We start from the raw sequence: 144,179 nt of genomic DNA, 5'->3' as shown, positions 1-144,179 counted from the left end.
TGTAAAAGAGATGATAGGGAGATCGAAAGTCTTTTCTCCCATGTAGTAGACCTCTTTCAAGTATCTCTTTCGAGATGATTTGGTCACTCCTCTGCCAGCAAAACTCCTGCTATCATGTGGACATGTCGTTCCAGAGTTTGTGGGGGCTGACCTCTTTGGTTGACTTCTTCGTTGTCTCTCTTTCTTTTTCCATGACCGTCTGACCTTTTTATGAGATATCTATCTAACCGACCTTTCCTGGCCAGTTTTTCTATCACATTTTTCAAGTCGTAACAATTATTTGTAGAGTGCCCATATAGCTTATGATACTCACAATACTCATTGCGGCTCCCCCCTTTTTATTCTTGATCGGACGCCAGGGGGAGAGCTTCTCGGTGTGACAGATTTTCCTGTAGACATCTGCGAGAGAAACTCGTAGCGGGGTATAATTGTGATACCTCCTAGGCTTCTCCGAGTTGTATTCTTCTTTCTTCTTAGGCTCTTTTTCTTTTTCCTGTGCTTGGTGAGGGTTTTTTAGTCGTCAGTTTGGTTCTCACAGCCTGGCGTTTTCTTCTATATTGATGTACTTTTTAGCTCATTCTTGTACATCACTCAATGAAGACAGGTGTCTCTTTGAGATAGACTGGAAAAATGGGCCTTCTCGGAGACCATTGACTAGTCCCATTATTATTGTCTCAGTGGGTAAGTTCTGGATTTTCAAACACGCATTGTTAAATCTCTCCATGTAGTCTCTGAGGGACTCGCCGACCTCCTATTTGACTCTGAGTAGACTGGGAGCGTGCTTGACTTTATCCTTCTGGATTGAAAATCGCGCAAGGAATTTTCGTCCAAGGTCGTCGAAACTGGTAACCGACCTAAGTGGCAAGCTGTCGAACCACTTCATGGCCGACTTCGTCAAAGTTGTCGGGAAGGCCTTGTAGCGTGTTGCATCTGAGGCGTCATCCAAGTACATCCGACTTTTGAAATTGCTTAGGTGATGTCTCGGGTCGGTTGTCCCGTCATACAAATGCATGTCTGAGCTTTTGAAGTTTCTATGAACTCTATCCCGCATGATATCTTCTGTGAAAGGATCTTCTCCTCCTAACGGGTGTCCTCTCAAGTTGTACGTGACTTCCTACCTTGGATGTTGGATTCTAACTTCGAGATCTTTTCCTCCAACTCTCTTCGTCGCTTGATTTCTCTTCTCAAATTTCTTTCCGCCTTTCGCTGTCGTTCTAGCTCCTGCTCTAGTTGCTCAAGTCGGTCATGATATCTGTGTAGTAGTCCCATGAAGTCAGTAGAATGGGGTTCTTCTTCCGCTTTCGGGTGACGAACTTTGGAGGGGATCCTTCTGTGGTGATGATCACTCGAGGTACCTTCCCCATGTGGTTCTTCCGTTCTTGGAGGAGGTACCACAAGGGCTTGATCGTTGTTGACCACGTCTTGGTATTCTGGTTCTAATTTAGACGCTGTGCGTCCGTCTTCATAGTGATCATCCACCATGGAGTGTCAATTCCCAGGTCCCCGGTACTGGCACCAATGTTTTGAGGGTTACCTAAAACTGAATTGTCTTTGGGATCGTAAGTGAGGCCCAAATTCTCAATGAAGCAGATTCCGACTTAGATTACGTATAGTAGCCATCGTCTGAGTTGTTTGCGAGGAGGTGGGGTGGTACATACAAAATATTCCGATGTTTAAGTCAGCAAGAGTCGTAGCAGGTTTAAGTGTATTGGGACTTAAGTATACTTGAAGAGTATCAGTGTATTTATAGGTGATGAGCCAATAACCACCGTTGGAGTAGTTCCACTTCTGATGGTAAATAACCGTTTCTTTATTTTAAGGTTGTTGTGATCTCTATTTTATTAGGAACTAGTTATAACTCCTCTAAAAATAAAAGGGTTGTCATACAGCATTTCAATCTGACCTGTGAAAAGATCAGTTATGGACAATTTCATTTTAGATTTTTTCTATTTTTGAGACTGGCTTGTGTTTTATGATGATGTGCATTTTACTATTATTTTTCCTCCTCCTTTAGGGACTGCTATATTGCTGTGGGATTCTCTTGTATTGGAAGAAGAACTGTTGAAACAAAATAACTAATCAGTCTATATATCACTATTTTTCGATTGATTTAGCTAGGGAAAAGCAAAATCATTTCGTTTTATTAATTTTATGTGATTATCTTGTCTTCTATTAACATGAACAATCGGTTTAATTAGTTTTTCTAAGTAACATGTAACTTGTTACGGCCTGGCCCAAACCCTCCACGGGTTGACCCGGCCCGAGCGCCACCCGACCCGAACAGTCAAGGATAAGGCGCCCCGCAACCGATCCAGACACGTGTCCCAGACAACTCACTCACAGCTGTGGGAGAACGTCTCGGAGGAGGTGGGCTTGTCCTTGTAGGGCCCACCTCTGACACAGTATATAAGGGGAAGGTTTTACCTTTCCCCCAAGGTATGTCACACATCATATTACCCCCTTTTTTCGCCTGCACATTACCGACTAGAGCGTCGGAGTGTCTTTGTAGGTGACACCCCCCCTCTCCACAAGAAGTGCTCGGGACCCCGCCAACACCAGACTGGCAGTTCACGACGAGACGAGACCCCCATCTCCAACCAGGATACCAACCCGATCTGTCCGGTACCCGACCAACCGAACATTGGCGCCATCTGTAGGGATCGTCCATGGACTTCGTGCTGGTCCAAGGTGGAACAGGCCGCGAGACCGAGCCCGGAGAGGACGCCGCTGCGACCACTTCCCATCAGCGTGTAAGATCCCCTCCGAGGCACACAACACAAGGAGTCATTCCCACTCTCACTCTAGGAGCCATTCCAGACGCACACCCAGTCCCCAAGCGGAGTCCGAGAGCGCTGGGGAAAAGGGACGCGCGAGAAGACGCCGTGACCCCGTCATTTATGCCAGGCATGAGAGGCGGCGTACTACAGATCGTGAAACCGAAGACATCCGTTGGGAGGACGACGAAGGGAGAACGACGAGAACACGAGGACCCGTGATAATGGGAGCGACCCCGTTTCATCGTTCCATACTCGAAGTCCGGTTGCCAAAACATTTTGATAAGCCTACGGACATGAGATACGACGGAACGCAAGACCCTCTAGAGCATCTCACGGCCTTCGAGGCCAGGATAAACCTGGAGAGAGTGGGGGACGAGGTAAAATGCCGCGCGTTCCCGGTCACCCTAGCAGGACCTGCAATACGGTGGTTCAATAACCTCCTGCAGGGCTCGGTAACCGGCTTCGCGGACATCAGCCATGCCTTCTTAGCCCAACTCACGACCAGAATTGCAAAGGTGAAGCACCCAATTAACCTGCTTGGGGTAACCCAACGACCCGACGAGTCGACCGGAAAATACCAAGACAGATTCAACGAAGAGTGCCTTGAAATCGACGGGCTGACAGACTCAGTGGCAAGCCTGCGTTTGACGAACGGACTCCTGAACGAGGACTTCAGAAAGCATCTCACTACGAAGCCAGTATAGACAATGCAAGAGATCCAATGTGTGGCTAAGGAGTACATTAATGACGAAGAAGTCAGCCGGATCGTGGCTGCCAATAAACGGCCCCTCTACAGCCAAGCCCGGCACCACGGGGGCGGAGAAAGGCAAAAGGAACACGCCAGGGACGGCGGTCCGAGCAAAACACCAAGACCATTTCCCCGAGTCAGAAAGTTCACCAACTACACCCCCCTGACGACCCCGATCGTGGAAGTCTACCAACAGATAGCCGAGAAGGGAATACTGTCGAAACCCCAACCTCTCAAGGACCGAACATGGGGGAACAAGAGCCTTTACTGCGAATATCACAAGGGGTACAGACACAAGACCCAGGACTGCTTCGACCTAAAGGATGCGCTAGAGCAAGCAATCAGGGATGGGAAGCTCGCCGAATTCTCTCACCTCATTAGAGAACCAAGGAGACGGAATCGTGACTACGAAGGTGAAGACAGGCCCCGGGCGACAAGGCGACGCCAGGAATCGGAGGGAGACGACCACGGCCTCACGGTGGTGAACGTGGTAACGGCGAGGAATTCGGTCCTGAGATCAAAATCGGCACAGAAGAAAGACGCCAAGATCCTGGCCGTCTCCTCTTCATCTGCGAGAAACTCCCGAAGGCTACCATCCATCTCCTTTGGTCCCGAAGACCAATGGTTTGACGAGATACTGGAAAGTCCCCCCATGGTCATTACGGCCAGAGTCGGAACCGGCCTCGTCAAGCGGATCCTCGTGGATACGGGGGCGGACTCGAACATCATGTTCCGCAACGTATTTGACGCCCTGGGGCTGCGTGACGCCGATCTATCTACCCACCAGCACGGTGTGGTAGGGTTAGGCGACCACTTCATCAAGCCGGACGGGATCATTTCCCTTCCGACCTCAGTGGGACAAGGACAGGGGCGAAGGACAGTAATGGCAGAATTTGTGGTCTTGCGAGATTCCACAGCCTACAACGTCATCCTAGGGAGAAAAACCATCAACGACCTTGGAGCGGCGATCAGCACGAAACTGCTTGTAATGAAGTTTGTTGCCGACGACAGATCTGTAGGATCCATCAAAGGAGACCTGGAAACGGTAGTCGCCTGCGACCATGCGAGCCTCTCCTTGAGGAAAAAAAATCCAAAGAAGCATCGGGAATTTTTCTCGCCGACCTGGATGCCAGAGTCGATGACAGACCGAGGCCCGAACCCGAAGGGGACCTGGAGAAGTTTAGGGTCGGGAACTCAGAAGAAAAATTCACGTTTGTGTATAGGAACCTCCCCCATGAGTTAAAAGAGCCTTTGATGGAAATGATCAGAGCTAATGGCGATTTGTTTGCCTAGACTCCCGCCGACATGCCGGGCATAAACTGCAGTTTCATGTCGCACCACCTAGCCGTAAGACCGGAAGCCAAACCAGTGGCCCAAAGGAGGAGGAAAATGTCTCAGGAAAGGGCGGAAGAAGTGGCCAGACAGACGGCCGGCCTCCTCGAAGCGGGGTTCATCCGAGAGCTGGACTATTTGACCTGGCTATCAAACGTGGTCTTGGTAAAAAAGCACAATGGGAAATGGAGAATGTGTGTGAATTACTCCGATCTCAATAAAGCGTGCCCTAAGGACTGCTACCCCCTTCCCAACATCGACGCACTCGTCGACGCGGCTGCGGGATACCGGTATCTGAGTATCATGGACGCCTACTCCGGCTACAATCAGATACCGATGCACCGACCAGACGAGGATAAAACGGCGTTCATAACGCCAAGGGGGACCTATTGCTACAGAGTGATGCCGTTTGGCCTAAAGAACGCGGGGGAAACGTACCAGAGATTGATGAACAAAATATTCGGCGACCTCATCGGCAAGACGGTTGAAGTTTACGTGGACGATATCCTCACAAAAACCACCTGCCCTGACGATCTCATAAGCGACCTGGAGAGCGTTTTCGCGTCCCTCCGACAACACGGCATGAGGCTCAACCCGCTTCAGTGCGCCTTTGCTATGGAGGCCAGAAAGTTCCTGGGATTCATGATAACCCAGAGGGGAGTGGAGGCAAACCCTGAAAAGGGCCAAGCAATACTCCAGATGAGGAGCCCGGGCTGCATCAAAGACGTTCAGCGGCTGGCAGGAAGGCTAACAGCGTTGTCCCGATTCCTCGGTGCGTCGGCAGCAAAGGCCCTACCCTTTTTCGCTTTGATGAAGAAGGGAATAGCATTCGAGTGGACCCATGCGTGCGAAGAGGCCTTCAACCACTTTAAAGAGATTCTAGCAGCACCCCCAGTGCTCGGGAAGCCGAGGGCCGGAGAGCCACTCTACCTATACCTAGCCATCACAGAGGGGGCGCTCGCATCGGTGTTGGTACGGGAAGAAGGGAAGGCCCAGCAACCGATCTACTTTGTGAGTAGAGCACTGCAAGGGGCAGAGCTCAGATACAGCAAGCTAGAGAAGTTAGCACTAGCACTTCTGGTCTCCTCCCGCTGATTGCGACAATACTTCCAGAGTCACCAGGTGGTCGTGAGAACGGACCAGGGACTTTGTCAAGTGCTCCAAAAGCCTGATCTAGCGGGAAGGATGATGACCTGGGCCATCGAACTATCCCAATACGACCTATGCTACGAACCCCGGCACGCGATCAGGGCACAAGCAATAGCAGACTTCTTGGTGGAGGTAACTGGGAATCCAACCGAGGAGACGGGCACACGGTGGAAGCTCCATGTGGACGGAGCCTCCAACCAGACGTCCGGGGGCGCCGGTATCATTCTAGAAAGTCCAGCCGGAGTCATCTATGAACAATCAGTTAAGTTTGAATTTCCCGTATCAAAAAACCAAGCAGAGTACGAAGCCCTCCTAGGAGGTTTGGTTCTAGCTCAGGAAGTCGGAGCCAAGAGGGTGGAAGTATGCAGCGACTCGCAAATCGTCACTTCGCAAGTGAATAGAAGCTACCAAGCCAGAGACTCACTATTACAGAAATACTTAGAGAGGGTCAAAGAACTGAGCAAAAAATTTGAAGAGGTCACGGTCCAACACATTCCAAGAGAGAGGAACACACGGGTAGACCTCCTATCGAAGCTGGCGAGCACAAAACCTGGAACCGGCAACTGCTCCCTCATCCAAGGCATCACGAAAGAGCCAGCAGTGGTCCTCCACTTGACCAAATTAGCCCCTTCTTGGATGGACTCCATCGCCGACTTCTTGCAAAACGGCAAACTCCCCCAAGGCGAAAAGGAAGCCAAAACGGTAAGACGTGAGGCCGCCAAATATACGATCATACAGGATCAGCTATACAAAAGGGGACTCAGCCAACCTTTGCTGAAGTGTCTGCACCCCGACCAGACGGACTACGTTCTAAGAGAAGTCCATGAGGGGTGCTGCGGCCATCATATCGGGGGCAAGGCCCTAGCGAGGAAGCTCATCCGAGCTGGATACTACTGGTCGACGATGATGAATGACTCCCAGGAGTTCGTAAGGAAATGCGCAAAGTGTCAACAAAACGCCAACTTCCACAGAGCGCCAGCCTCCGAGCTGAGTTTCCTAACGACTACTCGACCTTTCGCACAATGGGGAGTCGACCTCTTGGGACCCTTCCCAGTTGGCCCGGGCCAGGTCAAACACCTCATAGTCGCCATCGATTACTACACCAACTGGATAGAGGCTGAACCACTCGCCAGCATAACCTCATCCAACTGTAGAAAGTTCTTGTGGAGGCAGGTGATAACCCGTTTTGGCATCCCAGAGGTCGTCATTTCGGATAATGGGATGCAATTCACTGACAAGAAGTTCACAGAATTTCTCACCGGCTTGGGGATAAAACAAAAGTTCTCCTCAGTTGAACACCCCCAAACAAACGGGCAAGTGGAATCTGCGAATAAAATCATCTTACTGGGTCTTAAAAAGCGTTTAGATAGCAAGAAAGGCGCTTGGGTCGATGAGCTTGCCTCGGTTCTCTGGTCCTACCGAACAACCGAGCAAAGCTCCACCAAGAAAACCCCCTTCTGCTTAACGTACGGTGTCGAAGCGGTGATACCCGTGGAGATTGGAGAACCAAGTCCGCGGCTACTCCTTACAGGAGTAGAAGAGGCAATGGACAAAGACTTGGTAGACGAGGTCAGAGAGATGGCCCATTTGTCAGAAGTAGCGCTGAAACAGAGGATAGCCCTGCGATACAACACCAAGGTCTTCAGAAGGGAACTTGAGGAAAGAGACCTCGTCCTGCGACGAAACGACATCGGTCCGCCGTCCCCAGGAGAAGGAAAGCTGGCGGCAAACTGGGAATGTCCCTACAGAATCAAAGAAGTGCTCGGCAAAGGCGCCTACAAGCTGGAAAGACTTGACGGCAGAGAAATCCCAAGAACATGGAACGCAGGTAACCTAAGAAGATTCTATTCATAGCTTGGGCGCACCGACCAAGCGGCCTGATGAGCTGGGTAGATGTTCGCTTTAATCAAATGTTAATTCCTAATTATTTGCTTTTATCAAATGCCTACTGTGTTCATGAACTTGTCTAGCTAACGACTACTTCTTACTTGTCTAAATTCTCCTATCTATTACTCCCTAATATTTATCCCATACCATCGCGTTCTTCAACGGCAACCCGGGATTGATCACCCCGGGAGCCAACCGAATCTTAGCCATAACAAACGGCCGCGATAATAAGACCGAGGCGGTTTCCACCAAGTTACCGACAACACGGCAAAACGGACAGAAGCGATAAGTCCATGACAAAGAAATGAAAACGAAATAAAATGCTGCCAAACAAGATAAAGGCAATAAACGTATAGCCGACCAGGCGACCACTAAAGTATAAAAGTTAACGGTTTCAACAAAGTATTCTACAAGAAAACATAAAAAGCATGTTACAAGAGTTTACTTCCGGGGCATGTCAACAATCTTGCCGTCCTGGATCGTTTTGAAGACCCCGATAGCCGACGTATCGAAGTCAGGAGCCACGATCTTCACCTGAGCCTTCAGAGCATCCTCAGTCATGAAGATCGCGTTCTTCCCTTGCTCCTTGGTCGCTTTGTGCTTTCTCTTGAGCTCTTCGACCTCGGCTTTAGCGGATTTAGCCAACGAGACGGCCTGGTCGCACTCCTTCTCCAAGACCGCCACCCGACCCTGAGCAGCGTTCAGCTGGCTCTCTAGGGTCATCTCTCGCTCGGCTAAACGGGCCACCGTCTCATCGGAAGTCTTCAATTTCTCCTCGGCAGATGTCGCTTTCTCCTCAGTAGCCTTAAGCTTCTCCCCCATCTCGGACAACTGACCTTGGAGCAGCTCGACTTGCACCTTGAAGTCATTGTTCGCCTTGCCTGAAGATTTGAGTTTCCTCCGAAGAGCCTTCATTCCCGACAACTCGAACTCGGCCTTCTGAGCTATCACAGCTCCGCGAAGAAGGGTTCGATACATCCACCTCGCCTGCCCTGCCAGGTCGGTCCCAAGGAAGTGCTCCTCCGTGCCAGGGATCAGCTGGGAGTCGATGAAAGTCCCAGCATCAAAATTTCTCTCCATCATGGTGAGGGTTCCTTCCGGGCTGGCGGGGGCCCTCAGTCTCTTGGGAGTATGAATAGTTTCCACATTTTCTTCTTGGAGGGTAGAGGTCGAATGACCAACAACGGCTTCTTCGAGAATATGGGAAGCCTGCGCCCCGGCCGAATTCCTTTCGGACATTGCGGTGTCCTGGGGAGAGGGCATAGCTTGATCCTCCTTCTCCCCGGAAGGGCCTTCCGGCTTCCCGGCATCCTTCTCGTCAGCCTTCTCCTCATCGCTATCCTCCAAGAAGGTCTTGACCAAATTCTCGAGCCCGATTACTGAGGCAGACATCTCCACTACAACAGAGAAATAAGTACGTTAGTTGTGAAGTCGGGAAGAACAGGTTAAAAAACAATGCAAAAGTACAAGACAAAACAGCTCACAAATATAATTCCTGGCGAACTCCCGTTCGCCCATGAGGAGGTGGGGGTTCACGGGATTCTTTCCAAAAAGAGCAAACAACACATCGGCAATCCTTTTATTTACAGGGGACATTCCCTTGTAGGTCACTTTAATGAAAGAATTAGACCCCGCCCCGAAGCTCCAATAAGTCGGGATGAGGCGTTCCCCCTCTAACGATAACCAAAAGGGATGGCGACCTTTAACAGGACGAACTTTGAAGAACTTGTCCATGAACCCGTGATAAGAGTCCTCGAACAGGCCGAATATCCTCCGGCCTTGGGCAGACCGGAAAGACAAAAACCCTTTCCTCGCCTTCCATTGTTTGGAGGGGTTGGTAAGGTTGAAAAAGAAGAGGAAGACATCCACTGACGCCGGCAGCTCGAGATATTCACAAACCATCTCGAAACAGCGGATAGAAGCCCAGCTGTTCGGATGGAGTTGCGACGGCGACACGGATATCCGATTAAGGAGAGACATCTGAAAATCAGAGAATGGTAGGCGAACGCCGACCTGGGTGAACATGGCTTTGTAAATCCAAATCCAGTCGGCGACCCAGGGAGAACGGAAGTTAATCTCGTACAATCGCTCGTTGGGGGCAGGGACGAAGGTCTCATAATTGGTCTTCTCGTCTGTCCCCCCGCACAGATACCCAGCTTGCCGGAACTCCGTCAACTCCTCCAGATCCATCTGGTTCGGCGAGTCCTTTACGTCTGAGGTCACCCAGGCGTAGGGGTCATAGTTCGCGGCGGAGGTGGAAGCCCGGGAGACGACGCGAGGCATACCTACAGTTGGGGGTACCACTCTATTAGTCTATGAGGTCAGGAGCCCAGGAAAAACCCAGAAACTATGTTCATCCTATTCAACAATTAAGATCAAGCATGACCAAAGCTACACCTATCACGCAAGCCACCTAAAAACCTACCCTGGAATGGTACCCCTCCCCTAACACATCTACTTAGCGCTAAAGGCCATCTAGCAACAAAGACCAAACAAAACAGCAAGAATGCAAAGTAAACACAAACAACAAGCATGCAACAACGAAGCAGAAAAGAGAGAGACCCAAAGATTACCTGAATTTGTCGCGAAAACTAAGAAGGACGAAGGGAAGATGCACGAGGGCACTGCAACGACGCTCTAAAATCTTTTGAAAGAAGAAGAGGGAGATAGCGGGGAGATGGAAGAAACAAGAGTGTAAAGGGAAAGAAAAGTTGAAGCAAACTGTTTAAAAACCGCTACACAAAGCGCGAAAGAGCCAGGGGCAAAATGGTCTTTACGCGCGGGGTTTTGCAACCCATTATGAGCATTTAATGCTCAGCGCGAAGAACGAAGCGACGAACGGTTACCTCAACAACCAAGAGACACGCGCGCAGGGGGCATGTCCCTTCCACGGGTGGCCGACCTGGCGACGATGAATGGAACACGAAATAACATGCCACTAATAGCTCCCACCACTATCACTGGCGTGTGGGGGCACTGTTACGGCCTGGCCCAAACCCTCTACGGGTTGACCCGGCCCGAGCGCCACCCGACCCGAACGGTCAAGGGTAAGGCGCCCCGCAACCGACCCGGACACGTGTCCCAAACAACTCACTCACAGCTGTGGGAGAACGTCTCGGAGGAGGTGGGCCTATCTTTGTAGGGCCCACCTCTGACACAGTATATAAGGGGAAGGTTTTACCCTTCCCCCAAGGTATGTCACACATCATATTACCCCCTTTTTTCGCCTGCACATTACTGACTAGAGCGTCGGAGTGTCTTTGCAGGTGACACCCCCCCTCTCCACAAGAAGTGCTCGGGACCCCGCCAACACCAGACTGACAGTTCACGACGAGACGAGACCCCCATCTCCAACCAGGATTCCAACCCGATCTGTCCGGTACCCGACCAACCGAACATAACTTTATATATATATCACTATTACTAAATTGCAATGAAAATAATAAATAAGCCATTATTAGAAAGTAGAAACACATTGCTGATTTAAAGTTTAACTAATGCTGCTTTAAAGTTTAACTAATTTGCATAAGGTAAATTTTAATTTCATTAATATATTATATTAGTATTTCGTTATTTAAAAAAAAAGTCAGATCCCCACATATACATATATATATTGAGTTTTAAAGAATTCACTAATATTAAAAATTGAATTTAATTTTCATGCATTGTCGTCTCTACAAAGTAATTTTATACATGTATCTAATTATATATCGTCATATTAATAAAAATAACTACTTTTTACATTTATCACATAAATTATTATTTAAAAAAACAAATATAATTGCACAATTTTATCTGTACATTAAAATTAAACTCTTAAAAGTTTAATAAGAAAAAAATCCTATGTGAAATTTATTAACTAGTTAAAGGTACAATATTAAAGCTCCTATATATAAGACCCTGAGCACACGTGTCTTATTTTAATCAGTTTCCTCACGAATAGTAGCTGCAAAATAAAAAAATAAATAAAATTATGAAGTATGATTAATGTCCATGATATCACATTAATTGGAATTTTAATCAGCCAAACACCAAAACAAATGGCGGATTTCTCATAAACCACCCGACAACAACTGACCCCTCACTCAGCCATTTACTAATTATTAATTAATAAAATTTTTTTTCACGGTATCCTCCAACTCGACAAGTCAACGACTAATCCGTCACAGATCTGAGCTCCATTTAAGAGTCTGTCATTGACTAATGGGTTATTGCATGCACAAGACAGAATTCGAACCCCGACACTTACTTAAATAAACAGTAAACTTACTACTCGACCAACCCAAGTTGATTTTTCTCTCGTCCTTCTAATTTTATTGAATTATATATTTATGTATATGTAAACGTTGTGGCCCTTTGCAAAAGGAAGGTTTTAGATTTATTAGCATTAGCTGTTGTGATGACTTATTAATTAATAAAATTATTGTCATATTTGTACCTTATACGTAGAATACATAATATCCTGTCAGCATTATTGATAGATAATTGGCTCAAATATCAGCTCATAGAAACCTAAAACCTTTTATTTGAATACAAATTTTCTTTTCTTTTTTCTTCATTCTTTTAATAACTTGTTATTCAAAATGTAAACCATTTGTTAAATATTTCACTCAGTTTTACTAGTATTTGTATATATATATGATTTTTCTCTAAGATGAAGAGAGAGACTATGATTAAATATATTAAAAATTTAATTTTGATGTACTGTATTAAACTGTTTTATACGTTATGTGTCACATTAACAAAAAATAACTACTTTTTATATTAATCATATAAATGATCATTAAAAAAACGGTTATGAGATTGTGTAAAGCGTTTTATAATGTAAATATTTAAAAATTAAACTCATATATTAATAATACCAGTATTTCTAATTCACAATATGTGTTATTATTTGCATACAAATTAAAAATTAATTTAAAATTAAAATTATTTATATAGAATGAAATTTGTGATACTATATACTAATTTATATTTCCCTTAATTATTAGAAGAGATATGAACATGAGTGGAATAATCCATTTTTGTTTAACAAATTAAAAAGGTGTGAAAAATTTAATCCATTTTTAATTTTAATTTTTTAAAGAATTTAAAATTTATGATTTAAAATAAAAAATAAAAAATTTACAATTGAGGATAAAAATGATTTAAAAAAGTTGATTTATATTAGTTAAAAAAATTACTTTTTAATTAAATTGATTTAAAATTTAAAATTTAGAATTTAGTAAAAATTTATAATATAATTTTTTCTTTTGTTCACGTTACACTACTTTCATATACATAGAGTACACCTACCAATTTTTTATTATGAAATGAGTATGAAACTTAGAAGAGAAAGTGACAAATTAATAAGGAGGGTGAAGGAAACACACACATGCACGAGGGGCACAGTAGGGGAAAAAATAAAAAATAAAAAATAAAAAATAAAAAATTTATATGTGTGGCTGTGAATTCATATGATGGTTGTGTGAGAAAACCGCGGCATTTTGTTCCTACCACCCTAACACCACTAATAATATCATATATGCATGGTTTTCTCAAAAGCCAGTTTTTTAATTCAGGTTTTCATCACAGCCCACAATATCTTATGTTAGTTTCTTTGATTTTCATTTTCTATATATATCACCAAAACCACTAATCTCCCACTTTTTTGTCTTCTAGTGTCCATTTGTTTTGGTTACTAGCTAGCACCAATAATAATAATAATAATAATAATAATAATAATAATAATAATAATAAGATTTAATTATTCTGTTGGTCTTTATAGTTGTAAAATTTTCAATTAGGTTTTTATATTTTTTTTAATTGGGTCCCTGCACCAATTTTTTTTTTCAATTAAGTCCCTCATAGTAGTAATTGGCTTAATTTTATAGGGATCAAACTAAAAAAAAAATTAGTACAGGAACCTAAATAAAAAGAAAAAAATGTAGGAACCCAATTAAAAAAAATTTTGGTGCAAGAACTCAATTAAAAGAAAAAAAAGTATAAGGACCTAATTGAAAATTTTACGAAATTATAGGGACCAGCAGAATAATTAAACCTAATAATAATAATAATAATAATAATAAAACTGTGGATTGTTTTAAGTGTCCAAAAAAGCTATAAAATCCATTGCATTACACACACTATGCTGTAATAATATATTAATAATGAAAGAAAAACAACCTTACCTTAGCTTGCTTCTTCTGTTGAATGGTAGCTTAGGTAGGTCATCGTTTCTTGCAACTATAATTACTATTTTGTAGATATAGATTTAGTAGCTAATTAATTGGGTTGTTATAGATTTTGGATTTAATTAGCTATACAATTATGGGTTTGTATTCGTACTTTCTAACCATGTGAAGTTTAATTAAGTGAATGTAGTTCTAAATCTTCTTTTCCCAAGAGGCTTTGTCCTTTTTTTTTTTTTTTTTTGCTTTTCTTTATTTATTTATTTATGAGAAATACTACATGATAACTAGCAAAATTTATTATTTTTTATTAATGTTTAGTTCACTTCAAACATTAAAAATTAAATTCTAAATTTTAAATCTTAAATTCTAATAATATTAAAATAAAGTGTTAGTCTAAAGTATTGTTTAAAATTGATAAAAAAAAATATTAGCTCCGAACATTATTGTCATTATTTATTTTTTAAATAATGCTAAGAAGCTAATTTTTTTGAAAAAATTATATATTTTTAAAATTATTTTATTTATCTTAAATTCTAAAAATCTAAATCATAAATGGTTAACCTCAAATTTTAAATTATAAACCTAAATTTTAAAATTAGCTAATATTAACTAATTAGCATCGCCTAATATTAGAGCGGTTGACTAACCGCCGCTATTTGTTTTGTGGCAGTTAAAAAATGCCGCCATCTGATTCTAAAATTGTAGCTATTTGCTGGAACTGATGTATGTAGTGAAAGGATTATACATGTATATATAAAGTTAATTGTTAAATTAGTCATTGAAAAATACGTTATTCTGTAAATTTGTTTCTGAAAAATTTTATCAATTAAATTAGTCCTTCAAAAAATAATAATTAATCATTTTTATTCTTCTGTCACACGATTAATAGTTTTCGTCAACAATTGATGATATATAACATTAACTAATAGCATATGCGTGACACTTCGCATGTTCAATTGGATACTAAACAAATATGTTTATAAAAATCTATCAATTTAGTCTATTTTTCTAATTATATAAACCTTAATCCTAATATAACTTAACGACACTAAATTGATAGATTTTTATAAATATATTTATTCAGTACCTAATTAAATATGCCAGATATCATATATGATGTGAGTTAACGTTTTATGTTATTAATCGTTTGACGAAAACTAATAATTGGGTGACTGAAGAAGGATAAAAATTATTAATTTATAATCTTTAAAGAACCAAATTTAATTGATAAAATTTTTCAAAAATAAATTTAAAAAATGAATATTTTTTAAAAGATATTGGCCATTAGGGTAACAACATAAGTGCTAACGAAGAATTAATGTGCATATTAAGAATAAAAAAAATAAAAACTTTTTGTCAAAATATTATATTTTCAACAATGTTGAATGCATAAAAAAACCTACTACTGATTTATTAAATTCAAATAATTTTTTCATAAAGAAAAGTGTAAATTCAAAAAGATTCAACACAAACAAGTAAAATGAAAAATCATAAAACTACTTTTTGATAATTATATATTTAAAGTTTAGGATTTTGAAGTTTGGGTCATTTTACTAAAAAAATTATCATAACAAAACTCATAAAAAAGAAAATACTTTCTTTTTAATTAAAAGAAGATTTTTATTTATCTAATAAAAACAATGTAACGTAAACTAACCCATAAATTAAAGAATTAAGTAGGTGTTTAAGATCTTTGAATGATGATCTCAAGTATTGTCTTGTCTAAAAAATTTGAATAAGTTAAACAAGTTGCAAAACAAAATCAAGTGAGTGGTGCATATATCATGTAGAATACTATTGTTACATAAGTGAAGAAAATTATAAGAAGGACATGATTTCTTTTTTCATTTACTATTATTTTCTGTTATTAAGGTTTTATGGTAAAAAAAAAATTCAAATAGTAAAATAAACTGTTTTTTTTTCTTCATCAAAATTCTTAAAATAGATAAAAAAAAACAAAAAATGAAAATAAATTCCAAGAGCAACCATAAATTTTGAGCTTTGCCAATATATTTTAACAAAAATATTAAAAATAATCCAAAACATGTATTTGTATATATTCATATATACTAATAAGATAATCAAACATTCTTTTTATGATAATAAGATAATCCGAAATTTTCACACATTCTTCTAACGAAACAATCAACTACGTACTAATAAGATAATCAAACATTTCATAACAAAATAGTTAACTCAATTTTTTTTTTTTTGGGTGACTAACTCAACTTTTTTATGAATACTAAATATGTATTCCTGTACGGTGATCGTTTTTTTTTTTTTTAATTTTAATATTTGCTTTTACTCTTTTCATCAAAATAATGTTACGTAAATATAAAAAATTAGTCATTAAATCAACTTTTTATGTATATATAACAATATATATTATTTTATGTATTTTTTAATATAATAAAATAATTAATTACTAAAATAATTAAATTTATCGTAATAAAATAATAAATTTTTTTACCGCACTGTAATCAAACTCTTATACGCATACAAGCAAATGAAATGCGCTCTTTAATTATTGCAAGCAACTTTCGTTTAATATCTCTATAAAAGAAACAATAAATTGTGACATAGTCTCTCCATATTCATTTAAGTAGTGTTTGTTTTGAGGTACTGAGACAGAGACTGAGAGATTGAAATTCAGTATCATGTTTGTTGGTTCAAAAACTGGTACTAAAATTTCTGTCTCTATTTCAGTACCTCCAAAAAGTAGAGATATAAGGGACTAAAATTTTTAGAGATAGAAACTGAAACTTTAATAATATTTTATATCTAAAATATCCTCATTTCAATTAATTAATTCCAATTTTATCCTTTATGTAAATTAAATTAGAGTTTCATTCTTGTTTCAATTTCTGTTTTCCATTTTGTACCAAACAGAATACTGAGATTTATTTTAATCTCTGTCTCTTAGTCTCTGTCTTTTAGTCTCAGTCTTTTCGTTTCTGTTTCTCCACCAAACGCTATCTTAGAGGTCACGGATTCGAGTCATCCTATCTTTGGTAAAAAAAAAAAAAAAAGTGACACCCTTATTGTATGTTTTAGTTAATGTTTGCAACATATATATTCCAGCTTTAATATTTCAGCAGCCACATGATGAGTATCCTTGAAGATTGTTCGTTGATGGCATCATGACATGCGTGAATAATGCTTAATTACACCGAGCAAGAAGAAAAATATATGTTACACATCAAATTGCTGATTAATTATGTTGTTATCTATAAAATTAATCCATTAAAAAAGCACTATATTACTATGGATCTTTTATTATATGTGTCAAACTTGAACAGTGCACAACAACTTTGGTCATCATATATATATATTGATCCACCTATATTGGAACTCATCATCAAGTGTTTGTTGTTGTAATTTAATTTGATGGACGAGGAATATTATTGAAGTGGCTTCGTACCAAATTGTTAGTATTTTATGGTTCACATATCTTTGGAATATTGTTGAGTCCAGATTCTCTTAAAGACCGATCAATGACTAATTGAAAGTTTGATAATAATTAGCTTCAGAAATATTAGGGTTAACACTTTTTATTAATATTAGTTAATAATTAATTAATATTTTATTTTTATATTATTAAAATTTAAATTTTAGTAGTTAATATTTAAAGTGTTGATTAAATATTGACCAAACATAATAAATTTTATTAATTATATAGTATTACTCAAATGTTTAATTACTTTTAATTTCTTATATGATGATGTCAGAATAAAGTTAAACATTATTATTGGACCATCTTGTATTACTTTTAAGTCTTTAAATGCGAGATATATGTATTAAGTTTTACATTATTTAAAATTGATAATTTGATGATCTTTATAAGTTTGAGACAATTCTCAAATTTTAAGTTAAATTTTGAAATTGTGACCTTTATAAATATGAAATAACATTTACCTTTTAGACTAATTTTTGGAATTTAGTTATGCCCATTTATTTTATTTTTTTTATAAATGTTGCTAACATTAAATATTTTATAGATATAACTAAATTAAATTTATCTAATAGTTAGCTCGATAGTCAATTTAAATAAGTGTTGGGAATTTGAATCTGACTTTGTGCATGCAGCAATAATCTATTAATCAATGACAAATTTAACTCTTAAATGTAGGGGTGACAACGGGGCGAATAGGGACGAGTTTTTTCTCTACCCGACCCCGCCCCACCTTACAATAACTCGTATAAAACCCGCTCCGCTCCTATCCGCGGGTAGTAAATATCTGAACCCTAACCCACCCCGCCTCTATAATTATTAAAATCTAATAAATAAAATTAAATTTCAAAATTTATATAATTATCATCACATATATCACATAAATTAAAGTAAAATTTTAAATATGATACAATATTATTAATTATTTTACTAATTATTTTACATATATTACATATATTATATATTAAAATTATATATATTATATATATACTGGGGCGGGTAGGGACGGGTATTACCTAAATTACCCGACCCCGCCCCGCCCCGCACAAGAATCCGCCCTGCTAAACCCGCTTCGGTGCGGAGCGGGGTGGGTACCCACGAATTCGGGTAGTGTTGCCATTCCTACTTAAATGGTATTCAGATTTAATTTGTGACGAATTAATTTTTAATCTGTTGAGTTAGGAGATACCGTAATATATATATATACCAATTGAATAAAAATGTAAAAGTTTCATTACACTATCAATGTTTCAATAAAAAAAAAATTTAATCTCCCATTTACCACTTGAATAAAGTAATCCATAACCAAAAATGCTTGTGACTCATGATGATGAGTTGGGATATTCATGTTTTTAACTCCATGCAAATTCAGCAGCTAATATGTTCGGTGGTTTGCATAACAATGTAATCTAGCCTCTTGTCTTTTATAAGATGGAGAAAGCAATTGATTTTTCATGACACTTGATTATGAGGTTGTCTTTATATAATTTAAAATGTGGTCAATTATATGTATATTCGTATTCTACATCAAAGATACTAATAACTAAAACTGGTATATATATATTAATTATTGAAGCCTTATATAAGAAAACAAAATCTAGTGATCGATCAACACACGTATCCACTCAATTTGAGTTTTGAAATTGAATTATGTTTATGCTCAAATAAAATCATATCATAGCATTAATGAAACCCTAACAACAAGATTTGAATTAAACTTATTTTATTATGGTGATGAAGAAATAAACAATGACCTCATATATCCTCTCTTAATAAATTATCTAATGCTGTTATGAAACCACTCTATTCAAAAGGTTAAATTGATTAAAAAAATACATAAATTATTATGCGTCTAAAATGTCTTCTTAGAAAAAAAATTTTGGGTTTTTTTTTTTCTGTCTTACGTTAAATTTTTTTTTTTTGAGTTTAACAAAGATCGAACTCCAAAATTTTTAATATTATAAATTCTGATATTATATTATGAAATTAATTTTTTTTTAAATTTTAATATAATAAAAAGAAGTTAATGAATAATTATATTTATTCTAACAAATGTTATAATTAAAAAAAATTATTATTATTATTATTATTATTATTATTATTATTATTATTATTATTATTATTATTATTATTATTATTATTATTTCGTACTTAAATTGGATTAGATCCAGCTTTTCATTAATTTTGTCCTTTTGGGCTACATCATTGTTTAAACTAACTAATATTTCTAAGTCAAATTTATGTGGAGGAGGAACTTGGAAAAAGACAAACTTAAGAAAAATCAGAGAAGATTATGTAGATTAATAAAGGATCCAATTTTATAGGTTCGTGATGAATTATATATATATATATATTATGTAATCCAACTTGTGTGTTTCGTAGACTAAATCTATGGCCGTAAACTAATAACGCGTGTGGATAATAATATTAATTATAGGCAATAATAAATAACTATATCAAATATATAATATTTAAAAATTATAGACAAATTATTCCGCTATAGCTAATAGATTTAATTTAATTACAGTTGTGATCAAATTACCGTAATTATAAACTAGTTGTCCGAGTTAACTTTAATATTGTCATGTAATTATGCATAGAATTTTATATTATTGCAACAATTATATTATTATTAGGTTTAATTACTCTGTTGGTCTCTATAGTTTCGCAAAATTTTCAATTAGGTCCTTATACTTTTTTTTCTTTTAATTGAGTCCTTGCACCAATTTTTTTTTAATTGGGTCCCTACACTTTTTTTTCTTTTTATTTAGGTCCCTGTACCAATTTTTTTTTTAGTTGAATCCCCATAAAATTAAGCTAATTACTATTAAGAGGGACTTAATTGAAAAAAAATTTGGTGCAGGGACCCAATTAAAAAGAAAAAAAATATAGGAACCTAATTGAAAATTTCACGAAACTATATAGGGACCAACAGAGTAATTAAACCTTATTATTATTATTATTATTATTATTATTATTATTATTATTATTATTATTATTATTATTATTATTATTATTGACCTTAAAGTTCAGAAATATATTGTTCATTCTGAAAGAAATTAAATTAAAGCTACCATAATAAAAGATGCTATAAAAGTATAAGGTTGACTAATTAAGTGTACAACTCATTTTTGCTATGAAATTAAAGTAATTAGTATTATATAGTTGTCCAGCTCTGAATTTTTTTTCAAATTTTGAACACTAAAGACAAAACCAAATCAAAGCTAAATTATGATGCTAGCAAATCAAATCTTCAGAATCTATTTGTAAATCCATTATATTGAATTTGTTTGGATTTGTTCTCTAGGATATATAATTAAAATCTTACATTGTTTGTGGAAGGTGAGAGTTGTTAATTCGTTATCCATTTTCTAAAGGAAATGATCAGTGAGATTTTCTTACATATATATAAAAATACATCTTTAAATAATTAAGTTGGTGACTCTATATATAGTAAGAATGAAAGACTAGATATATAATATATAGTAGTAAATAACATTATGTATATATAGCTGTGCTAATCGATTATTCATTATGTTGCTTGTGAAATTCTAGAATGCTGAGCAAAAATATTGTTAATCCTTGCCTATTTTGTATTTGTAACATAAACATATGGAATCAGAAATTATATTTGTGTAAATATGAAAATTAATTATTCTTGAAGACTCAAATCCTAGCAAAGTGTTGAACAATTATTTGCCATTGTGGATCCGTCGTCGAGTACTGGAAAAGTACAATCACTACTTGGGAGGATGGGAACAAGCACGGTGGAGGTGTTTTCCTATAGACTAGGGACATTTCAGTAATTTAATGTGATAATTGAAAATTGTTATTATTGATGCGTATAGGGGTGGCAATGGGTAGGGTAGGGTAGGGTTTGGAGCCAACTCTAACCCTATCCGCGGGTTGAGATTTTTATATAAACTCAACCTTACCCTACCCGCGGGTTGAGAATATCTCAACCCTATCCCTACCCGCTCTTAACCCGCAGGTACCCGACCCTACTCGCGGGTTACAAAAAAAGAAACAGCATTATTATATAACTTGATGATAATTTAAAATTAAACTGACTTTTATGTAAAAAAAAGTTTATTAAATTATCAATTAATGATCTTCTTTTAATGACTAAGGATTTTTTGCATTTAATGAGAGGTTTTTGGTTCAACATCCACTTAAAACATATTTTTATATAAGTATATAACATATGCATATATAGAGTGCGGGTTGGTCAGGTAGGATTGAGGCTCAACTCGCACCCTACCCGACCCGCACGAGAACCCTACCCGCACCCTACCCTACCCCCCGCTGCGGATCGAGTTGACAACCCTACCCGACCGGGTGGGGTCTGGTTGACAACCCTATCTGACCGGGTGGAGTCAGGTTGGGTACCCACAAGTAGGGTACATATTACCACCCCTACTATGTGTTTGATATTAGGAACATCAAAAGTGTAGTGTTATGTTTTTTTCTTATGATGCATACTATGGTGAAGAATAAAAATGATGAAGAGATAAATATTCACTTTTATAAATAGTAAGAGACATTTTTAAGAGAATATGTTATTTTATTGTTATTAATTTTTTAAAATAAATTATGCACACCATTCTTCATTTTCTTCACCCAAACATCTCCATCATAGAATTATTTTTCTTTTTTGGTGGTAGAATTTTTTTTTTTCCACATTTCCCATTCGCCAATGATTATTCCGGCACAGAACGAAGACTAATAAACTAACCACTAAACCAACCCAACTTAATTAGAATTATTCTCTCTTTTTTTTTTTGTTTCTCACGGTATTCCTCAACCCGGCAAACCAAGAACTAATCCGTCGCAGATCGGAACTCCATTTAAGAATTTGCTGCTGGTCAATAGGTTGCTGCATGCACAAAGTAAAATTTAATAAAATTTAATCTTCCAACACTTATTTAAGCAAATTAATGAACTAACCATTAGACCAACCCAGTTAGAATTGTTCTTTTTTTTTTATTCCGATCAAAAGTGTAATTTTAAAATCAAGAGGAATGTACGTGAACTTTTATTAGAAGCATATCTTGAGACTAGCAAGCCCAATGGATAATTAATTAGTACATAGTCCAATTGAGTCTAAGATCACAGATAAAGTCCAGTCCAATAGACCAATACATCTCCAAATGAAAAAGTTCCCATATTTCAAATTTTGGTTCCTCATAAAATATAAAACAATTGAATACCAAAACAATACATACAATTGTAGAGTCACACTACAAAATTTTCCAAGAGAGCAGTGGCATCACCCTAGAATCCTAGATCCCAAAAAAAAAAAAAAGAAATAGAAAAGAAAAAGGAGCAGTGGCAACAACGTCTATATGAAAATAATCAAAATATTTCATCTATCTGCCCTGGTAGCACTCACCTTTTTATTTATTAGTTATTAGCTATTACCTTGCTTTCAGTACCTGAAGCGCCAAGAAATGGCATTTAGTAATCAGTTTAACCCAGAATGTGTACAGATATAACATAACAGCTCATCTAGGTATCTATAACATTGATAAAGCAATGTAGTTAATATAGCTAATGTCAAACAATCAATAAAAGACTTGAAGCTAGTTATCTCCTCTATAGCTTGAATACAAACACATATGACGCTTCATTAGTTTATGACAAAAATGCAATAATAACCTAAGTTCAGAAACCTGCCTGGACAACAAATAACAACACAAAAATTTACTCTCAAACCTTGAGAGAGCTTCCAAATTTGATTTTATGCATGCTGGTAATGGTGCAACTTGTACAATAACACCTTTCCTGCAGAGTTTCCTACAGCCATGAAACCACCACCTGGACTAAAATCAAGACACCGGGGGTAACTCAGGCTTGCATTCGGCGGTGGCCAGTTGGAAAACACAGTATATGACGGGATATGTATCAATTTCAAACTGCTCTTTTTCATGCATGAACAGATTGCTAATATTTGAGAATCGTGATTGAATTTCATAAAATCTACTTTAGTGGTCAAATTCTCAATGGTCTTGATAGGCTTCCTCTTGCCCCCGAGGAATTCCTCTCTATTGTAAATATTCACAATTCCGCTGTCTGAACCAGCTGCGAAAAGTTTTCCACCTGGAGAAGTACTAAGAGCTGTGCTGTTTATGCAGCCTTCATCTACACCTTTATGCATGCATGTCATTGTTCTCAGATCCCAGTGGTAAACCTGGCCATCACCGCCACCGCTCAACAACTGCTGTCCATCTTCTGCAAAAGCTAAGGATCGGACTGTTCCGTTCATCTTTAAGGTACTAACCAATTGCTTTGTTTTTGTCGAAACTAATAAAATGTAACCCTCATTACCCACAAAAGCTACTAATTTAGAATCAGGCGAGACCTCAAAATTTTCCAAACTTTTCTCTTCCCTACCAACTAAAGGACCTACTTTATCAACCTTAGCCTTAACCAAATCAAAACTATAGAAAAATTTTCTTCTTCCCGATAAGATAACCTGAGACCCATCTGGCAAGAAAGAAGCTTTCCGAACGGGGCAATCTTCAAGGAAGATGCTTTGAATCTTGGTGTTACGTTTGCCATCAATTTGAAAAAATCTAAGCTTTCTGTCCAATCCTGTAGCAAGAAGGAGCTGAGCATTTCTATGGAACTGAACAGAATTTATTGGGCCATTAGATGGATCCTGTATATTAGCATCAACTAGCTTTGAGTATTCAACATGTCCAGGCAGTAGTTTCGAGCTACTCTTCACAACTAGGTCTTCATTTGTTCTCAGAATATCATCCACATCCTTGTTACCTTGGTTCAATGCAGCTTCATTTTCTTCATCTGACTCATCATCAGACGATCTATCTATTTTGGACCTCGAATCAATCTGTGCCCAATCAGTTCCTGGGTTCAGCTTTACATGCTGAGCCCTCAATCTTGACACATACTCTGAACCAGAAATCAAATCCTCATCCTCTTCCTTCCTCAACTTCCTTAACCTGTTAACATTTGCTATGTTAATAGTGGCCTTTTCTTCTTCATCATCCACCCATACAGGTTTTCTCTGCACGGCAGCCCTATCATCATCACTTTCCTCTGAAATGTCAGCATCTCCCTCATAAACAGAAAGCACACTATTTGCAGAACGGTCAGTGAAAAACAAATCCGAGCTCTTTTTATCCCCAGTTTCTACTTCATTATCCTCCTTTCCAAATTCAACAGGGGAATACAGAGAGCCAAACAAAAAGCTTTCCAGCTTTTTCATTTCTCTCACTTGTTGCATTTCTGACTGTTCTCGCTTCCTCTTCTTTGCCTTCAGAGCTTCATCATCAGAATCTTTCCCATCCTCAACCTCTTCATGATTGGGAGGTTCTTTGATGTCCTCCTCCCTTTGGGTCTTCTTAGCTTTAGTGCGAGCATTTTGAGATATCAGACTCATATCTCACAAGCAACTCTGCAACATAAATGAGGTAAAACTGTTGGTGCAATCAATTTAACAGATGTTACAAAGAGATATATAACACAAGAAACATCCGATTTCATGCAAGGATCATGAAGGTTCCCAGATGGCGATAAATAATGAGCAACAAACCACAACTCTAAATGACATAATTGAAATCAAATAACAATGTCAGCGCTAATAGGATTATGAAATCATAAGTGTAGTGTGAAAATTAAGAAACATACAACATACAATAAAATTAGCTTTTCAGACTATGGTAAGTGCACTGCCTAAAGTGCTAATAATGCGAGTTCCCTAACAACCTCAATCAATTGTGCTTCGGAATTCAACAACACCAACTGCCAAGTATGTTTCATGTCATTCGAATTCTAAAAGCATGGAATAGAGCGTTTTGGCTCTGATGTACAGTGCACAAACAAATGCATATAAATCTAAAATGACAAATTAAGCATAACAATCTCTAATTTGCTCTTTACTAACTTCATCTGTTGAATATTACTGCAACAAAATGATATAAACTCAAGCCTTAAAAGAAATAAAATTTAATTTACATCAAATTCAAGCTATTACTACTACTACTTCCTACTTAATAACACGAACAAGAACAACATTATCCGCGAGATTCACCCTAACAGCAACAATGGTGATATCCTTTTTTTCCCTGACACCGATTTATTATTTTTTTTTTCAGAGAGACTGTTAGATTGTTCAATGCATCCCTCAAAAAGTGTCAAAAAATGAGATGGAACGTGAATTTGGACACAAAAGCAGAACAAGATAATCACTAGAGACAAGTACAGAATCCAATAACAGACCAAAAATAAAACGAATAATAGAATATTGGAACTCACTATTGGCAGCTATTGGAACTCACTATTGGCAGCTATTGGAACTCACTATCTTACGTTCGTGGGGAGTCAAGATTCTCTGATCATAGACCTGTGTATAGCATATTCTCAGCAGAAGTTGATCAAAGAAGCTCTAGTGGCCAAAACATTTCAGCAAAACCAGCATTCAACATTCCAAAACCAGCAAAACCAGCAACTACAAAACACTAAAATCTGCCTACAGCATCAAGCATTTAGCACATTATGAAACATTCCAAAACACTAAATCTTCACCCAGCAAAACCAGCAACTACAAAACAAAGCCATTAGCAAATTTGAACACAAAAAAATTAGGAGCCATCAGCAACTAGTAAACCAGATAACAAACTAACAGAGCCATCAGTAAACTAACAGAGCAATCGAGCCATTGAGCAATTAGAAAACAGTCACACTAAAACAGAGTAACAAACTAACAGAGGGAACGAGCCATCAGTAAAGAAGAAGAAGACCAAAAATTGAAAACAGTCACACTAAAAATGGAACAAAAATTGAAGAAGAAGACCGACGAAGAAGACCAAACAACAACAATTTCAGAACTTCAAAGTTCAAACCAAGAAGAAGACCGAACAATCAGTGAAAAAAATAGTAAAATACCTAGAAGAACAGAGCTGGCGACGGAGGCATTAACAGAACTGGCGACGGAGGCATTAACAGAACTGGCGACGGAGGCAGGAACAGAGCTTGCGACGGAGGAACAGAGCTACGCGACAGAGGCAGGAGGCGAGCCCGGCGACTGTGCTTCCACTGCTGAGAGTCTGAGACGTTAGCTGAGTGAGGGACCGAGTGAGCTTCGAAGCTCCAACCGGCGACGGCGTCAGGAGCAGTTCGGCGGCTGAACGAGAGGGAGGGATTGAGCTCGCCGGTGTTGAGAGGAACGGCCAGCTCGAGGGTGATGGGAGGGACGAGAGAGGGAGTGTGTGCTGCGCCGTTGGAGAATTGGAGGGAGTTAGGGTTGGTAGGGTTGGGGTGTTCTACTGAATGCTAAACGCCTGCGTTTTGGCGTTTTTGGGCAAAATAAAAAAACCGCCGGGTTCCGGTTCGGTCCGACCGACCGATTCTCGGCCGATTCAGCAATTTAAAAATGGTTTTAATTCTGGCAGTTTTTTATTTAAATCAAACCGTAAAAATTATCGGTTCAAGATTAAACCAATCAGACCGGTCGATCCGATCCGGTTCAGAACCTTGCCTAATTCACATTTTATCTAATATTTTAACACTTTTTGAGGGATGCATTGAACAATCCAACCGTGTCTCTGATAAAAAAAAATCCAGTTTAATTTGAATTATTATTAATATAGATTATTGACATTTTGTTCATTTTAAAATATAAATGTCAATAAAAAAATATATCCTATTTAGATTTAAATAAAATATTAAAAAAACAAAACGAATAAAAATAAAAATAAAAATTTTGTGTTTTAGTTTAAATACAAAAAAATTTACATTTTACAAACTTATAAATTTAAAACGGAATAATAAATGAATTCTAAAAATTTGTTACAATTTTTTATGTTGAAAAAATTATTATAAAGTATAGCTATCCAAACTAGTATATAGGAGTTAAAACTTAGATTTTTTTAAAGTTAAAAATAATAAATAGTTATATAATATAAAAAACTAACTATATTTATATAATATATAATTTAAAAAATAATTAAAAAATTATTATTTAATAAATATTTATGCAATATGTTATATAAATGATCAATTAAATTAGTTTAATAATTTCCTACGGTATTATCACATATTGTATAAATATTTATAAAATGATAATTTAATTGATTTAATATTTTAATTATTTCACAAATTACATCTTGTATAAATATAGTTGGTCATTTTATATTATATAATTATCTGTTATTTCTACTTTGAAAAATTTTAAGTTTTAACTTTTATGCCATTTTAGAGGGCTATACTTTATAATAAATTTTTCAACATCAAAAATTTTGGTAATGATTTTTTAGATGTTAATAAGTCAAAGAATGATTTTTAACGAATTTTTAGAAATAATTTATTATTCTGTTTTGAATTTATAAGTTTGTAAAAATATAGATTCTTTTCTAGAATTTGAACTAAAATACAAATTTTGAATTTCCATTCTTATTCGTTTTGATTTGTTTGATATTTTATTTGAATCCAAATTAAGGATATTTTCTTATTGACATTTATGTTTTATAAAATTAATAAAATGCCAATAATCCGTATTAATAGTAAATCGAATTAAACTAATTCGATTTACTATGGATGTGATATACAGTAGTAAATCGAATAAAGTTGATTTGATTTATATATTACACGTTTCTCCAATATTGATTCGATTTATATGTAAACAGCGTTGATTCGATTTACATAAAAATGTTTAAGACAGGTATGTAACAAAATTTGATTTAAAATATTTGCGGAAATTTAAACTCCAAACTATTTATTCACGTGAATTACCCTAAAAATTTGTTTTTTTTTGGCAAAAAAAAACCAAACATTCACCAAAAAAAACAATAATTAATTTAGATAATTTACATTATTTTTTGTAAAATTACTAATTAACTTTTATCATTCTTCATTTTTACCATCCCTCCTCTATTTTTACCATCTCTTTCTTCTTCCATGTTTCATCACCTCCGTACTCTCTCTCTCTCTCTTTATTGTTGTTGTTGATGTATTACTAGTGATGATGGTGTTATGGTTTGGGCTGGTAATGATAGCTGTTTGTTTTTATTTTTCTTTTTCTTTTTTATTTGGTTTTCCCAAATAAAGATTATTATATTATATTATATTTTATATATTTGTGTGATGGGTGATGAGTCATAAGCCATATGCGAAAGGATAATAAGCAATAGTATAATGCAGCACTTCCATGTTTCAGTGGTTGCACTTGCTTGCAGATTCAGACCAACCCACCCCTAACAGTTTTTTAACGTCTTTAACAATTCAATTAATTATTATTTTTATTATTTTTTCTTTTTTATTTCTTTTTCCTTTAATTCTATTATCAAATTCAGTGGCGGAACTTGAAACAAAATTTTGGGGGGGCCACATAGAAGATAATTCTCAAAATACTTTTGATATGGACCCATTTAAGATAAGCTCGTCTAATCTCATCTCTCTGGTTTAGGTGATATTGCCAAATTTAAAGCCATTTTTCAGGGTCTCGTTCTAAAAAATTAAGGTCAAACTCATCAGATGTAACTATTTGAACTTTTGAAGGTTGTATCTCACTTTTTTCGTGATTCATTAAAGTATAAGAACTATCTATAGGTATTGATATTGTAAAAATTATATGTTCTCCTTCTTAAATATTAGGCTTCCTCTTAAAAAATGCATCAATTCTTTGATTTTTTTTATTATTATTTTATATAAAAATTTGAATATATATCATGTAGAATATGTAAAAAAGAAGTTAGAAGGATAAATATTAAAATTTATAATATTTATTAAATTTTTTTGTATCAATTTATACAAATACAATAATATTAATACTTATTGAATATTCTATTATTTTTTATCATATAAAAAATTAAATTAAATAAATAGTAAAATATAAAATAATATTAAATTAAATAAATAAAAATATCTAATTTTTTATATTTGAACTTAAAGGTAGAGAGAGGGTTGCTTATTGAACTTGTTCCTTGCGAGATAAAGCTTTCGAAGTGTGATCGGCTACAAGCTCCGTCAGGGGCTCGGAAGTATTCTCCTCGGAACTGAAGACCTCGGCGTGGAACCTGCAAAAAGGACTCCGACACTCAAGTTAGTGCTCGGTAATATAAACTTCAACAAGCAAAAGTAAAAATAAGGAATTTGTAGGGTTTGGTGCTATGAAGTCGTTTTTCCTAGTAGCTTATGATCACTGTTTTTCACTTGCCCCAGACGAGGTTTGCTCGTCTGTTTAAATAGACCGCGTAGTAAAGGAAGGTGGACGTTTGAGTAGTGTTTGGCTTTTTAGGGTTTGTTACCGGAAATCGATGTATGAGTTTGTTGATGTGAGATTCTTGGCACTTGCGACGTGTTTGACCTGTTCTCGATTGTGAGTTTTGTTAGCCGAGGATATCAGTAAGGTACAGAATTTATTGGGTACTTTAAGTCATAGTAAAGTATTTAAACCAATTGAATTATTTTTTATCTTTTGAAAAAGTACTACTAATTTTTTTATAAAAAGTTTGGGGGGGCCATGGCCCCCCCTTGTCTGAACTAAGCTCCGCCACTGAGATTCAAATTTACTCTCTTATTCGCCATGCCCGTTGTTATTACACATGATCCTATTTTGTTGAATTCCGCTTTTGTCCCCACTCCCATTTCACAGCATCGCCCTGCAATTTTTCCACCATCGCAACGTTCTCCTCCTCGCATTCTTCGCTTCTCTCCTCGCTCAGGTTCTTCTTCTTCTTCTTCTTCTTCTTGTTCTCTCTCTGTTCGTTTTCTACCGATGCTTTTCTCGACGCGTTATGCTAAGCTCTGAGCTAGTTTGATTGGTTAGTTCTCTGATTTCGGATTCGTTTTTTTTTTTAGTTTTACGATTATTCGGTGACTTGATATTTTTGCTTACTGATTTCGCGAGGAAATTTTCGTTTATATCCAGTTACTCAGGAATTGGTGATTTTCGCTAGTGAATTTTTTTTCACAATGTTGATCCGGCTTGTTTGGAATGACATGAACGTAGTAAAATCTTCGTTTCGTTTATCGTTCTATTGTAATTATTGACGAGCATTCAGATTAAATCCTATACTATAATATATGAAGTTTAATTTCTATACGTACGTGTGAAACTCGTCTACTGTGATACTATATACAAAATAATAGGAATTTGTATTATTTTTTTATTTTTTATTAAAAGAATAATAGGAATTAAACTCTTAAATGTAGATTTTTGAAATCCTGAAGTGATTCTGTTCAGAAACAACTATGTTGCATGAAGTTTTCGTTAAATATCACATTGGCTTTGTAGTTGATCAAGATAAGCTTTGGAATAGAATGAGTGATTCTCATTTAGGTAGGTTATGGGCACAGTTAGGCCCATTCAATTTGTTGTTGTTATCTATGTTTTGTTGGAAGCTTATGCTGAGAATGTAGAACCTTCTCCTATCGCTATATATCCTTGTCTTTGCCTTTAAGGAATCAATGAGATCTTGGTTGTTGTTGCATCTGTTTGGTTCTATACATCTATGGTATAGTATAGGTGCAAATAATTTTTAGAGTTGCTTTACATGTACTCATATTTCCTCGTATAACTAACTCACTTTCAACATTCCTATCATTTTTAGCAAAATTGTGTATGGTTGTGGAGCTTTTACTGTCTTTTACCCTTGACTTTTAAAACTTTCTTCTTGGCTTTTATTTCATGTCACTGTAGATATGGATGCTGCTGCAAGTCAAGGTCTTTATCCATTGCACCGTTGTAAAACTCTTCACCTGGTTTGTGGCTGGTTTATACTTGAAGCAGTGTTTTAGTAGTAGGAAAATTCATATTTGTCTTGTGTAATGGGGCAAGAACTTATTTTTCCTACGTGACATCGAATCCCAAAGTTTAGTCACCTGTGAATTTGTGATTTACTATATTGACTATTGTTATCTACTTATTTTGGTCTGACTGAAATTGCACGATTAAATTTTAAACTGAACTGTGGGTAAATGCATGAAAATAGCGACGTGAACTGCATTTCGTGAACTTTATGCTTAAGGGTAAAATGGATCATTAGATTAGTACAGGCCAGGGGTTCATAGCCTGCCGATTGGAGTATATTGTGTTTTGGTTCTTGATAAAATCATTTCCTTATTTTCAATATTATTATTTTTGAGATCTCAGTTCTTATCTAATCTTGGATACAGGTTAGACATGCACAAGGCTTTCACAATGTAGAAGGAGACAAGAATCCTGATGCATACTTGTCTTATGATCTTTTTGATGCAAACCTAACCCCTCTTGGCTGGAGCCAGGTAATTCTTTCTTTTTCTTATCAAGTATCTCTTTTTTCTAATCAAATATCTCCCCTCCCCCCCCCCCCCCCCTTCTTTTTTTTTTCCTCTTTCTTGAGGTGTTTTTAGAATTATCTTTAAGAGTGGACTTTGACTAGAGATAAGAGACTAGTCTTTGTTTTCTACCGTGGTATTGAAGTAAAGTGACACTGACTATGTAAATTAGCATAGATCTCTCTCTGCCTAGTGGCTAGTTCTTTACCCAGTTTAACTGGTTGTTCTTTAAATATCATAGCAGAATATTTTTGGTTATGTGACAGGTTGACAACCTGCGAAAGCATGTTAAGACAAGCGATGTTTCTAAAGGAATTGAACTAGTCATTGTTTCCCCCTTGTTAAGGTATATCTTCCATTTAATTTAGAATTCACTTCAGGGTTGAACTAATCTCATTGTGTCAAGATCTGTTACCTCATCCCATTAAAATTTTATGTTATGCGTGACCGAGGTCTTAAAGATTGTGTGACCGAGGTCTTAAAAGATTTACTGAACAATACAAGACAATTTGATTGCTGCCAATATTAGTTGAGCAAAGATGTGATTTGATATGAGTATATGGGAAGTCCACTACAAAACAGCAACTGGATCTTTTTTCAAATCTACAATTTTAGCTACTGTAAAAAAAATGTTGCAACTGTCAAGTTTTTGTTAAAATTTGAAAATGTTCTATAAATAAGGTTGAAAATGGGAGAATCATTAAAAAACCATCAAATGGTATTTTGTGAACAGGTAATTCCTACCTATATATTGATACTAAGTAATATTCTTTAATTTGGATTATGTCCTTTTAGCATGCAGTATATATTGTAGACAAGTATTTTCTTAGAGTTGTTCTGATTGTTCCACAGGAAAAATGCTTTGCATATTAGTAAACAAACCAGAGTCTTTTTCTCTTTCTTTCCTTAGTGAGGGTATACCTCAAGTACAAAGTGATATTTGCAGGACCATGCAAACAGCAGTTGGGGTTTTTGGTGGTGAAGCATACACTGATGGGATTACTGCGCCTCCTCTGATGAATGATAATGTTGGAGATAGTGGTCGTCCTGCAATTTCTAGTCTGAATTGCCCACCATTTATAGCAGTAGAGCAGTGCCGAGAGCATTTGGTATGTAATGAGAGGACATTTATTACACATTGAACCTGCAATATACTTTTACCTCCCCTTCTTTAATTTCATGTAGTTTTTGTGTAACGCATCTGTGCTTCATTCTTGTAACTCAGGGAGTTCATCCTTGTGATAAGAGAAGAAGCATCACTGAGTATCGGAATATGTTTCCAGCTATTGATTTTTCACTGGTAGGTGATTTATTTTGTTTGGCTGATGTTATGGACTAGCGTGTACTAAATTTTGTTAGGAGACACTTCTTGCGATAAGTTGGTTGAAATTTGATTAGTTGACTGAAATTCATGTTTGGTAATTTAGATAGAAAGTGATGAGGACATTTTGTGGAAACCTGACATTAGAGAGACGAATGAAGAAGTTGTTGCCAGGGGACTGAAGTTTTTTGAATGGTGAGTGCTATTAAGTAATCAATGTTCCATGTCAACATATATGACCAAAAGAAGAATCTCTATATACAAAATTAGGGAACGCAAAACTATATTAGAAGCTTCATATTACTATGTTTGTGGATTAAGCTGAACGTTTTATAATTGGTTGGATCACCATATGTTTCACCATTTTGCACTTACTGTAATAATTGTCAATACTCTCAGATGATGCACGTTGTTGCCCAATTTTAGTTTTATATTCTGGTGATCTTTTGCAAATTGCATGCCATGTGAAGCTCATGTTTTGCACTATTATTTTCCGTATAATTATGTTTTAGTGGTGGGTGAACCTCAATTCAATAGGAATCTTGTAACCTTGTGACCTGGAAGTTATAGGTTCAAATTCCAATAGACTCTTTTGATTATAGGGATAAGACTGTATATATCTCTATTCTCTACCCTCCTTAGATCTCATTTGGTGGAAGCTTCACGCACAGGCCCTCCTATTTGGTAATAATGTTTTGGTGGGTTCAGATTTTGAGGAGCTGATATAGTTGTGTAAAAGATTTAGAGCATAATTTACCTTTCGTTTATATTCAGATATCATTTGTATAAAATATAGACAGTTAGAATTCAGATTGTGTCTCTAGAATGCTTGGCTGTATCTAGTGGCCTAGCACTTGTTCCCTTAAGCAAAATATTGAGTTTGAGTCTATAGATGGAAGAGAAAAATTAGCACTGGGAAGGTTTACTTCCATAGTAGGTCGACCTGGTTTGATCCAGATTATAGTGAGCACTGTATACTAGTAGTTTAGACCAGAAGAAGTAGATCTTTAGCTATAGGTAGACTAGAACTAAATATATGACATTTTTGCCCTGTATTTGGTGTAGGTTGTGGAAGCGTAAAGAGAAAGAGATAGCTGTTGTTTCTCACAGCGGTTTTCTGTTTCATGCCCTAAGTTCTTTTGGAAATGATTGCCATCCAACTATAAAGAGTGAAATCTGCACACAGTAAGTATTATCTGGAAGGATGGCAAGTCTTTTTATGAACAACACATTCAGGCTTTCAAATATATGATGGAGAGAATAAATAATAATAAGACCCCCCTCTTCCCCTCTTTTCTTTTTTTTTTAATGAACACTGGAAAAACATTGTGACTTGTTTAAGAAAAGAAAACCTGGCTTTTTTTGATGTTGTAATTCCGGTCAAATATTTTCATCTTTACGTGAACTTACATCCACATATGTCACTTTCTTCAGCATTTATTAGTTTAGTTGAATTTCAAATATATATGGACACTTTTATAATCTTAACCTTGCTTTGTAAAAAGTAATGTTAAATGGGAAATATGAAAATGTTTAGCATATCCATCCCTGAATTTACCTCTGGTTTAGAATTATCATATAGTGATATAGCAAATCACTAATATTCAGTCCTTCTCTCTCTACAGCTATGCTAATTGCGAACTACGTTCTGTTGTTATCATTGATAGAGGGTGAGCATTTTGTTTTTCTTGAAAGACATATTTCATTCAAGATTAACAGAAAGTCAGAAACTGATTAGTCTTATCTTTGCAGCATGATTGGCTCAGATAACCCAACTACCAACTATCCTGGCAAAATTCCTGCTGGTCTTGACCTTCCTAGTGACATTGCTGATGAGAAACTTTCAGGGAATGGGGAAGCGAATTAACAGTTTCTCTACATGGTTTCTTGCAATATCTGTTAGATGATGATGATACATTCTTGGGTTATATGATTATTTTTTCCTTGAATGGCTTTTTAGCCATTTATAGGTAAAGATTCATTCTGCATTAATATTTTGACCCCCCAAAACATACCAAACGGAGCTGGGTGCAAAATTTTAGGATAAAAAGATTGTGTAAGCAACAATTTCTCCATTTTGTCACAAATTTCTGTATACAAAACGTCTATCGTTTTCTTTTGCATTGACTCCTCATTGCTTGACCTCTGGTATTGCGTCATACAAAGAAATTTCTAAATAGAAAGTCTAATAATGGCTGGAACCAAAAAAGAAAAAAAGAAATTTGAATATGAATAACATGAATTCAAGACTAAAAAATTACATAAATTACCGAAAAACTTGCAAGTATATATTCACTTTCAGTTGCCCTTCTAGTTTAACCTCTAAAGGTCATTTCTATTTACTTTTATTTCTGTCAAATCTGTTGAAAGATTTCATCATTTATATTTTCCCCCTTGTGATGTAGAAGTCAAGCTTGTTATTGAAATGTGTTTATGTTTATTTCTTAGAATGCTTAAAAAATTATCAGAATTTATTGTTTTTGGTCCATCAGTTATAATTAACTGATAATGGATTATTTTACAACTAAATGACCAAGATGTATTGGCACTCTAAGCCTCAAAAGCGGCCAATGACAAGTATCGCAGGTTTGACAAAAGAGAGAAAATTGTGGTTAGAATTCGATATATAACGCTGAAAGTCAGATGAACTTTTGCTCCGTATACGAAACCTTGAAATTCCACATATTGGTGCTATATGATTGGACGAGATTCGCTAATTTACTATTCTTAAGGTCCTCGCATATTGCTACTTGTTATAAAGAATGATAGTGACAAAAATGATACTTGGGTAGTTAAAAAGATTATTAAAATTGTTAAAAAATAATATAGTATCTGGTTATATTTTGGTCTAACAAATAAAAGTTATGTCCAATAGAATAAAAGATTCACTAAGAAAGATGATTTTTTCGATGAATTTGACTTTTTTAAAGAGTCGGACACCGGCATAAGGAGGCTAAGCTCTATTTGTCCAAGGTAGATGACTACCTCCAAAAATCTTTTTTATTATTTATATCTTTTCTAAAAGATAGATCCCAATAAATTTCCAAGATAGAAGGAACAGTTATTCATTAGAAAAGATAAAAAAAATAGAACTACTCCAACAAAGGTGATTATTAACTCTACTATAAATACACTAGCACCCAGGTATAATTTACGTTCTAATCTACTAAAAATCTGCCTAAAGTCCTTGCTAGTTTAAGCATCGGAGTCCCTTATAGGTACCACCTCCCATCTATATTCACGAAAAATTCGGACAAGCGGCACTTCGACATTAAAAAGGTCAGATGCTATCGTACTAAGGAATTTAGAGCTCACATTTAAGCCCAAATCCACGTTTCAAATAACCATCGAAACAGTACCAATAAATAATGAAAGGAAAATATTATTATGAAGATAGAGAGATAAATCTTAACAGGAACTTTATTATCTCTTTTAATCAGTCTCTACAAAAATATGACTAACAACATAAACCAGTGTTAATAAGTATTTTACCTCTAGTTTAAATTTTTTAATAAAATTAAGAATAAACATTCACATTAATCTTTTATCGTTTTTAATAAAATTTTCAATATGTTGAATGAAATAATTTTTATAAATTTTATTTTAAGACAATTACGTTAAATATATTAGATAAATAAATTTCTTTAGTCACCAAAAAGATAAATAAATTTCTTTCAAAATGAAAGAGAAATAAATGTTTTTTTTTTCAACGGGAGCAACGAACGTTTTTATTAGGTTCTTGCTAAACAAAATAAATTGATTTATATAACATAGAGTAAATAAATAAGTATCTTCTGAAAAAAAAAATTTAAGATTAATAGAATTTATTGTTTTTGGTCAATACTTCATTATCAGTTAAATTCATTTAGTCTAACAATTCAACAATATATTTTTAATGTAACTTTTAAATATTATTGATTAACTGCAGATAAAAATAATAAATTTTACTAACATTTTAGTATTTTTTTTTAAATATAGACATATTTTATCTATTTATATAGTAAATATATATATTTTTAAAATATAAAATTAAAATTCTTTAGCTCTTCTATTAAAATTCTTTTACTACATTCAATATTATTCCAAAGTTAAATTTTTATGTTTATTAATTAAAAAAATTAATTTTATTCTTAACCAATATCATTAGAAAAATACAAAGCAAAGTAATTATCCAATACTAGATATAAAGCACTCAAAATTCAAAAGAAGTGAACTAAAATTAGGAGCTCGAATCCCCAAGATTTCAGTTAGGAAAAAAAAAAAGGTGCCAATTAAAATCCCAAAATCTCAACCTGGTTTTGAATCAATGTACTGATGTGATGTGTCTCCAATAAGGTTCACAGAGTGTTCAGTATCAGCTTCAACCTTCACTCACACACTACTTATCACTTATCATCATCACCAACATCATGCTTCTCCTTTGCTTTTACCCACAAAATAAAAAGAGAAACAAACTTCAAATTAATTTTCTAACATTAAATGTAATGTTCCCACTTCCCACTCCACTTGCCAGCTTAGCCTTCACACTTTTTATTCTTATAAAGAAAAACAAAAAACAAAAAACAAAAACCAATTTCATTGTTTCTTCTTTCTGTTGCTTTTCTCTTCTTCAACCTGTAAATTTCCTCTTAAAAAATATTAAAAAAAAAAAGGTGTTTATATCATATTCCTTTGGTTTCAATTTCATGACCTACTTACTACCCAACCTACTTGCCGTCATCTGATTCTTCTCCCATCAATCAATTTTATTCATTCAAAAAAAAAAAAAAAAAAAACAGAATCTCGCTATTCCACGCATCAGTTCGAACTTAAAGAAGCGCGAAGCAATGGTGAAAAAGTGAGAAATTAAAGAAGAAGAAGAAGAAGAAGAAGAAGAAGAGCGATGGTGGTTAGGAAAGTAGGGAAGTACGAGATAGGGAGGACGATTGGGGAAGGAACCTTCGCGAAGGTGAAGTTCGCTCAGAACACTGAGACCGGTGAGAGCGTCGCCATGAAAGTTCTTGACCGCGCCACAATCATCAAGCACAGCATGGTGGACCAGGTACACTCTTTTTTCTTCTGATCCACTCTATTTTTCACCTTGTTATTAAGATTTGATTTGAAACTTTTTATTATTATTATTATTGTTATCATTCCGTAATTGTGCAGATCAAGAGGGAGATTTCTATTATGAAGCTAGTGAGGCATCCCTATGTTGTTCGCTTGCATGAGGCATGTGACGATTTCTGCAACTTTCTATCTGATTTCTATCTAATTATATAAGTTATGCTCCGTATCATGATTAATTATCATAGATAAGAGTTTAGAAGTATCTTAAGGCGCCAATGAGTAATAGCTCAAATGGCATAGACTCTACATACTCAATTAAGAGGTTGCTTTCCAAATTTTGAGCCAATGAGTAATAGCTCAAATGGCATAGATTCCCCATACTCAATTAAGAGGTTGCGTTGCGGGTTTGAGTCTCCTATCTTTAGTAAAAAAAAAAAAAAAAAAAAGAAAAAAAAAAAGAAATATCTTAAGGCATGTATAGATTTTGTTTTTCAGTTGTTTTTTAATATATGTTATTTGATTGCTTGGACTTTGGAGAGAGGAATGAAATGGAAACATATTGTGATTTGATAAGCCATTGTGGTGTTTCTCTTGTTATCTGTCATGAGTCATGACCCTTATGTTCTTCATTCTGTTGTAAATTTTTTTTTTTTTCAGGTTCTAGCAAGCAGAACGAAGATTTATATCATATTGGAGTTCATTACAGGTGGTGAATTGTTCGATAAAATTGTGAGTAGCGCAAGAGCGTCCCTCTTTGCCATATATTTGCTTAATTACCATATATGGTATTGGTGATGATGAATATAAATAATTTTGCAGATACATCATGGACGTCTTAGCGAGGCTGAAGCTAGAAGATATTTCCAACAGCTTATTGATGGCGTAGATTATTGCCACAGCAAGGGAGTCTATCACAGAGATTTGAAGGTTGGTGGTGTTGAGTTGGATCAGGAAATTTTTTGCTCATCCTAATCATGATTCCTTCTAAATTTTTTGTTTTCACCTTGTGCAGCCAGAGAATCTTTTACTTGATTCACAAGGCAATATAAAAATTTCAGATTTTGGTTTAAGCGCATTACCAGAACAGGTGAGCTTGTTATCTAGTAGTTTTCATGTATGACTTCCGTACATGTAGATGAATTGATACCAATGACCTTGGTGAATTTCTTCTTAGGGTGTGAGTCTCCTTCGGACAACTTGTGGCACTCCAAACTATGTAGCCCCCGAGGTAAAACACAGCAGTGCTTGATGTTTGGTTAAATTTCAGTTTCAGTCATGTGCAGATACTAACTATTCTTATGTTGGGTTCTGTTTTTTGAATTTGTGAGCTTAGGTACTCAGTCACAAGGGTTACAATGGTGCTGTGGCAGATGTTTGGTCCTGTGGGGTTATCCTCTATGTCCTATTGGCTGGATACCTTCCCTTTGATGAGCTTGATCTAACCACCTTATACAGTAAGGTATAAATTCAAACTTGTTAAATATATATTTTTCAATTTTGACTAGATTGAACTGTAGTAAAAATATTTGTCTTAAATATTTATTTTGCTCGTAGTCGCATTCATCAGTTAGTATTATCTAGAAATTTAGGATGATAAACATAGTAATGCCTGATTTTTTCTGGATGAACTTCTTAGCAAATATCATTTTTGTATTTTGTTTGGATGTAAATTTGGGTCGATCTGTTTATTCACTTTGTATTTTAGGAGTGCTAGAGCAGCAATTAGTGGGGGCTGGAAACAAATATTTTTCATCTATAGTAGTCTTTTCTCCATCATTTGATAGGTGCTAACTGCAGTAGTGTCAGGCTACAAAGTTTTTGTAGCTACCTCTTCTCTTCTCAAGCAGAAGCAAGAGTGTTTTTCATCAAATAAGATGTCGGATTGTTAGTAATGCTAATGAACTTTCCTTGGTTTTCTTGTTAACTCTTGCAGATTAATAAAGCAGACTTTTCATGCCCTTCTTGGTTTCCTGTAGGGGCAAAATCATTGATATGTAGAATTTTGGACACAAATCCTGAAACGGTGAGTATTGGTTGCAAAGATTAGTTGTGACTGTCTATTACAAAATGAATGTTGTATGACCACAGAGCAGAAATAATTGAGTCTTTGATGTGGTTGATATTTTGATGCTAAGCATCTGAACAAATTGTGATGATGTGTAGTTCACAATCCTATGTGTGATTGTGATTTATAGGACTGTTTTCCTTTAATAGTAAATCCAATTGTGGAAAAGTTCGGAATTTTATTGAAACTTGAAAGCATCTAATAGCCTGCAATTGATTCTTCAGTTGTAGGCGTGACATGACATGTTATGACCTTATTATTTCTCTCCATTTGGATATTAAAATGAGATGATTTTAGTATTTTTCACTAGTACTGATGGGCAGAATGATGTTTATAGTAAATGCAAATATAATAATTCCGAAGCTATGTTTCGCCCTTTATTTCATGATCCTTTTCTCAAGTACTAACACCTCATGTGGAGGTACATGCTTCATTCGTTCTTGAAGTTCAGAAACTTCTTGGGTTATACATGTAATGCTTAGCCAACTAATACCATCTTTCTGATGGGCTTAAGTCTCACCTCTGTTTCAAGATCCTGGTTGTTTCTGATAATTCTGTTTACCTCTCGCGTTTGCAGCGTATAACCATAGAACAAATAAGAAACGATGAATGGTTTCAGAGGGGATACGTTCCAGTCAGCCTTCAGGAGCATGAAGATGTAAATCTGGATGACATAAATGCTGCTTTTGATGATGCCGAGGTCTATCATTCCTTTATGCTTTATCTTCAGTTTGTCTTATAGGATTTTTATTCATTTATTTAAATTATTCTGTCTTCATTTCCAACCCATTCATTCAGCTTATTTTGTGTTTGAAGAATCATGTATGAATCCTAAGAGGCATATCAAAGAACCCAAAACACTAACAATTAACAAACAATAATAAACTAAAACTGAATTATGTTATTCCTGGAAAACCATTCTATTACATGTCAATATGAAATCATGAAAACTCTACTGCAGACGACATGAATATATAACGCAGAAGAAAGGAATATTAAGTTAAGGGAAGCTTAGGGCATCCAAATTGCATGCAATACAAGTATTAGTACAAGTATTGCCGTTTTTCACATTGTGTCCCTGCTCTTTAGTTACGGACACTAGCTTATTTTTTCCCAGTTGAGTTCATATGGTGATTATCTTCCCAGCTTTGCTGACATGCTGTTTATTTTGTCATTGAAGGAAGAGAGAGATATTCGTCAAAGCCATAATGAGGACATGGGTCCCTTATTGCTTAATGCATTTGACTTGATCATTCTATCTCAAGGCTTAAACCTCGCATCAATGTTTGACAAGGGACAGGTACTTAATAATGTCTTTCTGTGTGCTATGAGGCTCAATCATCATATCTCGACATGCTCAAATAACAGCCCATATAATATTGCCCTCCCAAGGGTAGTTTGCATAATAATAGATGTAACCGTTACCTTGTTAAGACACGCTAGGACGAAAAATACATTCTCTCACTTTGGATATTCTGTCATTTAAAGATCTAAGACTCACTTATTTTTTTCCCTTCATATGTAGTGGTAGAACAATTATTTTATTTTGTTGGACTGATATTGTCACAGGGCTCTCTTAAGCATCACACACGTTTTATATCTCAAAAGCCAGCAAAGGTGGTTTTATCAAGTATGGAAGTTGTGGCCCAATCAATGGGATTTAAGACGCATATTCGCAACTTTAAGGTTGGTAACCTGTGATCTGCATAACTGATAACAACTATATCTCCCTCTTGCTTCCACTTCTTTTGTTGCTCTGGTTTTGTTTGCATCATTTTGCTCAATCATGTATGAATGCAATTGTAAACTTTTAGCATCTGGTGTCATTTTAACTTGAATTAGATGTCACTGAGGTTATTCTGCAGCTGAAGTGATATTGTTATGAAATTTCAGATGAGAATAGAGGGTGTCTCAGCAAATAAAACATCTTTTTTCTCGGTTATTCTGGAGGTACGTATCGATGCATCTAACAGAATTTTGAATGTATGTAAACATTTCAACCAGCAAAATAATAATACATTTGTCTTGGTTAAAGGTTTTTGAGGTGGCTCCCACATTTTATATGGTGGACATTCAGAATGCAGCTGGAGATGCTGGCGAATATCTCAATGTCAGTTTTCCGAAACCTCATTATGTTGATTGCTTTAGTTCAATTTTATTCATGACAGGAAGTTTCACACTCTTCTGTCTTGCAGTTTTACAAGAGTTTTTGCGGCAATCTTGACGATATAATCTGGAAACCACCTCATGAAGCAAGCAAATCAAGGATCTCTAAGACTAAAAGCAAAAGGCGATAGTTTCATCCGTTGTAATACCTTCCTCTTTGATTGTAAAAAAAGGAAGAGGGGGAGGGGGTGTATTCATAGTTATAGAACATCAACTTCTCTCACAATTGAGAGTTATAGTGTTATAGATTATATGTTTATATGTTTGTAGAGAATAATTTCTATTAGTTGACAGTGTGTCATTGCATAGAAATTATTCTTTATGTTTTTTATCGATCATTCGATCTAGAATCGCTGGTTTTCAGTAAATCTTTATTGTTTGGTTTCTTAGTCCTACTTCTAAAATTCCTCCTCTTGAGAAATTCGAGAATGGAAGCTTTTTTTTTTTTCCCATCTCCCAGAAGAGTGTATGCAATGTTTGTGGCCATTAGTTTGGTTTGATACATTATAGATAGATCTCTCTTGGCACTTAATTTCCTCCATTTACCAAGCTTAAATTGACCTGAGATTTTGTGTGGAACCGAAAAGTACTGAAACATTTTGAATGAATTTGGCGTCAGGTTCTTAGTAGTAGTAGTAAGTTGGATACTAGAAAGCAAACGGTCATGTTGTGTTGAAATATGAATGTCATGACATGAAGATTCGACTAAATTTTTATATTGGTTGTCGAAGATCTAACACAACCCTCCTCCTTTATCTGGGTTTGGGACCGACTATGTACCGCAAGTGTAACATAGACGGAGTTTGTTGAAATATAAATGAAAGAAAAGAAAAAGAGAAGCCTTTTGATCATTTGAACATGATACTTTATTTCAACATATATCAGATTACTTTTACATCCTACTGCAGACTTTCTTCTAAAACCAAAACTTTTGTTTTCTACTACTAAATTAATACTTTATTTCAACATATATCTGATTATAGGGGCTCTGGTGCATCTGTGATTTGGGTTCTTCTTGTGCTTCTTGGATGGACTGCCAGTATGCCGCTGGCCGCCGGCTTTGGCTTCGGCTTCCGCAGTAAACATCAAGTCTTAAATTACTGTTGTTGTAATCTTCAACTATATATTTTGTGTTAAAGAAATGGTAGCAACTTAAGATGTAAAATGTTCCGTGAACAATTCATTTCAACTACACTACTAAACATATAAAAGATGTGCAATTTAAACTTTGATATATGTATTTTGCATTATTTTTAGTTAGTTAAGTGAAGTCTATCTTCGCCGATGAGTAATAGTTCAAATGGTATAGTCTCCCCATACTCAATTAAAAGGTTGCGGGTTCGAGTCTCCTATCTTTGGTAAAAAAAAAAAAAAAAAGTGAAGTCTATCTTCACCTCTTATATTTGCATAAACATAAATTTTAATATATCGCAGTTTGATGATAAACTGGTAATTAAAACAAATAAATTTTACTTATTTTATTTTAAGTTATATGGATGGGCTAATTTGCTAAACTTGTACTACAAGTAGTTATATGGTTGACTTTACTAAATACATTTACTATAAGTAAAAAATAATTCAAAAATTTAATATTTACTCATCTACTATTTTATCTGTGGAAGGCTAAATAAAAGTTGTTCAAACCGAATTTTAAACATAGTAAGCTCGTATTAGCAACTAGCAAAGAAAAAAAAATGACCCCCCAAAAAAAAATAGCAAAGAAAAGACTTGGCTATTGTTGTTATTTGGACCACTCAAATTCCACACGTCTTGCTAATGACCAAACATTGGGTTCATGTCCATCCATCTCTGTAGCAATCGTTACATGAAAATGTCATTTCTCTAGTTTAGACCTTGTTGCTAGTGGGATATGCTTTAGAAATAGAAATATGGTTGCGTTTGTTTTTGAGAACAGGATAGGACAAAACACTGAGAACAAGATATGAGAGACAGAGACAAAATTTTGTATTCTTGTATTCTGTTTAGTGATAAACTAAAACAAATTTTAAAAATCAAATTTATTCTCATTTTTTTTATTCAAAAAATTTGAGATGAAAAATATAATAATAAAAAATTATAATTATAAAAATCTAACAAGAATAATGAAAGAAAAAATAAAAAATAAGCTGTGTCCCTTGTTAGTGTCTCCGTGTTCTTTCTGTCGGATGGACACAAAATACATTAATTCAGTGTCCCTGGATACATTGCCTCTGTTTATGTCTCCTTTGTCAAATATAATTTTGTGTTTCTATGTCCTGTCTTGTCTCTGTAAACAAACGCACCATATAGGAACATTGAATAAGCTAAGGGAGATTTATGAGTATTTATGGCATTTATCTAAGGGCGAAACTCTGCCAAAATTGTGTCAATTGAAAATTTTTTAGGTTGTGACCGTGAGGCTGTGAGCCTGATAATGGAAGGGTATACGACTTATATAGCCAGTATTGAGGACGTAAATTAAACAAAAAGTCAAAAACAATATCTGTATACTAAAAATCAATTATCAAATTAATCATTGTGTAATTAAATTAATAGTAATCAGCTTTCTACTTTATTTCACTAAAAATATTAGTCTCCAGACTATTTTTCTTTTGTCTTTTTTTTTGTCTGTATGATAATAAAAGTAGTGATATATCTTAATATTGTAATTTTTAGTATTTTTTAAAATTGTAAAAGATATACAAATCAGAAAATCTAATTTTTGTACTTCAATTTTTTTTTATTTTTTAACAGAAATCTCTCGATCTAATTTCTATACCTCTCACAAATCGGATGGTTTGATTTCTTCTTCTCTAATTAAACGGTTTTACATTTGAGAGTAACACTCCAATAGTCTACATTTCAAAAAAATACCATTTGCTACTCCAATATCAAAAACAAAAAGTGTATATTATTTGGTCAAGCAACCAATTTCGTCCTTCTCTACACTCCTTTACGTATTTTATTGGAACAGAGAAATGTCCCTATAGAACCAAACTTTTGCCCAACATAAAACTGGAATGGTTGTTTCTTCCACTGTAAACAGTCTCAACACTAAGATTTTGTTTGGATGGAAGAAATTAAGTCAAAGAAAATAAGTGAAAAAGAAAGAAAAATGGAGTGAAAATTCATTTGTTTGGATGAAGAAAAATGTATATAATTAATTTTCTTTTATTTTTTTCTACTAGAGCCAATTTTTGGTGTAGATTATATATATTCCTATTTTATCAAAGAGTTTTACATGGAAGAATTGATATCTCAAAAAAAATCTTATAATAAAAATTTAGATTTTTCACCATAAATTCTATATATTAAAATTTTCTAACTCATCATGTTAATGTTTTTATTGTGACCCACCCAACCATAAAAAAAACTATCTGCAAAAGATTCTAATAATTGGTAAAAGGTGGAATGAAGTGTGATAGATTTTAAAATGCTTATTGTAACAGCCTAGATTATCGGCTAGTACGATTTTGTCCATTTTGGCACACAAGACTTCACGGTTTTGTCTTTAATGATAGGGATAATAGTCGAAACCTCTCATACTCACTCGTCAAAACGGGTCATATTAAGGAGAGGTATTCACACCCTTATAAGACATGCTTCGTTTCCTCCCCAATCGATGTGGGACCTTACAATCCACCCCTAAGGGAGTCCAGCGCCCTCGCTGACACATCGATCCGGGCTCCAGCTTTAATACCATCTGTAACAACCCAAACCACCCGCTAGCACGATATTGTCCGCTTTAGCACACAAGGTCTCACGATTTTGCCTTTGACGAGTGAGTGTGAGGGATTTTGGCTATCATCTCTATCGTCAAAGACAAAACTATAAAGTCTTGTGTGCCAAAGCGGACAATATCGTACTAGGGGGTGGTTTGGGCGGTTACACTTACTCTTAATAAAGGGAAATAGGGAATGCTGCTAAACATTTTGTGATGCTACTTGAAAATCAACTACAACTAACTATAAGTAGATTTTCTTATTTTCCTATTTGAACTTGAATATAGAAAAACTTGAAACATGATTAATAAGTAATATAACGCTCTAAAAAGAAGTTACACATATATAAACAAATATATTGTCACCTAACCTTAATAAACCTTATTTATCATTGCTCGAGCGACTTAAGAATTGAAACTTATTTGAAGAAGCAGCATATCTAGCAGAAAATCCATGGCGCAACGATTCTTCGTCGTCCTCCACGCAACCCTCGTCGAAGTTTTGAGCATAGCTTAAAGGGTCATACCTAAAACCACCGACGGATTTGTAAGCGCCGGCCGATCTCTTCCTCCATGGAAGCTTAAACTTGAGACGCCCGAAACATGAAAGCAACCCTCCTTCTACTTTGCTTCTTGGAGTTGAAGATGATGAACTATTTCTCTCCATGGCTTGAGATAATTGCTACCTTCATCGAATGAGTTTATTTTTTGGCTCTTGTCTTGTTCCAAGCTTCCAACACTTCTATTTTATGCTATGGATTTTAGTGTGTGGTAGAAAAGGTATTATTTAAGCAGAAAATCTCATAGCATTCCGCGTGTTTATTTTTTATTAATTATTAAATTATTCTTCCACCTTACTCTATGACAACAATAAAAAAAAATCTCGTGACCCATAAATTCATCCTAACAAAATATCCATTTATTTGTTTTTATCTTTTTTAAGTCAATGCTATGATATTATAATAAAATTATAATTAAATTTATGTATTTTGTTGGACTGAATTTATAAGTTAGGAGACTTTTTTATTGTTGTTGTAGATTAAGGTGAAAGAGTAGTTTAATATTAATAAATAATAATTAATAATGCAAAGGAATATATATCAAACAATATAACTTTGTCGTGATGGATTGGTCCATATTGTAATATGAAGAGAATCTTAGTGTAAATGGGTACAGTATATGATTTTTAAGCTTTTGGTAAAACGTGCGGAGGATATAAATTTGTTCTTGATCAATAAGAAAAAGTTGAAAGGAAGAAAATAATTCATCATAGATGCATAATATCACTTTAGTTTGATTGTAGTAAATACAATCCCCAATGGTTAGGTTGATTAAGATAGTAAACAACTTTGATTTTATGATTCATATTTCATAGCAAAATCTATATTATATAAATTTACCTTTTTTTTTTTTACTATATAACATACTTAATATCTTGACTTATATCAAATTTATTGTTATTAGGATAAAGTATATTTTTTATTTTTGAAGTTTGTTAAAATTTTTAAAAATATTTCTAAATTGTATTTTATTTCAATCTTGTCCTAAAACTTTTTTATTTGCATCAAATATAGTCATGACGGTTATTTTTTCAAAAAATTTAGTAACAATTTCATAAGAGCATCTTTCAACACAAATAAACCAGACATAGTTATCACGTATTATTATTGAATTGACCCTAAACTTTTTAAAAATTTAGCTGTTTAAGATATATTTGATGCAAGTTGAAAACTTCAGAGACAAAAATTGAAGCAAAATAAAACTTATGAATATTTTTAAAATTTTTAACAAACTTCAAATACAAAAAAATATACTTTACCCTTATTATTATCTACATTTAACTTATAAAAGATGGATTAATAGACAGGTTAATGTCTAATAATAACAATAATAATAATATTGCTTTTTATATTGCCTATAATAAATATGTTAATGCCTATTAATATACTAATCATGAATTCATAATAATGAAAATAATGAAGATTATTGCTGACTAATGGGTTACTGCATTTTAAACTCCCAATACTTATTTAAACAGACTAGTGAGTTAATCACTAAACCAATGCATCTTGGTTACTATTTGCAATTTATAGGCACATTCTTATGTGAATGCTTCAACATTGAATATAATTGATAATGGTGGTTGAAGTTGAAACTAGTCTCGCTTGCACAAGAAATAAGAAAGAGACTTGCTTGTTTCATCATGGCGGGTGGGGCAATGATTCTGATGTTTTAGAAAAGAATATTCCTAGCAGACAAAAATTGTGCCCAAGCTCATTTGGCTTACGAAATTGTGACTGTACTTTGATTTTTATTTTATATACAGAATTAATTAATGCACACATTTCTCCCTTTAAGTACAGTGAGATATCTACATCTACGTGGAACCCGTCATGTTCCTCACCTATCTGAAAATGTGAGTTAAATGTTTGAGGGAGGAAAAAAAATATATTTATACAAGTACTAGGTGATAATTAGAGCAAATAGTTTGTAATTCTAAACATACTTGTAACTTTTTAGAAGGAAAATTAAGATGAGATAGGAAAAAGAAGAAGTTAAGAATTTGTGCATAAAACTCTAAACCTTTTGTGACTTGTAATGAAAATTATCTAACAATTTTGAGATTCATTAGCATAAACACTTAAGTGTGTGTTAGTTGGGAGCTAACAATTAATCATTAATCTGTCGGAGTTTACCACAATTTGGGTATTAGTAGACAACATTTTTCTTTTTGGTTCACCAGAATTTTATTGATTAGAAATTTAATGCCTAGTTTCCTACATCCATAGTTACAAGCAACAACAAACCTTTTTTTATCTATAGTATCCCTCATCCCGACAGGTCAAAATTAATCTATTACGGATCAAAACTCCATTTAAGGGTTTGCTGTTGGCCAATAAATTACTGCATGTACAATGCAAAATTCGAACTCTCAACACTTGTTTAAGCGGACTAGTGAGTTAATCACTAGACTAACTCAAGTTGATTAAAGCAACAACAAACCTAAACCTTGCTTCACCGCACCAAATCTGTTTCTATACATAAGTCTTTCAAGTTTGAGAATTCTACATGACCCATATCTTTAAGTTTTCATATTACCAAGTGAACTACAAATTACACATCTCTCAAACTTGAATAAGGTCTAATTTGGATAAACAGTTTAATTAAGCTCCTTTTGAAAAAATAGCTTAAATAATAAATAATTATATTAAAAATAATTTATAAATAAATTATTTTTTATTTGAATTTTTAGTTTTAAAAGTACTTATTTTAAAAGAAATGTGATAAAAAAAATTATCATGAGAGAAGTCATTATTTTTAACTAATCTATAAAGTCCTAAATAACTTCTTAGAAAACTCCTAAATAACTTCTTAGAAAACTGCAATTTGGTTTTGAAAATTGCACCAGATATTAATACTACTAAAAAAATTACTTTTGAAACTTCTCAAACGGACCTTAAATCATTTTGGCCCTTATTTTGTTTTCCACAAAACCCCAAAAGAACACACTAAATACATTTCTACCCTATCACCACTCCTGTGTAACTCTGACAGTTTGAAGCTGCCTTTGCCGTCAACAGGAAGCCGGTGCATAAAGTTGGAAGGAGTTGACGACATGGAAGGATCCGCAGGATAAAGCTAGACTGCATCAGGCTAGTGGCAGTGTTTCGGCTCTCTAGATATGATGACTCGACAAAAAAAAAAAAAACTAGAAATGGAAGAAAGGAAAGCTCGCAAATGGATAGTGACAAAGAAGAATATGGAAGAAGAGAAAGAAGGAGATGCTGAGAGATGTCGATGAACAGAAAAATGGGGGAGAGGAGCCGCCGGCAAAAAAGATAAGCAACGGCGGCCCCTCAAACCGTAGTCCTCCGGACTTGTGGTGTTTTAGGCCATGGGTAGTAGCCGAAACCTAACCCGGCCTACCATTTCAAAAAATGTGACGTTGTGATAATTTGGATTTGAATGACAAGTGCTCACCAACTAAAATAAAAAGGATGATAATACCAAAAGTAAAAAAAGAGGGCATAAAATGATCATATCCAGTTCTTTTTTTCTTACATGGATGCTTACACTTGTCTAGGATTACAATCACGGCTATCCAACACTCATCTTCCCACAATTCCAAAAGAATAAAATATAAGAGAATCTTGTATCTACAACCCCAAATTGAGGCATCAAAGTCTTACTATTTCTCATCAAGTCATACCAATTGCCAATTGCCAACCAAACTGACCTTTTTTTGTGTGTATACTATAATTCCTAGATATTTTATACCTCCATATCTTAAACCTTTACATATACTAACTCATATATACCCTTGAAATACAAATTCCAGTTTGATTTTCCAAGCCATCTAACTTGTTCTTCATTCATCTCATACAACCTATAGTTATAGTACAACCTATACGTACTACTAGTCTACTACAAACCAATAGTATTCCTTATGATTAAGGGAAAAAAATTGCACATCAATAAGTGAGTAACAATAACATAATATAATAACATTTGACAAATAAACTAGTACAATATTAAAATCGGATGGCCTAGTTAAATGAAGATACAGAGAGAGGGAAAAAAAGAAAAACGGCAAACAAGATGGATAAAGCTATTTTCACAGATGACCAAATATGCAATGCTTCAATTGCAGACAACAAAAATTGCAAGAAGATCAAGACTGCCCCAGATATTTTAAAGTTGAATAAACATTTTCAAGCAGCAACAAAATTAATGTTTAGTTACCCCCATGCAAGATCAATTATGGTCTCTAGAATTGATTTGAAACAAGTGATTTTATTTTTATTTTTATTTTTATTTTTATTTTTACTTTTATTTTTTTGAACCTTTTGTCGGAATGACCCAATATAGACCACTTCACATTAACACTAAATCCCTAACTAAACAAATCTTACAAAAGCATAGACGAGTATGAACATGTTCTTTGGATTTAATCATCCAAAAAAGGAAAATATGCATAATGAAATTCAAAAAGATGCCTGAGCAAATATAAAAATATAATCTGACATAGCTATGTTTGGATTGAATTACATAATTAAAATTACCTCTACACAAAATTGAGATGCATTTCACTACGCCCTCAACCAGTCCCTCCTCAAAATCTTGATCCAAAAGTAGCTTGCTAACATGAAGGGGCTAACAAAATCTAAGTGCATAAACATTAATAGTTGTTATCTAAAAGTATATAACTACAACAGGTAAAATGCAATTTAATCGCTACATCTTAACTGCTACCTTTTCAACCGAACTTTTCTTAACCAATCCTCTGGAACTCAACTCGTTCAACAACTCCAAAGCTTCGTCAGCTAATCCTTCATAAGCAATGCCCTCTATAAGAATTGTATATGTAGTTTCAGTAGGTTTGCATCCTCTCTCTACCATATAAGCCAGAAAATCGATAGCGCGACTAGTTTGTTGAACCTTGCATAGCCCCAACATGACCGAATTGTAAGTAATAGCATTTGGCCTAATACCTAATCTCTCCAAGTCCCGGAAAATTTTGATAGCCTCGTCGACTTTCCCTTCCCGGCTGAGACCTCCGAGCAGTGAAGAGTAAGTAATTATATCAGGTTTAAGACCTTTTCTGCACATCTCTTCCAAGAGTTCCACAGCCAACTCCGTTTTCCCGGCCTTCGAAAGGCCATCAATAACCGTATTGTAAGTAATCAAAACAGGAGAGCATCCTTTGTGACTAAGTTGATTCAGTATCTCGACAGCAACATCCACCTTCCCATCTTTGCATAATGCTGTGAGTAAAGTATTATATGTCACTATATCAGGATAACAACCCCTAGACACCATTAGTTCCAAGTACTGAATTGCTCTATCCATCTTCTTTTCTTTACAAAAACCATGAAGCAATGGATTGTAACTCAAGGAATTCGGAATACAACCATGCTTTGGCATCTTCTCCAAGATATCGATCGCCCTACCCAACAATCCTTTCCGGCACAAGAAGTTGATCAAAATATTAAAAGTAACAACACTAGGGGCGCAACCCTTGCGAAGCATGTCGGATAACAGCCTCTCCGCATCCATCCATCTCCCGGTGCTACACATGCTCCGCAAAATAATGTTATGAGTAATCACATTCGGTTGGCAACCATATGATGGCATGTTATTCAAGAACTTAATCGCCTCGTCCAACCTGCCTTCCTTACAAATCCCATTGATAAGAACATTAAACGTGACAACATCCGGTTTGCATCCTCTGCTCCTCATCTCATCCAACAATTTCATCGCCTGGCCAACGCCACATTCTTTACAAGTCGCTTCAATCAAAATCGTGTAAGTTATCACATCTGGATAACACTCCCTCTGCAACTGCCTATCTAGAACTTCCATTGCCTGCTTCAATTTCCCACCATCACACAAACTACGCAAGATGGTGTTATAAGTAACCACATCCGGCGCCACGCTCATTCTCTCGAGCACCTGGAGTGCCTTATCTATCTCCCCTGACTTACAGTAACCACTAATCAACACATTGTAAGTTATAACATCAGGGACGGCGCCGGAATCCTCGAGTATCTCGAGGATCCTCGTCGCCTTCTTGGTCCTCCGAGCTCGGCAGAACCCTCGAATCAAAGTGGTGCAGGCAATTACATCAGGGATATCACCCTGGTAAGCCATGCGCTCAAGAAACCTAAGTCCTTCATCTAATTCCCCGTTCCTCACAAGCTTCCTCAGGTACTGGTTGTTCTCAAACTCCTCCAATGTTCTACAAGCTTCCACCGTTCCGTTCGATTCACCGTTCGGCGGCGCCACTGATCTTCCACCACCAAAATGGTGCAATTTACCGTTCGAAACCGCGAGAATGCGGTTATTACTATAACGGTTTCTTCTTCTAAGCTTAATGATGCAGTTAAGTTTTGCAAAGTTAATAGAAGGGCGAGAAAGGGTATTATTGTCCAAAACCCTACCTTTGAAGTTGGAGGAGGGTCTTGTGAGTTCTCTGTGCAAGTTGTGAAAAGAGAAGAACTGTTCGTGTGGTGCCACCAAATCCATCGCTTCAAGTTTGGAGAAGCAATTAGGGATATGAATGTAGTCTTCAGTTGCTTATCCTTATTCCTTTCTCTCCCTCTGCTTTGTTTAATTCCACTTTCTGCAATAGTGCAATACTAAGAGCATTCGTCACACTCTGTGTGTTTGGGCCTTGGGTTCGAGTTTTTGTACAATTAGGCTTCTTTATTTGTGCTTTTCCAAACAAACAAAATGTACATTCAGAATCTAAGCTTTTAGGACCAAAACGAAACAAAACGAAATCTAACAATGGAAACCCATGTCCAAAAAAAAAAAAAAAAAAACAATGGAAACCAAAAGTTAGCTGTTGCCCATTCGTTTAAAGGATAATACTCAAATTTGTTCTTGAAAAATCATCTATTTTTTAATGTAGAAATTCAGGTACAGTCGACTTCACGTGAAGTTGATATTTGAAAACCATTAGATGATTTGACTAAATTTTCATCTAACAGCTCTCAGATATCAACTTCACGTGAAGTCAACTTCACCTTTTTTCACCATTTTTTAAATTAGTATTTAAAAAATTAAATTAGTCGTATTAATCTCTAAAAAATAAAACATAAATCAAATTGGTCTTATATTAGATAATAATGTAGTAAGTTAATGTCACGTGTCCCAAAAAATTGGTTAATATGTCACGTCAGTAACAAATGACATCATCTAACATGTCATAAATTTATTTAGACTCCGATTAATCTCTAAAAATATACACGTAAGTCATTTTTATTTCTAAAATTTTAAAAATTATTTGAATTAATTTTTATATAAATCTTTCTTATTTTTTTCTTCATAATATTATAATTTTAATATTTCTTAATACTACTTAAAATTAGTATTATTTTTTAGACCTTAATAAACAAATTATGTCTACATAAAATAATAGATATAATTAAATATTACAAAAAAAATATAGAGAAAAATTATTTTAATTTAAATATTGCAATAATTTGATTATTTATTTTATATTGTCAGAAGAAAATTTTGTTTATTAGTAGAAAAAAACATTTAAAATTAGTAAAAAAAATCATTCAAAAGGAAGAAGGAAAAGAGCGACGCGACCTCCTTCTTCTTCGCTGGCCGTTTTGTCACGACCATCAATAAGGCAACAGCAATGGACGTGTGGCGATCTCCTCGGCGGCGTCATGCGATGCGTTCACATGGAAAGGGTGCGGCGTTGGTCGATGACACTATTTTTACGAACAGAGGATCTAAGTCCCCGGAGGAAGGCCGCTGCGTGCAGTCGGTGGTGCACTCAGGAGGGAAGGAGCGACAATGGTCTGTGCCACTGCAATCGCAACAAGGGCTCGTTCTTACCGTGATTGCGAAGGAAGGGCATGGCGTGAACGCGGCTGTGGCGCTAGTTTTAGGAATAGAAGGCATTGCATGCGGCGATAGTCGGCGGCACTAGATTTGAGAATGAAGGGGCTGCGTATGGCAGTGGTCGATGACACTGGGTGGGGCGCAGACATGGCTAGAGAGAGCCATAAGAGTTTGTGCGGTTATTTTTTTCATTATGTATTGTGAATGTGTGTGAGCATAAAATTAGATGGGATCTTTTGGGCAGAAATTATTTTTAATATGGAAGTGGATATGGTGTTTTGGTTGAATATTGATATTTAAAGTGTATTACAATATTGTGGAAATATTCAACACGCCTCCCCACGTGTTTTAACATTTCCCCGCTTGTTGGCTCGAATGTTGCCACATATTCAATACGCTCCCCACGTGTTGACTTTTTACCTACAAAATTCACCCACCTGTAATTACACCAAATAATTTGATTTCTAACAAAAACACTAATACTTTTTCACATAAAAAAAATTGGGTGTTTTTTTTTTCTTTTTTAATTTTTATTGGGACTTTTTTTAAAATTCATATTTAAAAAAAAATTGGTCAAATTAACTGCACGTATAGTTGATTTCCTAAACTTTCTCATTTTTTATATTGTTAATTAAAAAATTGTTTATATAGCATTGTTATTTAATTAGTGAATTAACAAATATTAATATTTATTAATTGGTATTTTATTTATTAAATATATATAGCAAAAAATTATGTTATATGTATATAAAAAATTTATCATCATGTATAAAATTATATATTTACATTTTATAAAATTTTCAGTGTATTATTGTAAACAATTTTAGTTATTCGTCAATTATATATTTGATTATTGTAGGTTGATTATTCTATTGATTAATTATTTAGTTGAAAAAATAGGCTTTTTTACTTAAATAAATGAAACACAAACCAATTTTACTTGATTTCCCTGAAACAAATTTTTAAACGTGTTTTCCCTCTTCTATATATTATGTAAATCGTCCTAGGGTGATAAGGATTATAAAATATATTAAACATGGCACCTTAGGACGATTTATGCATGTATTGCATAGGAAAAAAGCCATAAATCGTGCCAGAGTGTCTATGATTACAACTTGAGTATAAATTGTCCCTCTCTGCCATGATTTATGTGATTTTGGGCTAAAGCACAAAGGCCTGCCATGATTAATCTGTTTTCTGAACCCCAACAATCCTGGCACGATTTACGTTATATTTGCTAAACCTAATAGGGTTCCCACGATTCACATGCAACGTTATACCCTGCGGAGCCTAGGACGATTTATGATGAAAAAAATTCTATAAATAAATGAGTTTGGCGCAAACAAATCACACCTGAAGTTTTGTGAGTTTAGGGAGAGATGGCTGAGAGCATATTTTTGTTAGTTCATCATCGAGAAAAGATTGATGAAAATACAAGTGAAGGTGTTGTTTTCTTTAGTAAGAAACAGATAGGTGTGTTTGTAAATCCGTCAACGACTTTGATGGAATTACATAATAGTATATTACAGAAGGCAGGAAAGTGTGGCAAAAAATGTGTCAAGCAATTATTTTTTGTATTCCTATATCATTGAGGCAAGGTTATGTTAAGTTTGGAAAGTACGAGATGCTGGGCGATGATGATATGCGAGTTATATTCCACAGTCAAACAAGATTTTCTGACTTGGGCGCTATGGAGTTGTTTGCCAGAATGGTTGATGTAGATGGTAGCTCTGGTAGATCCGCTCTGAATCCGCCAACTAGCATCATAAAAGGAAGTTCCACCGCCATTTCAACGGGCAACCGGTGACTCCCTTTGTTTCATCCCCATCATTTGCGACTGATTTGCCCGTTCCGGCAGATGACTTAGGTGATGGGCGTAGCCTCGGACAGCTCGCAGTTGCAATGGGAGCAGCACTTGCAGTAGACAGTGCACCAACATTCATGGAGATAAGAGAGATAGATCCATTTGCGGAGGCTATAGGCAATGATGGGTCTGATTCGGAGCCACCAATCATTAGTGATGAAAGCGATGGCAAGGAAGACACCACTCGTGTCGGGGGAGCACAAACACATGCAAGCAGTCAGACACAGCAGTACCCTCGACACTTTTTCACTTTGTACCTTAATGCAATGAACCAGACTGCATTTGTAGATCAACAGCACCCTACTATTCACGAAGATAGGCCTAGTATGATTGGCACAGATGAGTTTGGAATCGGGCAACAGTTCAAAACCAAAGATGAAGCTATGCTAACAATAAGAGTTATAATATTCGTTGTGGTGTAGAATATAAAGTGTTTGAGTCCGACCAATTGAAGTATCTTCGGAAGTGTGTTCAGTTCGGGAATAGATGTAACTGGTTGATACGTGTGACTATGAGGCAGAGGAAAGGCTACTGGGAAGTTAAAAAGTACAACGGACCACATACATGTCTAGCAACTGAGATATCGACGAATCACAGGCAGCTCGATTATCATGTTATCTGTGCTTCAGTTCTATCGTTGGTCATGGCGGATGCATCAGTCTTCGTTAAGGTATTACAGAATGCGGTGTCATCAAAGTTTGGTTTCAAGCCCAGCTACAGGAAGGTTTGGATGGCCAAGCAGAAGGCCGTTGCTCAGATATATGGAGATTGGGAGGAATCTTACAACCACATACCAAGGTGGATCATCGGGGTTCAGTTGTATATGCTGGGCACTATAGCGGTGTTGCGCACTTCACCAGTGAAGGCAGGTAATATGGTGGATGGAATGAAGGTTTTCTTTCATCGATTATTTTGGACGTTTTCTCCGTGTATTGAGACATTCAAGTATTGCAAGCCACTGATATCCATCGATGATACTCATTTATATGGGAAGTATAGAGGTATCCTGCTAATGGCTATTGCCCAAGATGGAAATTCGAACATTCTCCCAGTAGCATTCGGGTTGGTCGAAGGCAAAAACACAGATTCATGGAAGTTTTTTCTTAGTCATCTTCGTCATCATGTGACTCCACAAGCAGGCATTTTAGTCATCTCTGATCATCACAATGCCATTAAGGCTGCCCTGCTTGCGAAAGACAGTGGGTGACTCCCGCCAACTGCATACGGTGCATTCTGTGTACTATACATCATCGCTAACTTTGCGCTATCCTTTACGTCTAAGGATTCCTGAAAGATCCTCGTGAATGCCGCATATGCAAAGACTGAGGAGGAGCATCAGTATTGCATGGATATCTTGCGGAAGAATGATCCTGCCATGGTTGATTGGTGTGACAGGATTGGATTGGAGTTATGGACACAATATCGGGATGGAGGCCATCGATATGGGCATATGACGACCAACATTTATGAGTGCATTAATGCCGTGTTGAAGGGGACACGTAACGTACCGGTGGGTTCACTAGTTAAGTCAACATATGGGTATTTGGTTGAACTCTTTGTGAGGAAAGGAAAGGAAGCCGAGTCATAGCTCGGAGCTAGGCAAGAATTTTGTCATACCCTTGTGAAGGCTATTGAGAAGAATCTACATGCCTCTAGGAATATGCGGGTAGATCTATATGACAGGGAGAACAATGAGTTTGTAGTTGAGGAGCTTGCGCCGACTGGGGGGAGAATTGCAATGAGTAGCTGTCAGGTTTCTTTATCCACGCGCACATGCGACTGTGGATACTTTCAAGCCCTCCACTATCCATGCCGTCATGTGCTTGCAGCATGCTCATTTTGTAGACTGGACTGGAAGTCTTATATTGATGATGTGTACCGTATTAGTACTGTGTTCAACGTTTACAAGATGGATTTTTCTTCGCCTATTCAGGAAGAGCTGTTGCCTGTATACGAGGGACCTCATGTGACCCAATCCCGACATGATACGAGCTGTTGTTGGGAGACCTCAGAGTACTAGGATAAGGAATAGTATGGATGATACTGAGCCCAATCGACCAAAAAGATGCAGGATGTGTAGGACCCCAAGTCATACTCGAAGAAACTGTCCACAGTGCCCAGGTGCTTCCGAATCGCATGAAGGAAGCAACACATAGCCGCCAGTGATTGACGCATTAGGTTATTAGTATTTGTCATTGATCATGTGTCTTTATGTTGTGTTATTTCTTCTGTGTTTACGTTAGGTCGATATTATTGTTAAATTGGCCCAACTCTATGATATTTTGTATTATGTTATCTTATGTTATCGTTATTCGTCGTTGCACCTACTTGTGATACACGTAAGATAAGATACAACAAAACATACCATGCGCAACAAAATAATATCCAACAAAAGTCTAAAGATAGATAGTATCCAACAAAAGTCTTAACATAGATACGTTACAACAAAAGTCTAAGGATAAATAAGCTACAACAGGAACCATGAGATACATAAGATCCAACAAAGTCTAAAGATGAATAGGCTATAACAAAAGCCAGATAGATGTGATCCCAACAACTATACCATGTGTGATCCGGTGCCACACTTTGCCAGCTTGATGACGCACTTCCTCCTTTGCGTGACCGGGACAAACGGATCAGGTGGCTGACTGACTGGTGCGGATGCCTGATCCGGCTGATAACCTAGTGGAAGTTGTCTCTGTCCTCTTATGGCAGATGATGGAGTGTCTCCCAACGCAAACATACCTCCCTAATAACCAGTCGGCACTTCATTTAGATCAACGTTCAGATCCATCGCAACTCCCTCAAACTGTGGCCTGTAATTACCAGCTGGGATGCCAAACTGGGCAAAGTCTGCAAAAAACTCTGTACCAGCTCCAAAAACTTGCTTCATCTAGTTTGGCTACCAAAGTCGAAAAACAAGGTCGACGCATCAGCCTGGACACCTCCACTCCCACCCTCAGCACAACAACAGAATAAAGTGCCGTCAACCCTCCGATATCGGTACCACCATGAACCCCAGTAACATGTCCTCTATAACTACTACCACCTTCCCATCCAGATCCACCTCCACCATCACCCCTCCCGCACTAGACCCACCACCACCACCACCCTCTCCCCAAACAGCACCACCACCTCCTCCTCCCCACTCGCACCCCCCGCTACCACCCTAACCCCAATCGGACCCACCGCCACCATGACCCCAACCTCCTCAATGACCTTGACTGCCCACACCACCACCCTCACCCCCGTCACCACCATTATCATCGTCATGCTCCGGATCCTCATCCAACCCCAAAGCATCCTCGAATCCTCCTCCCATAGGCTGGATGTAACGAGTCCCAATGCGCTCACGAGTCGCTCTTTGCCTATTGTCTGGCACGTTCAGTCCCTGTTGCCTAGCAGGTGCAGCCACATGACCCCGAATTGGAGCATCTGCTGGGACCCTAACATGGCGAGGATCTATGAGTAGACAATCATGTGAAAGGAACCTTCGTGCTACATGAAACCACCAATCAAGATATTCAGCAAATGGACGAGGATCTGGTGCCAACTGAAAGGAAAGCACGCTCTGTCGTCTCTGGTCCCGATACTGATGCCATGTGTCAAACACCGCAGGGAACCACCTCGTCGGTCCTTTGCCATCCTTAGATAACAAGAAGTCAATGTTGATGGCTGGATCTGGGATGTGCTGAACTCCTCCGAGCTAGGATAAAACCCTATCAACCTGGTGCTACTCAATTGATGCAAAGTATATCAAGGCAGTGGTCGACTTCCATAAAAGCATGTGGTCAGGCTTGAGGATATCAGGATGGACTACTTGGATAACCTCAAGACTATTGTATGGCATCCAAATGAACTGCAACATGGGAATCAATTAAAATTTACCGAGATACATAAGTATATACATACAAGAAAAATAGCAAATTAGACAATCAGACTTACATCATCCCCACTCAGCTTGTCTAATTTGTGTCGAGTTGCAATGACTCGGGGACCCTTCTCGTCCAACGACGGTAGAAACCTACCCCACCTACGAGATACAAAATGCTTAAAATTCAAATTACAAAACAAGATACAAACAAGTGCATAACAGACATATTCTACATGAAAATGTCAAACCTCGCGGCAAGTGGCCAGAGAATGGCATCAAACCCTCTAGGCCTGAACGTCAGAAAATGCTAAAAAATCCAAAACTGAAGCAGTGCTAATGGCCCAGCTAGGTTCTTTACATTCCGGTTAGCAACCCTGCACAAACACCTGTACAACCAGGACAAGGTGGCCGAAACCCAGCTATACTTGCCGAGCCCATCGAGGTCCACAACATACAGAATCCACCGTAAGTGAACCCTAGCACCAGACTTGTCTGCGAAAAGCGCCGTGGACAACAACATCATAATGTAACCCCGTGCATAGATCTGTACCGTTGCCTCCGATGCATTGGCAGGCAAGACTTTAAACTTGTTTTGGAACCAGCTAAAAGAAACTGTGAAGTCATCGATACAATCATCTGGTGGAAGTTCTCTGAATAGCTCTCAAAACCACACCCAGGCAGGCTTCTCCCCCTCCATCAACTGGTCGAAGTCACTGAGACACCCGCTCACCTCATGTCCGTCAATAAGGAGGCCAAACTGATATGTCACATCCTGTAGTGTTATCGTGCACTTCCCAAATGGCATATGGAATGTGTGCATCTCAGGACGCTATCGCTCTACGAATGCATTGATTAATAGCTCATCAAACTTGAACCAATAATCATTCAACCTCGCAACATGCAGTAAATTGGTACGATCTAAGTACGGTAGTATGCGATCATGCAAGATCATCTTTTGTTGACTACAAACGCTCTGAACGCATCGAGTTGGCTGATAAAACACAAATGTCAGTGAAACAATTTAACCGGTCATTATACAAAAAAAATTTTGCTCAGTATAAAATGTTATCCAACAAGCTTTTGAAATTAAAAAGTCCACATTATCCCTATTCATAAAAAATATCACACTTCAAGCAGTACAAGAAAACGATTATCACCACACTAACATCACAACCATAAAATTATCGACCACTTTATCATGTATCATTAAAAATTTTGAACTCTAACATCTTTTAACCCAACCAAGAACCTACGAAATCATTAAACAGTAAAAATCACAAAATCCTTATTAAAAATGTTATAACATGCATATTCAAACTACTATTCATCAACATATGAGTGTAGCCAAAATAGCCATGACATCAACCAACTCAACTAAGTTTACTGTCCAACGACTAACCTCATCGTCGATAAATTCAACAACATGCGCAATACCATTAAGGCGGTACATATCTATGTGGTTAGCCGCCATTCTTCTCCTAAGACAGACACCTCCCACTCCGCCGCACAAGTTAACCCACAGCTATGTGCCTTAATACGCCGGACAATGGTGGATCTGGCCTCGCCGTCGCCGCACCGTCATCGGTGAATGCTCGAAGCCTCCGCTCACTGCCACCTCCTCCACCGATTTGGCCTGCCTTCCTCCCAACCATTCTCTCCCAAATCTGGCCGAATGTGGTGGCTCCTCCCTCACTAACGTTACTCGCCACTGTGTGTTGAGGGAATGCCTCAAGCAATAACTCATTACAACCATATTAGGGTTACTCTTCAAGCATTAATCGTCCTTGGGCCTTGAGGGTTACATTTCTGAACGTGAATCGTTCCAGGCTACCTATGGTCCGCTTTTGAATGTGAATCGTGGCAGGCCTTTGTACTTTAGCCTAACTTCACGTGAATCATAGCCGGGAGGGACGATTTATGTGTAACTGTAACCCCTCATGCCCTGGCATGATTTATGGCTTTTTCTCCTATGCAATACATGCATAAATCGTCTTAGGGTGCCATGTTTAATATATTCTATAATCCTTATCACCCTAGGACGATTTACATAATATATGAAAGAGGAAAAACACGTTTGAAAATTTGTTTTAGGGGAATCAAATAAAATTGGTTTGTATTTCATTTATTTAAGTAAAAAAGCCGAAATATATATATATATATATAATATGACTAATATTTAATGTATATGGAGTATTTTGTGATATAATAGTAAATATGAAATTAATTAAAAACATCTTATACAACTTTTTAATTATATTTATTTTTTATAATTATTCATGTGCTAAATGTAAAAATAATTATTTTTATTGATATAATATTACGTAATTAAATGTATATATTACAATAGATCAAAATTAATTTCTTAATTAAAATAGATGAAAAATTGCCTTTTGTATTAACACAGAGCAAATTGTCACAATAAATTTTAGGATGTTACATTTCAACGGTATTTATATAGTATTTTAGAGTGTTTGAGAATGTTTTTTATGGTTCTAAAACGTTTTAGAATCTAGAATGTCCTGAAAGGTCACGGAAGACTCTAGAAGATTCTAGAGAACTCTGAAAAGTTATAGAATATTTTAGAAGAGTATGAATATGTGTAAAAATATGAAAAGTGATGTAGAACAATCTAAAAATATTTAAAAAAAAAATATAATAGGTTAGATATTTGTAATGACGGTTCTGAACACTAGAGGTTTTCATGGATCGGATCATATCTGCAAATCTGCGGTATTTATCCGTATCAGATTCGCAATTTGCGGATATGATCCAACTCGCAAGATGATTAGATCGGATCGAATCCGATTCATAAGATGATCAGATCGGATTTGATTGGCATTCTAACAAGATCGGATAACACATATCACATCTATATTCGTAAATCCGCACTAAATAATATATATTATATTTATATTTTATTTAAATTAATAATAATTATTGATATATGTTGTATTATTTTATTTTTTTATTTAAAAAATTAGTTTAATAATATTTTAAAAATAAACATGTTTAAAAAAATAAAAAAAAGTTTTATTAGATTAAAAAAGGTTTTAGTGATTATTTTATAAAAATCAGATTTTTTAATATATATTTTTATGTTACTAATATATCTGATATTCAATCGATTTGAATATAAAAAGTACCGATATTGATTTTTAATATATATTTTTATTTTGTGTGGATTGAATTTGAATATAAAAAATGTAAATATTAAATCTAATTTTGATATAGATTGGATTAATATTTTAGTCATATCTAATTCCTTGCGAATACTTTATTGAACACTAGATGAGTTGATTAGATTTTATCTTATGGGATATGGGTTATTTGTATCAAATACGTGAAATGTTTTTCACTTTTTTTTATTAAAGCTTTCTTTTCTCTTATACTTTTGATGTTTTTAGTTTGGAAAAATATAGGATACCAACATATTATCTGTCAACTTATTGCTAAAAATAATTAATTATTATATTTTAAATATATATAAAGAGACACATCTAGAAAATATATTTATAAAGACATTTTTATTAAACACAAACATAAAAAAAATATTTTTATTAGATACATCCAAAAAAATACTTATATTAGGTAACGTAGCGAAATTGTTTTAGTTTTCTTGCTAGATAGAAGTAGTGAGTCGACACGTTCGAGTGTGTCCAAGGCAGAAAACGCTACTTATTTAAGAGAAAGTATAGGGAGCCAATGACCTAAGCGTACAATGTGTACAATGAAGGTTTGGAAAGTATTAGAGATATTATTATTAGTGTTACATTGTCTTTTCAAGTTACGCTTTTGGGATGAGTGGTTTCAGGACATGGTATAAGAATTCCATATCCAAAAGGTCAAGGGTTTGAACCTTGGTGAACCCAAAATTAGCTTTTTATATCATGAGATGTTTATTATCCCTGGTATCCGAATGGTTATCCAGCATAGTATAGGTGATGTTCATTTGATTCATAAACCAAAGATTTAGCGCATTGTACCATTGGCTCCCTAGCACTACTCCTTATTTAAATCCCTAGTTGGCCCAGATATTTTCTCATGAACTCGAAACTCCTAAGCATCGCGCTATCTCTCTCTCTCTCTCTCTCTCCATCTGATTCGCCATTCGTATGAGAATTCTCGGAACCAGATCTCGCATTCTTCTTCATGCCTTATTTCATTGTGAGAGAGTCTGCGATCTTCTCCGTGAAGCTCGCTTCCGTACTGCATTATCGGTTTCTTTCGCAACTCACAGATTCTGCGTTTCGTCCGAATCACGTTAGCGGAAGTATCACCGATTGTTTTTCATTCAGTTCGAACAACAGCAAGTTCTTCAGGTTGTAATTGCGTTTGGTGGCTGAGAAGCTGCGGGAAAATAAAGGTAAAAGTTATAATCTCATAACACTGACACCGCTGAAACTCTGCGATAAAATATACGTACAAAAGCTTATAGAATACGTGTTCTTCACAAGGACGTATAAAATACTGTTTCAGGATCTTTGAAGCTCATGATCGTATGTGAGAAAATGAATGAAAAATCTATATCTGTTGATTCAAAGTTGTTATAACTTCTCTGTTTGTTGTTGTTGTCCTCTAATTTCTTTTTCTGTTCTAATATTATGAGATTTCTCGTTTTACTTATGCTTGTTAACGACAATTATAAATACTTTGTTGCATCCGAAAAAGTTGATAATGCATCAAAATAAAATTATGGCGATTCTACACGTTGGAGACTACATGTATATTTTGTTAGAACCTCTATTTTGTGGATATAACTTTTTTTGAAAAAAAGCCATTAGACTTTGTGCGAAAATGATGATTTTTCACTTTTCACATATCATCCATCGGCGGAGAAGACTCTTTTAACTTAGTATAGACAAAAAAAATGAGTGCAAAATAATATATCTTATTCTGGCCTAAAAACAATTTGGATCTCAGATTGATACAATAGGATATAAAGACACTACTCGGACTGTGATTGTAGTACACATATTTTTTTCTTTTTCTCCCTAGTAGTTTATCAAATATTCCTTTGGCCACTTTAGTGCAGTTTTTAAGTTCCCTGTTGTTTCAGTTCATTGGTTGTTTCTAAATAAACGTCAAATTTTCTCTGTCCGATGCGCTTACTTTTCTCTCAATTGTTGTTCTATTTTTTTTCTCTATGAAACTTGAATAGTGCTAGTGATGACTTTTTTTGGTGTCCCTCACTCTATTGGATTAAAGTAAAATAAAGTTTTGTCTTAAACAGTGAGTACATGTTCTATTTATTGTTTGTGATCAATTTTATGTTTTAATTATGGAATCTTCTTGCTATGTAGATAAAGAAATGGCAATGGTGAACAATTTTAGACTTTCTTAAACTTCTATTTTTCTTTTCTTATTCGGTATTTGCCAATGAGTTGTTTTATCACCATTTTATGCAACTCTTTTGGAAATTGTTTTTAAGACAAAAAATAGAATGACATTGAGAGAGATAAATTTGTTTGGAGAAAAAGATAGATACAAATTTATCCACTAAATAGATAAACAAGCAATTATCTTCATCCTAAGGAAAAATTTATCCACTAAATAATTAGAGACAATTACCGAGCAGAGTGTATTACTTTCTGGCTTTGCAAGTTGTATTTAATATTAAGACAATATTTATAATGTTTGATTATGCATTACTCTTAATTCTATCACCAAAGTTACGTTCAAATTGTAACTTTATAGCTCCCCCACCCCATCCCTCTCTTACTAAATTGATTTTTTATGGTTATTGAGGATAGTTTGTTATTTCCTTGTCTAACAGGATTTGTGATAGTTTTTATTCTGATGTGCTGAAAATATTAGACTTGATGAAAAAAAAAAAAACCTACAAAAAGTTTAATCCTATGTTACAAAAGAAATACAGGTACGAGCAAAGTTGCATGAGTAATTTCATTGACATATTTGTGCATTTATTCATTTATTCGCATATGTTTTGCATTGTTTCGTTATTGACTTTTTTATGGGTTATTTTGTTTGGTATCTGGTAAGGTGTTGGGTGTGCTTTAGAAGTTTTGATTTGGTTGTTGTTGACTAGTTTTGCTGATTTAAGAAAAAAAACACAAGCCAAATCTTTGTACTAGTGCATTGCAACTAACATATTTGGTTAGAGTGTAATTTCTGTAACTTCTAATGAAAGAATTTTAGATAAGAAAGAAAGTTTTTGAAATGAGAATAAACATGTGCTCCTTATTTAGGAGGGTAAGGCTCACAGTAATTCTTTTGAAGATATTCCTCTGAGATGTTGAGGATTGACAGGCTTCGTATTATTCTCCTCCTAAGGCAAGTTTAGTCTCTTTGCTTGTGAGGTAATACTGCATGTATCTATTGTCCCTGGATCCGATGAGGCGGAAGTCTCATACACGTCGCTGTCAATTTTTGGGGATAATTTTTGCAGGCTTTACGTATAATTTGTGCAGCCTTGTTGGAGCAATGGATGCAGTTTGATTCAACACAATGGGTATGTGTTCAAAATGTGGTACTGGAGTTTTAATATGGATATTCTATGTATAGTTATTTTGGATTTCAAATACAGGTTGTGCCTTTTAGGATTCTAGAAGTGGTCTTGATCATGGATATCATTTTAGCTATAAATGCTATAGAGACAAGAACTTAAGTTTTTCAAATAGAATTTTGTAGGGAAAGAGAAAAAACTTAAGTGGCTATGTCCAGCGTAATGTTTTACAAATGTAAATGGTTATATTAAGACTGTCAATAGCAATGAAAACGCTAGACAAGCTTTGAAAGCACATGATTTTTGCATGAAGTAAAAGTAAGATAGGGTATATAGAAACTTGAAAGAAGATAGGAAATTATTTCTTGATTATTGGACTGTACAATATGTGTTACAACATACAGGCATCTGGTAATTATTGCCAAATCCTAATCAAGCCTAAAGTGTGCTTTTCTAAATTGTTCCAATAAATGGCAACAATAAAATAAATTTATTCACTATTTTACATAACAACCATGTTAGGTGTATACCAAAATTAGCCACTAAAATCAGTCACTAGTATAAAATACATGTTGGGATACAAAAATACACATTGAAAATGAGTTAAACAACACATGTATTTATACACAAATACATGGTGGCTGATTTTAGTATATAAATGGCATTTTTGTATACATAAATGTAACATATCTCAACTTCCCCTTCAAGGTGGTTAATGGATACATGAGAAGCCCATTAGTCAACACATATGTCAACTGTGAATCCCAAAGGTAGAAGTCTTGTGGCGATTAATCATCTGTCCAATATGTCTTTAATGAAGTGGTAGTCAATCTAAATGTGCTTAGTTTCGTAGTATTGGATTGAATTGTGGGCTATATTGCTTGCTGACTTGTTATCATCATAAATACTTCATTTTTTTTTACTTTCAAGTCGCCGAGTACTTCTTCATCCATAGTAGCTCTCACATCCTTGTGCCTAAGCACGAAGCTCTGTCTTAGTACTTCGATCTAGCCACCACATTCTGCTTCTTACATCCCCAAGTTACAAAAGAGATGCAAAGTTTCTTAAGAATTAAGTGTCTAAGGTACAATATCTAAACTTTTGGAGAAATAGATGAGGATCTTAACCATAGGATTCAAGTTAGGTCGTCAAAATGGAGGAGTGGTTTGGGTATATTGTGATTAAAAGAAAATATACCATTAAAGCTCAAGATTAAATTTTATAGTATAACTAAAATATTGATAATATTGTATGAAACTATATGTTGGTTAGTTGAAGTCAACAAGAAAATAAGTTAACTGCAACAAAGATGACGATGTTGTGATGGATGAGTGGACGCACTAGATAAGATAGGATTATGATTGAATGCATTGGATAGAGAGCTAAGGCAGTGCTTATTTGTAAAGATATAGAATCTTGTCTTATGGACTTTGGCCATGTATGAGAAAGACTTGTAGAGGTGCCAATATGGAGATGGATCAAATGAAGAGTAGTTGTAAACTAAAAGTAGAGGAACTTCTAAGAAATCATAGGTGAAACTATTAAAAAAGAAATCTAAATATCAGTGGCTATGATTCACAACAAAATGTTGGTTTTGATTTATCCATATAATTAACTACACCAAATGGAACAAGGCTTAGTTATTGTGTTGACTTGTGCATGTCTTTAGTGAACTCCTCCATCTTTGTAGGTTTCTACTTGTTACATGTTTTGGAAATGTCCAAATTGATGCCATTATTAATTTTGGAAATGTCCAAGTGAAATCAATTCTTTTCGTGCCTACTCAATTAATCTTGAGTGGTTTAGAGCCAAAAGCTTATTTAGCTATCCTGTCATGGGTTAGAAAACTTTTCTTTAAATACATAATTATATGAGGAAAAAATACTTAAAATTGCTAACTTGAAATGAATGTGTTCGGGCAGTGTCTTGGTTTTTAATGTTTGAAATTTCTTAGGATGTAATATATTTAGCATTTCGTAAATTATAATATGTGATCAACTACATAACTTTGCAAGTTTTCATTTGAAATCATTTGACGCTTTTTTACTAAGATCTATTACCTGTGAGCAATATACACGGCTGTCACAGCAGCAACTAAAGCAAAACTGGTACGGTGAAGGCTATATTATGAGGCTTTATATCTTGTACTGAATGATTTTCACATCATCTCCAATTGTGTATTGAACAATTTGTATAAGCACATTAGTTTCTCTTTTGGATATTCCATTCTCTTCTACACATCTCATCTTACTATAAAACTTCCGTCATGTTTTTGATCCATTTGTTTGTTGTTTCTGTTCTTTTTTAAGTTTCCATTACTTCCGTATTGCACATTTTGCTATCATTTTAATATTGTTTTAACCTTCTGTCAATAGGGTATGATTCCATCTGAACTCCTTACTCTGAACTCCTTACTCTGTGTTCTTATGCCTCTGCATATTCATTGATGCTATCATTTTAAATTCCCTTGAAATTTGCATTTTTAAATGCGTATTTGACTTTTGTCCTCCATTTGAATCTGGTCAGTTCGATTAGTATTTGAAAACAATTCTCATAATCGTCAGATATTGATAATATTGTAGATATAGAAGTGAGTGTAAGAGATACGCATTTTTCAACAATTTTGATCTCTCTTTGATACCAAATAAAATATTTGGGAATTTTGTGGAAATGAAGGGTAAAAAATATGTCATTTTGGGATTCCTTGTCTGTAATCTCCGAGAGACTGATTGTATATGCTTCGTGACACATTTGTTGCTTTGGTGATTCATGTGCCAACCCCCCCCCCCCCCAAAAAAAAACACAAGAAAACGGCAATGGGTTCTGAGTTCGTTCTTGTCAATTGAGTATTTTTCTGATATTATTTAATTGATTTGGTGTTAACTTATGGTATGAAATTTCATAGTCTGTGTTCATCAATTTTTGTCTCGTGTTGCTAATAACTCTGGCAGTATTTACCCATTTGAAGAGCAGAGTTTTAAATATTTAGTTTCCAAGGCAGTAAACAAAGTAAAAAAGAATTGCACATATATGTTTTGTATGTAGAATTTCTTACCTTATTAAATGTTGACTTTACATAAGATGTTGCTCTTCTTGTTTCTCACTCACACATGCAATAGTGCTTTACTTGATAGAAAAACAAACATTGATTGTCTATTGATAGAGAAAACATAAAATTCAAAGCTGAGATCATCTTCTTGATTGCTATCAAGAAACATTCATCTTTTGTAGATGCATCAGTGTAGCTACAATCTGCTGCAGCAATCAAAATGAATCTCATCAATATTTCTTCTTGTTTGTAATGGTTCAATAATTGACTAGCTAAATAAGATCATACCCCAACTTTGTGGCTCCTGACGTGGCCTCATAGTTCTGTTGCTGTGGTTGGCTTAGCTGGAGATTCACAGGAACCTGCAAGTCTTCCTCTATGCTTATACCATTTGTTATAACAGAGTTTCTGTCTGTTCCACTCCCATTTCTTGTTCCATAGACCTGGGTTAATGAAACTCCCTTTTTAAGATTTAGAATAAAAACTCTTTATGAGGTTGCATTTGTTTTAAGAAATGGATTTTTTAATAGTTGATATTATTTTAGTTTGTCTTCCTATCCAAATCAGTACCTTCTTCTTCAGTTCCGTGTTTTCTTGACGAATTAGGTTTACCTTCTTATACAGTTCCATATTTTCTTGGTGTATGAGGTTCCCCTGCAGAAAGTAAAAGAATAAACATTTAATGAATGAAAGATAGTAAAGTTAATATTTTTCTGTGTCTAGACTAACCTTTCGATTCAGTTCCTGTATTTCCTCCATTAAAAGTTGTTCCTGCATAAGTTAATTATGTGTAAGATATATATATCGAATTTTAAAAGATGGATAATTGCAATTTTTTGGGGTGAATTCGTACCTTTTTTGCACGGACACCATGGAGGCTAACTTCCAGTTGGTTCTCTAAACTATGTAAATCTTTGACAGTCATACCTGACAGTTCTTCTCCCATCATTTGCCTGTTAGATCATAAATCCCAAAAAGAGTTTGGTATTGCATCTTGTACACTTGGATTGAGAGTTCATCACCAAGGCTATTTGGCAATGAGCAGATGATCCCGCAATAACATGTAGATTTTCAATTCTTTTTTCTAGTTTAAGCACAAAATTGATATATACTCTTTCAATCCTTTTTATATACTGTAACTCTATAATTTCCACATCATTTTGATTGTTGCAGGTTCTTACTAGAGAGAGAAAACATCCTGGCATAGCATTTGTCTATTTAAACCTTTCTTCTAGATGCATGTTTTTAACAGTAGAGAGAAAGGGTCTGGTATGGAGGTAAACATCATATCTTGAGTGTTCTTTCTTTTTAACAATAAGAAGTCTGTAAACCCTTCGAATTAATTTTTATCACTCAACCATAGTCTTTAACATCACCCCTTTCACAGTTGTGTTCACATTTACAAATAACTTTGTCAAAAAAAAAATGTGTGTCACTGTGGTCAACAAGCTTTAACACCATGTAAATCGTACAAGCTTACAACTGCTTTATAGAAGGAGCCCACTTTCTGATTCATTTTCCCTCAAAGGCACTAGATTGGGATATAGAGAGGGTACAAATTGAAAAATTAGAAAAACTATAGGATTTTTGTTTCAAGATATTTTTTCTTTTTGGTGACAAAAACTATTTTGTTAGAATAATCACTAGGGAATAAGTTTCGTTTTTTAAGTCTCAAAAAATTATTCGTAGACATTAGTTTTTCTTTAAAATATCAAATTCTAATGGTTTAGTAAGATTTTATTCTCACTATGGAGGTTGAGGATAACATATTTCTATGACAAAGGAATAAGAACTATTAAGTAAAGATATTAATATGTCTCTTACTTTAATTTATTAATAATAAGTAATAATATGTATTTTGAAGTATGTTAAGAATTATCACGTGATCCTAGAATATGCCATAAATCAAATGCATTTATAATTTATTCCTAGGAAAATGGCATAAACAATTACAGGAATTTTTACTGTAAAAGATTCAAATTTTTTACAATACATAGGAGTAACATGTTTTTAAGTATAATAATATTTCTTCGAATATAGTTCTAGGGAAACCTTAAAACAGAAGTTCTATTAGGAGGCAAGTATATCCCCTAGTCTAACTTGATCTTTAGTCAAGTTATGATTTAGTTGGGTTTGAGTTCAAAGAAATGATGCTGTGAGAAGATTGGGCAGATTTAAGTATCATTAAAACCTTTGTACCTTACATGTTTAACATTTGGCATATTTAAGTATCACTCTGCATTTCTTTGCGTTGAAATAGCTATGGAGAAGTAGTAAATATAATCCTCTACCAAAAACATGTCCACTGTAAAAAAGAAATGCATTTTTTTGCTGATGCCACAGCATTTTACACTCCTTGTTTGTGAGAAGGCCTTTGTAATTTTGAAAGGGTTGCAGACAACATCGTAAAAGAAACCTTTTATCCTATCAATTGGGTTTTACATGGACATTTATGAACTTATATTTAAAATAAATACATGTTGCACAGAAAAGAATGTACCGGTGACTTTCTTGCAAGTTCTGCAATTGTTGCCTTAACATTGCTGCCTCCCTTTGCCAAAACTAGAAAATAATAACCAATAAAAAAGGTCTTAGATTTTAAAGGAGAAAAAATCACTAGATACACATGCTTATGCCATGGTGTACCCGTTCATTAACTATATATATGTGATGCAAATGGTCAGGTGATTTGATTAAAATCTGCATAAATAAAAACAATAATAAAAAAAGATGAAAAAAAGATTAATTATTGATGTGGAAACTTCACAATGATATAGTAAATTGTCATATGATTGGCTTATTTGATTGAAAATGTATATTATTGAGATGAGATTGTGATTGTGATTAATTGTTCTTTATGAAAATGAGGTGCCTCTGGGTGTAAGGTGGTGCTTGTTTGGCCTTGATTTTGGACAGTGATAATATTTGGACATGCAACTTTTGTCAGATAGAACTAGCCACTTGAATGTATCTATTTGATGTGAAACTGATGAATTTGACACTTGATAGCCAGTGACTACTGTGACTAACAACTTTTAACTAACTCAGTCATTGTAAAGAGTGAAATACCCCGTGTATCATGCTAGACAAGCTGCCCTCTCCCCTATACTTCCTCTTGTAGACTCTTTCCTGATCATAATCACAAATATCTCATTTTGATTCATTCTCTCTAATCTTAATATTCTCTGAAATCTTTATATTCTTGTATTTGTTACTTGAACAATCGTCTTTTCTTCCTTTTCCATATTTTTCTTCAACATAGTGTCAAAGTGGTAACATCAACTAAGACCTAATCATATAACTATTTTTGAGTTACTAAAAGATGGATCATCTTTCTTTGTAGCCTCCTGTTTTCACATTTCTGTGATTTCTGTTTATATCTACGTCTTGCATTTTCCTGCTTGCAATCATATTTAACTCTTTTCCAGCCCAATTTCCCTTTTAGATTGATTGAAAGATTGGTTAGCTTTGTTTCATGATATTTATTATATCTGGTGGGTTTTCTTATCCTTTTTAATTCCTCATCTTAATGAATTTAATAAAAAAAAAAGTTTCCAACTAACTTCCCATTCCTTTGATTTCTTATCAAAATTTTTAGCTTGGTTGGAAGTTGGAACTCATGCTTAGCTCACTTAATCTGTTGTTGTCACTTTCTTTCAAAACAAGCATTGATTACCTAGATTTTGAAAAAATAATTGATGGAAAGGCAACCTGAACTATACATACCAATGTTCAAGCTGCTAGTTGCCATGTCTTAGGTCACCTTCACCAAAGAATGTTTTTCTAGCCAAGCTAACTGCCTTTGGCTTGTTTTTGATAGTTTGGCTAATTTATCCTTCCTTGGGTTCCCTTCATCTGTTGTTCCCTCTCTTAGCATTGGTCATCACCTGATCTGTTCCAACTTTTTCGCATTCTGTTTGTCTGAACTGTCCCTGTACACTCTGTTTGGACTTGTATTTTGGCATGGAATACTGTATCTTTGGTGCTATTTGGATCTGCTTCCCTTTGAATGGCTGTTTGTCTGTTAGGATGTTCTCTTAGGTTTTAAGTCATTGTTCTAATGATTTGATTTGTTTAAGGAGTGCTTACTTGTAATGAGCTGAGGAATGAAGTATGCTTCTACTTAAGGTTCATTGATTTATTTTAATTCTTGCTTTGATTACTTGTCATATTGGGTTAAACTTATAATCTATTTGTATTGTGCTAGAACTTGTCCGATATTTTAATTCTCTCTCTCTCTCTCTCTCTCTCTCTCTCTCTCTCTCTCTCTCTCTCTCTCCTTATAGTTTTTTAATGTAAAGAATTGGATCAAAGCTGCAGATTCAACAAGGATTTGACGCCTCTTATTAATGAAGATTGTGCACTTTATCTTGAAATGTAATATATCTCGTGCATTTTAGGAGCCAAATCCTTCAAGAACACGAGTAATATGGATATAGTGGTGAATGATAAGATTGGAGTTAGTGCCCTCTGTATAAATTCGACCCCTTCATCACTTTTGATTGCTTTGTACAAAGTCGTTTAAATACTTTCTGTGTCGTTATGGATTGTGAAATAATTCACAGGATATCTGGCCAACTTTAATCCATTTGAAATTCTGTGGTAATTGTTTACTGCTGAGCTTCATAATTAGGTTAGTTGGAATATGTAGAATTAGGAACGCAATGGTCTCAGTTATTCTATTTTTGTTTATGACCTTTACTGTTGGTTTTGGTTGTTGGGAAATGTTTCCCTGAGGTCGTTAACAATGATGATTTCATGACAGTTATTTGCAGTGAGAAGGAGATTATTTGGTCTGTAAGATGCACATTATTTTGGTTATCCAAGATCTAGTGAGAGAGCAGAGGTTTGCTTGTTTTGTCTGGGCTTTTTCATGTTTTCAGTAGTTAGTAGGAACGGTATGGTCAAAGATTTGCTTATCTTCAAGTCTTGGTTTGTTGAATAGTGCCCTTATGCATGCAGAGAGATGCACAGCCCTTGATTTATTTGAGGATCATCTGGCCTAGCGATGGTTAGGTATTCCTGAGGGTTTTGAGTTTGTTGACCTTAATGCTGTGTGTGGTTCAAGTATTACTTTGTTATTCAGATTCCATTTCCATGGAAATCAAATATACCCATGAGGAAGGTGGGAATTGAAAATGATGGTATTTTGATTTCCTGGAATCAAACTTACCTGAAAATAGCTTTTCAAACTTTGAACCAAACATGAAAATATGATATTCCCATCTTAAAATTCCTAGAAATTATTTATAATTCCCCCAACCACACACACCCTAAGTGTGCAGGGATTCCTACTTCCTATGGTATACTTTCTTTGCTTACAATAAAGGTGAGTTCTTTTCCCTATTAAAACTACATTAATATGCTATTGATGTTTTTCACCTACAGTTGGTTATTGTGTATGGGAAGATACCATTCATTTTGGTTTGTCAATTTATCAAATCCATGATTGTGAGTTCCCTAGAATCCATATTCAGACTTTGCATTACTAGACAATGGAAGGAAACAAATTAATTCATTTCAGGGACTTCTTTTGAAGTTCCTCAAGGATGATTCTTACCAGCTAGTGGATGGCTGAACCGAACCATGCTTTGTTTAAGATGCCTGAATAGCTCTTGCTTTCTAGAAAGCCTAATTTCAGAGTCAAATCATTCATAATAGGAATATGATGGTTAATGTATGCAAAATAACTTACTCATCAATAGATTTGAGTATGTTGAATCAGCTATGATGCTTTGTTCTGCAGGATATAGAGCTAGGTGATTTTAGTCTCAAGTTCCTTGACTATGCTTCCCCAATCAATAGATTCCTTGTACCTATATATCAAGATAAACGAACTAATTTTTAATGGAATTAATTTTGGAACTTGTGCATCACCAACGTAGCTTTGGTATTTCAGATGACTTTTGCTATGCATGTATTTTCCACCTTCTGCTAACAAATATGATTTCTAGATCAGGCCATTGCTTGTAATGATTTGAATTGCGGCCTGCTCCTAAAGAAGAACAACTCATCTGGTTACTGATGTGGTGCTCAGGCAGCATCTACCAATAGGATTTGAAGCATAACTGCTGAACATAGCTTAGTCCTGGTGAACTCATTATTTTCAGTTGATTGGAAGGACTGAATGATGTAGAGACAGTCATCAAAGAAAAAGTCCAAAGGAACACTGCCATTTTTGTGACAGTAGTTCTTAAATGTGCCTTTTTCTGTTGTGGATTATTGTTTCCTGAAAAAATTGGGGAAATCATTAATATTCTTTTCTTTGTCTTTTGAATCTATTTCTTACATCTGATGCATTCTTTTGTTATGTTTTCTGGTAGATCATAGACCTTTTGGGTGGCAGGATGGCTTGTGCCCTTGTTATGGTACAATACTAAAAGAGATTCTCATTTAGGTACACAAACATGGCAGCTATATTCTGAAAGGCCCTGTTGAGTTCCTTCCAGTTGTCTCATTTACGAGATATTACTGTTCAATTTTTAGGTGTTCAATTGATTGGGATACTTTGTTGCATTCTATGTATATGAGAGATTCTCCTAGCACTGCCATGGGAGTTTCTCTGCCATAGTACTAGCTAGTGTGGCAAATGGCAATGCAACATCCCATTGCCATAGCTGCCAGGTATTTGACATATAACTTGCACGATATTGAAAATGGTGAGCTAACAAGAGCCTCTCTTGTTTCCCCATATTCTTTCTTTTTGGGTTCAACATAAACCCAAAAGAACGCAATTGAAAAAAGGTCTGCAGTGATTTCAATTAGTGGATCTCTTTTACTTTGGTTTCTTAGTGTTTTTCTCTCCTTTGTAAATAGTGGGGTTTCAGCTCTTAAACCTTCAAGACTATACTGAAACTATCTCGAAGTTAACCAGACCTGCTCCATTATGAGATATATATTTTGTTTTAATTTTTCTGCTGAAAATTCAGAAAATAGCCTTCACTCTTTCCAGTACCCAAGTGAAGAAAGCAAGGAGGGAATGGAAGCAGTTAAGTCAGTTAGAGAGGCAAGTGGTAAAATAGCTCCTTCACTTTTTATTTACAGTGGAAGAGTGAAAGAAAAGTTGGAAATGGAAATACAGTGGGACCAACTATTTCAACAAATAGGGCAGCTGGAAAGGTTAGTGGAGAAGACGTGATAGAGGAATGAATTCTGTTATAGGAGAGAGGATCAAGAGTATAAATAGGAGGAATGAAGGGATTCAAAAGGGAATTTTAGACTGGGCAGGACCTTAGGATGGTGGTAGCCTCTTGAATGCTACCTTGTTCTCTACTTTCCATAATTGGTTCTTCAATCAATTTGTCATAGACTGAGAGAGTATCACTTTGATTTTGATATCCTCCAGATTCTGTGTTTCTCATTCGTTTCTACTCTCTTCCTACTCTCCCTTCTATAATTCTGCTCTCATATTCTTAATCTGACTCTGTCTCCCTGTATTCTGTTGTTTAATTTGTTCTCAGTTCTTGAACAGTGTTGCATTTTTAAATATCCAGGAAAATTATAAATAAGAAATGAAAAAATATATAAATATAAACCAATATGATATTTCTTTGTTCTAATTAAGGTTTTAATATTTTATATTTATATGATTATAATTCCTTAAGCATACTTGTAAGATCATAACTTGATAGTGAACTTGATTGCTGGCGGTGCAAGATATATATTTAAATACCTTAATCTCAGAGGTTGAACTTCCAAGGGGGTTATGCTCCTCTTTTGTTTTGTTGTATCGATCAATCACTGATTTCATGCTGACAAAGTCATCCAAATTCAAATTCTATCAATTTTGTGTTTCTGGTGACAAATGTTGAATAAAAGAAAATAACAAATTATGCAGAGGTGCATGTTGGAACACAATAATCTTATATCAGCAACTGCTGCCGCAGAATATAAATTAGAGGCCAGATTTGGCATAGATATGTTAACTGGAGTAATTTTGTTGCAAACTTGCAACACGTATGCATGTCAGGTTTTACTAATGTTGATTGCAATATATCTAATGAGTAAAAAGCTGACAACTGATTGGTTAGGGTATTCAGCAGGATTTGGGACAGGGAAGGGTTGAAACAGCTAATTGCTTAAGACACCAAGAACCAGCATCACAAATAGCCGTTACTTGAAAGTCAATGTTTGAGATGTGAGCAAAGTCGGCCAATTTGTGCAAGTCACCATCTAGCCATCTAGAGTAGAAGAAGGAATTCCTTAACACAAAGATGTCGAGAGAAGCCATCCTGTAATTTTTACCAGTGTGTTGAAATGCTACTCCTAAGGACAGTGGAATTGGCCCAGGGGTGAATAGATCCTCCTCGGGTCCCGAACATATATGTTTTGGTAGAATATCACACCGAAGACTTCCTTCCCCTGTCAGCAATTTCGCCACCAACATCTCCAGCAAAGCAATGTTAATATTGTGTGTCCTTGAAACCAAGGCTGTCAACTTCATTGAGCTAACTAACATGGTTCCAGTTAACCAAGGTCAACCTTCGACTCCCTCTATTACCATTCTAATTTCTATATGAAGTTGCGGGTTTGTTGGTCTAACTTGGCATAAACCCTGTGTTGCAACCAAATAGACTACATTGGGGGGGGGGGGGATACACAAGGATGGAGAAAAAACTGAATGGATCAAACAAACATGACATGCACAATTGCGTAATTTTCCTTTCCAAGTGGCCAATTTCATGTCCACATTGTCAATAACAATAGAGGAGAAATTTACCCTACTTGCCATGCAAAAATCATCGATAGTCTTAAGCACCATACAGAGGAAGAAAACATCAACAAACATGACTCCGAATACCCTTTTCTACCTTTGGATTATTATATTGTGGCCATCATCTTGATACATAGATAAGTTAAGTACACCGAGATATCCTTGGTGAATGTCCAGGGAAGTCCCAGATGCATCTATCATAATTTTTTCTAAGTTAATCTTGAAAGCTTTTCTGATATTGATTTATTGCTTCCCATTAAGCAACTACCCTGTAAACCACATTACACTAGTTGATCTGGTAAAAACTCCTAAAGTGATCGGAATTGTCAATTTTAGGTGTAAAGACTACAAAAGCATTCAGGGTTCAACTTGGGAAAAGCCTCCCTAACAAGCTGCCACTACTCATTCTATCTCCAAAAAATGACTGAAGAAGAAAAGGTTTGATTGCTAATCAAGCCAACTCTTTCGTAGTGACCAGCGTAAAAACACTAGAAGGATAAGGCAGAAGGATCCATTTCATTATGCTTACAAAATAGTCTTATTAAATAAGAGTTGCCGTCTAAATAGAATTTGGTTTATTACGTGTAACAACTAGGGGTGGCAATTGGTAGGGTAGAGTTTTTACAAATATGCAATATTATTATATAATCTAATGAGCATGCAAATTAAAAATTCAATACAAACAACACAATCATTCCACAAATAATTTGGAAATATCACACTGCTTGACATAGTCCATGATTGTACACTTCATCCCCTCCCAAAATGGCACTCCAATCCTTTTAAATATTTGGAAATACCCCAAATGCCCCCTGTTTTGGAGTCATGAAATTCCTTCAATATCTTTGAAATCCATTTGGAATCCTAGAAACCACAAGCCTCCCTTTGTGTAGCAGCCTTTTCTTTTCTAAATTCATATCTAGTTAGAGCTCCTTTTCCTTTTCCAAGCTCTGAATTATGCTTATGAGCTTTTCATCCCTTTGAACTTCATTCTCCAATTTCTCCCATTTCACTACATTAACCAGATGAAAAAGAGAACTGGAGTTTTTGGGAAAATGCATCTGCCACTCTATTCTCACCTTCCTCCTAATATCGGATTTCTGCTGTTAGATCAAGGAATTCTCTCAAATTCTTAAGGTCCTTAATTGGAGGCCAATCTATTATATATCCTACACTTTCTTGGGGTTGACTTTTACTCCTTTGATCGAAATGATGTGTTCCAAGTATTCCACCTTCTCTTGAGCAAAATGAAATTTCTTCCTCTTCAAGCAGAGTTTGTGCTGTCTCAAAACTTCCAACACAATTTCAAGTGCACACAATGTTTCTTTCAATCGGTACTATACCCCAGAATATCATCAAAGAACATCGTATAAATTTTCTTAAAAATAGTCTGAATACCTAATTCATCAGGACCTGAAATGTTAATGGGGTGTTGGTGAGACTGAAATCTAGTATAGATCCTCATTGAATTTCTACCTTTCTCTCCCCTTCTTAGCCCTTATGTTCTCTCTCCAAATCATGTGAAATCATACCTGTCTGCTCCTAATGCCCCTCACTCCCTGTGCCAGGTGGATAGTTAGTTAGGAAAATATTTTTATTGACACTCCATCCTTTTTGTTTTTAACTGTATTTCTTCTACTATAATAAAAGCGTATGGTAGGAGAATATTTCCTCTATTAGGGTATGAATTAGAAGCTTCTATGATTTCTGGGTATGTTACATTACACCAAGGATATTAGTGTGATATTCCCAGGTCTGAGAGTATATTCAAGTATGATGTATAAGATGTGTAAAATATGAATAGTAACAGAAATGAAAATTTGGCATTCGAGAGGCCAAGATTCTGCACTAACTCCACCCACTACTTTCCTGAGAACAATTGCATTTTCCTCTTTCTATTTATATCACTCATTCTTTCTAATAGCTTCATTAACAAACTCGGTCTCCACTCCCTCCATTAGTTATTTTTCTTTCTTCTCTGATATGTAAATTTTAGAATACGGATATTTCCTTTCTACCCTTCCACTACTCTGTTATTTGGGTTTGTAACAAATTACAATTGCTGCTTTCCAAGATGTCTCAAATTCTAGGAGGTCCTTTTACTATACTAGAACTTCAATTTGCCAACATCATTAATCTTTATTACCTTGATGCTTTTGGGTTCTACTTGAAGCTCATACTCCTCACCGTGAAAGACAAGATGCACCTGTGACCTTTTCGATAGTTAAAGTCCATAGGCTACCTTGAAGATCTTTTCCCACTTCAAATGGGTCGAAATGCCTAGGACTAAGCTTCTAGTTACTTCATTTAGCCAGGGATTTTAACCTGCATGGCTGGATCTTAAGGACTTCCACTCCAAACTTAATTTCTCTCCTTTTCTTATCAGCATATTATTTTATTCACGCTTGAGATCTATCCAATTGATATTTTAATTCGTCTAGCATCTGATTACTCTCCTTCATTAGCACCTTCACTGCCTCAATCGTGGCCTCGCTGCCCCTCTCATATACGCCTTGAACAGCATCACTCGAATCGATCCATGCTAATTGGTGTTATATCAATATATTCAGTCCAATTTAACCACTTATGCCACTGTTGTGGCTTTGTCCTTACAAAGGTAGGTTTTCACACACTTATTGATTGTCTCACATTGTTCAACTATCTCTGGGTGATAGGCTAAACTCTTTTTGAGGGAAGTGTCAATTGCCTTGAACACCTCTAACCAAAAAGCACTCATGGAAAGGGCAATCCTTATTCGAAAATTTTTTGTGGAGAATTCATGGAGAGTGACAACTCCATTACTAAAATTTTCAGCCACTTCTTAGCCAAAAAAGGGTGAGAAATGGCAAAGAAATGGTTGTGCTTTGACATTTTATCCATCACCACCATTATTGTATTCTTTCCTTCGACCTTCGGAAGTTCTCCAATTAAATCCATGGTCACATCAGACCACACATTTTCCGATATAGGCAACGACTGTAACAGTCTGGCAAGGGATGAAGTAAAATTTTTATTTCTTTGGCAAATATCACACTGCTTGACATGGTCCATGATTGTACACTTCATCCCCTCCCAAAATCGCACTCCAATCCTTTTAAATATTTGGAAATACCCCAAATGCCCCCTGTTTTGGAGTCATGAAATTCCTTCAATATCTTTGAAATCCATTTGGAATCCTAGAAACCACAAGCCTCCCTTTGTGTAGCAGCCTTTTCTTTTCTAAATTCATATCTAGTTAGAGCTCCTTTTCCTTTTCCAAGCTCTGAATTATGCTTATGAGCTTTTCATCCCTTTGAACTTCATTCTCCAATTATTCCCATTTCACTACATTAACCAGATGAAAAAGAGAACTGGAGTTTTTGGGAAAATGCATCTGCCACTCTATTCTCACCTTCCTCCTTATATCGGATTTCTGCTGTTAGATCAAGGAATTCTCTCAAATTCTTAAGGTCCTTAATTGGAGGCCAATCTATTATATATTCTACACCTTCTTGGGGTTGACTTTTACTCCTTTGATCGAAATGATGTGTTCCAAGTATTCCACCTTCTCTTGAGAAAAATGAAATTTCTTCCTCTTCAAGCAGAGTTTGTGCTGTCTCAAAACTTCCAACACAATTTCAAGTGCACACAATGTTTCTTTCAATCGGTACTATACCCCGGAATATCATCAAAGAACATCGTATAAATTTTCTTAAAAATAGTCTGAATACCTAATTCATCAGGACCTGAAATGTTAATGGGGTGTTGGTGAGACTGAAATCTAGTATAGATCCTCATTGAATTTCTACCTTTCTCTCCCCTTCTTAGCCCTTATGTTCTCTCTCCAAATCATGTGAAATCATACCTGTCTGCTCCTAATGCCCCTCACTCCCTGTGCCAGGTGGATAGTTAGTTAGGAAAATATTTTTATTGACGCTCTATCCTTCTTGTTTTTAACTGTATTTCTTCTACTATAATAAAAGCGTATGGTAGGAGAATATTTCCTCTATTAGGGTATGAATTAGAAGCTTCTATGATTTCTGGGTATGTTACATTACACCACTAGCCTTCATCCATTTTAACCCTGATAAGAGTTAGTACATAAAAGAAACTGGTGTTCCTATATTCAAACCTCATCTAATTTTCTTAGACCTTTGAAAGCCGCAATATTTTTCTGCAAAAAATTATATCATAGTCACGCTAAAGCTCCATCTCAAGTCTTGAGAGGCACCAAATCCTCATTCTCACAAGGGATCTCTGAATGAATGCTATGCTATTATCCAATTTGTTTTTCATTCTCTTGATTCTCTAGTAAAAATATTTCTGTTGAAAATTTTAGGTTTATCATTATAGTTTTTAATAAATTTTTATTATTTTAGAAGTTTTGAAAAATTATTCTCATTAAACAAATTTATTTTTAAGGTGGCCTGGCAGTTAAGAATCAAAACGGTCAACTCTGATCTCCTTTCGAAATAGGAACACCAGTACAATACAACATCTAACGAGAATATAAAATGATTAAAATGCAGAATAGGAAGTTCTTATCAATTTTTTTTACCCCTGATTTTGCATGAAGATCAATCTTGGGATGAGCTTAGAAGTTCCAATCCAACCATTCAAACTGCTAGATCTAAACGGTCTTCAAAACAAAGGGGTTTAGAATATGATGAATGAAATGAAAATAAATGTTTTGAATTGAAGGAAACAAAAAACGGTTTCAAAAATATTTGTTATGCAATTGTAAAACATAGAATATTGCTTTACTAAAGCAAGCTTTCTAATTGGGAAAGTAGTGATAATAAACAATTTTATCATTTTTTTTAAGTGTAACTGTAGTGAATACAAATTAGATCTTAATGGTTAACAATGAGTCATACAAACATAAATTCTCTCCGAAACAAACCACACCCTCAATGGTTAACAATGAGTCATACAAACATACATTCTCTATGAAACAAATCACACCCTCCTCCCAAACCAAAAAAAAAAAAAACCACCATAAATTCCCAAATATTAAACTGTTTCATAGACAAACTGTCTACAAAAGAAAGCGGGAAAAAATTGAGTCTTCTATGTCGTTTAGACATGAATATGTTATTATTTTCCAGTATATTGGTGGTAATAAAATTTGAGACAATCTCATGTAAATTACCTGAAACTCCTGTCCGTGACCTATTCTTAAGATTTTTATCTGGTCTAAGGATTTTTGTTGCTCCCATACATCTATTTTTTGCTTCCTCAGTTAATCATTCAAAAAAAAAAATAATCAAGAATTAAATGGGTAAATAAGGTGTTCAGAACTAAATTTGATCTACGAAAAACAAGTATTTAATAAAATGTTAAAGATATAATATTGGTTTCTTATAAGCCATTACGCCATAATAGCATCATAGAGTAACCCACACTCATGTTTATTTCTTTTTTAAGTCATTAACGTAAATTTTGAATATCCGTTGGTAAAAAACGAGTTACTATTCCATCTGAATTCACCTTTTGCGGGCTTTTTGGTGGGTTTTGGCGGGGCAGAACGAACTTCTCTTGACGGATCTGTCTTTTTTTTTAATTGAAAATATTTTAAGTTATAATTTGAATTATGTTCTATCTATATTTAATTGATTAGAAGCTTAAAAATGTTTAATTATATGTTAAACAAAGTTTGTTTTATTTTTACAATGTTAATTTTATTTTATTTTAAAAAACTTGGTTGATGATTATGTTTATTATATATTTAGAATTATAAAAATTTTAATATTTTTGAATTTAAAAATTATAATTTTTGTATGTCTTTAAAAATTATAAATTTATTAAAATTACTGTAAAATTATATATATTATTTAATATTTAATAATTTATTAATAAAAAATATATAAAAAAAGAATTGACATACTTAGCCTGTCAACTCGCCAATTTGCCATTAGGCAGGTTGGGAGAAAAATTTGGGAGATGATGTAACAAGCTACAACTTCACTATGACTATTTGGAAAGGTGTTGTCCCCCCAAAAGTTGAGTTGTTTGTCTGGTTTGTTCTGATAGGCAGGGTGAATACGAAAGAAAGACTGGGTTGTCTTGGAATTGCTAATCAGGATGATAATGTTTGTGTATTATGTAATAATGATATTGAATCTATCCACCACGTATTTCTTGGGTGTGAATTTAACTGGCAGGTGTAGTGCGCTTGGTTATCTGAACTTGGCAAACATTGGTCCTTTCCTGGTACTTTGAAGGAGCATTTTCTAAGTTGGCCAGGTACAACAATTAGGAAGGAGGAGCACAAGAAGTGGTTTATGAGTTTCTTTGCCGTAGTTTGGAACATTTGGTTAGAAAGGAACAGGAGGGTGTTTCAGAATAAAAAGTACAGTGCAGAAGGGATCGTTAATATGTCTCTTCTTCATTACAAAGAGTGGAAGTGTGTGGATCCCTTTTGTTGTTGATGGCAATGTCAGAGATGACGTCGGGATATTTTGGTTTAAGATATGTCTATGTGATTCCAATAGGTGTTATCTTGTCTGTTTTTTACTTACTTGCTCTACTTTTGTGCTGTTTTTTACTTACTTGCTCTATTTTTGTGTTGAGTTCATTTGTTCAAAAAAATAAAAAATAAAAAAATAAAAGAAGAAAGCTAGTCATAAGACCTGCTACGTACGCTGTCTTATTCATTTTAAAGTAGTGAAATGCAGTGTTTATAAAGATGCTATCCGCTTATCCTGTATCTCAATAATGTCTAGTTGCATTTCTGTGTGAAGTTTTGTTATTTTCCAGATAAAATAATCCATAAAAACTTAGTAGTACTCTTGTACTGAGTCAGTTTCCACTTCTGAGTTTGCCAAACCACCACAGAAGAAATTAGGTATGGTGGCAAATGAAATCACCGTTGAAACAATACAAAATTGGAATGACCGGAATTAGGGAATTGCATAGAACATTAAGTGAATCACAGGGAAATCGAAAGATATAGTTGAGATAGGAATAAAGAAAGATTCAGGGAATAGAGACACAGTACACATAATGAATACTATAATATTTAACTATTTATCTTCTATTTAGTATTTATACTATAATAGTATCTATAGAGATTTCTTTGTATTGACTGTGTATAAATGGTAGTTTGAACATTTTGCTTCTTAAGTGAATGGAAGTGTATGCGGTTATAGATTCTTTCCATTTTTGCATAGTAGAAGAGTGTTTAGGCCATTTTAGTGTAAGTGGATGGCGTGGTGTCTTAGGAAGCAAGGAGAAAAATGATTCGGCAAGGAGAAAACGTGGCTATATGATGATCGGCAAGAATAAAGTTCTCTTAAAAAACCCTAGAAAGTTGAACCAGACCCTACTGATTACATTTGTTAAATGATTGAAGTTCTTTTCCAAAAGCGAAACAATGTGAAACATCCTTAGTGGATGATTGAGGATACCACAAAGTTAATGTATCAAATAATGGCTGAACTATAGTAAAGAAATATCTAGATCATTGCTTAAATATACTAAAAACAAAGGGGGATTGTCAAATATTTGTTAAGATTTTCAGTACAGAAAAATTGCTATTGATATAATTCATTCTTTAGATTTTTTTTTAGGTAAGGTATACTTTTTGTTTTTAAAATTTATCAAAATTTTTAAAAATATTTTTGAGCTTTATTTTGTTCTAATTTTTTTTTATTTAAATTAAATGTATCTCTGACAATTAATTTTTTAAAAATTTAAACTAATTCAGTAATAACTTTACAAGAATAATTTTTAATACAAACAAATTAGACACAATTCTAATTCTGACCTCTAATTATCAAGCATTATATCTAGATTGGTGTGTCTTGAAAATATAGTTATTAAAAATACAATTAATGCAAACCAAAAATTTTTAAGATAAAATTAAATTAAAATAAAATAAAATAAAATTTAAAAATATTTTTAAAATTTTTAACAAATTTCATAGATAAAAAATATATTTTATCTTTTTTTAATTCTATATTCTTATTGTCGTTTAAGACATGCTTCAAATACAAAGTATTTAAAATTTTCTTTGCTTAGTAATTAAGAAATTCATGAGATGATATATTTGGAGCATATGAAATTACTTAAAATCGTAGTTATATCTTATATGTGTAAGAGTGAACTTAATCGACGAGGACATACATAAGTCTAATCTTACTTTAATTACTAACAAAGTCACCTATAAATTGTGTATTGTCATCCTCTAAGACAATCGTTGATTTCTGATGTAATTAAAATCTTTTAAGGGTGTTAGTTTAGTTTTCAAAACATTTATGAGATAAAATTGAAAAAAAAGTTACATTAGCCTAAACACTAACATCTGTTAGAAAAATAAAGGTATTATATAAATACAAAAATTTATTCATTATGCATTTGTTTATATTTATACAAGTTTTACATATTCTTTTACTAAAGTAATAAACTATTAGAATAATAAAACGTTTTATATTGGAATAATTGAATATTTTTTCAATAATATAATCAAACATTTTTTGAATATCAAATATGTATTTTTATACAATATAATTAATTGATATGACTAATTTTTGTGTTTATATAAAATGATTTTTTGAAAAATGTTATATCTAATGCATGACAGAAATGTCACGTCCTGTAATATATGATTTAAAGAGGTCATATTGTTCCTCAAAGTAAAGATTGGAGGTTACTCAAGTGGGTATGTCTTGTTGATCTAGTACATGCACATAGCTAACAATTGAACACTTGACCTAGCTCATAAAAGACCTACTTATCTATCAATTGTGCTGAGTTTTGGACATGAACTTAGTTACTAAATATTAGCATGTGTTTAGGTCGTATTTTTATTTGAAAAAAAAATTGACAAACTATTTCTTTCGGTTAATATTAGTTAATATTCTTTTTTTTCTTTTCTTAAATTTTTTGTTCATCCACTACTTTGTCATTTGATTGTTGGTTAAAAAAATTATTTCTCTAACAAAATCATGTTTATTTTTAATATTTTTTTTCATAATTTTATAAAAAATAAACATAAAATTTTGTATTTTATGTTTATTTTTCACAAAATTTCAAAAATAAAAAATAGAAAATATTTTTTAAAAATCAAATATGTACGTTTTTAATTTTCTTTTCTTTCAATTCTCAAGTGGCCAAGTTGATAAAACCAAAGCTAGTATTTGGATATTTAGATCAAAATAAAATTGATTGTGTTATATACAAGTGGCTAAGAATATATTGTTTAGTACGATGACTTAAGGAACTCATAACATTTTATTTGGGGAATCCTATACATATAAAAGGTATATATTCCTAGTTATTTATAGTATTTCTAACTCTAATCGAAATGAAATATCTAAAGATTAAAATCATAAATATTAGGTCATTAAAATCTTTTATGTTTAAATTAATATTAATTAATTTTTTCCACTAAAATACCAGTCTCTTAACATTTCTCCTGTTACCTGTATAGCTCTTTCTTTTCTCTTATTCAATTCCTCCCTATTTGAAACCTTATAGCTTAAACATTAACACGGTATCAAACTGGTACCATCTTTTGTGATTTGAAGAGTTGTAATGTCTCCTTTCTCTACCAACTTCATAAATTCTGGAACTCATAATATGCATAGACATTGTTACCTGCTGTAGTCTAATTTTTACTTAATGCTCTTATTTCCAAGAATAAGAAAGATATATAAAAATTGTAAAAATTACATAGAGATTAAGACATAAATTATACTATGAAATCATGGGAGAACGAAGATTAAAACAAGAGATACAAGTCTCAGAAAATTAATTTAGTTTTATGTTGGATAAATTTACCGTTAAAATTTTAGAATTGTTAAGAAGAATGATAGAGAGGTATCTAAGTTAAAAAAAAATTACATATAATTTTTATTAATTTAAAAAAAATATATGATAGAGTATCAAAAGAAGTGTTATGGAAGGTTTTAGAAAATAATAGAAAAAAATTACATATATTCATACAATTAAAGATATGTACGATAGATAGAGTTAAAATTAGTATGAAGACTCAATGTGGTGTGATATAAGAGTTTTTCATTTGTATAATATAGAACTGCACTTACTATCATCTTTAAATTTATATCTTTTTATATTGGTTTTGGAAATAGTAATACTTATTGAACATGTCCAAAAATTCGTACTATAATGTGTGTTTTTTAGTCAATGACATCGTTCTTCTGAAAAAGTAAAAAAAATAAAAAATAAAAAATTAGATTTATGGAGAGAAATTAGAGATGTATAGTTAACGCATAAGTCATAGTAAGACGAAATATATGAAATGGAAGTTTGGTCCTGAGAGGAGAAACAATAATATAAAAGTGAGAATTAGAGAAAATCTCCTATCATAAATAAAGCGCTCTAAATATCTTAGCTGTATGATATAAGATATTGGAAAAATTGATGAGTATAAAACATAGAATCTAAGTAGATTAGTAAAAATGTTAGAATACGTTTAATTTTATATGTGACAAAATATATCTTTAAAACTTAAGCATACATTTTATCACACTATTATTAGACTGACTGTATTTTATGAAACAGAATTTTAGACACAAATAGTAAGCATGAACATAAGTTAATTGTGATAGAGATGAAGATATTGAAATAGATGAATGACCACACATATATAGACAAAATAAAGAACGAAGATATAAGAAAAAAAGTTGAAGTTACACTTTTTGTTGAAAAGATTGTAGAGACTCATCTCAGATCAATGGTTTGAATGTATGAAAAGAAGATCGATAGAACATCTAATTAAAAAAAGTAGATGTACGAGATAGAAAGTAGACAGAGAATAAAAAATAAAGAAAAATTCTAAAGGACTATCAATAAAATGGTTAAATAAATTTAAGCAAAAATTTCACTATAAATATAATATATGATAGAGTTTAATTACGTTTTTTAATATATATATATATATATATATATATATATATATATATATATGGTATTTATATGGTGAATTTTAGCATGTCTATATTTATAGAGATTAAAAAAGTCATGCAAGTATTGCTAAAATTAAAGTCACATTTTTTATATTTTGTAATTTTAAAGAGCATTGCTTAATAATAAATTATTATTATTATTATTATTATTATTATTATTATTATTATTATTATTAGATTCGTGAAGAACATAGCATATATAAAATTATTGAGGACACGATAATCTTTTTAATCGTTATTTTTAAATAACAAAATTGAATATATCTTTATCAATAATATGCATAGTATAATTTTTATAGAAATTAAATTGGTTAGGTTAAAATAAGTAATTAAGAATAGAGGAATATTAAAAATATAAATGAAATGTTAATAGGTAACAATGCACCATATTTTGGACGAAAAAACCGTAAAAAAAGGACTATTTAGTCTAATTAACTAATACTTTTAATATATTAAGAATAAATAAGGAGATTCAGAATCCTAGCACTAAAAACTAATTAGAAAAAATCTGATGTGTTGAATTTAAGAGAAAAGGAAAGAATATCTACATAGTTTATGAAATAAATATCAAAATATAATATATTCCGATAATGTTTGCTTAAAAAAAGTAATGACTGATACGTGTATTAGGGTAAAATAAATACATGTTCATATTAGCATATCTGTAAATTTGGTTCCCATTCTAATAACCAAAAAGCACTGATGATTATATATAGGAAAAACACAACAAAACAACCCTAATTAATAACTCAAGTTAATTTGATAGCATGATCAAAGTGATTTTAGGGTGGTGGGGAGAACTGAAGGATGTTGCTGGCAATCCCACAGGAGAGCAGCGAAATAAAAGGATCCTTCTAATGACACCACAAAAATCCAACCAAAGAAACAAAAATCAAAAAGAGCCAGCAATCTCTCTCTCTCTCTCTCTCTCTCTCTGCTTTTGTTTTTGTTTTTGTCTTTGCAATATCTCTCAGGTTGATTGTTCCCCATCTTCCTCGAATTCCATATGATTGACGATAATAGGAAGATAGGAATAATAAGCAAAGTGTTGATTGTGTAGGTGTTTCCCCCCACACCCGTTATTGGGAATAGGGGGGGTAGGGACAAAAAACCATTTCATGCTCTTCTTCCCACCCGACTATCCCCCCACATGCCTCCTAACCACCACCCATGCTTTACATTTTTACCCCTCCACCGCACGTCCCCGCGCCGTCGCCACAACCCTCGCCCCCACTCCCCCCTCCTCTCCGGCCCTCATCTCTCCAAGTAATTCTCTCTTATTTACTTATTAATTAACCTAATACCTTTTCATATACATACATATATACACAATACAAGAAAACAAATTAATTCAAGGGGAAGGGAAGGGAGGAAAATTAATATTATTACTTTATTAGGGATTGAGAGAGATTCGATACATACAGAAGAAACCAAATTGATTGGTTGATATGTTAATGCCAACATCAAGACCGGTGAATTCTGCATTCGAAGTAGCCACGGTGACGCTCATATCGACGCTGATATTTCTGTCGGTGGTGTCGCTGTTTCTGATATTCCACCTTCAATTCAAGTCAAAATCCCTAAAGCATCTCAAGAACTTCAACTCCCTTTGGGCGGTTAGATTCCTCCTCGTCTTCCTCATCTCCCTCTGGTCCCTCTCCGAGCTCCTCCGCCTCCCTCTCATCCGCCACCTCAACCTCCGCCTCTTCTCCTTCCTCTCCGATCAAAACGACCAAGTCTCCAACCAGGTCGGCCTCTGCAAGCTCCACATCATCCTCTCCTTAGGCTTCTTCCAGCCAGCATTTCTCGTCACGCTCCTCTTCCTCTTCAACGCCTCCATTGTCACCACCGCCAAGAACCACTTCGGCACTGTCCTCTCCGTTTTCCTCACCTGCCTTCCCGTCTCAGCGGTTCATGGCATTCTCATGTTCTCCACCTCCTGGCAGCGTGCCCTACCGCCGACCTTCCGGCAGGCTCACGTGGTGGTTACCGACGCTTTCGGCGAGGACACCGTTCTCTGCACTTATCCGTTGCTGAGCAGTGCCGTATTCGCGGTGTTCGCGATTGCATATTCGGCGTGCTTCTTGTTATCTTGCTGGAACGTTTTGTCACTGGTGATCAACAAGGGGCTCAGGTTGAGGATCTACGGTCTGTCCACCGCGCTGCTCTTCGCGCTTCCTATTCAGGTAGTGGCGCTAGGGTTCACCGCCGTGTGGACGCCGGAGTCACAGCTCTACGGCGTCTTTTCTCTCGTTGTGTTCCTTGGCGCCTTTGTTTGCGCGGTTACAGGGGAGGGCTTTATGGTAATTAAGCCGATTTCGGACGCACTGGACGCCGGCGCCAGCTTCTACAGCCGGTCGGGTCCCCGTGATGGTGACGCCGGAGAGAAGGAGATGAAGGTCGCCGGAGGGGAAGACTTGGTCTAGAGGAGAGGGATCGAGGGAGGGAAGGGTACTTTGGTCATTTCGTTACTGTTTTTTGGAGGAAGGGTTTTTCTGTCATCTTAGATATTGCAGGATTTTGGTGGTGTTGCTGTTTCGTGTTCTTCTCGTGCACGTGCAGCACACGTGGTTCTCTGCTTCCCTAACCTCTAACTATGTACTCTGCTGTATCTTTTTTCTCAAAACTTTTTTTTTTTCCAATTAGTAATTAGTATTGATTGATATATGTATCTTGATTTAATTTTCTGGTGTTTATTATCTCCCTAACTCTTCCTCCTCCTATTTGAAATATATATAAAAAAAAATAAAAAATATATACTATCCATATATGACTATAATCGAATTAGCGAGTGTGCAAATCTAAATCTAAACAATTAATTAATTTACTGTCTTAAGTTTTGGTATCATTTGTTTTCCAATGAAGTTTGTAGTATCGTACAACCTAGGAATCAAATCCTTGGCTATTTATGGGGCAACACCCAATAAAGAGATTATTATTATTATTATTAATATATATATATATATATATACCGATCCCACACAGTAGAATAAAAATTTGTCGTCGATGTTGTTGCCTCCTTCAAAGCTGCATGCAACTGCACCCTGCACCAACCTTTTTTTCCTGTGTTTTTCCTACTGACGATGGTTGTCTCCAACTATCGCTTGCACCACTGAACTCGTTTTGACATCCTATTTCCATAATTATCCTCTTTTTTATTTTCGTTTGACCAATTATAAAGTTGTTTAGATGATTGAACGTCCCTGTTGTTCCGTCTAATCACATCACTCTAGCTATAGTTGATCTGCGGCTTTGTTGTGTCACCATTCCAATAATCCCTCATTAGTGTTAGTTGAATCTCTAATGCTTTTTTATTAGAACTATTTAAGACATCCATACGTTATTGTTGCATCAGTAAAAACTTTGTACTAATCTGAAGATTTTTATTATAGTAATCTAACAACATATTTATTATTTATACTTTAGACATTAATAACTAATTATTAGTTAAAAAAAATAAATTTTACTAATCTTTTAACATTACTCTTAATTATATATTCAGATTTGGTGGAATCGTATTAATTTAGATCAGGGTTTTAGTGTTATTATAAATAAATAGGACTTAATGTTTTATCACATCATTTATACTTCTATATTTTTATACTATATCTATACTTCTATACTATATAATTCATAAAGAAATTGTTGTTGACATTTTAGTAAAATTATAAACCACTTTTCATCTCAACTAATTTAATCTTTATTATTTTTATATATATAATACATAAATAAATTAATCAATAAACATATTAGTAGCTGTTAATATACTAGTATTACTTAAAAGTGTTATTTATACACTTTTTATTCCCTCTTTTCTTTCATATTTTTTATTTGTCTATTTAAAATTCTCAATTTTCTAAAAAAGTAGTTTTTCTTTAAAAGAATAAATTATCACAAATACAGGATAAGATTAGGAATCAATTTTTTCCTATTAATAAATCGTTATTTTTCTTTTGAATTTTATCTTCTTTCTCTGTATTAGTAATTCAAACTCTTAATTCTTACTCATTTTCTATTTGTTGACAGATAAATGAAAAGAAAAAGAAAACGTTAGTTCCTTAGCAAAACCACACATATTTAATTTAAGCAAGTAAATTAATATCATCACACAGCTCTATCAATATATAACCAACAACATGAGGACTAAACTAAAATCTCATATACTACCAAAACGGCTACACCTTTACTAACAGACTGATCTTTGTAGCTTTATTTAATTACTAATTTAATTGGACTAACTGCTAAAGCATTTAAGTTGTTATGATTCAAAATATCACATATAACTTGATCCAGAATCTTACAATAATAAATATATAATTATTTTTTAATTAGATACATATATCATTTAAGTTTAATTGCTCTATAAATTTTTATAATTTTATCAAATTTTAATTAAGTCCTTGTAATTTAAAAAATTATAATTGAATCCTTATATTAAATAAAAATCTGTAATTAAATTTTTATTAATTATTATCTTTCAAAAAACATACAATAATTCTAGAATATTTGTTTTTAAAATATTTTTTAATTTATTTTATATATATCAAACATAAAAGCGAATATTTTAAAAGAATAATTGTATTTTTACAAAAAAAAAATAGTTAGAAAGAACAACCTAGTTGAAACTTTTAATCTATCATAAAAATTTAATTATAAATTTTTAAATTATAAAAATCTAATTAAAAATTTAATTAAAATATAAAAACCAATAGAATAATTAAATCTTTAATCTATTATCAACTAATACAAGACCTTTTTATCACTTGCAAACTTGAAATCTAACTATCATGATCTTCGTAATTCATTATGTATATTTGGAATGACCTTTTTCGTTTTTCCTTTAGTTAAGGACCTTTTTCTTTGTGTAAACTGTAGTATTTTGTTTTTATTAATGCACTGTACTTCTAAACATTTTTAGTTTAATCTTGTAGGTGAAACTCCTCCGCGGCGGCGTTGAGAAAGAAATTAATTACGTTTTAGGGTGTGTTTGGGATTCACGTTGGAGAAGAAAGAAGCTCGTTTGAGTGTCTTGAACGTCCCACTTTTATGTTTGGTAATTTGTTAGAATTCTAAATCCAGAAGTGCTTTCACGTTGAGAAAGTTGATTACCGTTGGAGGAATTAAATGAAAAATTTATTTCTTTTCTACCAATCCTACCCTCTATTCTCTTCTATAAAAAGGATGCAAATAACCATAACTTTCACAGTAGTTTTTCGTTCATTTGTTGTGTATGTTCTTTGTTCTGAAATTTTTTTTTTCTATTAAAATTTTTCAGATATGTTTCAATCAATGCCAAGATAAAAAATTTAATTATTTTTTATTATTTTTAGTACTCTCTTTCATATTTTGATTTTTATATTTTTTATTGTATTTTTTTATTTATACAATAAATATTTTTTATATTATTTTTTTAGTATTTTGATGTTATTTTTTTAGTGCTTTATTATATTTTTATTGTATTTTTTTATTCATATGACAACTATTGTTGATATAAATTCTTATTTTTATTAATTTTTATTATTTTTTGTTTATATAAATTCCTTTTTTTCTATCCTTTATTGGACTATATTTATGTTGTGTATAAAATTTTTTATTTTTTATTTTATTTTATTCATATCAATTTTATTTACTTCTTATTGTAATTTTTTTGTTCATATGATACATGTTGTTGGTTGTAATTATTATATACTATGTTTGATATGAAATTTTTTTCTTTTTTTTTTGTTTTTATTGTATTTTTTATTGTATTTTATTTTATTTTTTATTATATACTAAATATAAATAACAAAAGAGCCATAAATAATAAAAATGTATATTCCAAAATGATATAAATTAAAGAGTAATAAAATACTAAAAAGATTATAGAACATTTTCTTTTTGTTTGACATTATAGAATGTATAGTACGTACTCTCTCTTATAATTTTATTTTTTATTGTATTTTTTTCTCAAAAGATAGATATTATTTTATTATTATAAAATAATAATGTTTATTTATATGATAAATATTTTTATTATAAAATAAATTACTAAGATCTATTCAAATATCTAAAGTAAAATGATAGGATAATATAAAATATTATTTAAATTGATGTCTCTTTTAGTAATTTTTTCTCTAAAAGTGATTTTGAGTAGCAAAATCCAAATAACATTTATTTTACTATAATCTATTTTAATATAAAGATTGCCAAACATAAATCACGTTAACACAAACTTACTTTTCATCAAAATTAAGTTTGCAAAATCAATTCTATGCAAATTCTCGTTTGCAAAAACTATAATCCAAACACACACTTAGTTGATACGGCAGCAATGTAATTAATTACCTTACTCTAAGGCCTAGGTTTCTGCTATTGCTATTGCCTATTGGACTAAATAGTTCTACTTGTAATTTTATTATATCAATAAATACCTATTTTTATTGGAAAATGCATGTTTCGTACAAAAGAATCTCTAAAATCGCCTAAAAAAACTTGAAACAAACCTATAGGTTTATTTAGTTATTTATACATTTAGAAAATGACAGTTGCATATTTAAATTGATATTCAATTCATTTATTTATTAAATTTAACAGAAGATAACTAAAATTAAATTAGTAATATAATAGATTGGGTTGATAAATTAAATGTGAAGCACATATTCACGGTTATAAATATCATTTTCTTTGTATTTAAATATTTAATCCGTAAAAATATAGATTGGGTAGATAAAAGTATAATATATATCCATAGCTATTGTTCATCATTTTTCTTAGTATTTAGTACCTAATTAACCATAAGAATGGACAATCCTCGAGCGAACTCAAACCTATTTCTCCAACACTCAGATGAACTTGAATAACTTCCAGCACAAGATATAAAATCAGGAAATAATCTCACATCGTGCTGTTAATCTGTGACGCCAGTTCCCAAAATCTTATGATCATCATCTAATATATATATTGCATATCTGCCATTGTTGTTCACAATGTCTGGTAGCTTGACCATCATGAACATTTCGTTCTGAGCTGCACGCACATATGCCACAAAAAATAGCCAATAGGATCGGAGGATTTCAGTCTCCAATCTTAGCTTCCTCTTCCAAGTGACGCAAGAAAACTACACCGTCCTCAAGCTATACCGTTGCAATTTCTCAAACTAAGACTAGCATATACGTAACTCTCACAAAACTAAGTTCAGATTACGAATTTCAAAATAGCAAAGTTCTCACTCACACCTAATAACAGATCAAACTTTTCAATTGCTACTTCGCTAGCACTAACTGTATCCTAAAGTCACGCGGATTTTACCATAACAGAGAAAACCACTACGCTTGCGTTCGGTTACGAATTAGTTATGCAACAACGCATTCAGCACTCAGAATTCAGCAACAAACACAATGCACATATATGAACACAGATATAGAAAACTCAAAACCATAAGATCTGAGAGATTAACAAGCACCTGGAACTGGCGTAATCATAGAGTTTTCCGGTGCTGGAGAAGATCGCAACTCCAACCTCAGCATCGCAAAGAATCGAAAGCTCCTTCGCCTTCTTCAGCAAACCGCTTCTCCGCTTCGAGAACGTTACTTGCCTACTCGTCGAGTTATCGATCCTCCTTATCACGATCTTCCCTCTCCCCATGGATTCCAAGTCAAAACCCTAGCTACCTCGATCCTACCGAACCAGAAGAAAAAAATCGCTACTCCTACGAACAGATCAACCACCGCAGCTTCAATTTCCGAAGAAAAATGCGATAATAGAGAGCTTAACAAAGTAATAAGAGGAAACTGCAAGGAGAGAAGAGTCTCCATTATTTCCTTTCAGAGTTCAGCCTACTACTGTGTTTAGATGCAAAGAGTAGATGACGGAAAATGAAAGAGAAAATATCTGATTGATTTTCCGATAAAAAAGGAATCTTATAAAGGATAAAAAAAATGAAAAAGAAAAAGGAGAGAGATTACTGTGGACGCTTGGGTTCTTGTAAGAGACAAAGGAAGGCTCTGCAAGTTGTACTGAAAAACTGCCTGAGATGGAAGGAAGGGATAGCTATATAAGGAAAGTATGGAAAAGAGGTTTGGGTGTGTGTGAGTAAAACCGCTAATGAGCGCGTGAAGAAACCACTAGTGGTTTTGGTCCTTTGCCAGTTGGAGACTGGGGGCACGTGGCCCAATCAGACTCTGACTCATGGGAGCTTATTGGCCTCTTTTATTCGATTCTTGAATTATGAGCTGTCTAACGTATCCGACTTTGACGCGTGGAACCTACAGATGCGCCTGACTGGTATACGTATACGTACATTATACAAAAGAGGAATGGTAGATTACACTTTTAATAAAAAAAATTAAAAGTTAATTCATGTTAATTTAAAGATAAAATAAATAAAAAATTGTTTATTCTTCTTCTTATTATTAATTTACTAAATGAATCGTTTTTTAACTCAAAAGACTTATACTTTCATTTATACAAGGTATTCCTTAGTGGTCATTATTAGCAACAATCTAATTGAATATTTTTATATATAGTTGTACTATGTGAAGATTGAAATTAATTTTTAAAACAATTATTTATATAAATATATATATTAAAATATAAAATATATATTAAAAATATAAAATAATATAAATACTTATATAAATAAATATATAATAACTTATTTTAATACATATAACATTTTTTATTAACATAGTATATAAAAATTTAATTATAAATTTTTGTTTTTATTATAGTTCATATATATATCATTTTACCTTTTTAATTTATTTTATTTTTCTATACTTATACCTGATTTATAAATATAATATAATATAATATAATATGACATAAAATTCGGTTAACTTTGTTCAAACCGCATCTTCAAATTATAAATCATATATATACGCCATTTTTAGTCACTGAACTATAAATAATTTTGTGTTTTTTGTGCAGTTTAAAAAAATATATATTTAACTATCTAAAAAAAATTAAAATGCTTTAATAGTAACCCGATAGGATACTAATAAGTAATAAGTGATAAATATATATAGCTGTTGTCAAATTTTCTTATTTTATGCTCCCATGATAAAATTTCTATTGTCTTTTGTCAAATTTTTTTTCCAACATATTTGTTACTTCCATTTTTTATACAAAATTTATAACCAAAATTTTATTTATTAGTAACATATTTGTTAATATATATTGATCACTTGGTCGTCTCCTTATTATACAAGTAAACCCCTAATATGAATACAGTAATAATCTATCCGAAAAACAAGAGTGCACCAACTTATTATATTATCTCAAATACAAAAGAATACATTACATGTGAATGTTTACTTGAGATCTTTTAGACCTAAATTGTCATTTTCTTTCTAATTAAGATTTCAAATGGCCTAGTGACTCAAAAGATAGATAGCTCATAAAAAATTATATGTGCTTAAAAAATAATCAAGTTATATATATAAATCAATTACCAATGAACTTCTCGTTTAATTTTAGATGATTTATTTCATCTTTGAATTATTCTTAGTATATGTGCACACAAAATATTAATTATTAAATTAGTTATTATGTATATATATTATTTAATTAATTTTTAATATATATTTTATATTTTACTAATCACTGTAAATTTTATATTGATAACTGATATTTTGTATATATATAACATAGTTAAAAAGTTATAATCTAATAATTGTACGGTTATAATTCCTTTCTAAAATAATTTATCTCTACATTCAAATTATTTAACCAACCAAATAGTTTTAACCTAATTCACTTACACGCGCCACTATCTCTAATAAATTTTTAACTTAATGTGCAAATATATATAACTGACTTTTTCATCCAGATTTCATTTTTTTTTTCGAATTTTTTTCTACATTTTATGTGTTTTCTACGTTCTATTCCTTCTCTGCGTTATCTATGTTCTCTTCATTCTATGTGTTCTCTTCGTTCTCTGCATTCTCTTCGTTCAAGATCAATATTCTTTTATCTGATTTAAAGATTTGGATTAAATTTTTTGAAATCAAACAGTAAAATCAGCTTTGAACAAGTATTTCATTTTCAAAGATAATAAATGATTCAAGTTCAGACTATAGGCGAATTGGATTATTGTTTTGAATAGAATTAAGTGGTTGATGTGTGGTTCGAATCTAGTTAATGAACTTCGTTAATAGTTTATGATTCTGTAGTTGAATAATTTCGGTGGGAAAACTAAGAAATTTATGTGTTATTGTTAAGAAATTTCAGTGTATTTTTATTCTGATAAGTTTTTCATAATTCAAAACTCTTCCTCTTCCTCTTCCTTATCTTCTATTGCTTCTTCTTTTTTATCATCATTATTTTTTTTTTCTTATTCATCTTTTTATTTCTTGTTTTACCTTCTCAAGTTTCTTCTTACTTTACTCTCTTAACAAGAATAAAAATAAAATAAAATTCAAACAAAGAAAAAGAAAAAACATATAACGCTGCAAAATTACTGGGAAGAGGATGAACCTACATTTATTTAACTAAAAAAAGAAATAAATAAAAAAAAGAAGAAGAAAATACAGCATTAAAAAATATTTTGGTGCATTTGTAGCAAAAATTCGATATAAAAACTAAGAATTTATGTGTTATTGTTAAGAAATTTCGGTGTATTTTTATTCTGATAAATTTTACATAATTTAAAACTCTTTCTCTTCCTCCTCCTCATCTTCTGTTGCTTCTTCTTTTTCTTTTTTATCATCATTATTTTTTTTCTTATTCATCTTTTCATTCTTGTTTTACCTTCTCAAGTTTCTTCTTGTTTTACTCTCTTAACAAGAATTAAAACAACAAAAAAATCAAACAAAGAAGAAGAAGAGACACATAATGCTGCAAAATTACTAGGAAGAGAATGAACCTAAATTCATTCAACTAAAAGAAAGAAAGAAATATAAAAAAAGGAAGAAGAAAAAATGCAACATTAAATAATTTTTTTGTGTATTTGTAGCGAAATTTCGGTGTACAACTAAAAAATTTATGTGTTATTATTAAGAAAATTTGGTGTATTTTTATTCTGATAAGTTTTTGATAAAGAAATAAAAAATAAACAAAAAGATAAGTATACAAACTGAATAAAAAAAGATACTTTGAAATTGAAATAGAAACAAAAAGGATAGATTGAAATTGAGTACAAAGAAAATCACTCTACTTTCTACCCAATTTCTTGACGCAATAAGAAATAGACTCCTCAACCTTCAACTCAATTCCTCGATGCAACAAGAGATGGACTCCTCAGTCTCAATTGTTCACATCATAGTTTTATCACGAAACTAAAAAAGGGATTTTCAAATCTCTAAATCATTCTATATTACGACTACCTTAGTTTATGAGGTATTTATAACCTTTTATTAGGTTAAAATATAGAAAATACTCAGCTCACAAACATAAAGTCCAATCTAGTAACTAAATAAATAAAATCAAAATACATCAAATTAAATTAAAATATTCTAAAAATATAAACTAATATCTTCTAAATAACACTTGAACTCTTCATATCACGAACATTTGAAGCATGTATCATTTCTACATAATTCAAAACTCTTCCTCTTTCTCCTCCTCATCTTCTGTTGTTGCTTTTTCTTCTTTTTCATCATCATCATCTTTTTTTTAATTCATCTTTTCCTTCTTGTTTTTTCTTTTTAAGTTTTTTTTTTGTTTTACTCTCTTAACAAGAATAAAAACAAAAAAATCAAACAAAAAAGAAGAAGAAACACATAATAATACAAAATTATTAGGAAGAGGATAAACCTACATTTATTCAACTAAAAAAAATAAAGAAAAAAATATAGCATTAAAGAAGACATTTTTGTGCCTTTGTAGCAAATTTAGGTGTAGAAACTAAGAAATTTATGTGTTATTGTTAAGAAATTTTGGTGTATTTTTATTCTGATAAGTTTTGCATAATTCAAAATTCTTTCTCTTCTTTCTCCTCATCTTTCTGTTGCTTCTTCTTCTTCATCTTCTTCTTATTTTATTTTTTTGTAATTTTTTTCATTCTCTTAAGAGGAATAAAAAAAAGAAAAGTTAATGTTACAAAATCAATAGAAAGAAAAAGGAGAAAAAGAAAAAACATAGCAACAACAACAACAATAAAAGAATGACGATGGAGAGAAAACACGCGAAGAAGAAAAAAGAACCCAAAAAAGAATGAACGCAAAGAAGAAGAAGGATATGTTTGCATTAGTGAAGCACGTGTGTATACACGTTGTGGCCTGCGTGTAATGAAATTGATTTTTATTGAATTTGAACCAGGGACGAATTCATGTTCATAGATATAGGGGTAAGTGCCCCAAGTAGAATTCAAAATTTTTTTAACTAATACATAGTAATAAGATTTATTTGCCCCACTATATAATTAAATTTGATCCCACCATGATTGAACTTCACTCATCAACTTCAATTATGTAGAAATAAATGGTAATTCAAGATTCAAATGAATTTGTTACAATAATCTTTAACAAGGAGTAAAATAATTATAGATTTGTTATTTTATAATTGCAACTAATAAATAAATTTAAAATTTGAAAAAATCTATTTATATACTTAGTGAATATCACTATTGTGCCGTATATATATATATATATATATATATATATATATATATATGTGATTATTTGTTCAAAATAGAGGTAACTACTAATTTAGTATCTAAAAGATTTAAGGTCAGACAAAATAATCTCTGAATAATTTAAAAATTGCGATAAAAATAACTAATAAATATTATATTTATTAAAAGTGACAAAAAAACTTTCGTATTTAACAAATAACATATCCATTTAATCTAAATTGTTTTGTCAACATTTGAATAAATATTTAGAAGATGCACAAAAATATTAGCGCAAAATTTGATCTTTAGATTTTTTTATTTTTTTAAAAAATTTAGTCATTCACAATTAAAACTTTTTTAAAAAATTCACTTGACATAAAATTATAAATCTTTAAGAATGAAAAGATCTTATTTTTTTAATATTACTTACAAAAAATTACATCAAAATATGATATCTAAAGTTTTTTTTAGAATATATATATTTAATGTATATCTAGTTCTTCAAAACTTTTTTTAATGTATATCTAGTTTTTCAGAACATTTTTTTGTATTGACTATTAAATAAAAAATAGTTAAATAAATAATAATAATAATAAAATAAGAAATCAAAATAATATTATTTAATTTATTCATTGCTGTTTTTTTTTAATTAACTTTAGTTTTTTTTCTGGGACAACATCAGTTGAAAAAACTTTTTTAAATATGAATATTATAAAATATCAATTTCATAATTATATGAGAGATAAATTTTCAAATGATTATTTAATAATATATATAAAAAGAGAGACATTTAATTGTATTAACAATTAAAAAAATTATTTAATCTTTTCAAAATATAAAATTTAAAAAAATATAATTTTAATTTTTATATTATTATTTTAATATTTTAATTTATTAATTAAATAATTTAAAAATTAATTATATTTAATAATAATAAAATATAATTATAAAAATTATTATTATATTATATATATTTTGCGCTCGATAAAAAAAAAACCAACTGAATGAATTCTTAATTTAATTTCACATGTAATGTTGGAAGATAAAATATTCTCTAGCTTCACTGTATTTACACTTTATATAGTTTTTCTTATCCAGAAATTGTATACATGGATCTACTATAAGTTTAAATCATTTGATAGAAACAAATTAAATAAATAATTATGTATAATACGTATTTCTTTTATTAAAATAGAGCTTTAAATTATTCGTATTAATTTGAAGTGAAGATTACATAATAAATTCTTTTTTTCTTGTTAAAATTTTACTTTTGCTTAAAAAATGTAAATAATAAAGATCAAATTCTATATTTTTATTCATAAAATATTTGATACAGTACTATAAAATTACGTACTTATTTAAAAATTAAAAATATATAAATAATTATTCATTCGACGGTAACGGCCATCTTTTCCATTTTTATTTTTCTAATATTTTCTGTTGCACTGTAATGGATGTGTACGGACTATATAGTTTATACACGTGATTTCACCTTAATTACAGAGCTACCTGCAATCGCTTATTATTTTTTATGTGTGAGAGAGAAGTGTATAACAAAAAGCTGTGAACAGAAGTATATTTCACATTGATATGGGATGTACAAATCGGATGCACCGATTTGTTTGTTTTATTTTTTTTTTTAAACAAACAATCACAAATCAGACGGTCCGATTTGTGATTTTGAAAATAAAAAAATTTTTAATGTTGAAATCGGACCGTTTGATTTTTATTTTAAAAAATAAAAAAAATAAAAAATACAAAACAGACCCTCCAATTTGTAGTTTATTTTTTTTCCAAACAAATCGGAAGGTCCGATTTGTAGTTTATTTTTTTCTTCAAACAAATCGGATCGTCCAATTTAAATAAAACACCATATAAAAAAATACCTAATCTTCCAATAATAATGTATTACACATATATTTAATCAATATAGAAAAAAATTAGCCACCTGCAATCCTCTCTCGCTGGCAATCAATTATTAGTAGTTTAGTATGGGCATCTCTGCACCTTAATTAATCCTTGTGCCCCCATCAAAATGCATTATTTAACTATTCATTATGCGTATATTTTTTTTTGTTGGCTATAGTATTTTTTTAATTTCATATGTCAAGAATTAATTTGTTGCAAATTTAAATTTTATTTTAGAATTTGTTATAGACTAATAAATTGTTATATGCATAAAATATAATTTAAATTTTTAATATTTATTTAAATAAATAAATAAACTGATTACAATACTCAACCAATCTAAATTGATTTCATTACGTGTATATTTAAAAGGCTCAAGTGGAACTTATTAATTAAGTTTATCGTACACAACTATACACACATAATTTACCAATTTACTAAACAAATATATGTATTTAGGGTTCTTTCCTCTCAATGTGTAAATGCGGTTAAAATTTTTATAATAATTACATTTTCATGCATAGGTCTCCCTTTTTGTGTTGTAACTATTGATTTTGAGTGTTATCAAATAAAATGATTTGTTTTTGAGCTCCGAAGGAAAATTGCGCTTTTCTTATTTTTTGTTAGAGTTCAATAAGACAGTTATTGTTTTATCAAACCCGGATTCACTAATAAGAAGAAACGCAATGCAACTGGTACTGACAGATGAAGTTATACGGTGGTAAGAATTGGCGCATGGAGGTGTGTTTCGCACCTCTGCTCCCGTTTGTATTCGCGTGAGAAAAATAAGATGAAAATATGCTGATTCTTGAATATATGTACCCAAAACGATTGATTTGTAGTGGTTTACAATTGAACAACTGCTATTCTAAATAGTTTTATAGCAGAGGCTAAACCGCAGCTCAGAATTAACACGAGTTGTAAACTCTGAATAATTAGTAAATAATTAATCAATAAATTAATTATTAATCAAAGTAATTAAAAAATCGAATTTGATAGTTTAATGTAATAGAGCTAATTAAAACATGAATTTTGACACCAATTTCAAAAAATTTGGCTCAAGATTGGGCCAAACGAGTCAAACCGAGCGAACTGGGCCCAAAATAGGCCCAAAGCCCAATTCAGCCCATTAGCCTTTAAAGGACACAGCTTTCCCTTTCTCCCTCATTTCAATTCCACGTTGCAACCAATTGGGGAAAGGGGAAGAACCATGGCTCTGAAAATCGGACCGAACCGGCTGATTCAACCGGATTAACCGGGAATCGGTTACCAGGCCAGTCCGGTTGATCCCAAAAATCAGTTTACAAAAAATCGGTAAAAAAATCGGTCGAACCGGTGGTTAACTGATAAACTGGTCAAACCGGCTGGGTTTTTAACGGTTTTTTACAATGGCACAAAAAAAAAAAAAAAACTAAACGAGCCCAACCCACTTACTAGCTAACCCGGTAACCCAATTACCCAACCCCTTATGCAAACAGCGAGACCCAGTTCCCTCATTCACCAGCCACCACACCTCAACCCTAATTTCTCTTCCAAGTTCCACCACACCAGCCTCATCTTCTTCTGCGATCTCCTCCCAGATAGGTTCCATAATCCCACGCGCTAGAGAAGTCCGCTTGCTTCCTCTCTGCAACGATATAGCTGCCGTTTGCTCATCTCGGTTTTCGGAGCACTGCACCACTGGTGTCGCAGATCAGATCTAGTGGAGTCGCGTTCATCATCTCCATCACTGCAACTGCCTTCCCTTTCCCTTCTGCAGAGGCGTCGAACATGACGCTGCTACTAGCATCATTAGCGACATCACCACTGAAGATTGGAGATGGTGGTGGAGCACCCTCAATCTCCTCCTTCCTCTGCCTCTTTTTACCAGGAGCCATCGCAGCTGCGTGTTCCTCACCGTAATCGTCATATCCTTTTGCTTGCATGTTGTTTTGTTAACTTTGCGAGTTGGTATCGCAATTGGATTTGCGATTAGATTAAATTATTCTTCCTCTGTTTCTTCATCATCTAACAAAATTGAGCTCTGATCTCTTATTTCTTCTTGTTGCTAAGGTTTTATTGATATGTAGAAGTACTGAATTCGAGTTTCTGATACTGTATTTATTTTTTTTAATTCTTACTGTCTCTCTTGATTAAAAGAAACGACAATTGTGATAATATTTGACACGGTTCTACTGGAGACAGGGACATCCTCTGTTTAATGGTTTCCCCTCCTTATGATTGCTGCATATGGAAGCTGTAACAATCAATTGCCATGGCAATGTATTGTTCAATGAATCTAAGATTAAGATGGTCTTATGAAAGGAACAAATGTTTGGTTAACAAATCTTCTGCTATTAAGAAAACTCAGTTTATTGTTATTATATATTAAATTTTTTTATAATTTTATTGTATATTTTAATTAAACCGGTTGAACCCCGGTTGAACCATTAAACTATTGAACCAGTCACTTGACCGATTCAATGACCGGTCCGGTTCTCGCAACCTTGGGAAGAACATTAAAACTTCCAAACCCTTAATCAAAATTCAAACCACCACAACTTCTTGCTCCGAACTCCGACCGTCGCACCGTTTGCGGCCACGTGTCCAGCGCGTCGAGCTCTACGATTCTATTGGATCAATTTCATAGGTAAGCTTCAATCTCACCTCAGTTTCTTTACCCCCTTTGATTTTCAAAAATTGTGAGCCTCGATTTTGGTATTATAGGTTCGTTTTAGCTTGCGAAATTAGTTGGGTTTAGTTCATTTGGTCTTTGGGTATGGTAAGTACCATTAACCCTACTCAATCCTTTGATTTAGTGTATTGAGAATTAAATTTTGGATATATATGTGTTATATATATATTAGGTGTGTATGTCTGAATATGAAGTCTTTGGAGTCATTGGAAGCTTGATTGAATACTTGGTGGATATTAGAGCTGAATTCTTGGTGATTTAAGCTTTGCCCTTTTTGCCTAAGTGGGTTGCTTTGGATAATACGTGGAAATCGACTAAGGTATGGTTTAGGTTTCTCATATTTAATATTTAATGTTCTGTGAAAACTTAGACTAGATGACCATAGGGTAGGTTGGAATGCACGATTGTGTTTAATACTTGTAAAACTTATGATGGATGTTGAATGAGTATGAGAGAGGCTGGATGGTTATTGCTTGTAGTTGCTGATGTTGTAGTAAGGAGTTATGGATATGAGTTATTATTGTTGTTTCATTAATTAATGTTTAATGCTATTTTGAATATGGATTGTTGGATTGGAATGGTTGAAATGAAGTGTTGTATGATATGTAAAATTGTTTAGTACTTTGATGTGGTATCTTGAACAAGGTTGGGTTGTGGCTTGTTGTTGATATTGGTGTTGGAATCCTAAATGATAAATTAATGAGGTTTACTAATGTATGAAAATGAAGGTAAGGTTATGGTGGTTTGTTGGTAAATCTTGTTGATTAGGTAATGAATGTTTGGTATGAGATGATGTGTATATTGAGGTATATTTGTTTGAGGTAAGGTTTGGAGGTCTTGGCATTTTTAAATGGTGTGTGGTTGTGTTGAATATGAGTAAAGGAAGTGAAATTGAGTTTAGTCTTTGTGAAAATTGAGGTTTGAGCTTTTTGTGCAAAGTTGGTTTTTGGCAGAACTTCGGCGAGCCATAACATGGTTTCTGGATCCCCAAATGGTTTCAAACTTGTTTTATGTGAAAATTTGGTCCGTGAAGCTTATAATGTTTGAAGAACGGATGAAAAATAATTTAAAACGAAAAAGTTATGCTTGTCAAAAATTTGAGGTTAGAAATTAAAATTCTGCAGCTTTTGAAACTTAGTGAAATTTTTTGAAAAACACATGTCCACGCGTACGCATGGCCCACATGTACACGTGACATGGAATATTTTGCGTACGCATATACCCCCTTCGCGGACAAACGCTGCTGCCTGGTTTGCATGCGTATGCGTAATCAGGGGATGCGTACGCGTGTCCTTGTTTTCAACAAAAACAGATTCTGTGTTTCAAGGCTCAAACTCGAATCTCTGGATTTCTTTTTTCATTTCTTTAGTCTAAATATTGTTAGTAAGCTTAACAATAGGATGAAACTAGGAAAAATGAGGTAACTTAGAGATGAAGGAAGATAACTAAACTAAGGATTGGAGAATATGGCTTTTATTTTGATAAGATGATGGAAGAGAGATATATGAGGCAGTTAAAAGAGTAATGTAATATTGAGATTAATGAATGAGATAATCGTGGACATTAACGAAATGAGGATGATGAGACGAGTTATGAATTTATAATTGTGTATCATAAAATATAAGAGGAATGAGTAAATGCTTATGATTTATTGAGAAAGTGCAGTAGTGTCGCGAGTATGCCGGAGATGCATATTTAAGTTAAAGATTGAACATTATTGAGCTTGGGGTGTTGTCTCTCCCATGTCAGCCAGGGATTAGTCCTATGGATAACATTGAGCTTGGGATATTGTTTTTTCCATGTCAGCTTGGGGTATTATTTTTCCCATGTCAGTTTGGGGTATTGTTTTTCCCATTTCAGCTTGGAGTGTTGTCTCTTCTCTCCATGTCAGCTTGGGATTCGTCCCATGGATATTATTGAGTTTGGGGGCGTTCTCTTCCCCATGTCTGCTTGGGGATTTTTCACATGGTGTATTTTTTTGAGCTTGAGAACATGTCGAGATGGCTACGTAATCGACAGTTGATATCAATAGCCATATGACAGGCATGCATCATATGCATTTGTATGTATTGCTTGTTTGTGCATTAATTGGGATTGCGTAATTGATTATAATATGCTAATTGTCATAATTGATATATGTATTATCTGTATTCTACCTGTGCTTGCTTTGTCTGCTTGTTTGTCTTTGTATTTATCGGGGATAGAGGAACGGAGGAAAGGCGGAGAGATTGAGGGTTCTATTTAAATTCCAGTTAGATTTAAGGAATTGATTTAGTTTAGAAAGCCTTAGAGAACCACCCTAATTTATGGATTCTGTTTAGTTCTTTAAGTTTTATAATCTGAGTGTTGGCCTTCTAAGATTGCCTTTGGCATTCCCAAGACCTTATATATTATGTGCGTGGCACCTTTACCATGCTGAGAACCTCCGGTTTTCACCCCATACTGTGTTGTGTTTTTCAGATGCAGGTCGAGAGACTCTTCGCTAGACGTCTGGACTTCTGAAGTGGAGTAGTTCCTGGGTTTATTTTGATATATAGCTTATGTATATACATATACTTAACTCTCTCCGATTGACTTGTTATTTTGTTCCTCTTAGAAGCTAATAGAGAGCTAGGGTTTTATTTATGTATTTTGGGCTTTGGGATATGTATATACGTATGTAAATATTCTCCGGCCAGCCTTGACTTCGCAGGCTGAGTTAGGAGCTTGTTATTATGTATCTTTTAGGCTCTCTACTCCTAGTTTCTGCTATATTATGTTCGCTGACTTTCGGTTTTTTCACATGCAAGTAATCACATTCCTGAGCGTTGCGCTTTTTATTTTTGCGAACTTTGTTTTACCAATCCTTCAAGATTCCTAGTGTACTATGTTCTTTCAATTATTATATATATATATATATATATATATATATATATATATATATATATTATTTTAGAGGTTGTAATACCACACCACCTCTATTTTATGACTTAAGCGTAAAATTTTGTGTGGTAAGGTGTTACACGAATCTGCTAATTTTACGATGAATTCAAACATAAATGCTAATTTTTTGCTATTATTCGCCTTTATTGTAGTGCCAAAAGTGAAGAACTAAAATAATACTTCACCACAATAATAATAATAATAATAATAATAATAATAATAATAATAGACACTGATCCCAAATTTTATTTGTTAAATATTTATAATTAAAATAAATGTGTGATTAGTCATCAAGATGCTATATATCTTACACTTTTACTTAGAGTATCCACATAGTTTTTCAAAATATTTATCAAAATTCGATAAGTCTATTATCTTCTGTAAATACATATATCTATTATATATAAAAGAAATTTTCATGTACTACTATTTTTGTGCGCACTTTTTTGTACATCTTCTATTTTATAAGTAAAAGTGATTGATAAGAGAAAAGAGATAAAACATTTATTTTTTATATCTTAAAAAATATTTTAAAATGAGTTTCACTATACATTTAAGTTTTTTTGACAATTAAATTTAATTAAATTAGTCCAAACCAGTGACGGATTCATAAAATTTTATAAGTGCATCTTTGATCTCAACGAAATAATTAATATCCAATTTCTATTATTAAATGTTTCATAATCGTCCATTCTGATTTTATATGGAGAGATTTTTTTTCAAACCCTGAAGTGTTCTATTTTCAATTTGTTTTAATGTGTAGAATTCATTGGTGAAAGTGTTAAAAGACTTCAAGCGAAGACATTAAAATTTGAAAATTTTAATTAAAAGATGACTAATGTTAATTCATTTTAGGAAAAGTAGGGAATGTAATATTTATTGAACAATAATTATAATATGATAGCTCTTTTAAATTATAAATGCTTAAAAAAATATACTAAAAAATATTATTTGACATCTAAATTATTATTATGATATAGCATGGTAAGTTAGTCAACCAAAACAATAAATTATTCTTAAAAATTTAAATCATCCATATAAAATATAAAAAATATATATTCAAGATCTTCTCATATAATAAAGTATAATACTCTTCACTTGCTAAGAAATGAGTAATAATTTTAAAAATTAATATTTTATTATTTTGACTAATTTCACATGGTCATTGTAGGATTTTTGGTAAAAGTATTAAAGCATTTTCGGTAGGTCCTGACTAATTTTTATTTGCTAGTAAGACCTAAATATATATTTTTATTAACTAATTAATTTAATTTATATATATTAGAAGTGTAGAAAAAAGTTTATTGGCTTAATTATAGATTCTATATCAATAAAATTAATTATTTTCCATATTGATTGAATTTAGTGTTCTGATTTATTATTTAAATAGTCATTTAAAATTATATATATATAATTAAGAGTCGTGTTAATAATCGCTTTTACAATATTTATTAAGGTTATTAAAATAAAAAATTGTTTGATAGATGTACCACAAAAACATTAAAAAACTTAATTTTTTTTAATTACCATATAAAATTAGATAAATTTTAATTAATATATTAAAAATATTATTTATATATTAAAATTAACTACTAAAATTAATTACTATATATTTATATATAAATATATATTATTAAATTTATTTTTAATATGTATTTTATATTTTAATATATATTTTATATTAATAATTAATTTTGATAATTAATTTTAATATCCATATACAGGGACGGATCCAGAAATATTATTCTGGAGGGGCCAATAACATATATAATATTAAAAAATTATACAAAAAAATTATATAATGTAAAATATATTACAAAAATATATCGATAGAGAATATATTTTAAAGTACAAAAAATATGTATGTACTTTTTATTAACGAAGTGGTCGATTTTTTATATCATAAATTTATCGATAATAGAATATGTGTCAAATTTTTCAGTAATTTTCTTTTCAATATAATTAAAAGATAATTAGCAAGAAATTAACCTTTTATTTTGTTTATGAGTTATTTTTCACAATATTCATCGCTGAAAAAGATCTCTCAGTTGTAATAGTTGAAACAGAGAGAATTAATACCAAATGAATAAAAAAGGACGCTCACAAGAAGAAAAAAAATCCATTTTATGGGATTTAAAAAATTTTATTTAATTAAAAAATATTAATAATAATATCTTTTCAGATTTTTTTAATATTGTTACTTACTTTTTTAGATATTAAAAATCATTAATATTTAAGTTAGACTGGACTTTTATTTATATTAGACTTAATACTAAATAAATTTTTAAAAAAATTAAATCATACTTAATAACTTATTACTATTAATCTTTTTTAAAAAAAATTAGGGTCGAGACCTTTGCTCGCCCCGTGTGTCCGTCCCTGTCCGTATAATATAGTATAATATAGTTGTATATTAATTATTTTTTATTTTAGGATAACGGAAATTTTGTGGAAGAGCATGCGCGTCCAAAAAGATGGTGGATGCTCATTGTCTGAAGTACGATGTTGTAAATGGTGCACGTGTCGCTGTTTTACGTGAACAATGTCATTTATTAATGTTGAAAAAATATAATAAACAACTAAAGAACCCTTTTAATCTGTTGTGTTAAGGTTTCCAAATAAGGAAATCAAGATCTCTTTTCTTTTTTTTCTTTTTTAACAGGATTCTCTCTCTATCTCTAACTATCTATTTGGTAAGAGATTTAAAGAGTATTTCAAATTTCAAGTGCTTTATTTTTGGTACACCTGGTTTCTGTCACAATGTCATTACTCATTAGCGGTTGTCCCACTTTTATTTGGTCCTGGGAACCATATATATCTCAACCTAAATCCAACCATAATATTCTGCTTTTGTGATTAATTAATTAATAACCAACCAAAGGTTACCTTATTTTGTCAATTTTATATTTTTTTTTCTCTGTGCTTAGATACAACAATTTATTGATTCGAATTAGAGCTATGTATGGGCCGGATGAAACTAAATTTGTTCTGATTTAGATTCGGCCTTAAATATATATTGAGTCTATTTTTTAGACTTTAATCCGATTTTAGACCCGATGAAATTTAAACATTTTTTTGTCATAACTATACCGGATCCAAACTGGTAAAAACCAGGTCTTTAAAGCTTTAATAATAATTTATACAAAAAATTTATTTATAAAAAAATTTATTTATAATGCACTTATTTATAAAAAAAAAACTTGTTATCGAAAAATTGATATCTATATTTGAACTTGAATTTGTCCCTAAATTCTAATTTGATGCTTCTTTGATTTATTTTCTAATTCAACAAGTGTAATTAAAAATAAAACAATAAGCTTATAATTAATATAACATAATATTGAAATAAATTTAAAACATATATATCTTTTTTAGTTCCCTTAGGGTGCACATGAGTCGGGTGAAGCCGGATTTGTCTTGATTCGGATCCAACCTAAAATAATGACCGGGTCTAATTTTAAGACCCTTACCCGACCCTAGACCCGGTGAAATCACACCAAATTAACCCTTAAAGTGTTCTAGGCCGGGTCGGATCTTCGGATCGGGCCGGGACATGCACACCCCTAGTTCGAACAATATTATATGATGAGTAAATATTATTATTTTTTGGGTAAAACACTTATATAAACAAAAAAATAATCTAATATTACCTAATAATCACCCAAAACAAAAAATATTACTTGAATGTCTTTATGTATATATCTATATAAATCAAATTTATTGAATTCAATTTATACATTATAGTAATAAATCGATATTTAAATATGAGAGTGAAATATAATTATATGAATTCGATTTATATTTAAATATAATGCTTCATGTAATTTGATACACATTAATTCGATTTATATAAATATATACATGAAAATATTTAAGTAAGATTTTTTGTTTTGGGTGATTTAAGTAATATTAGGTTACTTTTGGTTTATATGAATATTTTATCCTAATTTTTTTTTATGTATATATAACATATATAATTGATTAACCAGACATTATTTCCACAATACTTTTGATATATCTAACTTGAAACTACATTAGCTGATCTTCAAAACTTGCACCAAAAAACACAATTGTCCTGGGATCTTTTTCACCCCTGGCCTCTACCAATTCCAATATATGTATGGTGGTTTTTATGGTGTCTTTTATTGTAGTGTTTAAATTGTCTAATTTATTTTTATAAGTAAAAAATAAAAATAAAATATTTAAAGTTTATTAAATATTATTTCTTTATCTTTTTTAATAAGTTTAGGCACTATGTCTTAAACACCATAACATTCACCTATATATATATATATATATTAAATAAAAATAATTCTAAAATTCTGTTTCTTTGATTTTATTAAAAAATATAACTATTTGAAACTATTTTAGTTAATATTATATACAAATTCTATATTCTATTAGAGAATAGAATCCAGCTAATTCAGAGTATTCCAACGTTTGTATTTTTTATACAAAATTTTTTTTTGAATTTTCCGTAGAAATTGATTGCGCTAATGAATAAGCTTTCAATGCTGTCCAAAAACCTCTCCTTTTACAAAGAGTTTTTCGGATTTTTTTTTGGATCTCGAGGTGCGTTTCTTTGGAACTGCCATGCACCTGATATAGTTTTTTTATTGCTACAAGTCATGTGAAAGACATATCTTCTGTTCCGTAAAACAAATAGTTCTTTTATTTGATTAATTAGCCATTTTTTTTATTTCCTCTTTTTTTCTATCTTTTTATCTAAAATAAAACTTTGAATATTATAATACTTTTTTCAAAATTTTGCCAAACATAAATATCTGTTTAATGTAAAAAAAGAAATTAGTTATATATATATATACGAAGGTGTTTAATTTATTGATGGAGTAATTTCCGTGATTCCATATCTCAAAAGCTGGGGAAACCAAGTGGCTCATGTCCAACTTCTATTGACTGCTGACATGTTCACGTGAATATGAATATTATTAGGCAAAATAGATAGACATAATAACAAGTGTTGTGAGTTTGATTAGTACAATGTTTTCTGAGTGGAAGGGTCCCAGTGGCAAACAGCTTTCAGACAGGTCCTCAGGGTTGAATCAATATCCAGCATGGCCCTGATTCTTGATGGCTAGATTGGATCCGATTTACTTTTGCTTTGATGTCAGCAACTTAATTATTATATTTACATCCTATATGTTTTGGATTAATCTTTACATACAAATTTTTTGCTCTTACAAGCTTTACAAGTTAAATTTCCTAAACGCACTGTTTATGTTAGAGGCCTTTTTAACAGATTTTTAAATCAATGAGTAAAGTATCGTTTTTGTCCTCAACATTTAAGGTAAATCCTATTTGTGTCCCTAACGTTTAAATCGTCCTATTTGTATCCCTAACGTTTGTAAGAGTGATTCAATGTTATCCTGCTATCAATTACACATCATGAGAGCTTTAGTTTGAGCTTTAAAAATCTCCTTTTGAAGTTAGAATACAAATGCCTGGGATAGAATCGATAATCTACTCCGAAAAATAGCTCATCAAATGTTGAAACTAATTTCTACAACATTTACATAATTCACTTTTTAGGCATATAATTGAATCTAAACACAAATAGTGGGTATAATATTAAAATCGAACACATCTAAATAAGACCTAATTGAGAATGAATACATCCAAGTGAGAATAATTGAAAAATATAATCTGATTTGTTAGTATAATTGATAGTAGGATAACATTGAATCACTTTTATAAACGTTAAGGATACAAATAGGACGATTTAAACGTTAGGGACACAAATAGGACTTACACCAAACGTTGAGGACAAAAACGATACTTTACTCTAAATCAATTCAAATCAATTAACGCGTAAATATATAACTTCCATTTTTCAAAAGATTTCGCTTCTTTTTTCGAATTTCTTGTCAAATTTATTGGATCTCCTTCTTGCTTCGTTTTTTTTTTATTTTCATGGTTTCTGAAATCAAGTTTTGAAATTGTTTTGAAGATAATGGAACTTCAGAAATACACCCAAACGATTACAGAAATACATCCAAACAGTTGCAGAAATAATTACAGAAATACACCCAAACGGTTACAGAAATACACCCAAAAGATTATAGAAATATACCCAAAGAATTTAAGAAATACATCCAAAATATGGGAGAGATAGTATATTTCTTCTTGAAATCTTTTAATGTTTTGATGGTTAAGGATGAGGCACATGGGAGAGACAATCTAGAAAAAAAACCTAGAAGAACACTAAAACAGTACTTTGAATAATGTTTCTTCGTTTTTTCTGATGATTTTTTATGGAGATTTGTATCTTTTCTTCTTGCTTTCTTCTACTCTTCGCGAGGAGTTGGAACGTGTCTTCAGAATCGTGGTTTGTTTCGAATGTCGCTTGAATCTTGACGGTTTGCGTTTTGATTGAGGAAGAAGAGGAAGAGTGCGGCATAATGAACGCGTGCATTGGACGCTCGATTTTAAAGGAGTGGTGCGCGTGTTTTTTCCTTGGACTTGGGCCAACTTGTATAACTTGTAAGCCAAAAAGGCTTGTATGTGTAGCATGTCTCATATTTTTTTTTGTTGTGACGGTTTACATTTTAGAAAGAGTTTTAAGTATACCGGGAACACCGGTGTTCCAATTATTTTAACCGTTGATTTGAATTATAAAAAATATATATAATATATATTAATTGAAATCAACGGTTAAAACAATTGAAACACCGGTGTTCCTGGTACATTTAAAATTTTTTCCATACTATATATTATAAAAAAAAAAAACTGTAACCATTTAACTATTTTATTTCAAAAAAAAAATTACATTTGATATTTATACAAAAATTTAATTATATGATTGTAAAAACATTTAATTATTTGACACTATTAAGAAATAGTAGATTATAGACAAATTTTTAAGATAGAATTTTGTTGTGAAAATACCGCGAAATTTCGACGGATTTTTTTTTGATAAAAAAATTAATTTTTTTTTCCAAAAAATTACCAACAAATTATAAGATTTGCCATTAATTCTGTTGATAAAATTGAAATTTTGATTTTACATTTATTATCGACAAAAAAATTATCTGTAATTAGTTAGTAAATCTGTCATAAATTTGAGTTAAGCTAACTTAAACACAATCTCTCCAGCTCCATCACACGCTCGTACACAAAAAAAACACACTCCTCTCTCCGTTGCACAAGCTTATTTTGCCGTTGCCACCGTCGCTCGCGTGACACGAGCTCTCTTCATCACCCCTTGCGTAACACGAACTCCCTCCACCGTTGCTCTCGTCGTGTTTTCTCCTTTTATCGCCATCATCGCGAAGTTCTCTCTGTCGCCGCTCTCGTCACATGAGCTTCCTCCGCTGGTACTATCATCGCATCTGCTCTCATATCATATATATCTTAAATAAAGGCTTGCTTGTTTATGAAATAAAACTTCGACCAGTGTTGTATATGTAGAAATTTATGTACTTGTGTTGGTTGCAGATGTGGCCGGACCTTATCCAGAAATCTAAAGATCGAGGAGTTGATGTGATTGAGACCTACATTTTTTCTGGAACCTACACGAACCGATTCGAGGCTAGGTACAATTTATTTCGTTACCAACATTACTATTTTGATATTGCTTTTTATGTTCTAAGAATTTGTATGAAACTTTTTTGTAGTATAATTTTAAAAGATGGGGTGATTTGATCAAATTTGTAAAGGAAATGGCAACAGGTCTATATGGTCATCTGTGAATCGGTCTATATTGTCTATGCTAAATGAAACTACGGGTACAAATTGTTGAATCCTTTAACTAATTTTCATAATCTTTTATAAGCTAAGCAAGTTTGATGCATAATTTGATTGTACTTGTGACAAGGATTTTCCTATTTAGCTGCATTTTATTCCAGGAATTAAGTTTAGAATCGATAATGAACCATTTAAAGTTAGTCCTTTTATATATATATATATACACTTAATTCATGTGATAAGTAATAATAATTCAAAAATTTGTTCCTTTAAGCTAAGATGAAGAGATTCACTAGTAAGATTGTCAATATGATGAAGCAAGAGAGCCTCTTTGCAGCAAAACCTTACATAAAATGGGCAGCACCAATGGCTACTTCTCTTGATACTGGTGTCTCTTGGGTTATGTGCATGCAAGCAAATGTTCCAAATCCAATTGTATGTATTTATTAAGCATCCTTAATTTAAATATATTTTCACCAATCTTACTTAATTATTATACATGTTAATTGCTAGATTGACACATGTAATAAATTTTACTACGATCAGTTCACACTGAACACTAATGCTATGCTGAAGATTTGGACCGAGAGCTATAACGGATGGTTAGTTACTCGAGCTAAGTTAGTTAGATTCTTGATAATAAAGCACGGATAAAGACTCAAAAAAGGGGTCTGAGTGACTTTGGATTCTTTGATTTGAAATGGCAGGTTTCTTTATTATAGTGGAGCTGTACAGACATCACTACTAAAAATTATTTATTATAGACGGATATTTTTTTATAGATTTTATCCAACAAAAACACAGACAGATTTTACGAGAGAATTTTCATTGAAAACAAAGAAAAAAGAATGAGCATAAACTTATTGATGGAAAAGCGAATCTATCAATACTTCTGTCAGAAAAATTAGTGTCTTTTTGTGGAAAATAATTATCGACAGAAAATCCATCTACATTCAAATTATCAGAACGCTGCATTTTAACTAAATTATTATAGAAAAAAAATCTGTCTATAATTTAAAATATTCCGTAAAAAATATTGAAATAAGGATTTAGCATTACGCGCTCCTCATTTCACAAAACACTTCTTAGCCTTATTCCCTGCTCTTCCATACCAATCCCCTCCAAATGCTCCATCGGCGGCGTCTCTCAGCCTTGCACCGCCGTTTTAACGAACCTCCATTGCATTGAACTTTCATTGCACCAATGCTCCGCCGTCACACCCCTTCCAAGCTCTTCTCCATACACTATAAGAAAACTGCTGAATACCATCGTATTTAGCGTTGCATATTAGTATCAGCTTTATCAGCAGTTTAGGTGTCAAATTTGTCATGTCAAATCATTACCGACAGATTTTCGTTTCTAACAGTAAATTGCCGGTAATAATTGGAGAAAAAACAGAAAAATTAGGCGCAAAATTTACTGTCAAATTTTTTCGCCGATAAATTCAATTAGTGGAACAATGTGTTTTAGTGACCCGCAATACGTTACCATCAGATTTATTTGCCAGTAAATTCGACGGTAAGCTTGCCCTAAATTCAAAACGGGAACCTTCTCCATCATTTTCAAAACACACTTTCTCTCTCTAACCTTCTCCTCTCTCTTTCTCTCTTCTCTCTACCTCTGGCAGCCCCTGCAGCCACCCTCTGTTAGTGCGGGCCACTTTCATTCTTCTCCAAAGACTTTGTGGACTCGCTTTGATCCTGTTTTATTGCCTGAAATAGAGCTTCTTCCTCTAATTATGCCGTCGTTGGTATCGTTGTCGCTGCTACACCTTCTGTCACTGGAGCAGCGTCTTTCCTACTTCCTACAGGTAGGTTGCCCTCATTCCTCTCCCCATTCCATCCTCGTTTTACTTCATTCTAAATTAAAAAAACTCTAACCCCTTTTTGAACCCTAACCCTAACCCTATTTTTACTTTCTTCAGTTGGCTCTATTTTATTAATGCGTGTTTATTTTTTTCTTTATTATTATCATAATAAATTTCATTTTAGTGTTCTTATTCATTGACACGAAATTATTCTAAGTAATTTGTTTGTGTGATGTGATTTTTTTGGTAGCTCATCATCCTAATATTAATGCTACTGTTGAGTTGCTTAGACATGATAATTTCTTGTCATTTTTGTTAACTATTTGTTTATTAGATTATTCTAATTTAGCTTTTTGTTAAGTTCTTTTGATTTGTTTCTAAATATCGTCTAGATATTGTTGAATTGAATATTGAACCATATGTTAAAGATGAGGGTACTGGAGAGTTGCGATATGTTCAGATAAATGGTACGTAATAATATTGAATATGTTTATTTTTTTTGTTCAATTGACAATTGAAGTTTTTGATATGGAAAGATATATGAATGATTCCTTGTTACTATTGAATTATGTCATTTATGTGAAAAAAATTGAATTGATATTATTTTGCTGACAGAGTTAAATAAATTGTTGATAATTTATTTTTATTCATACTATTTCAGGAAAAGTTTAGGTTACTTTAGTTTGAAATTCAAGAAATAAAAATCACCTAATTTAGACAAATAAATTGAATGAATTGACAAATGTGAGCTTACTACTTTCTATTCACCTAATTTCTTCTTGTGCTCATGAGGCGACTCCCCTGTCGTTTGCTGTTCGCGTCTTCTCTTAGCTCGTTCTTTGGGTGGAGGAAAGCCTCCATCCTCAACGCGCGTCAGTTCTCCACAGACAACGTTATTGTTCAGTAGTTTGCAGAGTCAGACAGTTGTGAGGTGTTAAGATGAGGATCAAGATCTAAGTGCGGGTTTTGAGGTGGAGAGCTGTGTCAATGGGTCGTCGGTTGATCTGCGAATGGAACTACCTACAAGGACACTCCAATACACATTTCTCGATCAAATTATTGACAACTTAATAACTAATGTAAAATTAATTAAAAGGGTAAGTATTTTATACTTGAAATAAGAAATTTTGAATTCAAGTCTTACACATAATATATTTTTATAAATTATGTATAATAGAAAAAGTCATACACTAAACTTCCTGCACCGTAATTATGTATTGAATATATTGTGTAGATGAATGTATAGATATGACGCTTAAACAATTAAAACAAGTCAAAATTTTTGTTTACATTCATCCCTTTAATTACGTATTCTTTGAAATCTCTCATCCATGGTTTTTTTTGGTACACTAATAGATAGATTGCATAAAATAACTTATCTTTTTCTATTAAAAAGCCCCTCTTATATATATTGTATAAATATGATGTTTAAACAAATTAAATAATTACAGTTGTATCTTATGGTTATACTCCCCCCTTTCTTCTTTGAAATCTCATCCACATTTTTTGTACACTAATAAATAAATTACATAAAATAACTTATACTTCTGCCATTAAAAATAAATCCTCCCTCGTACCAAACCCACTCTAAACACGCCATGTTTTCTTTTTGGTGGCTATGCAAGCCAATTAATTTTTTCTGTTAAATAATTGGGCCTGGGCCCAAGAATGAACGAAGCCCAAGGCCCAATAACACTAAGAAACGGTGGGGTTGCTGGCTCCGTCGACTTAATGGCGCGTGGGGTACACCGTAGCTACCTTCTTCAATCGGTCAATATAGTTGTTATTCCGAAAAAGTACCTCAGAAACAGAGTTGTTCAGCGAAGCGAACCAAATCTTTCTCCAAACTCAGTTTCTTTCTCCCTTTTCCATTTCTCACCCAAATTCAACAATTTCCCCAAATACCTAATCTTGTTTATTCCTCGGTATTCCTAATCCCAATCCACACTTCCACTAAAGTTTCTCTCTTTGATTTTCAACTTATTATTATTTTTATGACGTTTCATTCTTTAATTATTAGCAATCATGTATCTATTCTCTCTCTCTGATTTGCAATTTTTCACTTCTAACAGAAGATTTACTGTTTCGACAGTTTTGATTCCGCGCCATGGCAGCTGAAACCGATCAAGGCACAACGCTGTGCTCTCACTGGTAAACACTTCACTCGTTCGAAGAAATGGTCTTGTCTTTAATTATTGATATTCGTGAAATTTGTGAGCTAGGTCTTGTACGTTAACGATTTTACTTATCTATGAGCAAAAACCTCTGAGCTGAAAAAGAATTGTGGCTAATTGGGGTTGTTTATTCTTTCTTTAATTGGAGTTAATCGAATATGTTTCTGAATTATTGGGTGGGTTTGTTTGGCTAACGTTACTGGGGATTATGTTTTACTTGTTCGATCACTTTTGAGGGTGATGGAAAACTTTTGTAATTTAATTTCTTTCTCCAATATGTGTAAGATTCTTGATTGGTACTCCATCCACTTGCTTTTATCTGTCACTATGAAAATTTGGCACAAGTGTACGTGGATCCAGTGATGTATTTGTTATTCGGTGGGTGGTGGTGTCCTTGCCCATATTGAAGGGGGTTGATTGCATGTATGTTTTGTCGTTGTGCTTTTTTACTCAAGAAACTTGATGTTCGTATGTCTTTTTATGTTTTCCTTTATGGTTTTCCTTCTAGCGATCGGGCTATCCCTGCCGCAAATATTGATTTGCATTATGCTCATTGCTCCCGGAATCTTGAAAAATGCAAAATTTGTGGTGACATGATTCCCAAACTACATGCTGAGGATCACTATTTAAGCACCCATGCACCGGTATGTGAAGTTTGCTTATTACTATTTGATAACATTTAGTTTTGAAGAATTTGGTCATAAATATCTGAACTTGAGAAATTATGCAGATACTATTCTAGGTCTAAACCTGATGTCCTAGACACTATAAGTTGCCATTTGGCACTCATTTGAAACCAAGTGAGTAAAATGGGTTGGATAGCTTTAATTAGTGGTGTAAAATGATGCAAAATCTCCCAACCATTCAAACTGTTCTTATTAATTGAAGTCAAGCCCACCAAGTATGTGTATAAGTTTAACAGGTTGGAATTGTTGGATCTTACTATTTTTTGCTGGCAGTTAATGGACTACCTGGATAATAATCAGATCTTATCATATTTAGTTCTACAAGAACTGTCGATCTATTTTTTATTGATATGCCACTTCATGTGGCACTTAATGCTGCTTACTGTCCCAGCAGCATTGATCATACTGGCGTAGATATAATGCAATAGCTAAACCTACCGGCCCCATCTCTAATATCTGAAGTGCAAATAGCAGTGTTACCCGGGTCTATCCTCCCTACAAATGTCAACTGTCACAGGCCTACCATAAACAACAAAATTAGGCTAGTAGAGAGCTAGGCATGTGACTTCCTCTCCTGGCACTCCTCTTCCTCCCCTCCCCCCTGCCCCCTCCCCCCCCCCCCCCCCCCCCCCAAAAAAAAAGTCCTGCTTAGAATGCTAGAAGAATCATGAATTCAGAATCAAAATGCAAGATTCAGATATACATTAGATTTTCAAGAGAAAGTGTGAATTTCTGCAGGTTGCGTGTTCAATGTGCAGTGAGACAATGGATCGTGATGTTTTAGATATCCACAGAGGTGAAAATTGTCCACAAAGGATTGTCACATGTGACTTCTGTGAGTTCCCATTGCCAGCAATTGATTTGGCTGAGCATCAGGTCTTGATTATACACTACTTTTGAATTGGGAAGGTTGTATTGATCTATGGATGTTGGCACTAATTACAGATTGATCTTGATAATTTTTAGGAAGTATGTGGGAATCGAACAGAACTTTGTCACCTTTGTAACAAATATGTTAGATTACGGGAAAGGTACAATCATGACAGCAGTTGCAATAGAATCCAAGACAGTGCTGCAGGGTCTTCAAGGTAGAAACTTTTTATTCATTTTTCATTTTTCATTTTTGTTTCTGTTTCATTTTGCTTGTAGCTAAGTGTTGTTTGACCAAATCCTGAAATTTTTCATATTGATGAGCTTCCTTATTGCAAATTAGCACAGTAATCCTGCATTCTGTGTCTAGCTTGTGGATACAGTAAGATAGTGTCAGAAAAATCCACAATAATGAGAAATATCCCAAATCAGTCATTAAGAAATTTTTAGTCCGCCACTTTACTCTCTTTGTTCCCTTTTTTCTATAACGAGCTTGTGAACAATGCACTAGCTTCTGTATTATACTCTCTAAGTGTGTTTGTTTCTCATGCCCTTTTTATTGAACAATTCACTTCAATTTGTGTGAAGGGCTACAAGGCCAGCTGAAAGAGATGAAGGTGCTCATAGAAGGGCACGACCACCACCGCCGCAGAATGAACTCTCTACAAAACGTCTTCTTTTCACAATAGCAATCACTGGAATTGCAGTCATACTCGGATCCATGTTTTTCCAGAGGAAAACAGAGCCCAGTGATGTGCATTAACTGGAGAGAGAGAGAGAGAGAGAGAGAGGGAGGGGGGGGGGGGGGGGGGAGATAGCTTAATAATATTAGGGGCCGTGTAAATGTTGCTGTTGCTGTGTAATTCATTCATCCTGCAACAGAAGTCATATGAGAGTACAATTTCTACTAGTGTAACATATCGGCATTGTCATTTCTCAGTGTAGTGGTATATGTATACTTTTGTTTAAGTTATTATTCTAGCTCTGGATTCTGATGGAAAATAACTACCAAGAGATGCCTCATTGATATGCATTGCTGTTCGGAGCCTTTATCATATATACATTTGAGCCTTTATTTTCCCCAAAAATATTCTTTAGGAGGAATCTCCCCCTTCCCCCCTTTTCAAAATTCAATTACATATATATAGGATTTTCTGATGAATATTTGAAGGCCACTCTTTATGAATAAGTGAAAAGTTTTCAAGTTTCTTTTCATTCTAAGTCATTGAATTAGTAGTTCTATAAATTTATGAATTGAGTTTAATTGTTAGCGGTTGGTTCAAAATAATATAGGGATAAGTTTGTTATATATATATATATATAATCAACCAAATCTCTAATAAATTGTTTAGCACATTTAAAAATTCTATGAATTTAACGCAAGGAATTAATAATCTATAATTCTTCTCTAATATTTATTTTTAACATGATTAAATATAAACTTTTTTCATATATTCTACAAACAATTATTCAATTATTTATTATTTTCAATTCAATTGTAAAGTCTATTTATTACAATACTAATGATATTAAATATTATCTTAACTAAAATAGATGCTAGAGATAAGATTATTTAAACGTTAAAATAAAGAAATAATACATAATTTTAAAATAAATAATATTAATAGCTAGATGAAATGTTTTATTATTTGAATCAATTTTCTCCTTAAGAAAATCACTCATTTATATTTAGAAAACTAAACTTAAAATTTGGTAATCAACTTCATGGTTGTCCTTTTTTCATTGTTGTTTAATATTTTAATTTTTTTTCTTAGTTCTTTTTCTTCATCTTCCTTTATTATCATCATCATCATTCTCGTGGTCTTTATCTTCTTTTTTCCTGATATATATTCAGAAAACTAGAACAAAAAAAATTTGGTGCACAATACAAAATTTTTTGAAAAATCACATGTCTAAAACATTGACACTCAACCAACAAAATATGCATAGCACATAAATTTTAGTGTACAACATAAATTTTGATACATAATATAAAAATTTTGATATACAACACAAATTTTTAAACCACATGTTTAATACATTAACTTACCCAATTAACAAAATATATTTGTGGCAAAAATTTATGTGCTACGTACAAAATTTTTTGTGCTGTATTAATAAATTTTTGTATTCTCCAACAAAGATTTTTGTACTGAAAAAAGGGAAAAATGAAAAAACACTGATATATTTACAACACTGATATATTTACACTTTTTTTCTATTCAATTTATACCTATTTAATTGAATTTGATTACAAAAATACTTGTGCATATAGCATTACCGTATCATATTTTCTTATTGAATTAATATATTAATTTATGTTATAGTTTCAATACAAAGTTAAATTTAACAAGTACTCTTTGAATTCCTCTCAAGGTGCAGTGAAATCTCCATAAAAAAAAAAACATTATTACTAATTAAAACTCCCATGCAGCTTTGTTGTTAATTATTACTTCAATCCCTTCTCACACAAGTAAAACCAATTTTATTTCTACTACCACAAAAATTGGTAATTAATCTTATACGTACTATAAAAAGGTAATATCCAATTATTATTAATAAAAAGAACAAAATATTGTTTTTGTCTCTAAAGTTTGGGATAAGTTCTAAAATTGTCCCTAATATTTCAATTGTCCTATTTAAGTCCTTAACGTTTGAAAATTAATTCAATGTTGTCCTGCCGTTAGGGATCCGTTAACAGAATTGACGACGGAACAAAATTGAGACGATTTTAAAACGTTAGGGACTTAAATAGGACGAAAACGTTAGGGACAAAAACGATACATAAAAATAAATTTTAATTTAATTTTATCTTTCAATAATATTAATTTTTACCGTACATAGTATTCAATTATTTTTTAATTACATCTAAATAAATTACACTTAATCACATTACTTTCATTTTAAATAAATTTATTTTTTTATAATTTTAAAGAATTTTAATACATTAGAGACAAAAGGTATAATTTATATTTTATTGTATATATATTATTTTTTTCTGTAAGTTTATATACTAGTTATTCTACAAATATTTCATGATAACTAAAAATCTTTAAGAGTAAAATTATAAAAAAAATTAATTTATTTAAAATGAAAGTAATATGATTAAGTGTAATTTACTTAGATGTGATTAAAAAATAATTGAATACTATATATAGTAAAAAATTGATATTATTGAAGGATAAAATTAAAATTTATTTCTCTGTATCATTTTTGTCCCCAACGTTTTCGTCTTATTTAAGTCCCTAACGTTTCAAAATCGTCTCAATTTTGTCCCGCCGTCAATTCTGTTAACAGATCCCTAACGAGAGAACAAAATTGAGTCAATTTTAAAACGTTAAGGACTTAAATAGGATAATTGAAACGTTAGGGACAACTTTAAAAATTATCCCGAATTGTGAACAAAAACAATATTTTACTCTAATAAAAAGAGAAAAAAAAAAACGATTTATCTTAAAAAAAAGACCTAAGTTACTTTTAAGTTAGAGCTAAATCTGTAATTTCATTCGAGGGCAATTTACCTAAATAAATAAATTGGGTGAAAGCTTTACTCAAATACACAAAACAGAAATTCCTTACATACATGTGCATTTTCATGCTTCTATGTAAACCGTGGAAAGCTACCACGGTTTCTGATTTTAACATAAACCGTGGTAAGTTACCACGGATTATGGTGTTTGTGGTTTGTGTGTAAACCGTGGCAAGCTCCAACGGTTTACGAAGAGAGAAAGCTAAGCATAAACCGTGGCAAGCTCCCACGGTTTATGAAGGAGAAATTTTTATTATAAACAATTTATTTTTAGATGTTTGATTGCATCAATGTGGTATCATTTAGACTGCACATGATAATTGTGACAGAATACATGTATATAATAGAAGCTCAAACCGCTTAAACTATCAAATACATAGCAGATAATATATTAGACAATTCTCAAACCTTTTTAACTATCATTTTTTGTTACTTCATTATTGTGTCATGTCATGCACCCAACAAAACTAATCTAATGTAATCTAATCTTCACTCTCAAATCTCAATACTCACTGCTCAATACACAATAGTAAAACAATTTTGTTAAAACATTCATAGTATTTTTTTTAAGTTTTGGATTATAAAATTAAAGTATCAATTATATGTATAAAATATATATTAAAATGTAAAATATATATTAAAAATAAATAAAATAATATAATATCAAATTTTTGAAATGTTAGACAATGAGTACAATAACTTTTAAGAAATTTTTTTGGCTTTTTAGGACAAAAAAAAATTCTTAAATTAACATTAGATCTAATGAGGTTTCAAGAGTACTTGTCAGAGATCTAATGTTAATTTAAGAAGAATATTTTTTTTGTCCTAAAAAGCCAAAAAATTTCTTTAAAAGTTATTGTACTCATTGTCTAACATTTCAAAAATTTGATATTGTATTTTTTCAAAAAAAAAAAAACTTTATATATATATATATATAATCAATTATTATATATTTTTGTATAAATATATATTATTTTATTTATTTTTAATATATATTTTACATTTTAATATATATTTTATACATATAATTGATACTTTAATTTTATAATCCAAAACTTAAAAAAAAATACGATGAATGTGTTAACAAAATTGTTTTACTATTGTGTATTGAGCAGTGAATATTGAGATTTGAGAGTGAAGATTAGATTACATTAGATTAGTTTTGTTGGGTGCATGACATGACACAATAATGAAGTAACAGGAAATGATAGTTAAAAAGGTTTAAGAATTGTCTAATATATTATCTGCTATGTATTTGATAGTTTAAGCTGTTTGAGCTTCTATTATATACATGTATTCTGTCACAATTATCATGCGCAGTCTAAATGATACCACATTGATGCAATCAAACATCTAAAAATAAATGGTTTATAATAAAAATTCCTCCTTCATAAACTGTGGGAACTTGCCACGGTTTACACACAAACCACAAACACTATAATCCGTGGTAGCTTGCCACGGTTTATGTTAAAATCAGAAACCGTGGTAGCTTCCCACGATTTACATAGAAGTGTAAAAATGCACATGTACATAAGAGATTTCTGTTTTGTGTATTTAAGTAAAATTTTCACCTAATTTATTTATTTGGGTAAATTGCCCTTCATTCAATGACCAAAGTTTGTCCAGTTTGTCCCAACTGAACATATTATTATTCTTTTGCTATATATTTATAAATCAATAATTATTAATATTTTTTAATATTTTAGTGGAGCAAAGTGCCTCAAATTTAAGTGGAGACTATTTTAATAAACGGAATTAAAAATTGGAGATATATTTATATATTAAATATTTTTGGGACTAAAGGTTTTTTAAAAAATAATTTAATTTTGATGTATTAATTAATACAAAAAAAATTATATAATTATTTAATTAAATTTATTTATTCAGAAAATTTTTAAATAAAATAAAAAAATTAATTACTTTCATCATTATATAATTATTATTATTAAAACTCTAGTTCTAGCAATGCCAATTAAATTATTAAGAAAATCCTTGGGACTTAATTAGGTCTTACTCAAGTTTTCAACAGGGGTGTCCATGAATCAGATCGTATTCGCAGATCCGTGGTAAATATCCGCATCCGATCCGAAAATTGCGGATACGATCCGATCCGCAAATTGATCGGATCGGATCGGATCGGATCCGCACCCTTTGCGGATCGGATTGCGGATATCTGCTTTACATTCGCGTATCCGATCCGCGAATCCGCAGATCCGCACTATAATAATTAAAAAATAAATAAATATATATATATTTGGTATTATATTTACTTGTTTGTATGTTTTAGTTAGTAATTATTATTCATATATTGTATTATTTTATTTTTGTTATTTAGAGAGAGCTTGATTAAAAATATTTTAGAAATAAATAAGTTTAAAAGTATGAAAGAAATATTTTTATCGAATTCTTTTACATAGAAATATGATTAAAAAGAGAAGGTTTAATTATGCGGATATATCCGATATCCGATCTGATCCGATGAAAATTGTGCGGATCGGATCGAATTTTTGGCCATATCCGATCCGATCCGATCTGCGGACACCCCTAGTTTCCAATCACCGTAAAGCTTCTCTCGAATCTACAGAAGCCACGTGTCACCCGGCCTTTTTCATTTTTCCAACTACTCACTCATTTTTCGTCGGAAAAAAATTGCGCCAGGCCGCCAGCAGCGATGAGAACAAAAACAACCACACGACACCGTATTAGAACTGATCCATGGCTCCTCCTCCGTTTTCGTAAATAGCTTTCTTTGTCAACAATATAATTTCACCGAACGTTAATTTCTCGCTGCATTCAAAAGTTTCTCTTTCTTTCTCTCTCTCCGAATAACTAACTCCGTATGGCTGTTAAATCATCTCATTTAATCGCAATCCAATCACTTTCAAATCAATTAAATGAGCACTTAAACCTCTTCTGTATTTATTTATTTGAGAAATGTATGCACCTTGCATAGTAACACGATTTTCATAATTCGCGCTTGTTCTCATCAACTGGTGAAATCATTCTTCACATTTCGTTGAAAATTTGGAGTGAGTACTAAAATATCGGTTCATGTTTTATTTTTATTTTTTATTTTTTTGTAACTCGGACACTGAGATTTTTGTGGTGTTGGTGAGAAGAAGAAAAAGGAAGAAGGATCACTATGTCTACCCAAGGGGTGCGGTTGCACATTCAAGATCGCTATGTAAGCTCAACACAATTAATTGCTTCGCTTTCTATTGTTATGTTTTTGTTTCTTGTTCTAAATGTTTAGTTATTTGGAATGAGCAGGTGGTGATGGATAATGGTATAGTTCAAGTGACGTTATCGAATCCAGGTGGAATTGTTACTGGGATAGCATATAATGGTGTTGATAATTTGCTTGAAGTTCTCAACAAGGAGACTAATAGAGGGTATGTGCTTTCAATGATGCATAAATTTCATTTAGGTTCTCTATTTCTATCTCTTAAGTAGTTTAGACTTCGGACTATTTGGTTTCTGTTTTCGTTTTGAAGTGCTGTTATTGGTTTCAAAATTTTATGAAGACAAAAAAAAAAGGAATTTAATGGAATTGTCTCTTTTGTTTTTAGTTTTTTGTTTTTTCTTCAGAGTCTTGAAAACATAAACCATTATATTCTTGGAAGGTATGAAAGCACGAAAAAAGAAAGAACAAAAGACAATATATGTGTTGGTGAATTTGCTTTGCTTTATAGAGAGAGCAGTGCAAATTTACTTGATGTCCTTGTTGAAATTCAAGTAGGTGTTACCTTTTTCAAGTTGGGAACTAATTTTGTTTTAAATTGGATTTTTAGGTACTGGGATCTTGTTTGGGGTGCACCAGGAATCAAAGGAACTTTTGATGTGTATGGCAACAGTATCTTCTTTGTAACTGCATGGTGTCAGTGTTTGATATTATGCCACCAAGTCAATTCTCAATAAAGCTATATTCAAATGCGACTACTTACTAGGTTTCATAACTAAATCGGGAGTGGCTTTTATGTCGCACCTGAGTAGAAATATATACAATTTCCCTAACCCCTCTGTTTTGCTGTGTGTTTCTTTCTTCAATATTATGTGTTCAATAATTTCTTATAAGGATAATATTTGAAACGAATGTGAACTGAAGATGTTATGCTCCAGGATTCAAGGAACGTTTTTCAGAGTTATAGTTCAAAATGATGAACAAGTTGAGGTTTCGTTTACAAGAATGTGGGATCCTTCTCTTGAGGGAAAGTTTGTCCCCTTAAACATTGACAAAAGGTCCCTTGCTCAAGACTTTGCTTATTATTCATTACCTTCTTGAAATCCTAAGTTCAGGATTAATTACTGTGGGTGATCAATTTCAGATTCATACTGCTCCGAGGTTCATCAGGCTTCTACTCTTATGGAATTTATGAGCACTTAAGTGGATGGCCAGACTTTGATCTTAGTGAAACAAGGATCACTTTCAAGCTTAGAAAACACATGTAAGATTGTCCTTCTCATTCCATGTGTTTGCCATATTTTTATATGTTAACAAGACTTTGTAAAGTTTTGTTTAGTGAAAACTGAAAATTTTAATTCCAAATAATTCTTTAGGATTTAACCATTTGCCAATAATTTAGTTATTTCAAATATTGCTATTTTTGTGCTACTCTAGGGACAAAATTAGCAGAAGCATGTACATCAGTTCAGTAGAGATGGTTGTAGCAGACAACATTCAGTCATTTTTTATTTTGAATGTTCATCCAATTTAACAAGCAAGTATACAGGTTTCAATACATGGCTATGGCAGACAACAGGCGAAGGCTTATGCCTCTTCCGGATGATCGATTACCAGGGAGATGCCAAACCTTGGCATACCCAGAAGCTGTCAAATTAGTCAATCCCAAGGATCCTCAACTGAAAGATGAGGTACTTATTGTACTCATTTTTTCCTGTACAAACCTTCTAATTGTATGTTTCTGTAGTAATCTACTTCTTATAGGTCTTATTTGCATGTATGCACATCTGATCTTACATTTGCAACTGATATTTGAAGCAAGGAATGAATGCTGCAGTAATGCCATGTGGAAACTTAAAAAAAAGTCCTTTTGATGCTATTTAGCTCAATCAAGTCAAAATGTTTGTTACTTATTTCCTTGAACAACTTGAACATCAGTTCGCCAAATTCACTGAAACCCATTTGGCATTGGAACATTGAAGTTTTTTCCTTCGCACACAATTTAATGATAATTATGGTTAACTTTAGTTTGCTCCTTCCCATTTGTGGAAATCACTTTGCCTACGTGTATTACAGTTTTCAAATGGTCTCATCATGTGGCTAGTTGAAGAGGAGATGCATATTTTTCCTTTGCATGTAGTATGAAGAGTTTCATTGTCTTTATCTATGATTCTTTGGTTCCCAGGTGGATGACAAGTATCAATATTCCTGCGACAACATAGATAATAAAGTCCATGGGTGGATATCTTTCAATCCACCAGTGGGATTTTGGCAGATCACACCAAGTGATGAGTTTCGTTCTGGTGGACCGCACAAGCAGAATTTGACCTCTCATGTAGGCCCCACCACACTTGCAGTAAGTTAATAAACTCAAGTTTGATGAGATTTTCCCTGCAATGCTTTCATACAATGAGTGTTACTAGTTGAGATCAGTTGACCTGATTATTATCAACTATAATATGTTTCGTTAAATTTGCATGATCAGATGTTTCTTAGTGGTCACTATGCGGGGCAAGATTTGAACCCCAAATTCAAAGATGGTGAACCATGGAAGAAGGTTTTTGGTCCAGTATTCATATATCTTAATTCTGGACCAGTTGGTGATGACCCACATTGGCTCTGGGAGGACGCCAAAATACAGGTATGCTCATTTTCCTATTATACCATTGTTATGAAATAGATGATACCATTCAGTTGGATGAAGAAGTTGTAAGATAAATTCTTCTATGAGTTGATATTTAGATGATGAATGAAGTTCAAAGCTGGCCATATTCTTTCCCAGCTTCAGAGGATTTTCCAAAGTCGGATCAAAGGGGCAACGTTGGTGGCAGACTGCTCGTCTTAGACAGGTAAGCATATGGAAGATACTCCTATTTTGCGACACAGAACTTCTTGAGGTTTTCACTTTTGATTATTGGATGTGAATCTTATTGTTACAGTGGTGCTTTGAATACTGGCACAGAATGCTTCCAGTTTATTTCTTAACTACTATGATATCTTAATAAACAACTTTTCGTATCTTGAGAAATCTTTTATTGTTCATTGTCTCATATATGAGAAGTTGATTGAGCTGTTCTAACTATAATGTCCAGATATGTTAGCACAGACTTAATATCTGCAAATGGTGCTTATGTTGGTCTAGCCCTGCCAGGAGATGCCGGGTCATGGCAAAGAGAATGCAAGGTGTTTTTCCTTTGCACTTATTGAAGGCTTAAATAAATAAAACAACAAAAAAACACATGCAGTATCTATAAGCCTAATTGCATGAGCACCTGATCAGTGCACATTTCTCTTCATGCTTAACTGTCATTTTTGGTTCTGCTTATTTTTATTATTATTTTGGAAAATAATATTGGAGTGACAGGGGGGCTATTGAAGTTTTCTTAAATATTCTCTCATTCTCTGTGACGTTCCTGATTTACTTTGAACAAGTGTTGCTCTATGGTAAGGGCTAAGATGAAATTGGGAGTCTCTTTGATATAAAGATTTGTTACCTTGATTGAGTAGTTCGAAACAACTAATTAATGTTTTAATAATGTATTAATATTCATCAGAAAGAAAGTAACCTTAACGCACAAATCACTTGCATTGGTAGTCACAGGATCTGATAAATGCTCTGATATGTAACTTCTTCCTTTTTGACTGAAAATTTTAATTCATGAATCAGGTGAATCAAGATTCAAAGAAATGGAATTAGAGTGTTTCATTATTCCAAAACTTCCTCATTTTTATTTCTTTAATGCTTCTGAGAAACAATAATGTTGACATATACTTATTTAAAATTTCATCCTGCCAGCACTATCAATTCTGGACCAGAGCAGATGAGAATGGATTTTTTACAATCAGGAACATACGTGCTGGCGACTATAACCTTTATGCCTGGGTTCCTGGTTTTGTTGGGGACTACAAATTGGATGATTTGATGAAGATAACCCCAGGTTCCATAGCTTAGTGAAACTTGAAATATTTTGCCATCTTGCCAAAAATGTATGCTTACTAGAATTACTGCACAGGTTCTAATATTGAAGTGGGTGAACTGGTATATGAGCCTCCAAGGGTTGGTCCAACATTGTGGGAAATAGGTATTCCTGATCGAACTGCTGCAGAATTTTATGTTCCTGATCCCAAGCCAGAACATATTAATAAGCTTTTTATCAACCATCCTGAAAGGTTAGCCTCTTATGTCTCCTTTCTAAATTGGTTGATTAAGTTTTCTTTTTCTTTTCTTCAAATTTTAAATTGATCTATTCTTTGATCTTCCTTTTTTTTCTCTCAACTTGTAGGTTCAGACAGTACGGATTATGGGAAAGGTATACAGAATTGTATCCGGAATCAGATTTGGTTTACACGGTTGGTGTCAGTGACTATAGGAGAGATTGGTTTTATGCCCATATTCCTAGGTATAATTCTTTGAACATTGTTCATCTTAATAGCATGGCTAAAGATGTTCCTAGTGACCTCACATCTACAAAAGAAGTTTCTTTTCTTGTTTGAAGTGACACTCTTACATTATATATTAATTTTTCAAGCTTGTATATAACTGCAGAAAGAAAGAGGATAATACCCATCAAGGAACAACTTGGCAAATCAAGTTTGAACTCAATGATGTGGTTCAAGGAAGTACTTATACACTGAGAGTTGCAATTGCATCTGCAACATTAGCTGAATTGCAGGTAAAACTTTTTCCTCTTACATATATGCATAATGCTTTGTTGGATGTAAACGATATTTGGATTGACAAAAGAATAAGTACTCAATCTCGTCCCTAACCAAAAACAAGAGGCAAAATAATCTCTTAAAAAATTAGTACAGACATACTAGTTCTTCCACAGATGTATGAAACAATGACTGTCTCCCTTTTTAAAATGGTAGGCGCAATTTTGTTACATTTTTAAATTCCGAGGGATGATTTTGTCCTCCATATCTTTGTCATAGAAGAGATTGAGGTTGTAATAAACTTGTCTTTTTGCATATTTTTTTGCGAAGATTCGAGTAAATGATCCGAATGCAAGGCGTCCTGTGTTTACGACTGGGCTAATAGGGAGGGATAACTCGATTGCAAGACATGGAATTCATGGACTCTATTGGCTGTACAGTGTGAATGTACCTGGTTCTCTTCTTATAAATGGCCCCAACACTTTATATTTTACTCAACCACGTTGCAACAATTGTTTCCAGGGTATCATGTATGATTATATTCGTATGGAAGGACCACCTTGATTCCAAATTAAACATCTTTAAGCTAAGTGTTGGAAACTGATTAAATGGAACAACATAGTAATGCATGTATGTATTGTATTTTCAACATATTGGTATGTATATTTATTGTTCTTTTTTTCTTTTACTCTGTAAGTAGATTTAAGATGTAGAAACATTCTAGAATGACTTTATACGTGATAAATTAATATTTATGTTTATTTGATTAGTTTTGACTACTTCATCGACCATCATTCATGAAACAGGCAGATCGAACGTTGATTTTTTTTTTTTTTTTTTTTAATACAGATCATGAATAATGTGGGATTTTATCCTAGGTTGTGACTTTTTTTTTTTAAGATATCTAAGTTCACATAATTTGACATTTTCCATTATTGATGTGAATATTTTAATAGAGTGTGCAACATGAGAATTTCTAATTTTAGATTTTTTTACTGGAAATGGAAATCTTTCATTCAATTGGTGCCAAGATGTCAAACATGGCCGGATTGGACAGATGAGAATTTCTGATTTTAGATTGTTATATTGTATTTGAAATACTTAAAACTAGAAATTGATTTGATGTTTAAACTTTCACGTAAGGTAATATATATTTTTTGTCCCTAAAATTTAGTAAAAATTTTAAAAATATTTTTAAATTTTATTTTGTTTTAATTTTGTCTTAAAAGTTTTTTATTTGTATCAAATATCTTTCGACAGCTAAATTTACAAAAAATTCAAAACAAATCCAGCAATGTATAACAATTATGTTTGATTTGTTTGCATTGAAGGTCGTTCTTATGAAATTGTTGTTGAATTGGTTCTAAATTTTTTAAAAAATTAGTCGCCATGATATATTTGATGCAAATAAAAAACTTGTGGGACAAAATTGAAACAAAATAAAACTTAGGAATATTTTTAAAATTCTTGCCAAATTTCAAAGACAAAAAGTATACTTTACCCTTCACTTTAGTACACAATAAACAACTCCTTGCATTTCCTTAGATGTCCTAATGTTTACATTTATCGGTGGTTTTTGACCCCTTATTTATTAATTGAAGTTCACCTTCTATTAAACCTTGGTATTGCATTTTCTGTGTCCCTTTGCATTGAACAAGAAGTCACCTACCTCCAACATTGTGTTTTGAATTTTATTAAAAATACATGTTTAAAAAGTGCTTTGTAAAGCGATGATGAAGGATGTGGCTCAAAACTTCCCCTCGGCAAAAAGAAACCAAAACAAATGAAGAGACACATAATATTTATATCTTAGTCTTAATCCCCATAATGCCACACACTGCTTCTTCAATCGCACGCCTTTTATCTATTAACTGTGGCGACTAAGTAAAGAGATTATTAAACAACAATATTGCTTTCTTTTCGGTCCAAGGAACCTACACTAATAACCAATCTATTTAAGTTCCTCTTCATCATGAATTCATGGCGTACACTATATATGTAATAATAACTGTACAAACTCTTTTATTATTTTCCAAACCCAGTTCATTATATTCTTTCTATTCATATTCTACCTTATAAGAAAGATAATTCATTCTCAACCACTTTCAAACTACTCTGAATCTGCATTTCGTTGCTCAACTCAAATCTCTGAGGAATTGTATTATCACCATGACAACACTACTCGGGGTGCAACTCACCATTCAAGATCGTCATGTATGTATGCATTAATATTATATTAAAATTTTCATTATTTATTTATTTATTTATTTATTTTCATTTTGTTCATTGATGTGCAGGTGGTGGTGGAGAATGGCATAGTAAGAGTAACGATTTCAAATCCAGAAGGAATAGTGACTGGAATTCAGTATAATGGAATCGACAACTTGCTTGAAGTTTTGAATGACGAATCTAATAGAGGGTATAATATAGAAATACTTTATTTACAACCTAGTTCTTCATTTAGGCTGTCGTTGTTTACCGAGACAGGACACTGAGAAGACAGGTACTGTGTCCAAAGATTTAGGAAAGAAATAGAGAGGAAGAAAATAGAAAGGAAAAAAAAGAAAGCAAAGAAATTAGGTGGATTTTTATTTTCTTTAGATGTGTTTGGATGGAAGGAAAGTAAGAAGAAAAGAAATGTTATAAAAAGACAATTTTATCCATATATTATAAAATATATTAAAAAAATGAAGGGGTAGTATTGGAAGTAGAGAGAGAAACATTAGTTTTCTCTCCATTTTCTTTCCAATGTTGGAGAGAAAAAAAAATTAGTGGGTCCCACCAGTTTTTTTCCATCTATTTTCTTTCCTCTCTAATTTTCCTCCTCAACCAAACAATGAAAAATAATCATTTTCCTTCCCATTTTCTTTCCTCTCTTTTTTTTCCTTTCATTTTCTTCTCAAACAAACATAGTTAGTGTATTTTGTATCCATCATAATAGGAAAGACACGGGGAGACTAACAAAAAATACAACTTATTTTTTATTTTTATATTATTTTTGTTAATTTTTCATAATTATATTTTTTAGTATTATATTTTTCGTTTCAAATTTTTTAAATGAAAAAAAAAATGAAAATAAATTGAATATTCATAATTTGTTTTAATTTATCACCAAATAGAATATAAGAATACAAAAATTTGTGTCTTTATATTTTGTTCTCAGTCTTGTCCTGTTCTCAGAAACAAACGTAGTCTTATTGTTCTTTTTTAATACATAAATTTGTTTTGAAATTGATATGTGTAAATAGGTATTGGGACCTTGTTTGGAGCTCACCAACAACTACAGGAACCACTGGCAAATTTGACGTGTATGTTCATCTTCATTTTATTTTCATTTTCATATAATCTATTTCATTTCTATGTATGAAGTAACCATGCCAATTCGTCGTTATAAGAATTTCGCTTTCTTTTTTTTTTTTAGTAAAGAATTGATTAATATAAATTTTAGATATATATATATATATATATATATATATATATATATATATATATATATATATATATATATATTTCATGAATTATTGATTGAGAGTTGAAAAAATAGGACTAAGTTAGTAAATTGAGCTATTATTATGTTATGTGAAATTGTGAATGCAGAATAAAAGGAACCGCTTTCAAAGTAATAATGGAAAATGAGGATCAAGTTGAGATTTCTTTCACAAGAACATGGGACGTGTCCCTCAAAGACCAGCTAGTTCCTTTGAATATCGATAAAAGGTCATATAAATAAATTGTCTTCTATATTATTAATAGGAGGTAATAATGTTTAGTTTGGTTCCTAAATTTTTTAACATTCGGTTAAAATAGTCTTTGATTTTTAAACATAACTAAATTAGTTTTTGAATTTACAAATGATTTATTTTTTTTGTTCGACCTATAAAGCACAGACATTTTACGGAATTGTCGTGTCTGACATGACATTTATCGACATTCGTTCGACACGCGTGTCTGCTGGATCCAACTGTGTCTTAAGAAAAAGTAAAAAGATTATTCTTCGGACATGCTTGGACACACTTAAATACCATAACGTGTTAGCGTCTAGTCTTATTCTTAACATATATTTTTAAAATAAATTTAGATATAGTATATATTATTATTTATTAAAACAAAAAATATTTTAAATACTTGATATAATTAAAATAAGACATTAAAAATAATTAAAAAATTAATTCATATTTTAATATCAATAAAATATCAAAATATCATTACAATTTATTTAAAAATACTTTATATTTTATATGTATACGTGTCTCCATATTTTATAAAATTTTAAAATTTGCGTATCGGTATATTCCATATCGTGTCTTATATCAGTGTCCGTGCATCATAATTGTTCCTAATTCAACCATAGTAGAACTTTAAAATGTAAGTGTGACATTTCCAACGACAAAAGGTGACATAGTTAAGACTTTAATGTGATTAAATATGAATTTTAAATTAGTTAATTAGACTCATTTCAATTAATTAATTATATATTGTTCTAGAAATTAACTATTTAAACACTTATTGTTGGAAATATCACCCTAGCAGTGTAACATTTCATAACAACAGGGCAGTTAAATCAGAAACTATTTTAATAAATATTGAAAATTTCAGAAATTAAATTAAACATTAATTCCTATTAATTACGTTATTAGTATTTATAGTTAATAATAACATGCATATATAATATAGGTTCATAATGCTTCGTGGTACTTCGGGGTTCTATTCATATGCTATTTACGAACACTTAAGCGAGTGGCCTGCTTTTAATCTTGACGAAACCAGAATTGCTTTCAAGCTCAGAAAAGACAAGTAATTATTAATTATTAACCTTATATGCTATGCTTTGTTTAATTAGAGACTAGCTATGACTGAATAGTGTGTTATATTTTTGGAGGTTCCATTATATGGCAATGGCGGATAACCGACAAAGAAACATGCCTCTTCCTGATGATCGAGTGCCACCAAGAGGCCAACCCCTTGCATATCCCGAAGCAGTTCTTTTTGGCGATCCTCTTGAACCTGAATTCAAAGGAGAGGTTGATAACACTTGTGAAAACTGAGGTGTAGTCAACTTCTCGTTGAAGTTGATAACTGAGAGTTATTAAATAAAATTTAATCAAATAAGTCAAATTATTTAACGGCTCTCAACTATTAACTTCATGTAAAGTTAACTGCACTGAGTTTTGACCATATTTTATATTAAAAATAAAATTTAATTTTAATACATAGTTAATGAAAAACAATTTTATACATATTTAATTATATATTATCAAGTAAATAAATAAAAGAGAAATTTGTGAGGATTAATAATTTTGAATATTTTTTATTATTATTTGACTAGTATAAATATTAAATTATTTTTAATAAATAAATTTTATATTTATGTGTGTAAATTCTTAAAAAAATGTAAATATAAATTGTATTAATTCATGTATACAAAATTTTGATAAATATAAATACAAAAATTATATATTTTTGTGTGTTAAATTTTTATAAATATAAATACAAACTATTATTAATCAAGTACTGATTAAAAATAATAATATTTGTTGATCATGTAATATTATTTTAAAAATAATTATATTTTATATTAATTACATAAATAATTATTTAAAAAAATATAATTAAATAATTTTATAAAATATTTTATATTAAAAATACTTTAAAATTAAATTATTAAAAAATAAAGTTTGTTTTATAAGGTGATTAAGAAGTATTTGAATATATAGGTAGATGACAAGTACCAATATTCATGTGACAACAAAGATAGCCAAGTTCATGGGTGGGTGTGCATGGATCCTGCCGTTGGATTTTGGCTAATTACGCCCAGCAATGAGTTCCGTTCTGGTGGGCCCCTCAAACAAAACTTAACCTCCCACGTTGGACCCACCACGCTCGCTGTAAGTATATGCTTCTATAACAAATTAACATCAGAAAATGGTAAATAAGTGTGTAGAATTTAATTTGCACAAAAGAATAAAATTAAAATTAATTAGTTAAAATAGAAATATTTTAAATATAAAATATTATTAAAATTTTAATTTTATTTTTAAAAATTTTAATTTTTTGTATTGTCACTTTTTGAAGATACTAAAATATAAATTTTAAAAGACAAAAACTAAAATTTTAGTATCAATCTCTAAACCAACAAATATAATATTGAGTCATAATTTCTGAAAAACTTGTGTGTCTTTTATTTACAAAAGTGGGAGACCTATTTGTATTTTAATTTAATAAAAAAATTTATTTGTCTTTGTTAAAAAAAAAAATCAAAGACTTATATGTCATATTCTCTAAAAAAAATAAAAATAATATATATCCATTTTGATCAATTTTTTTTATGAAAGTTTATAATACTCTTGATTAAAAATATATGCATATAATAACATTGACTTAGATTTGGATAAGAGACTAAGTATTAGAGAGTAAAATACTTAACTAATCTCCCATTACTTAATATAATTACACACATTAAATAATTAAAACATAGATTAGTATCTATAATTTCCTTGTATACTTGATTTATAGCACATGAAAATATGAAATAGTACTTTGTATCCCAAATAATGTTTGGTGCTGAAAACTTCTTCGGTTCAAAACAATGTAATCATTATAGGTGTTTCTAAGTGCCCATTATAGTGGAGAGGACTTGGTGCCAAAATTCAAAGAAGGAGAAGCATGGAAGAAGGTTTTTGGTCCAGTTTTCATTTATTTGAATTCTCCTAATGACGATAATGGTGATGTTGAACCCCATAAAATGCTCTGGGAAGATGCTAAACTTCAGGTTTATTTAGAATAATCAAGCTAAATTATGTATAATATCTAACAATAATTAATTATCTTTTTAATTATTAATTACTCTTTCTAATGCAATAGATGAATGTAGAAGTACAAAGTTGGCCTTACACTTTTCCCGAATCAGATGATTACCCAAAGTGGTACGAACGGGGTATTGTTACTGGCAGGTTATTAGTTAGAGAGAGGTATGTTATCCGCTTTTTAGTTCGGTTATGTTAGAAAGATAAAAAATAGTTAAAATTTATTTTATTTAGTATTTATTAATTACTGTAGCAGTTAATAAATGCTAAATAAAACATGTTTTGATTGATTTTAGTTAAATTTTTATGTTTCTAACATGATGGAAATTCAAATGAAATCGATTTCACGTGAAATTGATACTTGAGAGCCGTTGAATAAAAATTTAGTCAAATTAATCAAATCATCTAACAGCTTTCAAATATCAACTTCACGTGAAATCGACTTTATCTGAGTTTCCACCTTCTAACATTTCTGTTTTCAATTTTAGTGTTGTAATTCCATAATATTTTCTAACAACGTAAGAATTTGGTGCATTTTTTTTGTGTTGATATCACAAATTTGACTCAGATTTGTGGTTTTCAATTTTTTTTAAATATGTAAATTTGAAGATCAGATTTTTTTTTTAAATATACAAATTTAACTTTTATATTTGTATTTCAGTGTTGAAAAATTTTTTAAACATGCTAATCAAACTTTTCGATTTATTTTGCAGCAAAAAAAAAAATTATTTCACTACAAATCAGATTTTTAATTTGTGCACTATAAAATCTGACTCTTAAATTTAAAATCTAAGGGTTTGATTTGTTATTTAAAATAAAAAATAAAATTTATATAAAAAAACACACTAATTAACCATGATATTAGATTTCACACAATTGTTTCTTTTTTTTTTAAAAAAAAAATTAGCCTGTTATATATACCTCATCACCTTATGCATTTTGATGAAATTTATTTATAATGAGTTAACAATATAATTTAGTCTCTAAAAATACTAATATGAGTCAAATTAGTGATATTTCTGTTAATTTTTTGTTAACATATCATCGTTAATGTATAATGTAAGTCACGTTTTAAAATACTATATAATATTTAACAGTGACAGTATACCAACTATGTTAGTATTTTCAATGATTAAATAAATTGAGATGTTGAATTTTTTAAAAGTCAAATTAATTCATGTGAGATTTTATAAGAATTAATTGATTAATCTAATAATAACATGGACCGTTTATATATATATATATATATATATATATATATATATATATATATATATATATGTTTTGGTAAATAAAAAAGGTATATAAGCGATGATGACTACATAGCAGCAAAAGGTGCATATGTTGGTTTGGCTCCCCCTGGAGATGTTGGATCATGGCAAAGAGAATGCAAGGTATAAAAGAATTCATCTTTTAAAGATACAAAATTAAATTAGTAAAGTTAAAAAAGAAGAATTTAATCATCTAACTTACATTATGTACGTGTAGGTTTTTTATTATAAATTTTATTATGACTAATGTGAATTATTATTATAAATTTTGGAGTCAAAATTGAGTTAATTGTAATTTTATGGATCAATTTGAATCTAACTTTAAATTTTTAAGATCAAATTGAATATTAACTCCGTTTTAAACACGAGTAAAATAGATTATAATATTATTTTACTCCGAACGCTTATAAAATGGCCTAATTCATTTCTAGCCCATGTTGTGAACAAGGGCTAATTTTTTTTATATTGATTAAATATATGTGTAATACAATGTTATTGAAAAATTAGGTGTTTTTTTTTATAGGTGTTTTATTCAAATCGGACGGTCCGATTTGTTTGATGAAAAAAATAAATTACAAATCGAAAGATTCGATTTGCTTGAAGAAAAAATTAAACTCCAAATCCGAGGGTCCGATTTGTATTTTTTATTTTTTTTTATTTGTTAAAATAAAAATCGAACGGTCTGATTCCAATATTAATTTTTTTTTATTTTCGAAATCACAAATCGGACCGTCGATTTGTGATTGTTTATTTAAAAAACAAAACAATGCAAACAAATCGGTGTCTTCGATTTGTGTCATCCCATTCCCAAATAAAACACCTCTCTCCTCACACCATATTGTCATACACGTTTCTCTCTCCCACACGAAAAATCAAAAGCGGTGAACAAGACTGGTGTCATATTTGGCGCATGTGAAATGACACTTCCAATCTCAAATCTCACAAAAATAGATTTAAATCACTATTTTTAACGATTTATATTGATACATACAGCAACTGTTTCCACAAAAATTATAAAATTGAATAGTAATTAATTTTCGTTTTACCAATGTTGTTATTTTTGAGGAGTTTGATTCTTAATTATGTTGTTAATATGTAACAGAATTATCAGTTCTGGAGTGAAGCAGATGAAGATGGGTATTTCTCCATCAGCAATGTACGAGCTGGTGACTATAATTTATATGCATGGGTACCTGGTTTTATTGGAGACTACAAATACAATAATTCAATTATAACCATAGCGGAAGGTATATATATATAACCAACTTCACTATTTTTCTTTTTGTTCTTGGGGTTTATTATTATTTATATATGTGAAAATTAATTAAATTAAACAGGGTCTACTACTTTGATTGAATTGGGTGATCTTGCTTATGAGCCACCAAGAGATGGACCAACACTTTGGGAAATAGGGATTCCAGATCGTGTAGCTGCAGAGTTCTATGTTCCTGATCCAAATCCCAAATACATCAACAAACTCTACGTTAATCATCCTCAAAAGTTAATACCTTAATTATTTACGTCTCCTTTTTCATACAAACGTGAAATATGTTTAATTTTTTAGTACCAAAAAGATTTTTGATCATCTAATAATAATAATAATAATAATAATAATAATAATAAATGATAAATAGGTCATATTCACCTTTTGATAAGCAGACATTTAAGTTTTCGAGAATTTGAAAATATATTTAAGTTTCTGACCTTTTCAAAACTTGGATATATCGATCCCTCATGTTCACTTGGGTCAGTTAGACTCAACAGAAAAAAATGTGTCTTTTGTAGGGAACCATATGTCCAAATTTTGAAGAGATTAGAGATTTAAATGTATTTTTAAATTCTTAGAGACTTAAATGTCCGCGAAACAAAAAGTCAGAATCGATTTGTTATTTTTTCTAATAATAATAATAATAATAATATTGGATAGTCAAAATAAGAGGAGTGCTAAGGGCCAGTAGGTTTCATAATTTGTAGCCATCAATTAGTCATTATTAGTATTTTTAATGGTGTGAAATTATATTTAATAGTGTAAAATTACTCACTTTTTTTTGTTAATTAAGTACTGGCCAAATTTTAATAAAAATCTCAAAGATCAAATGTTTTAAATTGATTCCTAAAAAATACAACTGT

The 144,179-nt window shown here is 32.9% G+C and overlaps 11 protein-coding genes and 1 long non-coding RNA gene across 37 annotated transcripts in view; 9 read left to right on the top strand and 3 right to left on the bottom strand.

Moving 5' to 3' along the window:
- Window positions 1-2,998: 2,998 nt before the first annotated feature.
- On the top strand, window positions 2,999-3,481 carry LOC107624656 (uncharacterized). Its single transcript, XM_016327112.1, has one exon. The coding sequence runs from the start codon at window positions 2,999-3,001 to the stop codon at window positions 3,479-3,481; it is 483 nt and encodes a 160-aa protein (XP_016182598.1).
- A 19,528-nt stretch (window positions 3,482-23,009) lies between these two features.
- LOC107606241 (U3 small nucleolar RNA-associated protein 18 homolog) lies at window positions 23,010-26,824 on the bottom strand. Of its 7 annotated transcripts, none has more exons than XM_016308267.3 (3): window positions 26,428-26,819; window positions 25,798-25,885; window positions 23,010-24,937 (listed from the first exon to the last, which is right to left on the bottom strand). In XM_016308267.3, exon 3 carries the CDS (start codon window positions 24,920-24,922, stop codon window positions 23,258-23,260), a length of 1,665 nt encoding a protein of 554 aa, XP_016163753.1. In that variant the 5' UTR covers window positions 24,923-24,937; window positions 25,798-25,885; window positions 26,428-26,819; the 3' UTR covers window positions 23,010-23,257. The 7 variants fall into 7 exon arrangements, with proteins under 7 accessions (XP_016163753.1, XP_020962196.1, XP_020962198.1 ...); XM_021106537.2 differs by having other exon boundaries at window positions 25,798-26,011; window positions 26,428-26,809; XM_021106539.2 differs by having other exon boundaries at window positions 25,821-26,011; window positions 26,428-26,809.
- A 2,011-nt stretch (window positions 26,825-28,835) lies between these two features.
- On the top strand, window positions 28,836-35,241 carry LOC107606240 (phosphoglycerate mutase-like protein 1). Of its 11 annotated transcripts, none has more exons than XM_088493453.1 (12): window positions 28,836-29,580; window positions 29,777-29,888; window positions 29,990-30,203; window positions 31,181-31,242; window positions 31,657-31,764; window positions 32,064-32,143; window positions 32,744-32,906; window positions 33,023-33,097; window positions 33,225-33,313; window positions 34,184-34,303; window positions 34,744-34,788; window positions 34,871-35,241. In XM_088493453.1, the coding sequence occupies exons 3-12, from the start codon at window positions 30,065-30,067 to the stop codon at window positions 34,983-34,985; spliced, it is 996 nt and encodes a 331-aa protein (XP_088349579.1). In that variant the 5' UTR covers window positions 28,836-29,580; window positions 29,777-29,888; window positions 29,990-30,064; the 3' UTR covers window positions 34,986-35,241. The 11 variants fall into 11 exon arrangements, with proteins under 11 accessions (XP_088349579.1, XP_088349577.1, XP_088349578.1 ...); XM_088493451.1 differs by having other exon boundaries at window positions 28,836-29,591; XM_088493452.1 differs by having other exon boundaries at window positions 29,777-30,203.
- Window positions 35,242-37,490: 2,249 nt separating this feature from the next.
- CIPK8 (CBL-interacting protein kinase 8) lies at window positions 37,491-42,787 on the top strand. The gene is made up of 14 exons (XM_016308262.2): window positions 37,491-38,159; window positions 38,267-38,329; window positions 38,825-38,896; window positions 38,987-39,094; window positions 39,180-39,254; window positions 39,342-39,395; window positions 39,501-39,626; window positions 40,101-40,190; window positions 40,810-40,932; window positions 41,413-41,532; window positions 41,802-41,918; window positions 42,126-42,182; window positions 42,268-42,342; window positions 42,428-42,787. The coding sequence occupies exons 1-14, from the start codon at window positions 38,001-38,003 to the stop codon at window positions 42,527-42,529; spliced, it is 1,341 nt and encodes a 446-aa protein (XP_016163748.1). The 5' UTR covers window positions 37,491-38,000; the 3' UTR covers window positions 42,530-42,787.
- Window positions 42,788-51,077: 8,290 nt separating this feature from the next.
- On the bottom strand, window positions 51,078-53,228 carry LOC107606238 (Pentatricopeptide repeat (PPR-like) superfamily protein). The gene is made up of 2 exons (XM_016308260.3): window positions 51,352-53,228; window positions 51,078-51,262 (listed from the first exon to the last, which is right to left on the bottom strand). The coding sequence occupies exons 1-2, from the start codon at window positions 53,122-53,124 to the stop codon at window positions 51,239-51,241; spliced, it is 1,797 nt and encodes a 598-aa protein (XP_016163746.1). The 5' UTR covers window positions 53,125-53,228; the 3' UTR covers window positions 51,078-51,238.
- A 2,855-nt stretch (window positions 53,229-56,083) lies between these two features.
- On the top strand, window positions 56,084-57,530 carry LOC107607919 (uncharacterized). Its single transcript, XM_016309814.1, has 3 exons — window positions 56,084-56,192; window positions 56,318-56,647; window positions 56,746-57,530. Exons 1-3 carry the CDS (start codon window positions 56,084-56,086, stop codon window positions 57,528-57,530), a joined length of 1,224 nt encoding a protein of 407 aa, XP_016165300.1.
- Window positions 57,531-64,108: 6,578 nt separating this feature from the next.
- On the top strand, window positions 64,109-72,449 carry LOC107606237 (uncharacterized). The gene is made up of 5 exons (XR_015892317.1): window positions 64,109-64,560; window positions 65,971-66,072; window positions 70,670-70,772; window positions 70,883-71,887; window positions 71,939-72,449. It is a non-coding gene; the product is annotated as an uncharacterized LOC107606237 (long non-coding RNA).
- Window positions 69,692-97,403, bottom strand: LOC107606235 (MADS-box transcription factor 23). Of its 8 annotated transcripts, none has more exons than XM_021106529.2 (10): window positions 97,276-97,403; window positions 96,774-97,019; window positions 82,960-83,040; window positions 77,382-77,460; window positions 72,210-72,271; window positions 70,563-70,662; window positions 70,439-70,480; window positions 70,280-70,363; window positions 69,998-70,152; window positions 69,692-69,915 (listed from the first exon to the last, which is right to left on the bottom strand). In XM_021106529.2, the coding sequence occupies exons 2-10, from the start codon at window positions 96,953-96,955 to the stop codon at window positions 69,906-69,908; spliced, it is 795 nt and encodes a 264-aa protein (XP_020962188.1). In that variant the 5' UTR covers window positions 96,956-97,019; window positions 97,276-97,403; the 3' UTR covers window positions 69,692-69,905. The 8 variants fall into 8 exon arrangements, with proteins under 8 accessions (XP_020962188.1, XP_020962185.1, XP_020962189.1 ...); XM_021106526.2 differs by having other exon boundaries at window positions 96,774-97,101; window positions 97,276-97,359; XM_021106530.2 differs by having other exon boundaries at window positions 69,692-69,912; window positions 96,774-97,101; window positions 97,276-97,359.
- LOC107606234 (uncharacterized) lies at window positions 90,154-92,014 on the top strand. The gene has a single exon (XM_016308254.3). It carries the CDS (start codon window positions 90,781-90,783, stop codon window positions 91,756-91,758), a length of 978 nt encoding a protein of 325 aa, XP_016163740.1. The 5' UTR covers window positions 90,154-90,780; the 3' UTR covers window positions 91,759-92,014.
- A 23,265-nt stretch (window positions 97,404-120,668) lies between the features above and the next one.
- On the top strand, window positions 120,669-123,666 carry LOC107606233 (TRAF-type zinc finger-like protein). 3 transcript variants are annotated; one of them, XM_016308253.3, is made up of 6 exons: window positions 120,669-120,804; window positions 120,972-121,030; window positions 121,562-121,697; window positions 122,478-122,615; window positions 122,706-122,827; window positions 123,198-123,666. In XM_016308253.3, the coding sequence occupies exons 2-6, from the start codon at window positions 120,987-120,989 to the stop codon at window positions 123,370-123,372; spliced, it is 615 nt and encodes a 204-aa protein (XP_016163739.1). In that variant the 5' UTR covers window positions 120,669-120,804; window positions 120,972-120,986; the 3' UTR covers window positions 123,373-123,666. The 3 variants fall into 3 exon arrangements, with proteins under 3 accessions (XP_016163739.1, XP_020962184.1, XP_088349089.1); XM_021106525.2 differs by having other exon boundaries at window positions 120,670-120,804; window positions 120,952-121,030; XM_088492963.1 differs by lacking the exon at window positions 120,669-120,804 and having other exon boundaries at window positions 120,846-121,030.
- A 5,063-nt stretch (window positions 123,667-128,729) lies between these two features.
- Window positions 128,730-134,744, top strand: LOC107606232 (uncharacterized). Its single transcript, XM_016308252.3, has 16 exons — window positions 128,730-129,167; window positions 129,258-129,322; window positions 129,409-129,530; window positions 129,930-129,980; window positions 130,258-130,377; window positions 130,464-130,583; window positions 130,869-131,010; window positions 131,505-131,675; window positions 131,805-131,960; window positions 132,062-132,168; window positions 132,412-132,502; window positions 133,116-133,257; window positions 133,333-133,489; window positions 133,603-133,719; window positions 133,866-133,992; window positions 134,306-134,744. Exons 2-16 carry the CDS (start codon window positions 129,281-129,283, stop codon window positions 134,537-134,539), a joined length of 1,899 nt encoding a protein of 632 aa, XP_016163738.1. The 5' UTR covers window positions 128,730-129,167; window positions 129,258-129,280; the 3' UTR covers window positions 134,540-134,744.
- Window positions 134,745-135,807: 1,063 nt separating this feature from the next.
- LOC110264424 (uncharacterized) overlaps window positions 135,808-144,179 on the top strand; it is a 9,505-nt gene continuing 1,133 nt past the window's right edge. The window contains exons 1-12 of the mRNA XM_088492962.1: window positions 135,808-136,189; window positions 136,273-136,394; window positions 137,224-137,283; window positions 137,573-137,692; window positions 138,650-138,769; window positions 138,855-138,996; window positions 139,690-139,860; window positions 140,577-140,744; window positions 140,837-140,943; window positions 142,079-142,172; window positions 143,152-143,296; window positions 143,387-143,549. Coding sequence (XP_088349088.1) covers window positions 136,145-136,189; window positions 136,273-136,394; window positions 137,224-137,283; window positions 137,573-137,692; window positions 138,650-138,769; window positions 138,855-138,996; window positions 139,690-139,860; window positions 140,577-140,744; window positions 140,837-140,943; window positions 142,079-142,172; window positions 143,152-143,296; window positions 143,387-143,549 — 1,457 coding nt within the window. The 5' untranslated portion in view covers window positions 135,808-136,144. The remainder of the gene's footprint in view (window positions 136,190-136,272; window positions 136,395-137,223; window positions 137,284-137,572; window positions 137,693-138,649; window positions 138,770-138,854; window positions 138,997-139,689; window positions 139,861-140,576; window positions 140,745-140,836; window positions 140,944-142,078; window positions 142,173-143,151; window positions 143,297-143,386; window positions 143,550-144,179) is intronic.

The sequence above is a fragment of the Arachis ipaensis genome, chromosome B7 (genome assembly GCF_059453495.1).
Source record: "Arachis ipaensis isolate K30076 ecotype BB chromosome B7, ASM5945349v1, whole genome shotgun sequence".
Taxonomy (NCBI): Eukaryota; Viridiplantae; Streptophyta; class Magnoliopsida; order Fabales; family Fabaceae; genus Arachis; species Arachis ipaensis.
The sequence above is the reverse complement of the archived record's forward strand: the minus strand, read 5'-3'. Positions and strand labels throughout refer to the sequence as shown.

Coding starts and splice junctions, on each gene's coding strand:
- LOC107624656 (XM_016327112.1), top strand. CDS start 2,999: ATGGGAGCGACCCCGTTTCATCGTTCCATACTCGAAGTCCGGTTGCCA.
- LOC107606241 (XM_016308268.3), bottom strand. CDS start 24,922: ATGAGTCTGATATCTCAAAATGCTCGCACTAAAGCTAAGAAGACCCAA.
- LOC107606240 (XM_088493453.1), top strand. CDS start 30,065: ATGCCCGTTGTTATTACACATGATCCTATTTTGTTGAATTCCGCTTTT. Junction 30,204..31,180: donor TCGCTTCTCTCCTCGCTCAG/GTTCTTCTTCTT, acceptor ATGTCACTGTAG/ATATGGATGCTGCTGCAAGT. Junction 31,765..32,063: donor CCCCTCTTGGCTGGAGCCAG/GTAATTCTTTCT, acceptor GTTATGTGACAG/GTTGACAACCTGCGAAAGCA.
- CIPK8 (XM_016308262.2), top strand. CDS start 38,001: ATGGTGGTTAGGAAAGTAGGGAAGTACGAGATAGGGAGGACGATTGGG. Junction 40,191..40,809: donor TGGACACAAATCCTGAAACG/GTGAGTATTGGT, acceptor TCGCGTTTGCAG/CGTATAACCATAGAACAAAT. Junction 42,183..42,267: donor TTTTCTCGGTTATTCTGGAG/GTACGTATCGAT, acceptor TCTTGGTTAAAG/GTTTTTGAGGTGGCTCCCAC.
- LOC107606238 (XM_016308260.3), bottom strand. CDS start 53,124: ATGGATTTGGTGGCACCACACGAACAGTTCTTCTCTTTTCACAACTTG. Junction 51,263..51,351: donor AGAAAAGTTCGGTTGAAAAG/GTAGCAGTTAAG, acceptor TTATGCACTTAG/ATTTTGTTAGCCCCTTCATG.
- LOC107607919 (XM_016309814.1), top strand. CDS start 56,084: ATGCTGGGCGATGATGATATGCGAGTTATATTCCACAGTCAAACAAGA. Junction 56,193..56,317: donor TGATGTAGATGGTAGCTCTG/GTAGATCCGCTC, acceptor CCGTTCCGGCAG/ATGACTTAGGTGATGGGCGT. Junction 56,648..56,745: donor TATTCACGAAGATAGGCCTA/GTATGATTGGCA, acceptor GTTGTGGTGTAG/AATATAAAGTGTTTGAGTCC.
- LOC107606234 (XM_016308254.3), top strand. CDS start 90,781: ATGTTAATGCCAACATCAAGACCGGTGAATTCTGCATTCGAAGTAGCC.
- LOC107606235 (XM_021106529.2), bottom strand. CDS start 96,955: ATGGGGAGAGGGAAGATCGTGATAAGGAGGATCGATAACTCGACGAGT. Junction 70,364..70,438: donor TACAGGAACTGAATCGAAAG/GTTAGTCTAGAC, acceptor TACTTTCTGCAG/GGGAACCTCATACACCAAGA. Junction 70,153..70,279: donor ACACGGAACTGAAGAAGAAG/GTACTGATTTGG, acceptor TCATTAACCCAG/GTCTATGGAACAAGAAATGG.
- LOC107606233 (XM_016308253.3), top strand. CDS start 120,987: ATGGCAGCTGAAACCGATCAAGGCACAACGCTGTGCTCTCACTG. Junction 121,698..122,477: donor ATTTAAGCACCCATGCACCG/GTATGTGAAGTT, acceptor GAATTTCTGCAG/GTTGCGTGTTCAATGTGCAG. Junction 122,616..122,705: donor TTGATTTGGCTGAGCATCAG/GTCTTGATTATA, acceptor GATAATTTTTAG/GAAGTATGTGGGAATCGAAC.
- LOC107606232 (XM_016308252.3), top strand. CDS start 129,281: ATGTCTACCCAAGGGGTGCGGTTGCACATTCAAGATCGCTAT. Junction 131,011..131,504: donor ATCCTCAACTGAAAGATGAG/GTACTTATTGTA, acceptor TTTGGTTCCCAG/GTGGATGACAAGTATCAATA. Junction 132,169..132,411: donor AGACTGCTCGTCTTAGACAG/GTAAGCATATGG, acceptor TATAATGTCCAG/ATATGTTAGCACAGACTTAA.